Genomic DNA, 144,179 nt, shown 5'->3' with positions numbered 1-144,179 from the left:
GGTTAAGGGTGATTAGGAAGCGTAAAGATCTGCCATTGACATTGCTTGCTGTTTCCTGGAGGATACAGTATTTGAACTGATCCTTGAAATGGATATACAAGATTTTGGTAGCAGAGGAGAAGGAAGAAGGCTCTCTCAAAGTTCGTCCACCTCACCTCTAGTTGCTTTCACGTACACCAAGCCTTCTTTGCAACTAGGATTTTGCAATGCCTTGTATCCAATGTAGCAAATGGCCTTGTATCTAATGTAGAAAATAGAAGTGAGAGGCCATTTTCATACACCTTTTTGCTTTTACTGACAGTGACAGGGTATGGAAATATAAATTTTTGTGTTTTCTCCCCAATCACATTCTAGCATTTTGTTGTTGTTGTTGTTTGTTTGTTTTTTGTTTTTCTCCAGCTCCTTTGGTTGAGAGGCAATTATAGCAGCAGTAATGGCAGCAGCTTCTGATCCTGGGGTTGTTGCTATAGCAGTGGGTTCTGAATTCAGTCTTTCTGGTAGCACCCTTCCTGGTGCTCTAGGAGTTGTCCCTAGAGGCCTAGCTTAGACCCTTCCTCCAGCTCTTCTGACACTTTGTAAGCACCCAGTCACTGGCATTCAATTCCTTGCCTAAAACATTTAGAATGACTTCTGCTTTTGACACTGAACTCAGAGAGAGGTAAGAGAATGAATAGTCAATGAGGTAGACCTGGAAAAGTGTTCGATATGATCAGGCAACAGGGAGAAAATCAGCTTGGCTGAAAAAATGAGATTGATTTGGAAGCTAAAAAAGATGGAGATATACTAGATTGTTAGGAAGATTCTGGAAGCCTTTTGTGCCACGATGTGAAGTTCAGACTTGACCTCATAGGGAGTAGCTATCATTGTGATAGGTGACTGGAGGGGAGCTTGGAGAGCTTGAAGGTGGAAAGACCAGTTGGAGGCTATTGCAATAGGGGGGATGAGATGAGCTGAGTGGTAGTCAGGCTGGGAGTGAAAAGAGTGAATTCCAAGGTCTGAGGAAAGACTGAAAATTGTGCCTAAAATATAAATGATGCAATATTCCTGACCTCAAAAGCCCATTTCATAAACATACTAGTTGTCCACAAAATATATATGGCTGTCAATAGGCCAATCAAGATAGACATACGTGTAATTCCAGGTGTTATAATTTGATTCAATTACAGTGAAAATTTGTACTCCTCTCATTTGGTTTCTTCCTTTTGCAGATGGGTGGGGGAAAATTTGATAAAACAATATTAGTTAAAGTCAGATAAGCTGATTCTGATCCATCTCCCAGCTCCATCCACTGATACTGCTCTTTTACTGCTGAGTCATGGCAGAACACATCGAGGGAAAATAATAATCCCTGTGACTTCTCCAGGCAGTGTAAATGTAGCAGAAGAAGGGCCAAGAGTGAAGAAGAACTGTCCCCTAAGAACTACGACTTCCTTTTTTTTTTTTTTTTTAAGAGACGGAGTCTCGCTCTGTCGCCCAGCCTGGAATGCAGTGGCATGATCTCCACTCACTGCAAGCTCCGCCTCCCGGGTTCACGCCATTTTCCTGCCTCAGCCTCCCCAGTGGCTGGGACTACAGGCACCCGCCACTGCGCCCGGCTAATTTTTGTAGTTTTAGTAGAGATGGGGTTTCACCATGTTAGCCAGGATGGTCTCGACCTCCTGACCTCGTGATCCGCCCGTCTCGGCCTCCCAAAGTGCTGGGATTACAGGCGTGAACCACCACACCCAGCCAGAACTACCACTTTCAAGCCACCAAAGTTTCTGCTCTAGTTCCCAGACCAGTCAAAGTCTCTTGAATTATAGGAACTGCTCCGCTTTATTGAATGTCTACTGTGCCCAAGCATTAAGCTGAGTGTTTTATATCTGTTATCTCATTTTACCCTCATGATAATCTTTATGATACATATTCTCTTTATACAAATGAGAATGAGAAAACAAACCGAAGCTCAAAAAGTTTGCAAAATTTTAACTAATTCATACAATTAATTTATTTCATCACCTTAAAATTGGAACTCAGGGTGAATTATATGATTTAGAAAAAGGTAGTCAGTTCATCCTCTCCTCCAAGACAACACCGAGTCTCCCAAGTCTAGGATGTCATTGGTAAGGCATTATCTTTGTGAGATGTTTTAGAAAAATATATGAAGAAAGTACAGATGCTTTTCAATGATCAAGATTTCTATAGTTCTAAAGCTGTTTCTGTGTCATCCTTTGATCACAACATTTCCTGATTAATGATTCAAAGTTATGTGATTTTTCTCAGACCAAATCAATTCTATTTAAGATGGAGACTTTAAATAATTCCAGATTACTTGTCTCCCAAAACTTTCACAAAACCTAGAAGAACTGATTATCAATAATTGCCATGATAATCATGAAATGGAAACTAGAAAAAGTGGTATTCTTGTGGAATTTTCTCACATGACTGCCCTTTCAAGACAGTGATGAGTGACTATAAATCTTCACACCCAACTTTCTTAGGCTTAAAAATATCAAGGAAGTTAAGAAAAGTTCAGCCACTGCCTGGTTCTGCAATATTGTCTAAGTCACTCCCTTTCATTATCCTACTGGAAAAAAAAAAAAAAAAAAAAGTAAGTTTCACTGGATCCCAGGAGTGTTGGGCAGACTAATTAATAGCTATAAAATGCTTTCAATTGCAGAATGCTATATCTGTATGTGCTAACATTTTTTCAGTAATCATGTTAATACCCTATTCATTTCACAGGTAATTGTATAGCACCATCGTAAGGTAATGATGTGCACCATGCAAAAGTCAGGTGAGATGATCTAATGATGTCAAGATGAAATGCTGTCAGTGTAAATCTAAAAAGATAGTATAACACTGTCAAAAATGAAAGGAAATTATGGTATTGTAAGTTCTACTACCATTAAAAGATGTAAGAAGGAAAGGGTTCCACAATCTGGGGCAACGTCTGTTATGACAGATCTGCTCAAGCAACTTAAAAGACAAACTGGCATTCTTCATCTAATTTTCTTTATCCAAAGAGTCTTTATTAAAATTTTCTGTTAATTTCCTACATGAATGTCTTCAAGCCCAGAATAGGACTATGATTCTCAAAAGCAATTTGTGTTTGAAATATTCATTGTTCTTTGGGTCTATGGTCCAACGTTAATTGTATCAGATAGTCATTTCTCTTGCAAAGGCAGGAGTACATTTAAAAAGTTTTGTGAAAAGTAATAGTCCTCAAAGTTTCACTCTTTGAGGAAACCTAGGCAGTAAGGGAAATCTTTGTTATACATGGCATACCTCATGTAAGAAAAGAAATACAGTGCATTAATGCATGGTCAGTGTAGGCATAAGCATTTATCTTCTCTATATACCAGATTTCGAAAAAGCCTTAGGAAGTTCTGAGATGAAAAGGAAACAGGTCAGGCATGGTGGCTCACACCTATAATCCAACACTGTGGGAGGCTGAGGCGGGTGGACCCTTTGACCCCCAGGAATTCCAGACCAGCCTGGGCAACATGGCAGAACTCTGTCTCACAAAAAAAAAAAAAAGAAAGAAAGAAAAGAAAGAAAGAAAAGAAAAGGAAAGGAAAAATCTTTTAGTATACTTTTGTGTATTTGGAAACCTTAGGTTTCAATTCTCTAAAGTTTTCCATTATGTGGGGATTCAGATTAACTGTTTTAAAAAATATAGAGACACAATTTCTGCCAAAACTATTAAAAATAAAATAATCAAAATGAAGTAAAGGATATAGAGTGAACACTTAGGAAAATGTTAGATAAGGAAGTGAACTTTGTTGTACTCAGAGAGTCTACTATTCCATGGGGTACCTTTGTGTGAGGTGGAAATAGATGCTCCTTTCTCAGGGGAGATGCAGACCCTCACTTGGGCATTTGGCTGGGCAAGGATAGTGTGGGCCGGATTCCGGCTCCCCCTCCCCTTCACCATGGCACACTTATGCATTGCACAACCTGCATATGTACAGGTGGCGGTCTTGACCATCCCTAACCTACTGAGGATAGGCTATGTAGGTCAACCCCAAGGCAACTAAAAAAACCTAAGCTTTGCTAACCAGGCAAGTTTCCATGATGTGAGGCTACTGGTCAGGACTTTCCAAGATGGCCTCCTGAATGACTTTGGAGTATATGAGAAATATGCTACAAAATCAAGGTTTAGCCAGGACTAATCCAGTTTACTCCTATTGTCCTAGTAAAGTAATTATCAATCCCTTTTCACTGTCAAAAATGTCCCAGTTTGGGCCAGGCGCGGTGGCTCATGCCTGTAATCCCAGCACTTGGGAGGCCGAGGCAGTCGGATCACCTGAGGTCGAGAGTTTGAGATCAGCCTGACCAACATGGAGAAACTGCATCTCTACTAAAAGTACAAAATTAGCCAGGTGTGGTGGCGCATGCCTGTAATCCCAGCTACTCGGGAGGCTGAGACAGGAGAATCACTTGAACCCAGGAGGCAGAAGTTGCAGGAAGCCGAGATCCTGCCATTGCACTCCAGCCTGGGAAACAGAGTGAAACCCTGTCTCAAAAAAAAAAAAAAAAAAAAAAAAAAAGTCCCAGTTTGGATGATAAATTATGTGGTCATTCTATACATAACTTTGTTAAATAAACAGTGTGAACATTTTGCCAGAATAGTCTGTAGATACATGTGTGAGACACATGTGTGAAAAACAAGGGAAAATAAAGAATGGGGGCAAACGGTGGGACAAGATCTTCTGCTTAGTTTTATGTGTGTTTGTCATCAGTTAGTTCCAGGGACCAATTGCTCATCGACATTTAACATTAGTTATAAAATTAAGCTTTCTATCAAGAGAAACTTTTCCCTGAATTTTCTTTGTTCCAACACTAAAAAACGCCCTACCTCAGATTTACAGTATATTTCCATTCAATTTCCTAAGATGTGGATACTAATATCCAACAATTGGATTCTAAAGAAAAGTGAAACTGATTAAAGGGAAAGGAAACTGTTTATATAAACAAACTATTACGGCCAGACATGGTGGCTCACGCCTGTAATCCCAGCACTTTGGGAGGCCAAGGCAGGCGGATCACAAGGTCAGGAAATCGAGACCATCCTGGCTGACACGGTGAAACCCCGTCTCTACTAAAAATACAAAAACAAAATTAGCTGGGTGTGGTGGCGGGCGCCTATAGTCCCAGCGACTCGGGAGGCTGAGGCGGGAGAATGGCCTGAACCCGGGAGGCAGAGGTTGCAGTGAGCCGAGATCACACCACTGCACTCCAGCCTGGGTGACAGAGCGAGACTGCCTCAAAAAAAAAAAACAAAACAAAAAACAAAAAACCCAAAAAACAAAAACAAACACAAACAAAACCAAACTACTGCAACTAAAACAGCCACAGCTTATTGTATGTGTCTTTATGTGTAAGAACACACACAAAAAAGGAGACTAGCAACAGAAACGTTATTCTGGTATTTAAAGCCTCAATTCTATGCTTGTATCTTCCACAGGGTATAGGATTTCTGGTTTTAGAGAACTCCCATGCAATGAACTTATTAGCCACAGGATAATAATTATAATTAAGTTTCTTCCTTTCCTTTCCTTTATTTATTTTTTTTAGAGATGGAGTCTTGCTCTGTCACCCAGGCTGAGTAGCTGGGACTACAGGCACCCGCCACCACACCCAGCTAATTTTTTTTTTTTTTTTTGCATTTTTAGTAGAGACGTAGAGACGGGGTTTCACCATGTTAGCCAGGATGGTCTCGATCTCCTGACCTCGTGATCTGCCTGCCTCGGCCTCCCAAAGTGTTGGGATTACAGGCATGAGCCACCGTGCCTGGCCTTAAATTTCTTTCTAAATCTCTCTGCTTCACATTCATCTATATAAAATGGATAATAATGGCACCTCCTTACAGGCTATTGTAAAGATTAAATGAAATAATACGCATAAAGCATTTAGCATATAGTAAATGCCTATCGTTGGTTTTGCGATTTTTTGGGTTTTTTTTGTTTTTGTTTTTGTTTTTTTTGAGACAAGGTCTCACTTTGTCACCCAGGCTGGAGTGCAGTGGCATGATCATGGCTCACTGCAGCCTCAGCCTCCTGGGCTCAAGTGAACCTCCCACCTCAGCCTCCCAAGTAGCTGGGACCACAGGTACATGTCAATTTTTAAATTTTTTGTAGCGGTGTCACTACGTTGCCCAGGCTGGTCTCAAACTCTTGAGCTCAAGTGATCTTCCCACTTTGGCCTTCCGAAGTGCTAGGATTACAGGCATGCCCCACCTCGCCTGGCCTGAATTGCTGCTGTTGTTATTGTTGTTTAATATTAAAAGAGTAGCAAGTTTACTTCAGTCCATGACCAACTCTTTTTGCATGTGCATACACAGAGCATTTTGACCATGGGAAATTTTAATTACTCTTAGGTAACAACACAATTTACATAGTGTATGTCAAATAGAAAGTTGGGAAATCAGGTTTCTTCCTGCCTTACTTGCCTCTCAAGAATATCGTGAGAGTAAACAATCAATTATATGAGAACTTTCTAGAATTTTTTTTAAAAAGCTTAAAACTCTAAGCAAATGCAAGGAACTATTATTATAAAAGTGGATTATTTGGGCCTCAGTATATTAATCCGTCAATTAGGTATTCAAGGAGTACCTTTCATTCAAAACAAATGTATTTGAAAATGGATATCCATATCAAAGTGCTAACCAAATATAAAATTCCTAACTGCAATTTTTATCAGTGTTATCTCCTCTGGCCCAACCCCATGGAGAGCAGATGAGACGGCCATTTGTCTTTCATGGACATGGGAGAGCTGAGCCAGGCATCTCTCATTTTCAGGAACACACTGATCTGCAGGAACTGGAGCAGAAGGCTAGGCAAGCCCAGTGGTTAGCCTCCATGCCCATGGAGAAAGTGGCAATTGCAAGGATGGTGATGGGAGGGATTAGGCAAGATATGGGGAGATGGCAGCCCTCCATTGAGCCAGGAATTCCATGCCCAGATATTCCTAGGCATAGTGTCAGACAGAGGGAATACAAACTTGGCACTGTTCAAAGGCCAGGCAGGCACTTTACTCCTAACAGCAGTAGCTGGCAGGCAGTGCCACCACATCACCACTCAAACCCACCAATAAAGGGTGAGGTAGGAATGCCAATATGGAATATGAGCAAGTTCAAGTTAAATGAAAGGCAAATATATAAAAGTTGAGGACCACCCAAAACAGGCAGACATAGCTGCTTCTCAAGGCACTGTGAAAGTATAAGTGAATTATATGTGAAATCCCTTTGGGAAAAAACATTTAAAGGTCTATAAAATTTGCAAGACATGCCAAATACTCTCCATAAGACTCTGAAGAGGAATGGAGCCCAATAACGTACTCAAAACATTTACAGAACATTTTTCCTAAACTGTGATATTTAAGGCCACGTTGAATTTTAATGACCCTAGTAAAAGGGAGTCACAAAGAAGTGACTTTCATTCCAAGTTCTCTGAGAAGTGTTCCCTAAAAGACAGTCCTCGGGTGGACAAGTACTTTTTCCTGAGTGTCCCCCAGTGATTATTTTAATTCAGAGAGTAAAAAGTAGATCTATTTCTATCCTTTTGCTTTCTGTTCTTTGGTCTATTTCTCTTCTAATCTCTTCCATCACTCTTATAAGTTAGGAAAAATTACCAGGCAATTTTAATTATTAGATACTTTCCCCCCTATTTTTATGCCAAACTAACAGGCTTCGGGAATAATTCCATTAAAAGTATTATCACTTTAGCAAATATGATATTCTCTTTGGTTCATCTATTTATCCTGATGCTAAAACATTCTTCCTATCCTCTCCAAGTTTCCTATGCAGGTTAACTGCTAACAACCTAGCACAGTTACTCTATAACATAACCCTAAATGTGTCTGAATCTCTTGAATGGCATGTGTAAAAAAGCTGTAACAGTGTACCCATGAAGCAGCTAGAGACTCAAATAACAAGACAACAGAGAACTGTAGGGAATAATGGAACATTCTGAATTTTTTCATGTATGAATACAGTTTTTCTTGCCTATATCTTTTGTTTATCTGATTTGTTGATTTCCAACTTTGCTTTTTTTATTCTAATAAATTATTTAATGCAATGCTGGTATATACTCTGTGGCTTGCTAATGTCCCAAGTGTCATCAGAAGTATCTTTTCCCTCTCTAACTCCAAGGATTCCTGGAACTTTTTTTTTTTTTTTTTTTTTTTTTGAGACGGAGTCTCGCTCTGTCACCCAGGCTGGAGTGCAGTGGCCGGATCTCAGCTCACTGCAAGCTCCGCCTCCCGGGTTTACGCCATTCTCCTGCCTCAGTCTCCCGAGTAGCTGGGACTACAGGCGCCCGCCACCTCGCCCGGCTAGTTTTTTGTATTTTTTAGTAGAGATGGGGTTTCACCGTGTTAGCCAGGCTGGTCTCGATCTCCTGACCTCGTGATCCACCCGTCTTGGCCTCCCAAAGTGCTGGGATTACAGGCTTGAGCCACCGCGCCCGGCCTCCTGGAACTTTTAAGAAAAATTCCGGACATCCCTAAACCTGTATGCACTAATAGTGGTGCATGCAGACACATAGTAGGTTGCCTACAAAATGAGGTCTATGGAAAAGTTGTAGCAACAACTACAGTGTTCCTTGATTCACTAAGTAACCAACTGAAACGCATGCGTCAATTGGGGGACTGCACACAAACCATTGGACACGTGCAGTTATATGCCCAAAATTATAAATCAGGATGCAGCAATAAATTATACTAAGGTATATGTTTATTATACTTTGCTACATGTACCATCCAAGAGCCTGCTATGTTGAAACAGTAAAATAAAATAAAACTGAAGACTTAATGTTGAAAAAGTAAAATTTTCCTTAACTGCCCGTGGGCTATATACATTGAATATTACTAAGCTTCTCGCTGCCAAGTAATGTATCTTTTCTGCCCACAGTTTTTAAAAGTGACTCCATTGCTGTCAGCTACACTTCACTTGGAAAGCTATTGACTTTTCCTTTCTGTTGCCTTAATTTTCTTCTGCAGGAGCACAGAGGGATGCAAGTCCAGGTAGGCACTGCAGCTTCGACTGATTGTGCTGTGTAACACAGCAGGGAAACCTCTTATCTCAGGCTGGGGTTGCCTGTTTAAGATTTTTTTTTCTTTATAAAAGGTAAAGGTAGTAAACACAGCTGTAGAAAAAGGTTTTGTATTTTCTTACTGTTTGTTTTAATCTATAAAAATGATATAATTAGGGCAGATGGTAAAAATGCTTATAAAATCATACTATCTGCCCCTGTGCATATACGTTGTGGGCCAAGTTTTACGCAGCTCACAGTGTTTGAATAATCTGCATGGCTTTGCCTTCAGAATTGGTTTTCTGCATCTCTGCATGCAATGTTGTCAGATCATAAAATACAGTGGCTTATGATCAATGAACTTTAAAATTATAAATAGATCTTGGAATTAGGATGTTATTAAAGATGACTGAAGCTTCACTCTTGCTATTTCCTTGCCAGAGCTGGATCATTGCTCTGAATTCCTGTCTGTCAATTACTTTTCTTTTAACTCCACAGGGGGTATTTTTAGAATTTAGAATATTTATGTATCTTTAAGAAGACTAAAGGTTTTGTAAATAGTACCACAGCCAAACCTTCCTTTCAAGAAGATGAAATCCGAATTTGGGATGAAGAATATGCCTCAATTTCAGTTTGCAAAGCCATATAATAATATAATCCCATTTACTTCCTATTTAGATGAACTTGAAGTGTTTTCAGCTGTGGTATATTAAATTCGTCTCATAGAGAATAGATTTGAGTGGATACTTAAGGCCTTTTCCTAGCTAGTTATGTTTAAGTTAAATGAATAAACATATTTTAATGTCTTAATTATAAAAACAAAACGTGTAGAAGTCTATGATCTGCCCTATCATTTGGAAATAAACCAAAAATCTTATTAGGTTGGAATTAAGTGGAAAATAGTTTTTCCCTCTGGGGATTTTTAATTTATTCAGAATATTTATATAACTGCCTACTAGTGAATCCTTTGAGATTTACTTTGTTGGAGATGCTCTTTAACTCCAAACACATTTTTCTTGAGGGCAAGGGGATATTATAATTAATTTCAGCATGGGAGGAAACCTTTTTTCTATTTATCCTGTTACCCTTCACACCCACTTTCCCTCTTCTCCCTCCCTAGATAAGCTCACTGTTGATTTATATGGGCTCCCAAACATTTTAGCTTGGGCTTAGTTAGTTCAGCCTCATAAAAGCATGGGAAGAACTTTCAACCTACGTGGGGAATTAATTGGTTTTCCTAACTCAGATGAACCACCTCTGAATGCTAGATCCAAGTCAGTGTGCCTAGCCCTCTATTGGGAGACAAAGGCCTTTCAGTTGCATTGCCAAAACCAATGACCGACAACTTGTGATATTTTTGAAAGCCTTTGCTACTTTTGCAATCATAACTCCTATCTTTTCATCTCACCCTAGTTCAAAGAAATGTGCTTTTCCTATACAAATATCACACTGAATATTTCAGAGCTGTTACCTTAAGTTATTAAATGACCTTAGTGCCCCAGCTCAAAGATAACTGCAGCTCCATTGTAATAAAATGATTACTCAGGTCTACCTCTACAAAATGTATGACTTAACCAGTTTTGTTGTGTTTGAGAGTTCTGGGATGAAAAGTACTCTAAATGGATCATGATAAGAGTGAATTGCTCTGAGAGCATTTTTCACTGGACAGATAAATGGATAAAGCAGTGCAAATAAAAAGAAAAATAAACCTCACCCCCAAAACTGGACTTTTAAAGAGTAAGTATTCTACTGATAAAGTCAAAAAGTGCTTTTTATATCAAGTGTGCCTATACAATACTAGCATCATATTGAGGGGTCCTTTATATACTTGAATTATGCACATCCAATTGATGTGTACAATGTTTTATATAAATGAAAGTTTCCATATTAAAAATATCTTAACTTTGTAAATTAAATATTTTCAACTGCACTGAACTTTCTCAGTTTCAAGCCCAAAAGAAAAGATGTTCTACTGTTGGCACTTCTATGAGTAAATAGATTTCCAGATAGGCTACATGGAGAAAGTTGAGTAAATGCTGTTATTAAAATTTTCTGCTACCCCACCCCCTTCCATGGCTCTCTCCCTGCAAACTCAGTGGCACTCTTTTCAGCCCATAGTAGTGAACGACTGAAAGCTTCCCAAGCACCTCATCTAACTAAAGGAGGGCTTGCTTCTTCACAAATGTCTAGGAAAGGCAGCCGGGGGCGGTGGCTCAGTCTGTAATCCTAGCCCTCTGGGAGGCCAAGTTGTGTGGATCACTTGAGGTCAGGAGTTCGAGACCAGCCTGGCCAACATGGTGAAACCCTGCCTCTACTAAAAGTACAAAAATTAGGCGGGCGTGGTGGCGGCTGCCTGTAATCCTAGCTACTCAGGAAGCTGAGGCACGAGAATCGCTTGAACCCGGGAGGCAGAGGTTGCAGTGAGCCAAGATCACACCACTGCACTCCAGCCTGAGCGACAAAGCAAGACTCTGTCAAAAAAAAAAAAAAAAAAAAAAAGGCTAGGAAAGGAGAGTCATCCCAGGTTGGGACATTGAAGGAACGCCTTACACCCAAGAATTGAGGGATGGGGCAGGGGGCACCAAAAAAAAGGTGACCCAGAAAAAGGTGAGCCGGTGGGAGGAGGAAGGAAAAGTATGAATGTGCAAGAAGGAAAGGAAAGGGGATGGGAATTGAGAGAAAGATGTATTGGAAGTACAGAGAAAGCAAGCCACCTGGGAGTGAACTCTAACACGAAGAACCGGTTCGTGTCCGGCGGTAACCGAGCTTGGCGTTTGCCATTTACGCAATGTTGCTCGAGGACACTGGGTGGCGCTCGTGGTAAAGACTTGCACTTACCTTAGGGTTCCCCCCGCTACTTCCCCTTCCCTCCCTTTGCAGATTTCGGCTACTAAAAGATAAAATTACTTACATTCTTCCTGCGTGTCTCAGCGGGAAGCGCACCGCTGGAAGAGTTTGATGCCGTGGGGTTGTTTCACCACGGCTGGATTTGTCGGTGGATTTTGAGAGGCAATAGCGTCCAGCCCGCTGGCCTTAGGACAAAGCTGGAGGCCCTAGTGTGAGAACTACCTCACACCACCAGCAAAAGTTTGCTACTTCGAGAGCCGGGATACCGGCCGGTGTATGTCCTGAGCGTGGGTCCGAAGCCGCAGACAGGCCCGCAGAGGAGCCGGTAGTGCACAGAGCTACAATGTCTATATTGTGAAGTTAAATAAAACTGTATTGTGAACAGACCCTCCGCTGCTTTTAACTTAGTGCTTCCTCAGGCTGCCTTTAAGGAAGGGGTGGAGTGGGGAGTGGGGTCAACCTAGAAAAGAGGAACAAAATCAAGAAAGTTGAGGCTCTGGACCTGTAGAGACACATCCAGATTTGGTCTCACCCAGAAGAAGAATGGCTCAAGTCTGCGTGAGAGCCAACGCTTTAGGAACCGAAACAAAGAAAAATTCTTCCCTCCCGCCCCACTCCTTTTTGTCTTTTATGAAATATGGGAAAGAATGTCCATTTTGACCGCGGGGTTTTGGGAGGGGGGGGTGAAATTTAGCAAGGTCTAGAACTAATTTGATATTGTAACATTATTTTCAATCGGATCCCGAACTTCTAAATTTTGCCCCTATTCTGTAGCTTCCAATCCCATCCTGGTTAGAATCTGGCATCTCAGCAAGGTGTAAGGGCATTGCTAGGAACACCCTGTTCAGTATAACCATGTGGTAACTCAAATCTCTATTTAACCAAAAGTGTCAAAGATAGGGGACCGGAGGAAGGGAGGCCTGGCTCCCTGCCCACTTGTCTTTGCCGGGAGATGCTTTGAACTGTCCTTGGCATTGATCTGGGGAAGCGATTCCTGTAATTAAATGGCAGGGTGTGTGTCAGATGACTCGATTGGCACCGATAACTTCTGCAGAGCAGAGCCCAGGACCGCAGCCCCATGTTTCCCTGCTGTTCTTTAGCTCCTCACAGCCTACATCCAGACGGTTAACAGCCTGTCGGTAATCGACAGCGCCGAGTCACGGCTGACTGGCAGTTGCGGTTCTGTTTACTCTAAAGTCCACCTCAGAGAAGCCCAGGGCAGCCCAGGCCCAAAAGCTCGTGACTCGGGCCAGAGGAAGAAAGAGAATGCTGCTGGGCGCCAGTCTCCTGGCACTGAAGTTTCCCCCAAAAGGAACTGCGACAATAGCTGCGTTTTGTGTGTGTGTCCAGTCCAGACCGCAAAGGCAGGGAGCTGGTGCACGCGCGGCAGCTCTGCTTTGGAGTTCCTGAGCGGGGCTGTATCTTGCTCCGAGTTCCAGACACCCTACCTCTACCTGTCGGCCTGTTTTGGGCCGAGTGGCTCCACACCCCAAGTAAGGCTAAACTAATACTAGACACAACTAACACAGACGCTTTCTTCTTCGGTAGGAGGGAAAACGGAGGGGAGGCCAGATAACCCTAGATATCCAGTGGAACTCCCAGGTTGCCGGTCTTGGACCCCGTAAAGGAAGATACAGGAAGGCCCCAAATCAGGATCCACTCCCCAGAGTTGCCTATTTGAGGGGAGTAACAACGGGGATTGGGAGAGACTTTTATGTTGAATTTCTAAACTCCCAGCTGGATCACGACTAGAACAAGGATAGCACCTTCCTGAAGAGCAAAGTTTAGACCTCGTGTACCAACTGAATGATTCTTGAATCCTTTTCTCCCTTGCACAGGAGCTAAGTAGGATGTCTTTGCAGCAGGAAATAAAGGGGAGAGGGTACAGAAATCCGGGTCTGGGGAATGGAGAGACTGGGCCTTGAGTGCCACATCCATGGAGCCAGGAGAGGGAAATCAATGAGCATCATCTGACTTTGCAAAGGCTTTGATCCTTGTCTCCTTCCCCACTTCTGAGACTTTCCCATTCTTTCCTGGAGGCATGGCAGGTTATACATGGATCCATTCACCTTTGCAGGAGTTTTTGGCCACTGAACATAGTTAAAGACTCTTTATTCCAATGGCTTGAAAATATTAAACAGAAGTGGAGCTGTTTGGCTCTTCTTGCAAACCAGCAACGAGGATTTGGGCTTCCTTAAGTTATATTTCTTTAAGACAGATTTTTAAAAATCATGTTAAGGACTTTGGGCTGCAGGAACTCTCTCTGCCATTCACCGACTTAATGGACATTGTGCATTCTTGGGCACTCCTATCCAGCCCGCGTCCGGGACACACTCATCTCCTGCAAAGGAAGTTGCCTCTTTCCCCAAAGAGCAAATTTTCAAAACATGTAAGTTACAACTTGCTTGCGAACACGCCTCTTAAAAAAAAAAAGCTGTTTCCCTTCTTTCTTGCCTCCATTCTACATCCCCCCCCCCCCACACACACACACTCCCTGCACCTTGACTCCCTATTTCAGTATCAGTATTTAATTCTACACTGGCCTTTGGTGCAGCCCACGGGGGCGGGGTAGTGGGGAGCAAGGAAAGATGGTCGCCCACCTCATTCCCAAAACATGTGCACTTTTGAGGCTTCTGATTGGAACACATTGTCCCCAGACATCACAGAGCCTTGTGCTGGGGCTTCTGCGATGTCTTTGGAATTTACTAAAAACAGATTGACTGAGACCCCTCCCAACTCCACAACAAGCAAAAACACACACAAGGGCGCGGGCGCACACACACACAAACACACACACCCCCTCCGTACCCCCCACTCCCTTTTTAAGCAATGCTTTGTTGTGCTAAAACTAGTTGGACGAGTTAGGGTGTTACTGCTGCTCCCGAGGCCCTGGCCAATAGAACCAGATCCACCCCGCTGTGCGTAAGCGCGCAATTAAGGATTTAACCAAGGCAGTGCTGCGCCTCAGCCAGCAGTCAGCCGGCCGGAGACAGAGACTCCAAGACTCCCAGCCTCCTCCTCGCCGCGGCCGCCGCCTCCTCCTTCTCTCCTCCTCCTCTTCCTCCTCCTCCCTCGCTCCCACAGCCATGTCTGCTTAGACCAGAGCAGCCCCACAGCCAACTCGGGCAGCCGCCGCCGCCACAACAGCAAGCACAGCCGCTGCCGCCGCCCGTGAGCGATGACAGGAGTGTTTGACAGAAGGGTCCCCAGCATCCGATCCGGCGACTTCCAAGCTCCGTTCCAGACGTCCGCAGCTATGCACCATCCTTCTCAGGAATCGCCAACTTTGCCCGAGTCGTCAGCTACCGATTCTGACTACTACAGTCCTACGGGGGGAGCCCCGCACGGCTACTGCTCTCCTACCTCGGCTTCCTATGGCAAAGCGCTCAACCCCTACCAGTATCAGTATCACGGCGTGAACGGCTCCGCCGGGAGCTACCCAGCCAAAGCTTATGCCGACTATAGCTACGCCAGCTCCTACCACCAGTACGGCGGCGCCTACAACCGCATCCCAAGCGCCACCAACCAGCCAGGTACATGGACAGGGGGCAGGCTGGGCAGATACAGGGGGACTAGGACGCTGGGGGCGCGAGATGGGGTGGTAGATTGGGGGTCACAGCGGTTCACTGCAGTGGGGGCGCACCGGCAGAAGGGAGTAGGACTCAGACCCTCCGACAAAGAGAGTTTCTCCGGCCAGCATTTTAGGGATTCTTAGCAGGAGAGCCCTGTGGAGGTTCGAACTAGCGTCTCTCCCCTCCGGCCCTTCGTTCGCTGAATTCCCAGCTTGCCCGGCCAGGAAGCCGGCTAGGCTGGAAAGGGGATAGGGGTGGAGAGAAGAAAGAATCAAGCAGCCCCTGGCGTTTGCGTAATGAAGAGGAGGTTAGTTGTTGGGAATTTTGGTAAGCGTGCTGGGTTGGTGCGAGTGGGAGTAGAAGGCTGCCTCAAAGACTCAGTCAGGATTAGTTTGAGAGCCGCCACAAGCTAGCACGGTGCGGGTGCCCTGAGCACGCTGGGTGGGGGTGGGGGGTTAAGGAGTTGTAGCCAGCCAGAGAAGAGCGCGCCGAGAGCTTTGCGGTTTATCCAGGCATTTCCAAAAACAAAAAGCCATTTAAAGGTGGAGGAGGGTTGCTGAGGGGTCACGTTGTAGGACATTTTTTTTTTCTCTCTCCATAGGCCCCCAAAATGTGTCTTTCCCTCCTCCTTTTTCGTCCACTTTGAAACTTAGAAAGTTTAAGAGGGTTAGTGAGCTTGGGCGGTAAGAGAGAGGCATGAGGCTCGGCGGAGAGGTTTTACTGGTAAGGTTTGATCTCTTCCCACCAGCACATTAATAATCCTGCTAATATTAGCATCCCCTACTCTGGCAGAATTGAGACCACAGCCCTCATTCTCCACACTTCTCCCTGGAACTTGACACACACACACACACGCACGCACACACACACACCCTGGAGAGGTTCTCCGCCAGTTCCAGAGGGGTGGTACTTTTGAAGAAGGGGAGTTGTAGCCCCAGGGCACGTTTGTACAACACGAGTTTGGCAATCCCTCCCTCTCCCGCCCAAACCCATACTCATGACAGTGAGAATCTCGTCCTGACCTGCCGCCCCTTTCCTACGAAAACACCCCACCGGTTCCTTCTCAATGTGTGACTCTTGCTGAACTTTAAAAGAGAGCCCCGGGTTGAGGCGTCTTCGTTTCTTTCACTCTTTCTGTATTTCGTGCATAAGTGGAAGTTGTGTGTGTGTGTGTGTGTGTGTGTGTGTGTGTGTGTGTGTGTGTGTGTTTTACCAAGAACATATTAAGTCTATTTGTAAAAGAAACCAGACACATCTGTGCCCTCGCAGATCTGCAGTGAGATTATGGGGGCTGCATAATCGGCCCTCTGTCTGCTGCGGCCCCGACCGCTTGCTGCTGAAGTGAAGGAGCATAGTTTGCTTGTGGGTCTTTGAACTTTGGAGACCTCAGTTAGCGTCTTCCCTGCCCAAGCGTCTGGCTTCTGCGGGCGCCCGAACAGACGCCGACAGAAGCGGGGTCACGGCCCAGGGCTGCCTCCTTGAAGCCCCGGGAGGGGCTGGTGTTTTTGTCTCGGAAACGCGGGGGAGCATAGGGTGAGCGTAAAAACAAGTCCGGGAGAAGGAGGAACCACCGCAAGAGCTGAATCCCAGATGCCAAGGAGAAAGCTGTGTTGTAGGAAACGCTGTACACAAACTATCTGAATGAACAGAGTAGGAATTAATCAGAGGCTACCGCGCTTTTCCATATTTGGGGGAGGAGCATATTTATCGCGGTCTTGAAAAGCAAAGGTGATGGTGATACGAGTAAAGAGTGAAGACTGCGTGGTAAGAAACTCTAGGACTCTATTTGAGGCCCTTCCGCAAAAAGGGCATTGTTTGGTGACAAGCTTTAACTGAGTCTGTTTTGATTATTTAGAGAAAGAAGTGGCCGAGCCCGAGGTGAGAATGGTGAATGGCAAACCAAAGAAAGTTCGTAAACCCAGGACTATTTATTCCAGCTTTCAGCTGGCCGCGTTACAGAGAAGGTTTCAGAAGACTCAGTACCTCGCCTTGCCAGAACGCGCCGAGCTGGCCGCCTCGCTGGGATTGACACAAACACAGGTAAATACGCCGCTGCCATGCACTAGACCTGCCTGAGCTGCAGGTCTGGTTGGGTCGCACGGTTCAGTCTCGATGGGACTGGAGCGGTTTCAAAAGTACCCGTGAGAAACTAACAGACACAAAGACACCAGCCCCTATGCTTTTCCCTCCGCGAGCCAGGCCTTGAGACGGTGGGGATGGGATTCATCAGCGGTCTGGAGATACCTCCCACTTAACCGCGGCCGCCGCCCCCACCCCGCATCGGGCCTCCGGAGCTCGGGGGTCAATTTCTGGGGTTGAAAGCAAGCGGAGGGTTATTTTTAGAGCGGCTTTGCAACCTTGAGAAGCTATCTGGTTTTCTTAACAATGTAGTGCCTCCTCGGGGTGAGCAGGGCTTGGTGTCCTCGCAGTGGTCTCAGGCTAAGAAAAGGCTGAGAACGTCGCCTGGAGCGGAGAAACTGAAGGATCGTGCCCTGAGCCTATGGGAGCTTCAGGCCACGGCCGCCTGAGGGTCGCGAGGTGGGGGGCGCTATTGTACGGGGGGAAGTCTTCCTGGATTGTCCCATTCCCTTTACTCCTCCAACCCAGCTGGGGCCTACGGAAGCATAAAGAACGTTCGAGTCGCCACCAAGAGCTGCAGTCAGATTCTGGCCTCTCTGAGCTGCAGAGGGAGTGAAGGGAGTAGGACGGGAGGTTGGGAACTCGCTCCTTTTCCTCACCACAGGCGCGCGTACCCCGCCCCACGCCCCTTCCCCGCCGGGCTCCCGCGATTGTTTTGGAGACCTTCGCCGCGTTCCGCGCGTCTTGCGCAGGCTTACACGAGTCACGCCGCCGCCGCGGACACTCGGGCGCACAGCCGCCGCGCTCGCGCCACCCACCCCCAGCCCAAACAAAAGACAAGCCTTGGGGTCGTGGTCTCACTGGGCCGGGGCGCACCGAGCCGGCCAGGGCGCCCTCTGTGGCCAGAGCTCCATGGTTTGCCTCAGGCATAGCTTCTTGGCCATAGGCCGCAAGCGGCGGGGAGACGCCAGGCAGGACTGGGCCGCCCAGGGGCCCGAAGATGCCTCCAGTCGTCGCCCCGGGGAAGGCGCGGGCGACCTCTGAGTGTCCCGGTAACGTGTGCCTTTGTTCCCCAACTCAGGTGAAAATCTGGTTTCAGAACAAAAGATCCAAGATCAAGAAGATCATGAAAAACGGGGAGATGCCCCCGGAGCACAGTCCCAGCTCCAGCGACCCAATGGCGTGTAACTCGCCGCAGTCTCCAGCGGTGTGGGAGCCCCAGGGCTCGTCCCGCTCGCTCAGCCACCACCCTCATGCCCACCCTCCGACCTCCAACCAGTCCCCAGCGTCCAGCTACCTGGAGAACTCTGCATCCTGGTACACAAGTGCAGCCAGCTCAATCAGTTCCCACCTGCCGCCACCCGGCTCCTTACAGCACCCGCTGGCGCTGGCCTCCGGGACACTCTATTAGATGGGCTGCTCTCTCTTACTCTCTTTTTTGGGACTACTGTGTTTTGCTCTTCTAGAAAATCATAAAGAAAGGAATTCATATGGGGAAGTTCAGAAAACTGAAACAAAAAGATTCATGTGTAAAGCTTTTTTTTTTTTTTTTTTTTTTTTATGTAAGTTATTGCGTTTCAAAGGACCCCCCCCCCCTTTTTTTACAGAGGACTTTTTTTGCGCAACTGTGGACACTTTCAATGGTGCCTTGAAATCTATGACCTCAACTTTTCAAAAGACTTTTTTCAATGTCATTTTAGCCATGTAAATAAGTGTAGATAGAGGAATTAAACTGTATATTCTGGATAAATAAAATTATTTCGACCATGAAAAGCGGATTGTTTCTGAAAAATACTTGATTCTACCCCTCTGATAACTGGCTAGTGAAGTTTTATTGAAGGCAACTAAAGAAGGACAAGCTCTGCAGAGATCCAACAAGGCAAAAAAGAAAAGTCGGGGCTGCATGCATGCAGACTGTATATGTGTATATGTTCAATGCTATACTTTGTGTGTATGTGTGTGTGTTTTTTCTTAGCCACACACACACAAAAAACCTTTAGATAAAATTAACTCCAAATTGTTTCAGGTAGAAGGTTATGCTGAAATAAAAATACATCCCTCTCACCCTGTATGTAAGTTAGAAGGCAACAGAAATCCCTCAATAACCCCTCTGAATTCTAAGCTCAAAGCAATTACGTTGGAGAAGCGCCCCCACCCATCATCAGCCTCTGTGTAGTGCCAGAGCAATTAGACAAATTACCCTTCAAAGGGAGTTTCCAGAGATGAGAAAACGAAAAGAAAAATCCTCCCTCACACCTATTACATTTTTTAAAAATCTAAAATGTTTGGAGCATGGCAAATGATAAAACCTTGGACTCTTTGGAGTATGATTATAAATGTATCAGCTCTTTTTGAGAGATGAAAACATTGTAGATACGGTGAAGAGGGAACTTCAGGGTTGGGGAAAGGAAGGAATGGAAAGCATTGTGACACTGTGTTGATTTCATTTTGTGTGAGATAATATTCTTAATATTTCCCTTCCCTCCTTCCTTTTTTCAGGAAGGAGCTTCCTCTGCTTTGCTTTTACATAAAACAGTGGCAAAACAGGCTCTAAATGATGCAAAATGGAATCTGTTTACGAGGATTTCTCCTTTGGGAAGCCTTCTTTGGGACAGAGAGAAAGGAGTTGCTGCAGCTGTGCCCTGTGTCCCTTCCTTCTTCTTGCACTTCTGCATGTAAATATCAACAGTATGACCAGAACTACGCACTGCGCCTAAAGACCCAGGCCTGAATTGTAGGTCTCTTTCTGTCTGACTGTCCTTCAGTGGGCCTGACTCTCCTTAGGATACGAAGGAAAATGTTGCGTTGAAAATTACAAGATGCATGTGAAATATTTTACAGCTAGGAAGTCAGCAGCAATAAATGTGACAAAAGAACCTTCTTAAAGTGGGGGTAGATTAGAGCATAAAAATTATATCCTGTCGCTGAGGATTTCTGAGAAGGCTCTTCCAGGGTTGGGAGACTAGACCTGAAAAGGCACGCTATGTGCCCTGAGGGGAATTTACCTTACCTGCATGTTTCTCTCTCTCTGCCTGCCTCCTCCTCCTCCTCTCTCCCTACCTCCCTTCCATCTCCTTTATTTTTTTCTTTCTCTTCTCCTTTATTTTTTTTCTAGAAGAGTTACCAGGCCCGCCAGTGTGGAACAGCTTGCCTCTTGGAGGAATCAATATTTTGGCCACTCTTCAGACATACCCCGCAGCCTGGCTCCGAGGTAGCACTACGCCCGGCAGCCTGGCCTGTGGACCCCTCCTCCTCCCGCACCCCCAACTCCAGAGCGACCGCGACTCAATATTTCCGTCTCCCCAATCCGCTCCAGCCGTACTTTCTCGGAAGGAGCACTGGGTGCGGGGAAGAGGTGGCAATAGGAAGGTTTGCGGCGGGGTGCGGGGGCGGGGGGGGGGGGGTGAGGTGGGGAAAGCCAAAAGGTGTCCCATTTTGTTTTCTGCGCTCACAGAGAATAGGGGGATTGGGGAAGAGATGGAGATATCCACTTCCTACTTTTCTTTCTTTGCTTGCAAGGATTTCGGGAGTTTCCATTACACCGAGAGCTAGCGCTTTATTTCTGGCGACTCCAACTGGGAGAAACCCGCGCTCGCGGTGTGCCAGCGCCAGGCTTTCCCCTGCGCGGACGCCTCTCCCTGCCAAGGGGTGCGTGTTTGGGAAGGTTGGGGGTGGGGGCGCACCCACTGCACACCTCCAATATTTCTCACCTACTGGCTGCCTAAGAGTAGCAAGAATGTGCTTGGAACATACTGTTTTCCTTTATGCACACAGAGAGGGCAGATAGTTTTCCAGCTGTTCCTATCATCTCCCCAGCCCCATTACTGGTGGAAAAGAAGGGGGATCCCTTCCTCATCCCCATTCACCGGGCGCGGCCGAGCTGAGGGAAGGGAGGGTTTGATTCTTCTAGAGACAGAGGGAAGCTCTTTTTAAATGACCACTCCTCCACCCTAGCTTTGAGGCTGCTTGTAGTTAAGATCACTAAAGCCTCATTGCTAGGTGGCCCAGCCCAACGCCGCGCAGACACAGACTTGGTTTCAAGATTCCTTCCCTTGTGCTAACCTCACTTCTTCCACTCGCAAAGGCCTCTTCTCTCGTGCGGTTTTTATTTTTTAGCTTGGTCTGGGAGCTGTGGACAAAAATATTCTGGTAAACCAGTCTGCAGCGGGCTTTCCCTGGCACCATGGGGATTCTCTCAGGGGAATTTAACTCCCTGCAGTCCTGCGCCCAAGGATGTAAAAATAACAGATCTTCAGCAAAGTCTAAAAATATCTATGTGATGTTTCTCTCCCTTGTCCTCCCTTCCACCTTCTCTTCCTCTCCATTGTTTTTCCTACGTCGAATATAAACGTGCTCCACTCCCCAGCATATTCCCGGACCGGCCGGCCCCACTCTTGACATCGCACTGGGTGACCCCTCTGCCTGCCCCTTCCGGTTTCCACTTGCCTAGCTCTCAGTCTAGTGCTCCCAAAACGAAATCAAGTCCAAGATTAATGCTTTTTTCAGTGGGCGTCTTCACACTCCCCACCCCTTACTTCCAACACCTCACCCTCATCTTCAGAGCTCCTCACAAACCCCAGAAAGGCTGGGGCATGCGGTCAGGGCCAGCGCGATTCCTCGGTGCCCAGACCGCCTCCTGAGCCCTCCTGTAAGAGATCAGATAAGTTGGCCTTTGTTTGAGACTCGGGTTGGGCTAGGCGGACTTCTGCCCTTTTTCCCCCCTTTTTCCTGGCGGCCACCTCCTTGTGGGACAAGGGGCGGCCTGGGGATCCGAGAGAAGCCGCATTCCTGTGGGTGCCAGGCGGCTCCAGTGCTGAGCCACAGGGCCTGAGACACACACACACAGAAACCCGCAGACCTCGCTGCCCTTGATCTCACTTGCTCTCTCTCCCTCCCGTCGGAGCACCCACCCGGGAGCCTGTCCACTCACACTCGGATCCACCCAGGGTTCGGCCTCAGGCCGGTGCGCGTTGATCCGCACAAAGACACAAACGCACACAACCCCCTCCGGTGACACAGGCCAGGCCAGGATCTCCCCGCCCATGTCAATCTCGTCTCTCCCGCCCCTTATCCCACAATCCCAGACGCGTCGGCTGGCCTCCTCTGGTTCCTTTGATCCCACCGGACGCCCCACCGCTCGCGGCGTCCTGGCCGCGCAGTCCAGGGAGTCACCCACAGCGCGCCAAAGCCAGGCTGCGCTCACCTCCTCCCAGCGCGCCCTATAGCTCACTCCAGCCTTGACACCGCTCAGTCTCCTGAGCTCTCCAGCCCGAAGAGCCCGGGATGCCTGCAGGAACTCTGCCCCCACATCCTCCTTCTTAGCGCTTCCTTGTATTCTGGGAGAGGGACCTTTAGGCTACCCAACCACCCCTCCTTTCCGCCCCATCCCTGCAACCCCTTGGATCGCGCGCCTCCCACTGGTCACTGGGATCTTGCCAACCTAGAGCTCTCTAGCCCTCCCTGGAGGCACACCCAGAGGGCAGACGCCCTCGGGCACCTCTGGGAAGCTCGCCACGCCGGCGGATCCGCCTGCGGTCACTCAGCTCCTCCACCCTTAAGCACCCCCTCCCACAGTAGCCAGTAGAGGCTCCCGCCGCTCCGGAGCTTGGGGAGGGGGCGCTGCAGCTTGCTCTCGGCCTCCGCTTGCGTTCCCAGGTTGCCCGCGGTCTTTGCACACAGTGCTTGGTTTTTTTCAACCTCAGCCCAGTCGCAGCGAACTCTGGGCCTTAAAAATAGCCCAAATAGCGGTGGCACATGTGGGATTGGTTAAATATTTTCTACGCAGCCCTGTCTCTTTCCCCCCACCCTCGGCGTTTTCTGTTGCATCTGACAGGCTTTCGATTCCTCAGGGCCGAAAGTATACATTGTGTGTGTGTGTGTGTGTGTGTGTGTGTGTGTGTGTGTGTTGGGGGTGGGGAGCCTTTCCTTTCAATCATCCAAGGCTGCCGGCTGTAATGTAATAACCTGTTTTATATGTCGGGCTCTTACCGTGAAGATAGGAACTAAGGGAATTTACATGAACCTCTCTTTAAAGCAGATGAGAGTCCTGTTTTGCATCAATTAAATATTCCTGCTCTTTTGTTCACTTGGACTTCTTATTTACTTCTGATTTATGGGATCCGAAGGAGTCTCTTTGCCAAAAGCACATGTATTATTGAGTCTGTTCCACATCCTAAACCAAGATTTATATAAAACCGTGAAATACCACACATTACGACCTTTCACCACAGGAAGGAAAAAAAATGGCTTCATAACATCATTCTACACACATACCCTCCCTCTCTCCTAGTTTCGGTAAGGATTCTCTGTGGAATCTTCACCATGCAGTCTAGTGTTTTTTTTTTTTTTTTTTTTTTTTTTAAGAAGTGCGTGAGGGTAAAGGGCAGTAAACAGTTTCCAAGCTATGATATATTTTAAAAGCTTTTTTCTCTCTCTCTCTCGCTAACCGAGAAGACAGAAACCTGCCAATGGAAGCTTATTGTCATCCAGGACTATTTCTGCCACTTGCCATTTGCAAGGTCAGGGAAGAGGGGCGGAGGAAGAGCAGGATATGGACTCAACTTTCATCTATAAACAGGGGTCACTAAACAGGGGACATTTCATTATTGCCCTTAAATTCGCAAGAGCTAGGAAGCCTGCTTGCCACCCTGCAGGGTGGCCCTGGTTGGGCAGCTCCTGGGTCTGTGAAGTGGTGGGAGGAGGGAGAGTCGGCGCACATTGGCCTGGAGGCTAGAAAAGATGCCTAGGAAATTCTCTGTATTCATGGTGGGAAAATTGAGCTCCTGGGGATAAACAGGCTTTAGGTATCTTTGACTAGGAGGTCCCCACCAGGAACCAGAACTAGACTCCAGAACCCTCCACTAGGGCAGGGTTCATCCTCCGGGAAGCAACAGCTTGAACGCCTAGAGCTCTTTGACTCTGGGACCAGCATAGTCCCCCAGCCTCTCTCCAGCCTCTCTCTCCCTCTCTTGCTCTAACTCCCTCCTTCTTTGGTCCTCCTATAGTTTAATAAGATTGACCTTGCTCATTTTAGCACATTGGTGACAGGTAGCAAAGGAAGCAGCTGGACTGGTTTATATGGTGGAGGGGTGTTAATTAATAAAAGTTAATGATAGGATTAAAACCAATAGCCAGCCAAGCCTACTGGAGAAGACAGCTTCCCAGCTGGCTATATTTAATTAGCAGCATTCAATATGTTTTCTGCTAATATCATCTAGGATTCTATGACTTAGTACACGCTGAAAGAGAATGAAGACAGAGGGCAGAAACACAAGTGCCCAAGGGCATTTTACTTGGATAACAAGAGAGACAGCAATTTCATTTAAGAAAATGTTCATAAACAAGTGACAGGCACACTCTGAGGTGATTTTGTGGAAACAATGGTGAAACTGACAAATGTTCTTTGCTTTGGGGGAGGGACACCTTTTTAAAACAGGAAAATGCTTCTGGAGAGAGAAGGGGGAATAAAAGACAGAGGGTTGGGAAAAAAAAGAAAAAGAAAAATTATTTTAGACTCCAGAAAGCAGCAGATGCAGCTGCCCTTGCAAACACATCAGCCCTGCACTATTGAAGATTTGGACATGAAATGCTTCAGACCACTGATTTGCTATTTTCTTAATTCTTGCTCTTCTTTTTCCATATGAATCAAACAGTCTTTTGTCCTTCAGGGTTTGATTTGATCGCTACTGTTCACATTTCACTTTTGTATTTTCCTCTTCCTATACCATTACTCATTGAGTGCCCTGTGAAATTACAATCGTACATTTTCAACTCAGCAACCCATTTGCAGTGCAAAAATAGGGTCTAAATAATGGCTGAATTAGCCCTACTGGACAGTTTCAGATGTAACACTCTGTAATAATTATATTGCAGGCTGGATTAGGATGCTATTATCATAATCTGGACGTTTACAATTATCTGTAATTTGCAAAGATGCGCCAGGTCTTGATTACAGCAGTTTTTTTTTTTTTTTTTTTTTTTTTTTTTTTTTTTTGTACCACGCTAACCATCACTAAACAGTGACAGTAATAACAGCTAATTTTGCTGGCAATATAAGAGGTGCTGGGGTGTGCAAACAATTTCACACCTGGATGTGCTCACTCAACCAAGAATATAGAGAAAGAGCTTCTGCCCTGAGACTCAGAAAAATATTCTCCTGTGCTTCGGTTCAGTATAGATTTCTAGACCCTGATCATTGCTTAAGAGATATTCACTAATGGTAAGTTTTTATTTCTTGCATACTTCAAGGAACAGTTCTTATTTCTCTTCTCACCGTTTCCAAGATACATGTTGCCTGCCGTTGTAATTTATCATGGGCTACAACTTTGCTTTATAGATTTCTCTGTGCTGACCTTTTATCCCCTTTAACAGTAAAAAGGGCTGTTGTTCTGTTGAGTGAAAGGGTGCGAATGAGAATGGGATCCTTAAGTATTCGATTTGTCTTTCTTGTTTTCTATGTTGTTGATGTATTTGGTGCAGCTTGTGACTGGAGCCTGTGAAAAGTACCATGTTTCTATAAGGTGTGGAAAGACTCGGCTGGAGATTCCAAGCTAAAATCTATTTAAGAATTATTATTCACAGCTAATCCTAGGTGAATCCAGAGAGGGCTTTACATGTGGCCGCGATTTTAGATTTTGAGGCGACAAGATATCAAACGGAGCTCGCGATGGGGCTCCTTTAGAACCACAGGTATGCGGACATTTGCAAAGGCAGGTGTAGTCTGATGAATCTCTGGACGGTGTAGCCCCTTCGAAATGTTTCCTCCCCTTGGGGGAAGGTTTCCGAAATAACTGGCCTCTGAACCCCTTCGAGGCTGCTTTTCAGGGTCTTTGCCTCAAGCTGGTGTGTCGGGGCGGTGGGGGTGGGAGGAGGCTATGCGGGTCTTGGAGTTACTGCCCGCCGAGCACAAACGCTGCGACCTTGGGGTTGGAGGGGCATGATTGGCTGAGACGCAGAACCAAGCTGGGGAGATCGAAAACCCAAATTTAGGAACGCACCAAGGAAGACTCCAGCAAGAAGCCGTGCTGTTCTATCTATAGATGACGCTGTTTCCTGACCCTGTAGACGTTGTAAGCAACTAGAGATGTTAAGTGCCTGAGAAATCTTTGGCTTTCCATCCCAGTGCAAAAAGGCCTTTCTCCGGCGGCAGAAACCTTTTGACTAAGTTGTGTCAAAAGATAATGAGATGTTTATTGGTGCCAAAGAGAAATCGTTCCCTTCATTCCCTCCCTCCTCTACCCCACCCCCAGCTATTGTTCTCTCTCTCCCCAACTTTCTCTCTTTTTAAATAGGAAATACGGTCAGAACTAGGCTCCACAACTCGAACTCTGCAACCTCTGGAGAAGTTCGAACGTGGGGAGGCGTAGTAGGCACCACCACTGGGCGATGCCTTTCGCCCACGCCCCTCCTACCAATCCCTCCCTCGGGAATCCGCTTACCATAGGGTCAATACATTCTAAAGAGTGAACATATTAACCCTTGAGGTTCAGAGGATCCAGAGAAAGCCCAGTTCCAAGGGCAGTCTGGGGGAACTACTTGGCAGAATTTCTTGCTTAATTAAACTCCTGTTAAGAGATAAACAGATCGATACAAATGCATCATGACAACACCTCGAATATGTCAACATGCATTTGCCGAGTTTCAGAATGTTATGCACTCACAGTAGTTTGGCATGTATCTGGTGAAATTTTTTAAAGAAAAATTAGTGTTGGTTTTGATGTATGGTAGCTTTCTCCCTAACGTAATTTGAATAATTCAGCAAAGCCCCACTACCAGCTGTACTTCTGCAGCCTCTTCCATTCTTTTCAGCATTATAATTTTGGTTAATTTTCAATTTTAGGTCCTACGTCTCTGCAATTTGTGTATGAATAACAGAATAATTTCCCTCTTTTGTTTCGCCTTTCCTGTTCCTGAATCTAAATAAAGATGGCTTTTTAGTATTAAAAGTGGAAGAAAATTACAGGTAATTATCTTTGACGGTAAAAACGCTGTAATCAGCGGGCTACATGAAAAATTACTCTAATTATGGCTGCATTTAAGAGAATGGAAAAAAACCTTCTTGTGGATAAAAACCTTAAATTGTCCCCAATGTCTGCTTCAAATTGGATGGCACTGCAGCTGGAGGCTTTGTTCAGAATTGATCCTGGGGAGCTACGAACCCAAAGTTTCACAGTAGGAAGGGGGAAAAAAGAAAAGAAAACATTTTTCCTAATGTAACAATGCGAATGCTAGAAAATGACAAGACTGATCGGTTTTAAACCATTCTGAAGACTGACTGAGCGTGGAAGTTGCTCAACAAAAAAAGGAACGGGTATATTGGTAAGTAGTCTTTGCTTTGTGTCTAATTATAGTGACTGTCCTTTTGCACGACTGTATGTCGCTGTCATTATATGGAGCACTCTGAGTATCTCTATTGACTTCTGATAAATGGCTCAGTGGTTTCAAGGTTCATAATTTGAAGGATGCCCAGGTCTGTAGCCATTAATTCTCGCAGTATGGGGCTTCCTGCTTGTATGACGGAAGGACTTTTCATTTTCATTATTTCTGTGCTTTCCCCAAGATCGGAAGGATGTATTTCATCCAGGATAGTGCATTTTCCTACCTAGCTAGCTGGCAATGGGTTTTAAACATTAAGTAGGCATAATTGTGCACTCTACTCTCACTTTTTTCTTTTCTATGTTTTTAAAAATTGCATCCAAAGACAAATCTGGCTGTATTATTTTGGCTGGGAAAAGAGAAAGGAGAATACTCAGTTTCAGCACTAGAAACTACTGTGATGTCTAGAAGTTAACTTGAGGATAGGTAATTCTAATGTTTAAAAGTAGATAAATGTGTAGAAATTACAATAAAAACATAATATGTAAAGAAAGCTGAGAGAACATCCATGGTTAATGTTAAAGTACCTAAGACAAAGGCTAGTAGTACAAACTGACATCTTTGCAGGCACTTGATGTTCATATATATATATATACACACACACACACACACACACACACACACATATATATATATATATATAACTTCCCATATTAGGAAATAGGAATTTTTTTAAGGGTGATAGAAAATATAATGGGGGGAAGGGAAGTGAGGGAGGAGGGAGGAAAGAGAGGGACAGAGACACACACAGAGAGAAATATACAAGACACTCTTAGCGTTTTGTGGCTTTTACTCCATATATGAAAGAAGACAAAAACATACAAAGTATATGTACAACTAAAATTCAACAATATATACAGAAATGTTTCTTGATATAAATGTCCCTATTAGCTTTGTGAATGCCACCAATTCACCTAGTAAAGGTGTCAAAGCAATAGAATGGCAATTTTGATTATTTCCTCCGTCTTTCCTGATTCCAGTTCAGGGTTCTGGGGGGTGGAGTGGGGAAAGAGTGGTTTTTGTTTTGCTTTTTTAATCAACCATCATTCCTGGTCATTGCATTTTGATAAAACATGCAGCATTCCCTTTGTAGCAATGTTCTAATCTTACAGCCACTTTTTCCTTTTTCTTTAGAGAAGGGCTGTTATGTGAGGATTTTTCTTTTTCTTGTCAGTCTGGGAATGGTAAATAAAAATGCAGGAGTCCAAAATGCTTCTCTTTCATCATGTAATGTCTTAAACTCATTAAACAAGTAAAAACGCTGCCATGTTTGTGCAGATTCTTCTGGTTGGGGGAAAATCTGTTTTTTAAAAAAAAGTCATTTTGCTGGATACTCCCAAAGAGAAGAAGAGGCTCAGAGCCTGGATCCCAAGGGGTAAGAGAAAATATCCTTACAGTAAAGGGTTTCAGGAGTGCTGGCATAGAAACCAGTTTCTCTCTCACACACACTCTTTCTCTCTCTCTGAGATGCAAGATTAATTACTGACATTGCTCAAGAGAGAAGGTAAATGAGAAAAAAAAGTGGAAAGGAAAAAAGAAAAGAAAGGTAGAAAGGAAAAGGAAAGAAAGAAGGAATGGAGGAAAGGAAGAAGCAGTGAAAAGAAAGGAGAGGGAGAGAAAGAGAGAGGGAGAGAAGCCTAGTCGGCTTCTCGCCACATTTATGAGCTCTCCTAAGCCTGCTCCTTCGGCTCCTTTTCGCAGATACAAGCAGGTCCCGGATCCTCTTTTCCTTGTTCAGACGTTTCCCTAGGGTGTTCCCTTGGACAACTCACATCATCTGTGGTCTCTGCATCGTGTCCTGGTGTGGAGAGGAGTACCAGTGAGAATAGCCAGGCATGTAGCTGTTGGGGGGCATACTGACACCCTTGGCCGAGGCAGAAACGTCCCAGACTGGAGGCAGCGCTGGCGAGCGCGGTGACAGGGCCGCAGAGCCCTGGAGGGGGTCGCTCTCATGAGGATTACTGCCCTGCTTCAGCAGTTTCTTAAACTTAGAGCGTTTGTTCTGAAACCATATCTTCACCTGCAAGAAATGCAGCAATCATTAGGCCCATAAACATCAAACCAGTGCCTCTAGCATCACTCGGGGGTTTGGAAGCAATATTAGAAAAGTTTAAAACAAAAAACAACCACCGCCAATGCCTACAAGCCAAGTCCCCGCCTCCTTCCACCTCTTTCTAGCCTCTTACACTCCCACTTCCTCCAACCTACTAGGTATCTTGCCTGGACACCGAAAGTTATTGTAATCCTAGAATTGCATGCTAGCCTAGGTGTTTAAAACAACAGTATAAATAAGACAAAACTGAATGAGATGACCAGGTCCGAAGCCTAAAGAAAGATTTTTAAAAGGAGCCCTTTCAAATCAAAGTCATTCAATTGAATGCACCTCCTCTGAAAGTCTTGTGTTTTTACATTTGGTCTATGTAAAATGACTATTTTCACATAGTCGTTTGCTTCCTGTACATGCGTAGAGATACCCAAAAGCTGGTATCTCTATATAGGCACAGGGAGCAAATGACTGAAAAGATTAAAGCCTATACATTTATAACTAAATGCCTTCAATATATCTATGCATATGTTGCATATGCCATAGATTATACATGAAGCATTTTTCTCCAGACATAAATATATCCCCATAATCTTGCAGGGATTAAGGATTGCAGCTCCTTCATTCCCTATTTTGTATGTTGCCTAGTCAAACTGTGGTCAACGATCATCACATGATTGTTAGTATAGTAACTAAAAGTCAAAGGACTTCTGAAAATTAAACGTGAATTGAGAAATCTGGGATGGGAGCATATCTAGGCCAACATTTCAGATCTACTTTATTTGAAGAAGGAAATTTTATGGTGCAGCTTCCTTTACCTTTAAAATTCCCTAGTCATAGGAATCTACTTTTTCAAGAGGCATACAAGCCACTGAATAGCCGGAATCCTTTCATATCAAACCCCAAATATATGAATAGCAATATGGAAAGAGGAAACAGGCTAAATTGAAAAAGAACAGCTTAAGGAACAACTGTCTTAAGTCAACACACAATCAGTCTCCAGCAATAGTCTCATAAAACCTGAGGTCCCCTTGCTGAAGATTACCTACATCAGATAAGGCCTACTCCATCTAGGTAAATTAATCAACAAAACTGCAGGTGATTGCAGCCTGGCTTTTTGACCAGGGTCCTAATATACTCACCTAAGCTCCTTCTTGTGAAATCTGAAATGCCTTTTATGGCTTTCATATTAGTAGGATGGGAGAACTTCAGTAACTGTACTTAACTGTGGCTTCACCTGTTACAATTTTGGTAACGTTTCTTTTTGATCTCCAACTCTGCCACTACACCCAAGTCCTGGGCTCCAGGGAGACAGCTCAGACCACATCAGCCTGTCACCCAGATGACTTAACCACTGTGCTTAGGGAAATCTTCAGAAAAACCCACCTTGCCACTCCTAGGATAAATAGATTGCACTTTGGTGCCTTTACTAAACCTCATTGGAACCTATGCCTACTTTGTTTTTTCTTAGTTCATTTCACAAGTTTTCTTTCTGTGTCAATGAGTTGAAAACCTTATTAGTTCCCAGGGCCTACAAAAGGATCCTTAAAAAAGTTGAACCTTATTCTGCCTCCTGGTCTGTAAACCTTTTTCTCCTAAATGTTTGTTCTCTTTCATGTTGTTCTGCTCTGGAATAAGACTCAATTGAATTATGAGTTTGGTCACAAAAGGATTCTAGGCTGGGGTGGGGTCGCCGAGGGTTGGGAGGATGTGCAAATCCAATCCAGTATTCAATACCAGGTCATTCATTCCAAACTGTGTTGTCCCAGGAAAGTGCATAACTGGAGCAAAAGGCATTTGTCATTAAGCTCCTTCCATCCTTGGTTGACTAGGCCAACAATTCCTCCTGATGCGCTCCCTGCTCGATCTGCAAGCGGGACCAGTATTTCAGGGATACTTGGGCTTCTCGGGAATTACCTGTGTTTGTGTCAGTCCTAAGGAAGCTGCCAGTTCGGCTCTCTCTGGAAGGGCCAGATACTGTGTCTGCTGAAAGCGATGGTTTAAAGCCTGGAGCTGCAGGCTGGAATAAATGGTCCGAGGCTTCCGAATCTTTTTCCCTTTTCCATTGAACCTGATTTCCCCGTTTTCAATCACTGTAGTTTTTTGTTGATCTGCAAGCAAATAACACAGAGGAGCGGTCACCCGGGAGGCCACTGCTGCCATTTCCCTGCTCCTGGCCTGGCCTGCAACGAGTCTCCCCAAAGCCCAATAAGGGTTACCTCGAAAAATCCCTATGATGCCCCTACCTCTCTTGGTCCACTCTACTCGTGTGCTCCCAGCGTCTGCGTAATCTCCTTGACCCAGTCCCTGGCCCTAACATTGTGCAGTGTCTGGGCCAAGGGAGTGCCAGAGGCTCTCAGACAAACAGCCCGCTTTGCCGCAGTGGAGGCGGTGCCGGAGGCTCTCTGGTGTGCGCAGAGCAGCAAGACAGCAGCTCTCCGGGCGAAGCGGGGCCCCTGTGCCTGGCTTAACAGTACCTGAAGCTGTGCTTGAGCCACCCAGGTGTTTACGCGGCCAGTTGACTTGATGTCACCAGCTTCAAGCTCAGTGCATCAAGCATCCTCTGCATGTTTGAAATGACTCTCATCAGGAGGACTAAATCCCCAAACAAAACACAACCAACAGCTCAGAGCAGCCCACGAGCAGGCTGCGCCTCTCACGGCAACTTTGTCCCCCTCGGATGCTGAGAACCATTAGCCCGGGGTTCTTTGCTTCGCCTCCACGAACAAAGGAGCAGCCAACACTGTAGCGAAAACCTAGACAGGGGGCCCGGTTAGGGATGAAGGTGAGGGACACTTTAAAGCCCACTGGAAAGAGCCTGATTGTTACTAGTTTAACCAGAGCGAAGGCCACGCCAGTTTCCCTCCGAGTCACTGAGGCGCACGGGACTCTCCACGCAAAGTAGGCCACTGCCTGCCCAGCGTGGGCTGGGAAGCAAAACACGCTCCCCAGTTCCGGCACAGAAATGTCCCCAGCCGGGTCAAATGTGGGTTACAGCCTGGAGGGAAGGAGCAAGGAAAAGGGCGCACAGACCCAGTAGGCTGGAGAGCGCAGTGTGGACCAACTCGTCTAGCGAAGCCTGCGCCGGGCCGGGGACTCAGCCCAAACTGCGCGTCGGAGGCAGGAGAGCGAGGCGGGCCGCGCAGCGCCGCAAGGAAGCTGAGGGTCCGCGGCAGCGGGAAGGGGCCAGGCTGGGAGAGGCCGGCAGGCAGGCGCCAGGCGAGCGGGCGCGCACGGGGCCCGGCCAAGGGCGCGCGGGGCCGCCTGGGGGAGGGGGCGGCGGAGGCCCGGGCGTCGAGGAAGTGAACGGGGCGGGCGGGGTAGGGGGCAGTCGGGAGGCGGGAGAAGCGAGCTGCCCCAGCGGCCTCTCACCTGTGTCGTCCCCTCGCGTCTGGGCGGCTGCGCTGCTGTTGTGGTAGGACTGGAGGTAAGGGCTGTGCTGCGAGTGGCTCATGTAGGGGTAGGCGGCGAGCGAGCGGTGGTTGTAGGAGTTCCCTCCGCCCGACGCGTAGGGCGAGCCGTGGTGGTGGTGCTGGTGGTGGTGGTGGTGGTGCGAGCCGGCCGCCGCCGCCGCCGCCGCCGAGTGCAGGCAGTGCAGAGGGTAGTGCGCGCCTGCCATGGCCGGGGAGCTCTGCTGCGAGTGCGGCTGCGGCGGCGGCGGCGGCGGCGGCGGCGGCTGTTGCTGTTGCTGCTGCTGCTGCTGCTGCTGTTGCTGCTGCTGCTGCTGCTGCCCGAACTCCATGAAGGCGGATTTGGACGAGTCCTGGCCTTCCAAGCCGTCAGCCATCGTAGTCATGGTCATCATCAAAACTTTGGGGGCTGGAGAAAGCCTTCTCCCGGGTTTCCTCCACCCTCCCCCACTTGGCTTGCGCCGCTCTCCCCTCTGCAGCCACCTTAGCTCTTTGGATCCTTGCAAAAAAATTAAAAAAAAAAAAATTTAAAGAGGGGGTGGAGGTGGTTCTCCCTCTCCCTCGCTCTTCTCTAATATATATATATATTTAATATAAAGAGATATAGTGAGCGGGGCCTTGTTAACTCAAAGGGAGGAGGAAGGAGGAGGGATGGGAGAGGAGGGGGGAGGGGGGAATCTGCTCTCCCCCCCGCCTGCTTTCCCCCCTTGGATTTTTTGGGGGCTGGTGCAGTTTAAGGCAGAGATTTTAAGGTGGATTCTGCGAAAGTTGCGCGTCTGCTTTCAGACTTGATGCAGACGCCACGAGTCGAATGGTTTGTCTCCAAAGGGCAGTGCCTCCCCATTGGTCAGTCGCCCCCTGACGTCACAGGCGCACGGCTTCTACTGGCGTGTGCGCGGCTTGCCTAGTTCTTCGCCTACCTTCCTCAATTCCAATCCCAGCCCGAGCTGCAGCCGGGGGCCGCGCTGTGCTGCGCCCGTGGCCGCCGGGAAGGGAGGCGCCTCTGCCCGGCTGGCCGCCGATGCTTTCCGCCGCAGTTCGTGCCCCAAATCCCGGAGACCCAGCTGCCAATATCTCAGCCTTGAAACAGCCAACTGGGGGCTGCTCTCTTTCAATCCCCTTGCACCCTTGTGGGCTGCCTGTGCTTAGAAGCAGTGCCCCCCGCCCCGCATTTAAATCCAGGCCCCCCCTTTCTTGACCTCCCTTCCACTCTGGTCCTACTACACTCCTGTGGGAGCTCCCTGTCACCGTGGATTTTTCTAGACGTATTTTACTGAAACCACAGAAGGAAGACGAACCCTCACACCTGGGCTCCACCCCACTGGGGGGTGGTAAAGAAAAAGAAAAATCAGACTCTGTTCTGGCTCGGTCCCTGCCATTTCAGGCCGTGTTTCTTATATATTGTACAAAAGGTGGGGGGGGGAGGGGTGTTTTTTTTTCTTCTCAGAACGCAGCAGCCTGTTCTGAAAACGAATCGTTGGAGGACTGACAGTAATGCATTTTTTCCTATTGAAAACAGAAGCTACTGTAATGCTTTCAAATATATGCAAATGATACATGCGGTTAGTGGTTTGGCAAATCTTGATTACAATATAAACTACCCAAGTAAAAGTGCCTTCGTCCTAAATTTGTCTCTCGATTACAATTCCAATTGATTTTATTTTATTGTCAACATTGTTAATGATAAAAATAGAGTCGTTTTACAGTTATTTTTACTTTCTGGAAGGAGGCAATTAGAGTTCTAATCAGGAATACACAAAAATCTCCCATGATTAACTGCAGTACTTTGTTCAAATTGCTGCTATAAAATTCAGAACAATTTGCCTGTAATGATTATGGACTGGGTTTATTTTGGGAGGTGGAATAAAAGTGGATATAGCATAAATTATCCTCTAATTATACACCAGTGTCGCCTCAATTATCCTCTTATCAAAATGGTTGTCTAACTGCCGCATTTAGTTTCAATTCTCTCCTTTTTTTCTATAAAAAGAACTTCATACCTTGTTATTATTAATCCATTTATTATTTGCAAGGGGATTTATATCCGCACATCCAGGTGGTAGAACCACTTCTCTTTCAAAGATGGACTGGGGAAAGACATTAAGTTCGGAGCAGCCCAAGGCTGCGGATCTAGCCTTTCTCCCTCCGGCCTCCAGACCCACGCAGGTCCAGGCAGCCAAGCAGAGACAGCGGAGCCCCGGTGCGCGGTTCAGGCCTGGTCAACAGGTAGGAGGGCCGGACTGGGGGCCAAGCACAGAGGAGGGCAGGCCCGCCCGCGCCAGCGTCCAGGGTCCCGGGTCCCGGGACTGGAGGAGGTCGCCGGGAGCCCGCGCTTCCAGAGGATTGAGATTGGGTGAACGAGACCTGAAGACCCTCTCGGTCTGGACCCCGACTTTCGGTCTGCTTAGAGACCTAAGCCGCGAGCCTTTGGCCACACGGAGAAACGTACTAACAACCCTGTACTGCCGTGTCTGGAGGTTGCGGGAACGAGACTGTGTCTCCCTTTGGGAAAAGTACTGGGGACTTCTTTATATCCTACTTCTCCTGGACTCCATAAGTTACAGGACCGAAGAAAACTGAGAAATAGAGAAAAGGTGCCGCTTGCCCCTTAACTCCAGAAAAGGGTGGCTGCAGACGGAGCGGCTTGGACTTTATCTTTACATTGTGGGAAACCTGCCGGCAGCGGCTTATGCTAATTGATTTTCCCAGTTCCCAGCCCTGGGTGTCTAGCTATCTCCAGGCCAGTTTGCATTTTTCTTTTTCTTTCTTTCTTTCTTTTCTTCAAGACCTGAAGCTCGAGGCCCGCTGCCCGCTGCCCGCTGCCCGTGAGTTTCCTCCGAGTTTCCAGGTCAGCGGCATTTGCGCTCCTCTCCCCCTCCTTCACCCAGCCCGCTGCGCTTAAGTTCTTGAGTCTGGGGAGCCGGTTCAGTAACTCTGAATTCATTTTTAAGTGGCGTGCCTTGTTCCCCACCTTTTAACAAGAGGTGCACTTTAACACGCGAACCAGTAACCCGATCTACACGTTTACAAATCGGCAATGAATTAAAACAACAACAAAAAAGCTTCATGGAAAAAGAAAGGTGGGCTAAGTAAGGGGCAAATGTGGGGGGTGGGGGACAGAAGGGAAGGTCAGGAAAAGAGAAGATTTCCCACCCCTCCTTCCCACTCCCAATCCTAGTGCGCTCTCGGTACACCCGGGCTGCGCGCAGAGACTGTTTGTAATGTCCTCAATACCAGCAGGTAGACGTGGCAGTTTTATTGCTTTACACCCTGCAGCTTGTTGTTAACACTGTGAAGGCGTTTCACCCCCTACACCCCCACCCTGTGCTTGTCTATGTTTTTCGCTTTATGCTCGCAGGTGCACCGCTTTCCTCGCCAGCTTCCTGCAACACTGGCTGCACCCCAAGCAGAGTATGTCGTGGCAGGGCCTCGGAAGGTCCCTGCACTTGAGCACCGTATCCAGAGCGCAGCAGCCTCTATTTGCAACGGGATTTTTTTTTTTTTTTTTTTCTCGTTTCTTTGATAGCTGAGGAAGCCGGGCAGGCTGGGATTGTCCGGGTTGTAGCTTCAGGGCTCTCAACCTTCCCCTATTAGTTACTGGCTAAAATCCCTGCACTCTGTTCCAGTGAAGCAGCTGCACTGAGGTGGTAGTTGTGGCACATGGTAAACGTCCTGCTGAAACCTGCTGGGCGACCCAGGCTGGGCTCAGAGACAGTCAGGGGCCGGGAAGTGGAACGAGCGAGCGAGGGGCCCCACTTGGTGTGATATCTCTGCGCTTGCGGGATGGAATCTAAACTTCAGGCCTGACTATCAGACTTTCCTGCCAGTATCGAGAATGGAAAATTGGAGAAAGGAAAACAGATAGTGTGACCTACACACAACATGCCAAGGTGGCGCACCACGAGTGGCTGCCAGGTGTGCCTCTGCCACCAGCCACGGCGCATGGAGTTCGCGGCTCAGAGGCTATTTACCGCAGGGCTTCTTCCGACAGTCATTTCTCTCCAATTGAACGCGGCAGATTGGCTTCCCAGTCCTTCATTCTGGTTTCATGGGTGACGGTAATGAGCTCAAGTAAGGCGGTTGGAGTCACTCTCGTTTGCACTAGTCCAGCCCGCACCTCCAGCCCTTCAGGAAGGGGCAAAAACTCGGGATCTTTGGGGCCTTGCAGGAAGGCGCACACCTCAGGGGCTCCAGGCCCCGGCGCCGGGTTAGGCGCCAGCCGGGTCCTGGCTCCTGCTTCTTTGTCTCGCCCGCAGGGGAACGCGGGCCAACCCTTGCGGGTGGGAGGAGGAGGGCGGGCAAGGCCCTCGAAGTCTTTATCATTCAAAATAAAAGTAAACCCTGCTATCTAGGGTAGGAGGCCCAAGGCTCTTTCAGGGCATGTAATAGGTGAGGGTTATATTCACTAGGCAGGATTTGAGGCCTAAGCTGCTTTTTGCTTTTCAAGGTGTTGAGATGTTGGAATTTGTATTGCGAGTGTCAATGTTATTTAGAGAGAAATACTTGTGTATTGCCAACGCAAGACCTCCCGGGTCCGCCCGAGGCCACTGTCGGAGGAATGGGCTCTTGGGTCAAAGAATCTCCTGCTGTTCCTGGTCTGGACCGGTGTTTGCTCACGCATGTAGACCTGGAAATGCTTTGGGGTGCCCGAAGTGGTTTTGCAGCCTCACGGACTGTAGAAGTACATTCAAACCAGGCAGGACCTGCATGGGTTTGGTTGCTAAGTTGGGCTCAGTTATCACTTTAATTCTAAAGAAATTAGACCTGGATAAATGGCCTTTGAATTCAAAGAAATAACTCGGTATTGATTTACATAGCCCCTTCTCAAAGGGAGACATTGGTGGAAAAAAAAACTTGCTAGTCTTTTCCTCATTCAATATACTGTAAAACTCTGTGTATGTATGTAAAAAAAAAAGGGTGCCTGATATCCTGGAAACCCGCACAACTTTCTCCCCTCCCCCAACACACACACAGCAGTGAAAGCTCTAGGGCACATGGGAGCTGCCTCTTGCCAGCGATGGCATCTTCAGGAGTTGCCAAAAGTATCAGTCTACACAAGGAAACACTGAGTTTGGTGTTCTTGTCTGTGGTGATAAGCTGTATTGTCCATGTTAACACCCTTCTCTCTTAGACTCCCCCAAATCCAGTTAAAAAGTGGCCTCAATTTACCCCATGTTTAGAAAGAGTCTTACTTAAGTTTGGGGATAACATTTTCCTCATCTCTCTGGTCCTGGGTCCCAAGAATAGGCAGCTAGGAAACTCTGACATGACACTGGCTCCCACAGGGGGTTTCACAGAGTTTTTCAAGACTATCCAATTTGGAGAATGTTAACTATGCATGTCCCAACCTACAGGCTCCTGCTGCAGGCATTTTCAGACCTGGAGTCCAGTGGAGTTATGAAAACAAAGCTAACCAGCTCCTCAAACTAAATATCATTTACCTTCTCCATGACTCCATTCCCAAGTGTGTGAGCACTCAAGGCTTTCTTAATAGAGGGAGCTGATGCACTGGGCCCAGAATTGATTCAGGAGAAAAACAGCACATGTTTCTACCTTCCCTAATTTTAGGATTGTATACAGAAGTCGGCCTGCTTGTCTGCTCTCTCCCCTCAAATCCTCTCTTTTTTTCTCTTTTAACAAGCATAGGACCCCACTCCTAATACAAAAACGCTCCTCTTTCTCTAAGCCCAGGAAAAAAAGGGCTCAACAGTGTTTAAACACTTAGAATAAAACAAGGTAAATGCTGATGTCTGTCTTTTCAATCTGTAGGCTATGCTAAGGTTGAGCTCTCCATATTCGCCCTGATGGGAAATATATCAGGGCAAAGAGAGAAGGGAAGGGGTGTTAGAAGTCAGCTTTAAGCAAGCCAGTCTTTGGAAAGCAGGGACCCCTGACCATTGGAGGATAAATACAACCCTATAGTAGTAGGGAACAAGTATCAACAGGAAACAGTAGACTATTTTTAGGCATAATAAGGAGTTAATATAGCTGTCTTCCTAAATGCCTCCAAGCATCTTCTGTTTAATTCCTTCATCCCTTCATCAGCAGTAACAATAACAAGGTCACAGAAAATGCCTAATATTAAAGGAGAGCCCCGCTTGGGACAACTCTTCAGGAAAACCTGGGATGAAAACATCCCCTTGCTATGATGTCAGTTCTCTTGTTATAACAGAAAAATAAATGAAAACCATTTTTCATGAGAAAGAGAGAGGGTGAGTTTGTTTTGTATCTGACTACTCTTGTGATATATATGAACTGGTGACTTTTATACTCATACCTGTTCATAAATACTTCTTATCTCCTTTATTTGGGAACATCCCAATAAATGGAAAGGTAATTTATTAGTCTTTTAGCAAAACTTTTTAGAGGGCAACAGATTTGAATGCCCTTAGAAGAAGCTAAGGTTGTTTGTTTTTGTTTTTTCACATTCCATTCTCCCAACTGTGCCCATTCATTCTCTCTCTCTTTCTCTCTCTTCTCTTTTTTTTTTTTTTTTGTTCAGAAAAGAGACCCCTTGAAAACACACACACACACACACACACACACACACACACAAAACTAGGAGAAAGAAAGTCCCTTTCCCACTACCCTGGGAATGGAATAATAATAATAATTTTTTTTTTCTGGTAGGTTTTACAAATTTTGTACAGAGAACAAAAACGCTCCTCATCCCTTTCACTCTGTTGAGTGGGGCCCTTCCCCCACAGAGCTCAAAGCCTTCAGTTCTTTATACATTGAGAAGTTGTGTCCAGTTTGCTGGTTCATATTTGGATTCGCTCTTTACTCGCACATACTTTGTGAGGAGGGAAGGAGAGAACGGGACAAAAGCAGGGGACATAGAGAGTTAGAAAAAGAATATAACAGAGTGGACAAAAGAGTATGAGTATGAGTCGGCTTCCTTTTGTGTTTAAGTTTTCTTCCTGGTCCTATTTGCTAGGTACCATTGCCCCACAATGCTAATTGCACAACAAATGAACAAAATGAGAGCTGATAAAAGCAGTCCTGTTACCTGCAGATCTACACCATGTATATTTCCTCTAGGGTCAGGAGGTGGAGATGGGGGTGGAGGTAGGACTGGAGGTGGGGGTCCTAGACCCCCCAAACCAAGCTCTTCATCTATTAGTCTTCTACACCTTTCTCCTTTTTCCTCCCCATTTCCTAACCTACTTTCCCCTTAAACAGCGTGGGCATCACGCTGCCCACTCTAACAGCTGCTAAGTCGAAGCAGGAGAACCCTTAAAAAAACACTACACAAGAGGTCACCCTCCCCAGACAAAACGAGCCACTTTAAGAACGATGCTCAGGGGGCTCAAAAGTCTGGGGCCCAAGAGTTTAAAAAGCAAGGGTAGCGTTTCAGGATATCAGTTCAGCAGTCTCAAAGAGACAGGCAGGAGTCCTGGGCTCTCCATGGAGCTGGGATGAAGGAAGGGACGAGGGACAGGAGCCGGGAGGCCCTGCAGAAGCAGAGGGCGACTGAACGCTGGCACCACAGCTGGCTCCCACACGCTGCCGTCTGCAGGGAACCAGGGCCCCGATAATGGAATTCAGGAGGCAGAGATTCTCCGAGAGCCAGCCACTGTCTTGTACAGATTTGTAGAGAAACCCTCACTGTAATTAAAACCGTACAGTCAGATTAATTCAATGTGTTACTCGTCAGCGTTTTTAATAGTAAAAATCCGCTTTAAAATTGAATTAGGGTTGAAGAAAATTTCTGCGAGACTCGCCGGATTTGCCAGCTTTCATTGAAGGCAGCCTGGGCAGGACTTAGGTGGTGAATGCATGGTAGTGTCACTCCCCTCCCCCAAACCTCACCATCCCCGATGGGGAGATGGATATGGGGATGCGGGGACTGAGCAGCCCAGGGTGCCAGTTTGGCCGCTAGGCTGGGTCTGGGGCCTGGGGTTAACTCTTGTGAGCTCAGGCTATGCACAGATTTTTGACACCCAGGATTACCCTCCCTTACTACCCTCTGTGTGAAGTTCACTGCTCGGGAAAGGCGGGGGGGGGGGGGGGGGGGGGGCGGTGGTAGAGAAAGAATAGAGCCCTACTGTATCTTGAAGCAATTTCCCGCTGTGTGTTGCCGCGGGAGCTGGAGGTTGGAGCCCTCTCTGGCCGCTTGAGTGACAGACAGGAGAAAGTTGTGGTTCTCCCACGTACCCCCCACCCCCTTGCAAACCTTCCAAAAATTATGAGCATTATTTCAAGCGCACTGTCAAAATGTCTCCCAAGCTTTGATTTGGCTGGCCGCCCCTTTTTTCCCTCCCCTCCCCACTCCACATCCTTTGCGTTTCGCGTGGTCGTGAAATAAAAGTATTATTATGCTTTTCCTTTTAAAGGTTAGACACCTTGGAGCTGAAAACTTGCTCCAAAGTTCCTGCGAGACGTGGCAACTGAGTGCTGAGAGGCTCTCACTTGAGAGGGGCTTAGCAGTTAGGATAGAGAGCTGACCGGGGTCTTTCTTGAGGCTAAAGGGCTTTTTAGGGTTCTAGGCTCCGTCTTCCCCCACGGATCCGGCCATTTCTGTGGGCTCCTGGGTTGCTGAATGCACAGGGGCACGCGCACACACACACAACCTGGGACGCAAATTCTCTAACGAGTTAGTCACTTCATCAAGCCTAGGAAAACAAAAACCGCTGTGGGTTCCTGTTCCTCCGGCAACAGCGCGCAGACGCTTTAATTGCCGCAAATTGTCACTCTGTCCCCTTTTCATTTTCTCGCTCCTTCGTTTATTTTTAGTACACTTCAAATGCCTACACATTTCCCTAGTAAGGAGAGCGCGGAACAATTATTGCCTTTGCCTTCAGGGCCTGCTTTGCCAATCACTGAATGGGGATGGAGTAAACAGGGCAAAAAGCGAGGTGCGTTATTGGTTTTGCCTATTTCAGTCGAGGACGGTAAATAACTCTCCCTACCGCTCCACCCCTCCTTCTTTGCTGGATCCCAATTATCTCGAAGAAAGGAGATGCGCCCCCCTCCCTCCTGCCCCCCATCACACCCCACCCCATGTGCGTCAAGTTTTACTCGAATCCAGCAAATCCCGTCAGAATTGGCTGGTTCCTCAGAGATTAGTTAGGAAGAAAATTCCACAGGGACCCAACTCTTAATTCTGTATTGAATAGAAAGACCCATCCTGGCAGGCACTTTTCCTACCCCTACGCGGGAGCATAGGGTCTTTTTTCTTTGAGGGCTACTTGGGAAATAGAGGCCCCCAGGCAGGTGATAGAGAGGCCCCAGAGGCCCCTTCTCCATCAAGGCAAGCTTTTAGATTGGTTTAGAGCAGTTCGGACTGTCTGTTAGAACGGCTATCAATTGACATTGCTGTTGTTCTCAATATTAGGCAGGAATTCTTAAAGGAGAACTTTACGTTTCACGGTGAATACTACTGAGGTCTGTTCTGCACCCTACGGTTTCTTTTCTCTGCTTTCATGGGACAAGCAGAGCAGTCTGGGATGGGGAGGGAGGCAGGTGTCTGCTGCAGCAGCCAAGGGGGAGGCATCAAGCGTCCTGCAGATGGATCCGAAACAAATCAGTGCGGGATTAATTTGTGTGTCCACTCAATTGTCCCCAACTGCAAAAGCAGCGTGGGCCGCGCTTGCCTGGGCAGGTTTGAGTTACTTGCTTGACCTGGACGCGCGGTGTTGGCCCTGCCCCGGCCGCGGCTGGCTGAGACCTGGGACCTGGGACCTGTCAGGCTCCAGGGCCGGCTAGTAGGACGTTTTAAAGGAAGGCAGTGAATATAAACTACTTCATTCCCCCCTTTCTCTCTCTCTCTCTCTCTCTCTCTCTCTCTCTCTCTCACACACACACACACACACACACACACACACACACCTCCTATTTCTTTTTTATGAAAACATTTACAAAAAACCTAATTTCAGATCGTGGAAGTAAATTTCATGCTAGAATATATTTTACAAAACATGTAATCTTTCGAGGCCGGAAGATGTTTAATTAAAACCATACTTGACAAGTTGAGTTTCAAAGCGAAGTCACACCAGTGCGGAAGGCTAATTCATATTCAAGATGTAGCCTGTAATTCAAGTTGTTTGAAAACGCCAGCCGGGGCAACGTGCAGCTAGCTCTGCTTGCTACCTGCCCAAGCGCCGGTGGACTCCAGAATCCTGCGCTTGGAACAACCGCCACCTCCCCACCCCCAACCCCGCCCCTGCCACGCTCAGCTGTCAGCTGCCCTCCGGTGCACAGGTTTGAGTTAGCTCCCAGGTCGAGAGAGAGGGAGAGAGTGGGAGAGGAAGAGAGAAAAAGAGAAAGAGAGAGAGAGAGAGAGAAAGAGAGAAAAGCTTCCTGGAGCACCTTTAGTGTCCTTAAAATAACTCCCGCAGGGCGGGGGTGTGGGGGCTAGGCACGCAGGACTCACTGGGGGAGCAGGGGAGCAGGGGAGCAGGTAGGGGCAGATGGAAAAGATACCTCCTGGAGGCTCATGGGACTGATGAGGGTCCCCAGCCTCCTAGTCTCCTTCTTGCCTCCTGGCTGACCCATGCTAGAGGAAAGGGAATCCCCGCAAGCTACCTTCAATCCTAATAAGCCCAAACATGGCGGGTGGAGTAGGGGATTGTTCCGCTCATCCGATTTGTGGGCACAGCTCTGAATCCTCAGGAAAAGGCAGCCTGCACAGTAGACTGCATGTCTGCAGTCATTGTCCTCAATAATTTCCCTCTTTAACCTCCTTTGCTGTTTCCTATTAATTTGACCAATCTTAAATCAGAGGGGCTTGCTACGTAGAAAGGAAATGCTCCCAGCTCAGTGTGTGAATATATATATATATAGTTTTTTAGTCAACTAGCCTTACTGGCATAGGGTGCTAAGGGCCAGCCATGACAGTGGAGAATGAGAAGGAGCCAATGGGAGGTCAGCACAAATGTGAGACAAAGAGACTTTGCAGGGCAGTCTAGGTGGGAGCTGAAGCTGCCTTAGAACAGCAGCTCCAGAGCCTGAAGTTGTGGCCAGTGATGGGTTCCTGGTCACTGTCCAGAGCCCACACTGCAGTGTCCCTCTCTAGAACCCCCAGCCTGCTAATCTTTTCTTCTTCAGAGATGACAGTGAGTTGTCATCAAAGTTAGCCTTATGGATGATCTGAAAACCTTAGAAAAAGACCAGGACATGAATTTGAGACTTACGTTCATTCAATTTTACCTAAACTGCTCAAGAAGAAAAATTTCTTCCTTTATTCCAGCCACTTATAGAACAAGGAAAGATAATTTTGCTTTAATTGAGGACTGTGACAATTATTGATTGGCTAATGATTTCCTTTCAAACATACCATTATTATCCTATTCCTTAAAGCACAAAGAGAAGTCTAAGAAAAAGTGTTCTAAAATCCAAAGTGTTCAAGAACTATTTTAGACAACATGGCTATCTCATTTTGCAGCCTTATAAGATTGAAGCCAACACTCTTTTGATTTTATTGGGCCAGTTTAGAGAAAGCTTACCTTTTTCAAAGACAATCCCAAAACACTATTGTGAGGAAGTTTGTCATTCTATACAGAAACTACCAGCTGGCTTTTCTGAAGGTTCAGTAGGTATCTCCTTCTTTGAAAATAGACATGGCTATTGGAAGCTATATGCTTACATGATATGTGATGTAATACTCATTGGTCAAATAATATTGATTTTAGATGAACAGGTAATGCCTTGAGGTCACTTTTTAGTGTCTTGCATTTTAGAGGACTGGGGTGGAGCTCTGGTTCACATTCTCAAAAAAGAAACAAAAAGCCATGTTATAATCATAGGCCTGGAGGGTGACAAAGACCTAGAGACAAACAGAGGCATTGCTGAGGTGCTTTTAAGCATGACATTGTTTAAGCTGAGTACTAAAATGTATGTACTTGACCAAATGTATTCGAAGCCTAATCTTACATCAGAGACTTGTGAATTACACAAAAGGGGATAGGAACTGCAAATGACAATCCCCACATGTTTTATTTCAGTGAGAACAAATGGTTTTCTTGTCACAGAGTATGAGCACTCTTAGGGACACTGGAGGCCCGTGTGTAGACAGCAATTCTGGCGGGAATATATACTGAGAAGAATATAAGGTGGTTGGTTGGTAATGGTCAGAATGGTGCTGCAGCAAGGACAGGGAGCAGCCTTGGTGTGCAGAAGGGGCAGAATGGGTAATAGTTCCCAGCTGGCCCACCCTTTCTTTAGCACCAGAGAATCAATCTCATCTTTCCAGCCTCAGAGCTTGGGTGGAGACAAGAGGCTTAGCCATGGTGGTGATTCATGCTACTTCTCTACCTTTCTCTTTTCTGTCTTTCTAAAATTAGCAACATTTCACAGAGGAGGGAGCTAACACATGGCCGTCACCCCAAAGACACTTTGGTGTCTGGGAAAGGGAGAGGGATGGAACACAGGTGTTCTAGTTTCCATCTCCCTGGCCACCATGTGTGACTGGGGATGAGGTGGAGAAAGAGCAGGTTTGGGTTGCTTTCTCAGTATGGGTTGTTTTCTCAAGCCAGGCCTGCACAGGTAATGTTTCTGCTTTTGAGGCTCATTTGGTTAATGAAGTAGGTGTGATTTTCATGTGACAGGTAAGGCTCAGAGAGCTTCAGCTTTGGCCCAAGCCACAGGGCTCCGAAGGCAGCAGTCCCAGGATTCCTTGACTTCCTGCCAGGGCTCTTTAAACAGCCCCCTCTCTCCCGCCTTCTAACTTTTTCTTAAATTCCGAATACTTTAACCCTTGCTTGTAGTAATGTATTTGTAGTTCTAAACCGTGTCAATTTCCTACAGAAATCTTCAGTGTCTAGGCAAGAATCAATACTAAAACACTCTTTTTTATTTTTAAAGTGGGTTTTAAAGGCCTATTGTGGGGAAACCGAGATGTCAATGTGACCTGGAGGCACAGTAGGAGAGAAATTCCATTGGCGGCAGCGGCACAGTCTGGGCTGCGCCGGAGTTAGCTCACGTGCGCGCCTTATCAAGCAAATCCGACGGCCCAGGCATGCGCACTGCATCCCTCAGGTACCCGCCTTCGTCTGGTAGTAGGGACTAAGACTTCCAGATGCGCAATAATTAGGTTTCCTCATTAAACAAAGGTTTCCCCATCATTCCCTCCTCCCACCGTTCTCAGCGCGGGAGCTCCTCACCAAAGCAAGCTGCTTACCCGTCTCCCCCAGCCCCACCTCCCAGTCCCCGACCCTACTTCATCTTAGGGTCCATTTAGGGCCCTCTGCCTTCCTCACCATCATTTTTTTTTCTTTTGACCTCCTATAAAGGATATTAAATTCGAATTTCCCCCTCGTTTTAGGTCCCCTTCCTCATCTCTCCCTCCCAAAGTTAAAAAATTCCCTACCGATTGATCGATCCTGGGTGGGAAGAGGGCTTCAGCACCGCCGCTGCCTGGACCTCGGCCCGCCCCGCCCCTCCCTGGCCGTTTCGGTTTCATGCCGAAGTGCTGAACTTCGGTGTCCCAGGAACTCCACGGGCACTAGAGCTAGTCGTCGGCCAAACCCAATCCCCCCCATCTCCAGGCATCAGCCTAGGCCGCTAAGAAACCCAACGCGGGCATCTCTAGCCCCTCGACCACCCCCAATCCCAGTGTGTGGGGCGCTGCTCTTCGATTCTCAGCCCCCACCTCGGGAAGAAGCGTACTACGCAGGGAAGGGCTCCAGGAGTGTCCTCTCAACTCCTCCAGGACCCCCTGTGCGGGCATGGGGACCTCAGGGATCCATCTCCTCAGAGCAGGAGAATGTCCTTTTCTGGAAAGAGATTTCAGTAGGCGAGAAATAGACACCGTTATGTTCGAAGTCCCCCGCGGGAAAGCTCGGTGGCAAGGTTTGCAGTTGAGCCTGACCCGCGCTCGGCATCGCGGCGAGGACCGCGCCCACACGCGCCCCTGGAATCGCAGTTAGCTCTTTCTTCCTGGTAGAAACAGGCATCGCTGCTCTGGCTTTCAATTACTCTCAGCTTACCTGCAGGGCGAACCGATTTGTATTTTTCCACCAGAAACCTCCTGTCCCGGATACCCCCAAACTCCCCCTTCCCCCTCATCCAACCTTAACCAGGAGAAGGGAGAGATAAGGGTTTGATTCTCTGATATGACACGAATAATTGTCGCATCATGTAACTTCCTACATCTTGGTTTTAATTTTCAGTGAACCAAACAAAGATATTTGCAATTTTAAAATAAGCACTCGATTTAATAAATGGGAACATTGTGCAGGGAAGACTGTGCTCCCCCCGCCCCCCAGCCCCTTCAGAAGACGTTATTAGCTCTGACAGCATGCCGCTCAGGTTTGCGGAGAGGATTTTGTAAAGGGATGACAGACAGGAAGGCCAGCAATCATGGGCTCCTTGGGCTGAAGCTTTTTTTCTTTCTTTCTTTCTTTTTCTTCCTTTTTTTTTTTTTTTTTTTTTTTTATCAGAATGTTCTGTTCGATGCCATTTATCCTTGATGATAGAAAATTGCGCTGTTGCCAGGACGCTGCTGCTGCCGCTGAAATAGAGGGCAGGAGCCACATTTCCATTTTCCGGCTTGAAAGCTATTCAAATGAATTTGCAGGGGGGTGGGGGGGAATCTAGCGATAAACAAATGAGAATAAATCGAGTTCCCCTTTCCATTCTTTTCTTTAAATGGGTAGCTCTTCATTTCCGATATAAAGATTTTTGTTCATCAGTGTTTGTGAATATCTGGGAGATAGTGTAAGCCAACGCACAATTTATTTTGATGCTCTTAAAGTGACTAACCACATAAACATTTAAAAAGAAGTGCATGTCTAAATATAAAGTATAAGAATTATATATACATAGATCATGTACATAACATACCTTCACACAATTCCAAACTACAATGAAAGATAAACTCTTTCAGTAGCGTTTCAATTCAATATAATTTGCAAGCACTGCTGGCTATTGATAGTTATGGACTTCTTACTAGTTGTGTATATACAAGTATTGCTAGACGGGATAATTTTTAAGGCCCTCCTCCCATGTTATGTATTTCAGGATACCATATAATTTAATTACCCTGTACATCTTAACTAATTTAAAAATCATCTCTATAAAGATATACAGATATACAGATAGATATAGATAAAAATTATCCTCTATTATGTGTCTCTTTTAAGTTAATTTTCCAAATTTACCTTATAAGTTTTGTTTCTAAGTTAGGAAATACAAAAGAGATGGTATGCTGTGACTCTAAAAATATGAAATAGAGGCTGAAGCCTGTGCTTCCCTTCCTTAAAACTTAGATTCTTTGTAAGTTGTAAAAGATCATGTATTGAACTCAAGCGATCACATCCAAAACAGAACATTTAAAAATGAGATCTGAAAAAATACAACCGATAACACACACACACACACACACTCTCTCTCTCTCTCTATATATATATATATATGTATATTCTGTCTGTGTCTCTGTCTCTCTTTTCTCTCCCTGTCTCACTCTCTCCCTCCCTCTCTTTCTTTTTAAAATAAGCTCAGGTATATATAATCTAATCCATTTCAAAGGCCTGAATTCTTAACTTTAGAAATCTCAAATTTGATCTCCATACAGAATCCGGTACAGAACTGGTGAGTTGATTTCTGGACTTGGAAGCCTCATAGATACTACATAATAAGAAAGATACCACCCTAAAATCTGGGGTTGCTTCTCCCTTGACACACACCCACACATCTATATATACATACACACACACACTCATATATACACACACATTAGCAATGTCTTGACAGAAGCTATAAAACTTATGGGGCCCTCACTGTGTTTTAATAATTAAATAACTGTTATTGAATTATAACACTAACGTTTTGTTTCAAAGTTATACAGGCTGTTAGGAAATTTTCAATGATATAAAGGCCTTTAAGACGCAAGGACTAATTGTATTCGAGATTTCAGATGGTAGTTTAAGCTTTTAAAAAAATCCGACATTTTAAAACTTTACATTTTTAAAATAAAGCATGGGTCCCTCCCTACTATGATTTTAGCTACGTGACTGTTTCCCCGTGATAGGACACCGCTGGGCACACCAGGGCTGCACAGACAATAATAGTATAAAATTAGAAAGAGAAAGGCAGAGGGTGAGCTGTTATTGATGTTCCGAACTTTTCCAATAGAATGTTCAGGCGACTTCTTCCAGGAAGCCACAATTCCTAGCTACAGATTCCGAACAATCCTCATTATGGATTCCGAACAATCGTAGTTCAGCTGAAAATTTCCTTGTTAAGAAATTCAGCAAAATAATGAGAAAACAGTTGACACCATCAGATGAAGCTAAATAATGCAAGGAAACGGTCCAAGAAAGTCCACTTTGCTTGTTTGTTGTGGTGAAAACAGTTAGGAGGCGAGCACAGAGTATGTAGGTACTGAGATTCTGTCTCCTTTATTCTTGGCCCTGGGAATTGTGTTCTGGACCAGAAGCTTCACCATCCAGCTCCTTCTCCAGTTGAGGCAACTCACAAGGTTCGTCGGGTGAATTTCCCCTTCAGGTAGGAACTTGGGGTGGGCGGTGGGAGTCCGGCGCCACCAGGACCGCTGAGGCGAAGGTGTAGGTGCTGGGTCGCAGCTGCAGGCGCTCCAGCACGTGGGACCCCCTTCCCAACTCCCTAGAAAGAGCCTGACTCTAAGCTCCCCGCATCCTCCGGCTCCACGCGGGACTGGTATAAAGGACGTTAGGAAAAAGTAGATGGAACCTCCTTGGGTGCCAAGGCAGGGGTTACGCAGCAAGGACCCCCGGTACCCCGGCGTGAGGTAGTGTAGAGACCTCTCTCCCTGGTCTACCCTGCACTACCTTCATCTCAGGTCACCTCTTGGGCTTTGGCCAGGAGTACCGAGGACAGGTTTAGAGTGTGGCCTCCAGGCAGGGCAGGAGAGGAAGGGGGAGGAAATGGTGAGAGAAAAGACAGGGCGAGTGCTAACCTAAAAGAACTTGGAACAGGGAACACGAGGAAGTTGTCCAAGAAATTCCGTACCCTGTGAAAAAGCAGGGCTCAGCTGGTTGAATGGGCTGCAGGTGTTGGGACTTCTTGTTGTATGGGTGTCTTTGTGTGGCTAGGCTTGCAGAGTTGTGGAAAAGTTGAGCTTTGGGTGGAACTGTATAAGCCGAGAGTGGAAACCGTGGGGTCACATTCGGGGCTGAGAAAACCTTCACCCCCCGCCCCGCGATCCTGTTCTCCTATAGAGTACTGAGTACAAATAAAATTGCAAATTGGGCTACACTGTGGCGCGCCCTCTTCTAGGTAATGCAGGTAAAATCACAGTCACGTTTTTGGAGGAGGGGAGCTTCTCCCTTCCCAAGTAGTGTGTATACTAAGCATTAAAAATAAAAACGATTTTCTTTTCACCTTCTGAGATCCCAGGAATATGGGACTTGCCTTTTCTTCAACAAAAGAGCAAGCAATTCTGAAAGGCTGCAGAAACACTCACCCTTTAGGGGTTCCAGTATCCAGGAATGTAACATACAGTGGAAACACAAAAGCTCAACATTTTGATATTTTAAAAGATTTCCCCCTCTTTTAAATCCTGCTTATAAATGCCTGGTTGTAGCAATGTGAAAGTGCTTTCTTGTGAAAACATGCAGCAGGGTTCCCTTCCCTTTTCATACATACTAGCAGCTGCAAAACATTCCAAATGAGCTAAAAGGTCATTATGGAGACTATTAATAAGATGGCATTCAGTGCTGGCCTCATCAACCAACCGAAAGTCTGCCCCAGAAAATGAGAAAAGAGAAAGCAACAGTGCTTACAAAGTACTCTAAATTCTGTATTGCCTTCCAAATCCCAAATAACTTTTCATTGTTAGCTGTCCCTCGTGCTATTAACCCACCCCACTCAAGTTCAGTTTCCTCTGTGTTCAAGGGCTGCATTTGTACTTATTTCTTAAGTCTCCAGAACTTTGAGATGTGCAATGCAAACAGTAAAGAATCACATTAATCCTGCTTTGATCTCAGAAAGGAGATCATAGCAGAGATCGGGTCACCACAGAGATAGGCGCTGCTGTGAAAGTGAGCTTTCGTTTTTGCTTTTTATTTATTTTTTTCCTTCAAGATATCTCCCTTGGCTTCAGGACATTCATTGCTTGCAAACTGGAGAATTGTCAATATGAACTAAGAATAACTCATAATTTAAAAGTGGGACATTAAGCTTCTTAGAGCTGTTTTTTGTCTTATAAACCTAGATACTGGAGTTAAGGTACTCACCATGTCAATTTGGTTATTTACATAAACACATTGGACCATATTCCAAATACATGCCCCAAACACAGCTTCCTCAGGGACTTAATTGCCTAAAAAAAAAAAAAGTTGTATTTTCTCTGCTGCCTTTTACCCTGGAGTCCTGTAAGCATAGAATAATGGTAGTTAATCTGCTTAGATAATTTAAGACTTAAAGATTAGAAGGCCTATATTGACAATTTCAAAAATTCAAGTCTGAGTGCTTTGGCTAAGCAAAGCTTAGGAGATGACAGGTGTGATAAAAGAACTGCCAAAAACTAGACTTTATTAAAACTAAAAAGTGTGATGTTTTTGTGGCTCTGAAAGAAATGATTGTTATAATGCTCACTCAATCCAAATGTGTCCCTAAACAAACAACTACAGGGGTATTTTATTTTATGCTACCTGATATTTATACACAGAATACAGCATTTCTCTCTGCTTGCATATACACACACAGATAAATTTTATAGTGCTTTTCAGCCCACATCCCATATATATAAATATAGTTAATCAGTTAGTATAGTTAGTATAGCCGAGCTACATTCTCAACACAAGCGATGTGTGCATAATCATAAGCATTTGTGCTAAACACACATCCTTCCCCTCATTTCCCAATTTGCTGTGGTAGCATCAACATATCACAGGAGGCTACTTATGAAGCTGTAGCTGCCACCCAGCTTTCTTCAAAATTTGTAGATTGGGAGGAGCACATGAAGATATCTGAATTTGTTAAAAATGCTATTCTCTTTCAAATTATTCCAATTGAAGTTGATTTTCATTTAACCTCAATGGGCCAGTCTTGATGACAGCTGAAATCACGCTGACACCAAGGCTACCCAAATGCTTTTACTTGCAGGACAAAATACATTAAACTGCTTTGCTTCAAATATGTCCTTTTGAAGTGATTTTAGACCTGGTTTTGTAGGAGAACTCAAGTGGGAAAAGAAAGTTTAGGGAGAAAGAGGGCAAGGAGAGGAAGCAGGTGAAAGAAAACCACATGAATAGAAAGTAGGGAAAAGAGAAACCTTTTGGGGCCATAGATTTTGTACTGTGAATTGTGGAGGATATTTTCGCATTCAATATCTGCTCTCACCTTAGTGGCCTTCATTTTTTTTTTTTTTTTTTAATCTGTTCTTCTAAATCTGCTACCATTAAAGTCAGGTTCTAGAGAATATGTAGTGGAAGCTACCAAAATATCCCTTTAGGAGATGTTGAGAATATGTTATTGGATACAGATGCACAAAGCATTGCATTAAGTGTCCCAGAATGCTTATTTTGGTGATATTTAGCTGAAAAATGTATTTGCTCATATGAGCTGATTTTCGTTTTGTCTTACTTGTGACTTAATCTCTTTCTACAGATTACTTTATAAGCTGACTTTACCCATATTTTGAAGTGATAGATATTTTCTTTCCAGAGGAGCAACAAATGTTGGTTACTTTTTGCTCCTTAAAGATGGCAGTAAACATTCCATCTTAATTATATTTAGAGTTTTGTTAAAAATTTTAATCTTTTCAGTCCACTGTCTTCCTTTTATCAGTATCCCAAAAGCCTGGCATTTCATATGTGTGTAAGGAGAGAGAATAGACCTCCTTGTCTTCTTAATTAAAGTTTATACAGCTTAGAGAAAGTAGTAATTTTCTAGAAAATTAGATCATTTTAGATCACTATAGTTCCACTCTTCTCTCTTAAATATGGTTCTAAGCAAATCTTGCCCTTTAAAGACCATCAATTAAAAAGCAAAGATTGCTGGAGAAGTATTCTGAATTTAAAGTACTTAGATTTAGAAATCTGACCCTGCCTCCATGAGAGTAGGTATAAATGATAAATCCTACCCTGTATGTATGGTGTGACAACCCATGTTGGTTTCTGTATCGCATATCAGAGTGACACATGGCACTTCCCATCCCTGCTTATTGGAAACAGCATCATTTTAACTTCTCTCCTCATTATGGGGGTTGTGATTCACATGCACAATAGGTCCTTCTTAAGTCATGATTCCTTTTCTAAACAAGATAGAAACCAAATTTAACAAGGACATAATCAAGGTATTGAACCAAAGGTTTTTTTAAATGACCAAAAAAAGGAGTCATTTTCACATTTAAAAAATGTTATGCTTACTTTTAGGAGATTCACCCAAAAGTTTTTTGTGGCTTTTCATTGCCTACAGAGGACAGACAAGCACCATTGTGGAGGCCAAGCACCATTGGGGAGGCAGTTAGAGTCTAGTGGCGGCGGGGGACTTTACAGTCAGACTGCTGAAAAATCTTCAGTAAGTTATTTTACTTCTCCAAACCTCAGTTTCTTTCAGTACAATTGGAATAATAATAGAACTGGTTTAAATGGTAATGGTGGAATTAAATGAGACAAATGCCTGTAAAATGCTTACCAAGATGCTTTGTGAAAAGTAAATGTTCAAAGAATACTAGTTAATGCTTAACATTAGCTTTAATGTAATGTTTAACGAGGCCTTTTAGTTTCTACTTATGCATATACTATCCCCTTATTCTGGAAAGCCCTCCCTGGTTCATTGCCCACCTGGCTGACTTCTCACCTCTCCAGCTCAGCTCAAGTGACATCAGCCCTGGGGAAATCTCCAATGCTTGGAATTAGGTACCTGTTTTTATGCCTCCATAGTATCCACTGCTTATTTCTTTTACAGCATTTTGCAAGTTTTTTTTGTGTGTGTGTGTATTATACTTTAAGTTCTAGGGCACATGTACACAATATGCAGGTTTGTTACAAATGTATACATGTACCATGTTGGTGTGCTGCACCCATTAACTCGTCATTTACATTAGGTGTATCTCCTAATGCTATCCCTCCCCCTCCCCCCACCCCACGACAGGCCCGGGTGTGTGATGTTCTGCTTCCTGTGTCCAAGTGTTCTCATTGTTCAATTCCCACCTATGAGTGAGAACATGCGGTGTTTGGTTTTTTGTCCTTGCAATAGTTTGCTGAGAATGATGGTTTCCAGCTTCATCCATGTCCCTACAAAGGACATGAAGTCATCCTTTTTTATGACTACATAGTATTCCATGGTGTATATGTGCCACATTTTCTTAATGCAGTCTATCATTGATGGACATTTGGGTTGGTTCCAAGTCTTTGCTATTGTGAATAGTGCCACAATAAACATATGTGTTAATGTGTCTTTATAGCAGCATGATTTATAATCCTTTGGGTATATACCCAGTAATGGGATTGCTGGGTCAAATGGTATTTCTAGTTCTACATCCTTATTGTAATTGTTGCTTTATTAATCTGTCTCCTTTTTTAAACTACAAGTTGTAGCAAGCACAACATAATATTTATATTTCTCAGAGCCCACAACTGAGCCTAATGGATAGTAAATAATATATGTACACTGAAAGAATATATATTCAATTTTTCTTTCTGTTGTGTTTACATTTATAAATAAATTGCAACTGGATGGATTCTTCTGTCTTTAGCTTTTTCTAGCTAGTATTTCTCAAGATGAGTGCTCAACTTTGGGAGGTTAAGGCAGGAGGGTTCCTTGAAGCCAGGAGTTTGAGTCCAGCCTGGACAACAAAGTAGAACTCCTATCTCTACAAAAAAATATATAAATAAATAAAATAAAATAAGAATTAGCCAAGCATAGAGGTGTGCATCTGTAGTCCTAGCTACTTGAGAGGCTCTCTTGAGCTCAGAAGTTTGAGACTGCAGTGCACTCTGGCCTAGGTGACAGAGCAAGATCCCCACCTCAAAAAAAAAAAAAAAAAAAAGAAGAAAAAAAGGAGGGCTGAAAGGATCCTGTTATTCTCCCTGAGTAACTTTATGAAGAGGTTTGATTGTGGGCTCCATAATGAATTCTTGACATTTGCAGGACAAACTATTTTTGGTGAGTTTCTATCTTAATTGAAGAACTTATAAACATGTTGGGTTACCTGTCCAATCCTCAGACATTCGATTGTACTATTCAATATATGGTTTATACATCTTTGTTGGATGGTGATTTGGATTATCTACTTGAGTGCTAATAGGTTTCAACTACCACAATGTCCTAGCCAAGTGGGCTTCCAATGAATCCAATTATGTCATCACATATTATAGTTAACAGGGATTGGAGGGATCATAAACATTTCAAAAAGCTATTTAGATGTATTTCACTGGCATCTTGGAAGCCTACAACTGTTGAACAGAAATACAAGGAAGCCCTCACTGTCTTAGACTAATGTGAGGGAAGACCAGTATAAACTATTATATGTCAGAATTATAAAATATTGTAATCTATTATATATAACATATTTACATAAGCCAGGGATTAATATTCTGTGGCCAACACTCATAACTGGATCTGCTTTAATTAGTAGGCCAGAATTCTTTGTATTTATTTCATTAGTCATTAGAAACAGTTGTTACTGAAGTGTTTGAAAGCAGTCTATTTCCTTAAGGAGATTAATCACCCCCTGCAAAGCCAATTTAATTAGATCTGTAAACTCTCTTCCACCAAAGGGAAAGTTAAGCCAATTCCCCAACTTGGAGTTATCAAATGTTTCAAAGGCACAAGGTGTAAATTAACTAGGTTTTCCTGGAATAACTTAATAAATATATGTGTTAAGTGATAATAATGATGATTCCTGCTGTTCTGCTCGTGTAAACCATAATTAATGTTTATAACCTTTTCCCTAGCCCCGTTGAAAATTAAGTTAAGCACTACAAAATTACAAAAGAAAAAATAAATTTTACACCATTGTGAGAACATTAGAATTTCTATTAATGGTAAAGGGATATTCAGGTTTTCAAACTAAAGAACAAAGTAAATATTTTGATCTGGTTGCAGATTCAGATAATGAACCTCACAGAAAGTTATAAAAAGAACGTGGGGAGGGTCATGCAAGTCTGTTTTCTTGCACCCAACCAAGGCACTCTGAAGCCATTATAGAACCTATACTGCTTGACATCCAAGACAGTGCTAACCCCATATGTTTCCATGAAGGATTTGAAGTGGCTTTAATAACTGACATACAAGACAAAACAAATATTTTCCTCAGCCCACTCTCACTTTAGATTGAAGCTATGGAGTTGCTCACAGCAGGCTAACCAAGAAATTTCTGCCAATGGAACTGATCATTAACTGGTTTTATTATTAACACAGAGAGCATGCATAAAAAACTCTTGATTTCTTTTTTCTATGTAGGTAATGTTGGTCCAGGAAAAGACAACATCTTTCCTCTTTCCAAATATCAAAATTAGTTTTTGTCACATAAACATGGCCTAAGTAGTCCATTTATCAACCATAGTTAAAAGATATTCAAACAAGAGTCTACAACTTCTTTTGGAAGCCTATTCCTTGTGGTTGCTGAAAGGATAGTGTGAAAACTTTATTGTTTCAGATTGGACCTCCCAAGCTTGACTGTGAATTTTTATGCCTGAGTATGTAAAAAACTCCAAGAAAAACACAGCCCAAACCACCACATTTTGCTTGCTTTCAGGTTCAAACCCTATAAAACCACCACATTTTGTATGGTTTCCACCCCAAACCATAAGTTGGCATGAGATCTCACTAGACGTTCTGCTCAGGTCTAACTGAAATGTTTACCAACCTTGACAATGATTTTTGTGAACTTGTCACTTATTTGGAATGCAGGTGAAACAAGCTGAGTTCTCAGCAATAGTTGCCTCATTTTGATTTCTTTACCCTATCCCCACCACCCAACTATGGACATGGGGCCATTTTGTTGTCCTCGGTTAATCATTGTTAATCCTTCTGTGACATTCTGCTGATGCTTGCCTTGGACCTTTCTAACACTTTTCTTCCCCTCAAAACTTACGTCTTCTGTGTATCATTCTCCCAGGTTATGGACTTTTTTTCTTTTTTCTTTTTTCTTCTTTTTTTTTTTTTTTTTGTGAGACAGAGTCTCACTCTGTTGCCCAGGCTGGAGTGCAGTGGCGCGATCTCGGCTCACTGCAACCTCCGCCTCCTGGGTTCAAGCAATTCTGCTGCCTCAGCTTCCCGAGTAGCTGGGACTGCAGGTGCATGCCACCATGCCTGGCTAGTTTTTGTATTTCTAGTAGAGATGGGGTTTCACCATGTTAGCCAGGCTGGTCTCCATCTCCTGACCTTGTGATCCACCCTCCTCTGCCTCCCAAAGTGCTGGGATTATGGGCATGAGCCACCGAGCCCAGCCTCAGGTTATGGACTTTGAAGCTAATCAGATAAATCAGTTTTGCTAAGGTGTTAATGAGATTTCAAAATTCTTAGGGAATGCACAGGGCATTAGATTGTGAGTTCCTTGTGGCAGGCATGGTCTCTTGCTGACAATTTAGAATTGCCAGATAAAACATGAAATTTTTATTTGTGAATTCTGCCAACCCCATGACCATTTTATCTTCATCTTCTAGTAACTCCCACACAGTAACTGCTCAATAAATACTGATTGAAAATGAATACATAAAAGTAATGGAATATATATATATATTTATATACAAATAGTATATATATTCAAATGGAATATATATATTCAAATTATACACACACACACACACACATATATATATATATCTCCTTTGATTCTCCCTAAATCATATTACTTAGGGAGCTGAGTCACCTTGTAGGTCTACTTATATGATTGCAGGCTCCTGAGTCTTGTTTTTGATGGAGATTCGGGTAGTTGTGATCTTTGACTTTTCTTGCTTCTGCTGTTTTCTTGTGGTCATTGTTCTAGAGGAGCATCCATCTTCCTTAGAGGAGTCTGTAAACTAGAAAGGGGTGAGAGGGGGAACACCTGCTATTGTTTCATAGTACATGAAAGGAAGAACAATCCTGAAAATTTGGTTGGGGGACTTTGAGAGAATGGGGAAGCTAAGTAATCACATCCTACTGTCATTCTCTCTCCACTGGAAGTGGGAGTTCCCTTGATAACTACAAATAGGGGACTCTTCAGAGTCCACAGGGGCTGGGAGGGGAAGTCATAATCACAGATTGGGTTGACTTGAATCTCTTATAAATAGTCCTAATGCCCCCAAAGTCATAATCATGAGGATTCTTAAGGCCTCTGTGGAAGGGGAAAAACTGTGTGGCATGTTTATTTTATAATTATGTTAAATTATCAATTACATTTATCATTGCGACTGCTGTAAAATCATAAGGGTATTCTTATGTTAAGAGCTAGGGGCCATTGGACATAAAGACAGTATTGACTTTGTCTTCATTTGTTGCATCTATTGTTTTTTTCAATAAGTTCCCGGAACGTTTCCAATATTTTATTATACCTCTCCTTTGGGGCAGTCAGTATCTTTTGGAAAAATGAGACTTGGAAAATAGAGACCTTAGTGGAGAAAGTACTTATGCTGTAGGGACCTCTTGAACATATAATGTGTTTGTATGTTGTCTGTTTATTTACAGCTGTGACTAAAGTTCATGGTTGATATATTTTCATGTATTGGTTGCCCCTGAAAGGCAAGGGAAATACTTTAACCTTGAGACAAACTAGTTCTGAGCTAGACTGAGCCCAGAACGTACACTTCCACACACTAACTCACTCAAATTCCGTTTTGTAAATGGATTGTCTCTGCCACTTGTTTTTTTTGTTTTTTTTTTTTTTTTTGAGATGGAGTTTTGCTCTTGTTGTTCAGGAGTGCAATGGTGAAATCTCGGCTCACTGCAACCTCTGCCTCCTGGGTTCAAGCGATTCTCCTGCCTCAGCCTCCCAAGTAGCTGGGTTTACAGGCACGTGCCACCACACCCGGCTAATTTTTTGTATTTCGTAGAGATGGGGTTTTACCATGTTGGTCAGGCTGGTCTCGAACTCAAGACCTCAGGTGATCCACCCGCCTCAGCCTCCCAAAGTGCTGGGATTACAGGCGTGAGCCACTGCACCTGGCTGTCTCTGCCACTTGTTTATCTGATTTCTAGAATCTACTTCTGGCCTCAGGCACATTGACAAAGAGAGGAAAACTATTTGCCATCTTGCTACTGAATTCTGTTCCTGTAACAAAACAAGGTCAAAGTGCTTTGAAGGCCCATCCAGGAGGAGTACTTTCAAAAGTATAGAAGGTTGGTTTTCTGCATATGATGATTGAAAATGTGGGTTTTGTAGTCAATTTTATCTGGAATGGAATTCTGGATCTGTCCTTTATTTGGTTGGAATCGACTTTCTTTTGTCCTTCTAGGCTCCAGTTTTCTAGTATGTAAAGGGGAGGTAATACATACTAGTATATATCTACTGTATAGGGTTGTTGTTAGAATTAAATGACCTATTTCGTGGTGAGTCTAGGCCATATATAGTAAGCGGTCAATAAAAGGTAGTCATGATTGTTTAATATCTGGAATAGAAGACTTTTTAAGTAGAATCTCAGAATGTTTCTGTCCAACAAGTACACCTGTGTGGCCTGGATCTCACTTGTGGGCCATGATGGGAAGTGTGGCAGTAATGTCCCTGTACCTGGCTGGCCACATTCCTGGCCCCTCCCTTGAATGTCCAGTTTCTGGTTTAACTGGAAGTTGGAAGACAGAGTTAGAAGACTCTTGCACCCTCTAAGATAGCCAGGGTTGGAGCCTGGTGGAAGGTGGGTGAGGCCTCGTTGGTGCCAGCCCAAATTGCCTTTGACCTTCCCCACTGCTCCTCCTACCCAACTTTCTAAGGGTTGTTCAGGGGCAAATGTAGTCCCAGCCCTGCAGAGGTGATGGTTGGGCCCACTGCCTGGGGCTCTGCTGGGCTCCTGGCCCTGCCTTCAAACTTCTAGTGCTCTTCTGGCTCAACCAGAAGTTCAGGTGTGAGGTGGCCTAGTGTTGTGTGTTGGCCTGGGAGAGGGGTGGAGAACAACACTTGAGCAATTTATCTAGAGGCACCCTGGGGAATTTTTCTTTTTTTTTTTTTGTGAGTGGAATTTTACTTCATGCCATTTGTCCCTTTTACCTACTCTGAACTCTTCTTTTCTTTTCTTTTCTTTTCCTTCCGACAGAGTCTTGCTCTATTGCCCAGGCTATAAGTGGCGTGATCTCAGTTCACTACAACCTCTGCCTCCTGGGTTCAAGTGATTCTCCTGCCTCAACCTCCCAAGTAGCTGGGATTACAGGCATGCACCACCATGCCAGGCTAATTTTTGTATTTTTAGTGGAGATGGGGTTTCGCCATGTTGGCCAGGGTGGTCTCAAACTCCTGACCTCAAGTGATCCACCCGCCTTGGCCTCCCAAATTGCTGGGATTACAAGCATGAGCCACTGCACGCAGCCTTACACTGAACTTTTAATGGATTCAATTCCACTAGGAGCATAAAGGCCATTGCATATGAGTTGTGGAAAGAAGAGATTGGAGGAAGAAGGAAGAACTTGAGATGGGTTCCTCCCTTCAACCTTCTGTCTCCTCCTACCTAGCATCTTCTTCCTTTAGTCTTTCTAGAATGTCCATCTGTTTTTGGCCATTGCAGAAAGAAGCTGAGCTTTAAAGGCGTAGGAGCTTCAAAATTCTTGTTTCTTCATGTTTGCTCACCTTCTAACCCTGTCTTATGTTCCTTCTGCTATTCTTTTTCTTAGAGTATAGGAAAGGGGAGCTTTTACATTAATACTTAAAGCATGCAAAAAAATAACTTCAGAAGAAAATGAAACAAGGGAGATGAGGCTAGTAAAGTAAGGGAAATGGAGAAGAGAAAGAGGAGGAAGGGTTAGCTTCTAAATTCCAAGTCACATTGATATGAACAGGCAAGGCCTCTCGTCTTAAACTTCAGAAAAGGATCTGCTGAAACTTGATAGAAATGGAAAGGGAAATCCTTCGGGTGGGGAACCTCCAAACAGTAGTGATATTGAACAACTCAAAGTATTGAGCAACTCTGCAGGCTACATGCCTGAAGATCACCCATGCAGATAGACCAAAAGGATTAGAATTATCTGTTGATATTAATATTTATTGACATCTAGCTAGTATTGGTAATTTTAAGTTTTAGATTAATTTCTTTGGTGACAGCTATGATATATTTTATAGAAAAGAATTATATGTATAGGCTTGCCCTCATAGGCTCTATTTTAATTAGCATTAATTTAATCTACTTATTTTATTTTTAGCACATTTGAAACATTCACTTATTCTAGGAAACTCATTGCTGAAAAGATGATTCCTGTATGTATGGCAGCTATACATTAAGGAGGAGTCTCCCAGAATATGAAAAAGTCAACTGACCTAAATAGTAACTGTTACAGGAGCAAGTGTCTTCCTATATAGGATTATATCATTTATATGAATCTATATAATAATTTTTCTAACTGCTGTTGTGATGGCAAAAGACTCAGCTTTGAAAGAATTTCAAGTGTTTCATGTCTCCAGCAGAGGGGCAGCCACCTATAGCTGGAGGGTGGCCACAGTCATCTCCATGCATCCAGTGCTAGCCCAGTGCTGGGCACATAAAGGCACCAGTGTTTCTCAAGCCAAACCAAACTGTGGTGGAAAATAGTGAGGGGGAAATTGTGAGGAAGGGTTATTTATTTGTTTGTTTGTTTGTTTTAGCATCCTTATTACCTTGGTGGTAGTCTGGTTTAGAAACCTACTGTGATTTTTTTTCTTGAGACTAAGCACCTAGAATATTTTAATTAAAAATGGTTTTTGCCACCATTTGTTGAGCAGTTATTACGTATCAGGCCCTTAAATATACTGGGTGCTTCGGACTCCTCACAGGTGAGATTATTTAATGCTCACACAGCCCAGTGATGTGGGAATCTTGACTCTGTTGTACGCAGTGCCTCACTCCACTGCCAGGGCTCAATACATCATAAACAACAGCAGCAACAGCTGCGAGAGGAATCCAAGGACAAATTGGTTGGAATAAAGCAAAACAGGGCTTTACCATATGGGAGATATATCTAAGATGGGTTTATTAGATGTAGGATGATTTTTCTTGTAGCCTAAGGGCTTTCTGGAGGGAACCTGAAATCTTTTCACTATGCCCACATCATTGCCAGATGTGGATACAGTGAAATTGACCTTATCCTGTATGTGTATCTCTGTGTGTATGCATGCATATGTGTGTGTGTGAAAGTGGCAAATTCTGGTTCATATATTGAGTTTCAATTAATCTTACACTCACTTTCTTATGCAAAAATTTCTTCATGAACCTTATAAATATGCAGTAGAACTCTGCCCCCCCACCTTCCCTATGTGAATAAATTCATGTTCACCAACATGTAAAACCAATGGCAGTAAAATAATGATAAAACATGGTTATTTTATAAGGGACCTGGTTGGTCTTGTATTCTGATAGTAGGATGTAATGGAGTCCTCTACAAAACTTTAAACGTTTATAATGATTATTGACGTCATTAATCAGAATTTGCCATGTGAACAACTCAGGGATCTGTTGTATTAAGCTGTCATGTGGTTGCAATCATACCTTTTAACTGCCATCAGAGGTAACTGTCAGCAACACCATATCTTCCCTCCAGTCTATTACAGCTTCAGTTCCCCAGGGCTCCATCCTGAGTCCAGGGCGATTTGTATGGTACACTAATGACCTGCTGATTCTCTGCACAAAAGCGAAATCATACGCTGTTCAGGCAACACAGTGATTCCACACAAAAGCAAAGGGCTGTCTGGTGTCAAAATAATACCATACTCTTACTTTGATAAAGGTTTTTAAAACTGACTACAAGGTACTATTTGGTGGTAAAGTGTGTAGCAGAAATAATGTTTATTTAAATAACTAACAAATTGGCAGCAGGTTAATTTCAGGAGTGTGTGTGTATGTGTGAAAAGGATGCTATTTAGATAGCTATTTCTGTTCTGATATTTGGTTTTAATTTTGAAAGATACAGAAACTATTCAGATATTTCAGTTGGGTATTTATTTGTGTTGGTGATTATTAACATACATTTTAAATAACATGTCAAATTAAGGTTTTCTTAATAAGTTTTGAAAACATGTAATGAGCACGATACTGATCTATCTACCTGTTTTTCCAATGATTTATCTCTATGGTATGTCTTAATAAGCAGGTTTGAGGCTGTAGGGGTCAGGATAAGCCATGTCACTGCTCTATGTGTGTGTGCCTGCCTCATAGTGTCTCCCTTCTGAACCTAAAGTCACAGGAGGGACCTGAGCTGGCACTGGAAAACCATCCCAAATCCTACCCTGACCCTCTTTTGTCCTGCTCCCATACTCCTCTGGCTCTGCAGTGTGTGTATGTCTCTGTGTGTGTCTATCTGTGTATGTATCTGTGTGTTTGTGTGTGTCTCTGTGTGTGTGTGTGTATCTCTGTGTGTGTTTATATTGAATGGGTTGATTTTTCCCTAGAGTATTTGTTGCTGAGTCATTTATCTGTTTAATGATAGAGAATAATTCCTGCTGAGACTCTGACCCAGATCCCAAAGCTTTATTCCAAGACTTGGCTTGTTTGCTTGTTCATTTGTCTATTTTTTCATTCATTCAGTTGATTATTTAAACTTGTTTTTATATACCAGCCACTATGCTGGGCACTGGGATGATAATGATGAAGAAGATTCAGTCTCAAATCTCAAGCCCCTTGTAGTCTTGTTGGAGCCAGTGATCAGTCAACTGGCAGTTACCCAATGCTTAACGGACTGTCAAGGATCCCTTGTCAACTCAATTCTAAAAAGGTTTAAAGAGAATGCGAATTGTAACACATTAGAAAATGAAGGTTACCCCACTAGACTGCAAGCTTGTTTAGGGCAAGAACTGAGTCACATCCCTAGAAATTATTCATAGCTCTGAGCACAGGAAGTGCATAGAGTATATGTTCTGTTAAATGTTGATTTTCTTTTTTTTTCGGAGACAGAGTCTTGCTGTGTCACCCAGGCCGGAGTGCAGTGGCATGATCTCGGCTCACTGCAACCTCTGCCTCCCGGGTTAAAGTGATTCTCATGCCTCAGCCTTCCAAGTAGCTGGGATTACAGGTGTGCATCACCATGCCCAGCTAATTTTTGTATTTTTAGTAGATACAAGGTTTTGCTATGTTGGCAAGGCTGGTCTCGAACTCCTGGCTTCAAGTTATCTGCCCACCTTGGCCTCCCAAAGTGCTGGGATTACAGGTGTGAGCCAGGGGAGGCCCAACCTAAATGTTGTTAAATTTTTCAAGATGCCTAAGAAAAGAATCTTCAGCTATAAACAGTAAATTGCAGATGTTAAAAGTAGAGGCTTTGGTGTTAGTTGTGGCCTTGGCCTCTACCCATAGTTTAACTTAGTAACCAGTGACAGCCCCATCCCATCCAATTTATTAATCCATTTCAAAAGATATGTGTTTAACACCTATGATATGTCAGGGCACTACTAGGTGCGTGTAAATGTGAACAAGATAGAAACAGGATCTTTCCTCATGTAGTTCCCAGTTAGAGGGTGTGGGGACCTCAGAACTGGCAGAGAGGATTTCAATAAAGTGTATTAAATTTTATGAGAGAAGAGAAGCTGTTGCATTGACTGCCTGAGGGGAGAGTTTAGGAGGTCAGGAAGAAGAGTGCTTCAGGCAAAAGAGACAAAGTGTGCAAAGACCTGGAAGTGAGAATGTGCAGGGTGCATTCCGGGGACTTTAATATATTAAGAGTCATTGCGTTGTCACCTGAAATGAGAGGAGCTTGCAATAAGGCTGGGAAGGTGAGTAGGGACAGTTCCTGAAGGGCCTTGTAGGGAATGCTAAGTGGTTTGGACTCCCTCTTAAGATCAAAAGGAATTTATTGACTGGATTTGAGCAGGGCAGCACCATGATAAAATTTGCATTTTAGAAAGATTACTTGAGTTACATAGTGAAAGGAGAATTGTAAAGGGTGAAATATCAGTTAGGAAGGCTTTTGCTGTAATCCGATTGGAAGGTCCATAGTCCAACAGTGTGGTATAGTGGAAAAATGCGTAAGTTTGAGAATCCAACAAACCTTGACTCTAAAACTTACTATCTAAGTGACTTTTAGCAAATAATCAATTTCAAATAGCCTCTACATTTTTTTTTTTCCTGCAAAACGGGGTAACTTTGCCTATCTAATGTGAGGCTTAAATGGAATACTGTATGTAAGATACCAAACATAACATGACATACTTCTAAACGACAGCCCTTTCCCATTGTTGTCAATGGATGTTACCTCCTCCTACCTCCTTGTATTTTTTCCCTTTTAATGTACACCTTGATGCTTTTCAATAGGATATTTTGTTACTGTTATTGTTGGTCCTCTATCTCTGCACCGGGTGTGTGGTAGAGGCTTTTCCTTTTTGCTTCTGCCTTCTTGACTACTGCAGCTCTCCCAGAATGCTCCGAGCTGTCACAAGGTTACTTCTGGAAAAGTCCATTCTGTTGAATGCTTTATTCCGATTTGGATGATGTTACAAGCAATGAAAACCAAGCCTGGTGAGGGCTAAAATCCTTGCTCCCTTCCCTTCAGGGTCTTGCTGGTAACTGCTTTCTCCTCCTCATGCCCTCGGAATGCAGCTTTGGTGTTATCTTTGGCACTCCTCAGGGCTGCTTCTCAAGCACTTGTGGAGAGAGAACTTTGTATATTTTACAGATTAGACCTTATTTTCACTCTGAGAATATTCCAGAATCCTGTCATATTTTTCTTTCTGACATCTCTAAGACTCATCTTTTCCTGTGAGTTTCCAATCACTAAAATCCTTTCCCATATTTTGGTCTTCTTTTTCTTCTACCCCTCATAAATGCCTCCATTGTGGTCTCTATTCTTGAGTTCAGTCTCTGTTAAAGCAATCTTCTTGGTGCCTTCATTACAACATCTTTTTAAAATGCCTTCACTGGTTTCTTTCCTCTGCATTAAATATGGACATTAGGGACCTTCACTGTTCTTCACTGGTTGATTGTTTTTTTCCCTGCTGGCTTTCCATATTTCTTCTTAATTTCTTAATACCTGAACTCTTTTATGTTTTCTTTATTTCCCTCATTCACTTTTGTTTTCCTAGGCAGTTTTAGATCTGTCTCTTCGCCAGCCAAGAACATTTTCTTTCCCTTTCATATGCCAAACCCAGCCTCTAACAAGTTGTATCCTGTAACCCTTCTGTATTTCTCTCATAGTGTTCTTCCTCACATTTGCTAATGTCTCCCTCTTCCTTATGATAGTCTTTAAAAAAAAAAAAATTAAGGGACTACCAGTATATCTATCTGATAGAGTATATGCGTGCCCCCTTTTGATATAGTCATATCTATCATCTCTCAGGGAAGATCTTTGCTATTAGTTGTTGACTTGAGTACATGCTCTTGCCTCCATTGGTACTACCTTAGTTTGGGGCTGACAATTAGTTACCTCCCAGTTGGTCTCACTGCCTTTGTTATCTTTCCTGGTTATTCTACCTTCACATGGTCGTCAGAGATGTCTGTGATCTGGTCCCTTTCCCTTCTTAAAACAGAACAGCAAAGCTCTGGCTTTCCCTGGCCTAGAAAATAAAGTTCCACTTCCTTAGGTGTGCATCAAGTCTTCAGACCCTGGCTCCTCCTTACTGTTCCTGACTCACCCTGTTACTTTTCACCCCAAATTCTAAATCCCAGTCACATAGAACTGCCTTTGAGGAGGCAATTTACTATGTGTTGAAGTCAACTGTTCTGCTATAGACCAATATAGTCTGCAGAATTCTTTACTATCTTTTAAAAGCGAAAAAGATTTTCTGTAAAGATATGTTTTTCTGGCTTTATCTCAGAAAATATAGCAACACTGTACTGCACACCCACCCAGCGGTGGAGGTTTAGAGTGGAATGGGGAAGTCCTGTTGGGTGAAGCGGCTCTCTCTCCAATTTGCCATAATTTCTGCACTCCTGTTTGCATCCTCAACATTGAGGCAAAGCATCATTTGCCATTTATCACTGATCTCGTGCTTTGTTTTATCCCCTAGTATTAGGAGAAAATTTACCACATGTCTATAGATGAATCAAAGATGAGTCAATACTGCTTTGTATTTCAAGGTGTGCTATATGGGGCCCACTTGACACTATCATTGTCCTGCTCCTGCAGACATCTGAGTTGGATCTCTGACCGAGCAGCTTAGCACTAAGGGTCTGTGTTTAAGTTCTGGCTCCACCACTTACTAGCTGTGTGGTTTGGGGCAATTTACTTAAACATTCTCTGCCTAAGTTTTCACATCTATAAATCGAGAACGATTTATGGAAAGTGCTCAATACATCTCAGCTACATTATTGCCACCATTATGATTATTCTACTTTCTGCAAATCTAATGATAAGAATGACAGATCTTTGAGGGACATGGTTTGGGGCAAGGTTTGGGGCAGGGGTCTTTTGGTGCCTATTAAGCCACATATCCCTAGCTATCAGTTTTGCCACTTAATAGCTGTGGACTGGTCAAGTTATTTAATTTCACTATGGCTTGGTGTTGTCATATTTAAAATGTTAGTGATAACAGTATAATCATAACAATATCTACATCTTTGGCAGTGATGTCTCATCTGAGATAACCATGTACTGAGCCAGCCATGTACTGTGTGTAATGGATGTCTATCTGCCACATAATAAGTACAAGTGAATGGTAGTTATTATTGTCATTGACTGCCCTGCCTCTTGCCCAGGGGTCATCACCCAGTAGTTGTGAGGACCCAGGGAGCCAGGTCAGCCACCTGTATGTTTTATGTGTTACTTATGCATGGGCTTTTCAAAAATTGAGACATAATTCATATACCATAAAATTCACCGTCTTATAGTGTACAATCCAGTGGTTTTCAGTACAGTCAGAAAGTTGTGCAGTCATTACCGCTAATTCCAGAATGTCTTCATCACCTCCAAAAGGAAGCTCCACACCTATTAGCAGTCATTCCCCATTCCACTTTCCCCCAATCCTCCACAACCATTAATCTATTTTCTATCTCTATGGATTTGCCTGTTCTAGACATTCCATATAAATGGTTTAAATGGAATCATATGATACATGGCTGGACATGGGCTTTTTTTCCCCTGTGTGTTTTCCTGAGGAGTAAAGCTGCACCCTTTCCCAGAAAACAGATTTCTATTGGGATCATGAAGGAGGCCCTAAGTAGGAAGTTTCAAGTAGGAAGACAGCATAGGCCATGACTGAGCTGAGAGGAACAAAACCAAACAGACTTAGATTCTAGGGGCCAATGTGAGTAGGTTAAGCATTTAGAGGAGCAGGCCGGGCGCGGTGGCTCAAGCCTGTAATCCCAGCACTTTGGGAGGCAGTGGTGGATCCTGGGTCAGAGATCGAGACTATCCTGGCTAACATGGGTGAAACCCGTCTCTACTAAAAACTCCTAAAAAACTAACCCGGGTCTTGATGCTTGGTAGCCTGTAGTCCCAGCTACTTGGGAGGCTGAGGCGGGAGAATGCGTGAACCGAGGCGGAGCTTGCAGTGAGCGAGATGGCGCCACTGCACTCCAGCCTGGGAGACACAGTGAGACTCCGTCTCAAAAAAAAAAAAAAAAAAAAAAAAAAAAGAATTTAGAGGAGCAGCAAACCATTAATATAAAGAAGCAACCAAGCTAGATTCCCTCAAATTCTTTGCAGCCTGACCCTTAACATATTCTGAGAATCTCAAATATCCACCTGTGGACTGCCTGCCTTAGATTTACCTCACAGCTGGCAAAAAAGACACATTCTGGACTCTTCCTCAGGCTTACTGAATGAGAATCCCAGGGTGGAGGTTGAGGAACCAGGAAAGATGGTTCTGCCAGGAAGTGGATTTAGAGATTGTTGAGTTACATTGGGCAAGCTTATATGACATGGATATGGATCTGTGTTGTGTTTCATCCTCAACAACACTGCTCTGTAATGTGGGTGTTCTTTTTAAGTGTATGTGTCTGATCTTTTTGGTAGAGTTTTTACAACTAGGGCTTACTTTTCTTTGCCCATCTTAGCCCCCCTGCACAGTCTTATACAAAGTAGGGGCTCAGCACATATTGGGAGATTGGTTACATAGGAGGCTTGAAGGCATCACTTGGATATTGCCAGACCCAAAGCCACTAAGGTCAACAGGTCTAAGAGGAGACCTTTCTGGCCCATTCTAAGCATTCTTTGTTTGAGATTTCAAGGCTGGTGTTTGTTTTCAGGGCTCTGACTTGTGACCCAGTGGTCAGGAGCCCTTTGATGTTTGGGTTCCAGAGGATGTCCCCAGAGCAGTCCCTCTCAGCCCTCTGTGCGGTGCTGGTAGGTAGGGGGGTGGTTTCTATATCTGGAAGATCCCATGGAGCTTGTTAACATGTAGATACCTGTGCCTCACCCCAGACCCACTGAATCAAATTGTTGTCTAGGGAGAGGAAATTGCTACCCAGATACTACCCAAATACTACTCTAGAGTTTGAGGGGTATGATCTTCTGCCTGTGTCTGGAGCACAGTGTGTTATGCTCATGGGGATTTACCTGGATAGAGCTAGGGACTGGGTCTTGGGAGACCTGGGCTCAGTACTGGCCCTACCCTTTGGTTAGTCTCTATGGGACACTGTGCAAGCCACTCATCTTTCACTTTGCTTCTTTGTAGAGTGAAGGATTTGGACTAGGGGAGACACCAGCAATGCAGACATGATCACTGATATCTGTAGGAGGATTCTCTATGAATCCGGGTGTCGGTTCTAAAGGACCCAGCCCTTCTGTGTGCTTTGAGGACAGAATTGTCTTCTAAGACTGGGGTTAGCAGCTGTTCAGTATCATCGGAGGCCAAGTTGCCTAAGCCCACTGTTCGGAGGTTTGATGGTTGGCGTGGGATGGTGGTGACATTAAACAAGAAGCATGGAAAGGCCCTGCTCTTTCCTTTTTCACTTGTCCCTTCCTTCTCTCTCTATCTTTTTCACATTCCAGTAATTAACAGTTTTATGTACACAAGCTCCATTTATAAACTGCAGATACCTCATGGGAGTGTGAAAGTCACCAATTGTTATTTTTTTCTTTCTTTCTTTCTTTCTTTCTTTTGTACTGTCTTATGGTGCTGATAAAGTCAAATTAACCAGTTGTTCATACCCTAGTATCAAATACTCAATTCTAGCCATTGGAAGACTTTCTATTTAACTGCTTTCTGTTGCATTAAAGAAATTAGAGTGGGTGGATAAAGGCACATGGATGCTGGGCTCCTGGTTCCTGAGGAAGGGGACAGAGGGACCCACCTATGTGGGGATGGCAGTCAAAGACAGCCATTGATTTGGTGGTTTTGCTAGTACTCTGATAATGGTGCTATCGCCATCATTTTTGATGTTTTTGGTAGAAATTCGCTAAAGTAGTGATGCTTCATTTAGACCATCTTTGGGTGAGATTATTATCATCCTATCTTATTTTGTTAAAGACTCTGGGTATCAATCATATTGATTGCCCAGGAACTGGCTAAGGCTTTGGTTACTATACTTCTAATTTTTCATGGGAGCTTAAATCTCAGTTTGTCCCCAGATATTGTTATTTATTGAACTCTCACTTAGGTTGCATAATTGCTGTTCCATTCAGGTCAGTGCTGTGCAATATCGTAGGGGAAGAAGCATCTTCTTTGCTCTTGATTCTCTGTGCTCTCTCTCCTTTTCCCCTAGTCCATGTATTCTACATGCTTTATGCATGCAGATTTACTCGCATTTACTTGTATTTAGTTGCAATTATAGTTTTTCCTTTTTCTTTGGTACAACAAAATTAATGAAGGAACAGAGAATCCTTAGGCATAATTTGTGTGTTCCTGTAGTCTCTGCCCCATTGTCTGGAAAACCACAGACTTCATATAGGTGCCAATGAATCCGTCATCAGGCTTTGGGTAAAGCATGCATTTACCGAGATTCTTACTTGAGCAGTGGTTTAGCTTTTTAATCTTTTGTTTATAATTTTACAGTTGCTGAGACAAAGGAAAACCCACTCCCTTGGAGGAGCATGACCTTTTCCTGTATTGCTTCCCACTGCTGTTGTTGAGCTCCTTGGACCCTGACTCCTGGACACCATCATCAAGAAGACTTTATGGATGGGCTATCCACCCACTGAGAGAAGAGGAGCATCAGCTACAGTTTCTCTCTAGATTGCCTTCTTCATTTTGAGTAATGACTGTCAGCAGGGTCAGATTAAAGACAAAACAACTGGACAATTGCTTGGAGGACTAAACTATAAGGGCACTAACATATCAATAGTATGCTAACACATCCATGGAAAATATATTTACCAGCCCTTCTCTCAGGGAGGAGTCTGTGTGGGGTTGGAAGGAATAGTCTGTTAAATTCCTTAGGGGTAGAAAGTAGGGCATAATCAGAATGTAGAGGAGCATGCTGTTTGACTTCAGGGTTTCTGTTTTTCTTACTAGGATATATAAAACAAGGACTCTAGCTAGATTGTTTATGACCACAGAGGGTAGGCTGAGTGCTCCCATGATCTTCCTGCTTGATTTTTGCCCCTACAGACCTCAGTCTTTCCTCTAATAAAGATTGAACAAGTAGTGGTCTGAGGGAGACACCAATTCATTACCCTACATGTCTCTTCTTTGCACTCTAGGGCTTTGATAATAAAGACACTGGCAGACTATCTATCTTCCATTTCTATAATGTGAGCCCTTAGGGAGTCTTCGTTCACTTGCGGGTGACAGTCATTGCTCACAGAGTAGTTTAAGTCAAATGGAACTTGAACTCTTTGCCTATGGGCCTGGTGGTCAGACTCTGTGTTGAGTTCATTAGATTATTGGGAACACAAGGTAGAGCTGGGCCCTTCAAAAATATTTGGCTAAAGGATGACATTGCTGGTTATTTGTAGATAAAGCCATCATGGAACATGCTTGGAATTATGAAATATGGAACTGGTGGTCATGTTTAATAATACAACTAATAGTTAAGTAACTACTGGATACTCTACTAAGTAGAGACTTAGAAGCAAGACAGACATGGTTCCTGCCCCCATGGAGCTTACACTGTAGCTTTCCCTTAGGTATGAAGAACAGTGGCTACAACTAATAAATGGTCATAAAGATATCATTGAGCCAGTGTTCCAGTTATTAGAATAATTCCTATTTCCTTAATCATGCCTATTGATCATGTTCTATAAGCCTGCATTCTATAAATGGCCTGTAAGCATGAGCTGTTTCCACCCAGCAAGTTGTACAAAGTTCTGTGGTACCAGGCAAAGGGCTTAAGGTTAGCAGGGTCTCTGGGGAAGGACATATGAAGTGACTTGGGTCAGGAAACAGGAAGGGATAGGTTTCAAGAACAGCTATCGCTTCTGTTCTATATAGAAAACTGCAGGATGAAAAATGCTGGGCCCCAGCATTTTTGAGACCTGGGTGTTAGTTTGTGTTCTAATACTAACAAGCTATGTGACTGTGGGTAAGTCATTTCACATTCCACTTGGATGCCTCTTGAGTGACTCCAGGCCTCTCCAGCTCTAAAACATTAAGATCAGGCCCTATGCTACAGCTGGCCTTATGTAATTCTCCTGTTTCTACACTGTTAGGTCAAATCAATCTTCAATAGTTACTTGATTGTTGTTACTTTTTTCTGAAGCGGGTGTTTTACCAATGTTTCAGGATACAGTGAGTCTGCTTCTTCCCTTTGGAGTTAGGAAGGTTGTAGCAATATACACTGTAGAGCTTATGGAAGCTTTATTCCTTCCTTTTTTCCCCCTTACCTTTCTCCCGCTCCTTCCCTTCCTCAGACATTTCTATTGAGCATATACCATTGCCATGTACCAGGTGTGTGCTAGGTTTGGAGATACAAGGTAAACCTGAGAGTTTCCCAGACTCCAGGAGACAAAACCCTTATTTCTTTCATCTGCTGGCTTTCTCTTTGGAAAGAATCAACGATGTCCCAGGGGAGTGTGCCCATGTCCCAGGGTAACCAACTACAGACAGATGCCCCATTCTACTCAAGCAACTTTTAGAGTGTCTTGAGATACACATCAGTTAATTATTCGGGGCCGGGCATGATGCTGTACACCTGTAGTCACAGCACTTTGGGTGGCTGAGGCAGCAGATTGCTTGAGCTCAGGAATTCAAGACTAGACTAGAGAACATGGCAAAACCCCAGCTCTACAAAAACATACAAAAATTAGCTGCGTGTGGTGGCCCCTGACTGTAGTACAAGCTACTCAGGAGATTGAGGTGGGAGAATTGCTTGAGCCTGTGAGGTCGAGACTGCAGTGAGCTGAGATCATGCCATTGCACTCCAGCCTGGGTGACATAGGGAGACCCTGTCTTAAAAAAAAAAAAAGAAAGAAAAAAAGATAATCATTCAGTCCTAGTGTCATTGTGAAAAGATCTGTCTTCAGATATAAGGAAGAAACAATCTTTTATTTCTTAGGATAAATTGTAGAAGGACCTCCAGACAGTGAAGGCCACTGACTACTTTATACTCTGTAACCCATCCCTTCCCTGGTAGGAAGGACTACTTTCTAAACTTACAAAGTACCTCTCAGCAAATAGACATTTTTATGTATACTGTGATTCTTACATCCCTATGGGTGGTGACTTCTTTAAAAAGGAAAGGAAAAAGCCTAATCAGACAAAAAGATGTTGCTATTAATTCTTACCCTATTGTGAATCCTATATAAGCAAATTTGTATCTATGTTTTTTCCAACATTAGCAGATCTATTTGATGTATATCTCTGAGTGTAGAAAATATTTTATGGAAAAATCAATCTATGGAATTTCAAATTCGGAATTGCTGATACACACTATTTGGTTTCAGAATTTTATCCTAGGACATAGTATTAGGGATTTCAATTTCTGGCTTAAATGGTAGAATTAATTACTCTTAACTCTTAATTTTACTTCTGAGTTGAGGTCAAGGAACAGGCAGACACCTCCAGTTAACGTCTATACCTCTCCATGGCCAAGAACTTTAATTTTCTCGTTTTCAGTTTTGTAGATGTACATCGTTACTAAATGGATTGATTAGTATTTTATCTCCTCTCCTTGTCCTTACTTTCCCTCTGGTAAATATGTTATAAACAGTGTAAGGCTCATAAGATAGAATAGCTGGTGGGACTTAGAAGAGAAACATAATTCACATAAATGGAAATAACTCAAATAACTGGAACTTAGAAGAGAAACTGGACTAAGAAGAGAAACATAACTCACATGAATGGAAAATTGGCCCTGGAATAATTGACAACATATTCAAGTATTTTTGTTCAGTGTCACTCTCATTAAGAAGAAGAGAATCAGTAAATCTATGTGACTCTAAACATTTTAATGAAAAGGACTATTCTGTCAATCATCTCACATTTTAAAATATCTGAATATTGGCCATTGTAAAGACAAAACATACAGATGATGGACTTGTCTTTCTACCTCTCATTTGCATGGTTTGGAGCATTGTACCTCCAGCCATTGACTCTAAGGCAATTTATATTTGCTTCCTCTTCCCTCTTGAGAGAAAACAAAAATCTTATTTTTCCAAGCAATTAAAACTCTTCTGCTTCAGCTAGGATGAAAGAATTAGGAGTTATGTCTCCTTGTATCTAATTGCATGTTTCATCTTTCTTGTTTTAATGATTGACAGAAAACTAATAAACTGAGACATCTTTGAATCAAGGTTGAATGTACTCTCTTGGTGGCCCCATTGCTAATTTGTTTGACTATTTTGCAGGATTTCTTACACTGTAATGGAAAGGTTTATTAAATATGAGGGGTGCAAAGCTTTCTGAATACTAATGAACTTATTTGCCAAAATTTAAATGTTCTTCTTGTCAGTGAATGTCTGTCTCTCTTAACAGGATCCAAATTGAATAATGAAGAAAATTAGACTCTATTGTACCCTCAGGAGAAATCATGGTGAATCGTAATAGAATACAGAGGGGGAAAGGGGTCACATTATAGAAAAAAAGAGTAGATAATTTGGATTATTAAAAAAGGGATTAACTCAGGAAAACTATTCTTTTCAAAGAAATGTACTAATCATCATTCAGTGAGCAGGATTTCCCACTGCACAAGCATCTATACCTTTGGCCAGTGTAGAATGAGAGTAAGGTCATAATCATATGGAGATGCATGCTAGGTTTCAGCGGTTACAATTTACTAACCTCATTCCCATATGAGACTTTTATATGCCGTGATGGAATGGGAAAATCAATAAGCTTGGAAAAGGAACACTCTTCTTCAGGGAAGTTCAATGGGAGATAGGTTGAGTTGGGGAAATTGTCCCAGTTCTTCCCTTAAGCATGAAATGAGGCTGTCCCTTTGTATATTTGCTTCCATTGCCTTGGTGTTATCACTGATAAAGTCAGTGATCATGATGCCTTTGCCTTGGCAGCACCTGGGGGCACTGAAGGAGCCAGGTAGCTGTACTCGTGGCCAGGAAGGCAGGCTGCCAGAACTTCAGCAGCCACACAAGTGGCCAAACATGGTCAGGAACGAAAGTAGTGTGTGTATGGAGTGAAATGAAGTGATGAGGGGAAAGTGAAGGATGATACAAAGGTGGGGTTGTCCAAAGATGGGAGTTCATCCCTGTCCTGCACTTGAAATAGGAAGGCATGGGCTGGAAGAGGATTAGGTGAGGAAGGATCCCGAAGTAGAGAAAATAAAGGGAAGACTGCATGCCTTCAGTGTTTGCTAAAATTAATTTACCTGAGATTTCAGGAGGAGGAAAGAAAGATCAAGAGAAAGGGAAAACAGCCTCAAAGCCTGTGAAGGTTGAAAAACACAATATAAACAAAAAAATTTTAAAGCTAAAATTATGCTCTTCTAAGAAAAGAGGCTGGACACTAACAGAAAGCTTGGTGACAGCAGGATTTGTATTTAGTGGTTTATTTAGATCCCTAAGAGAAAAGGCTTATGTGACATAGATTCGTAAGATACAAATGTGTCTTTGGCTGACTATGATACCAGGCTTCACTCCCAAAGGAGAAAATGAGTGGTCAGCGCATCTCAGATTAACACCAACCAACTGTGCAGTATTTCATTTGAGAATGCATTTCGTTGTATTATCCATGATTAAATAAAAAGAGACCTAGTGTATTTGATTGCTTCTGTGACAAGGCTTGAGAATTACAGACCTAGGTTTCCCTCTGGGAATGATCATTGGATTTTTAAAATTAAGTAAATGGAAGGAGATTAAGATATATCTCCATCATTTCAAATCATGATCTGCACCTTTGGAAACAAAGAGGAAGCTGGAAAGTGGGAAGGTGAGGTAGGTGTGCAAGAATGGGGAAAAGGATGCTGCAAGCCAAATAAGACTGTACAATTTCTGAGAAAATTAAATGAACAATAGAGTTTGAAAGATAAGTGGATAACAAGGAATATGAGATAATAAGATATTTAAAAATAGCAAATTACTTGGGAAACTGAGGATGAATGATAGTAGATGGTTAAGGGATTTGGGACGGCAAGGAAGGGAGGAGATGACTGGGGTGGGAAAGAAAACATGATTAATGGCTGTAAAAGGGCAAGTTTGGACTCGCGATGGCGTATCTTCCCAAACTTTGGAGAATGTGCACAACTTAGTAATAAAGAAGGAAAAGATTAAAAGAGGTCATGGTTAACATGAAATTGTGAGGACAACAGAGGAAGCAATAAGCAAATGCCTCAGGAATGAAAGCATTTCTAGAGAAATGTACTAGTCTATGTTCTTCATTTATGAGCAGAATAGTTTTCATCTACTTTTTAATAAAAGGTTAATGTATAAAATGAATGCTGTTAAAGGAAAGAAAAGCTAAACATTATCAGGAAAGTTGAAGAAAAGATTGCACCTAGAACAACTGAAGTAAACCAGCAAACCTGTTTTTCAGCCTTTTCTATAAAATTTTGAAATTCATCATCTTAATGAAAGAACTGGAAATAGATTTTCCAAATAGAAATGTGGGTAATGATAAGGGAGGAAGTTTTAACAGTTAGAAATATTTTAGAATGCATTCTTTTACATTTTTCCCCATAAAAATAAGAAGAAGCTAAAAAACTTATGGGTATTGCTTTAAACACTTTGGATAAGAGGATTTATAGCAATGTAAGGTTATTGTTAGTAGTAGAAATAACAATAATTTTTTTTTTAATATTAGTATTTGGAGCAGGACTAAATACCAGTGATCATCCTTTTTGGTTTCTTGTGTTTGTGTAGAGATTCCATTCAGCCAGACAGTACCAGACCTCCTTCAGAGGGAAGCTGATAAAGTAATTTAGATGGAAAGGTTTAATGAGATAATGATGCTAAGGCCAGTTAACATCTAATAAGAACATAACCACGAGGGATGATATTGTTGCTTATTAATTATAATGATTCAGAGGAAAGAGACAAGGTGGCACTCATTTAGCAGAGAGTACTCATGAGTAAGGCTGTTTTCCCAAAGGAGAAGTGTTGCAGTTAGAGTTAGAAGTAGGCCAAGATTTAGCAGAGTTTGAAATTTATGGCCATTGGGTTATACTAGCAACCACAGAACTGAAGGCCAAGCAGGAGGTAACAGATGCCTTTCTGATGGTGGCCAGGGATGGAGTGGAGACTGCTGTGGTTGCTGGGCCATGCACGGAGGCAGACTCCAGGCTGAGTTTTGGGAGCTGTCTGCTTGCCTTAGATTCCACAGTGGTCATTCGTGGGCAGACAGGCAGGTGTCCAGAACTGGACTGGATGTGCTTCCAGTTCTGTGACCTTCCCCTCCACTCCACAGGGTCGGGTGAGTCAGACCCAAGGATAGCTATTCAGTCAGTATTGGCGCCCAGCTTTGTTGAGGGAGCCCAGAAGATCCTTTGGTCCTGTTTTTAGAGGCACAGACCTAGCTGTTATCTGTTGAATTGCATTTATGATTCCTTGGTGTTAGTCACTAACCACATTCCGCTTCCTGAATTCACTGTGGGTCTGGTCACCTCCATGTTTGCCCAGGACGGCAGAACTGTAGTAAAAATTTACTGCAGACACACTAATATCCCTATTAGTCAGGTGAGCAGGAATAGAGAATTCGAGGAAGAAACAACCATGTGAAAAAAAACATGGCGCTTTTGGAAATCTTGTGACTCCTCAAGGTAGGCATAGAAGCTTGAAATAGGACTAGCCTGGAGAAGTTAATTTGGGGCTCGGTAAGGAATATAAAAACTCTACTCCTTATTCAGCACCTTTTCCCAATATGGGTCTCTCTCTGAGTCCTGGATCCTAGGCTATTGCTGACTCATTTCTTGGGTCTTTGGATGCCACCTCTGCAATGATAGGGAGGGGTTTTCTATCCTTCTTGTGTAGTTAATTTTATTGGCTGAATGAGGATCACCTCACAGGATTTTTCTTGTCCTATATAATAATGTCACTGACCCCTGAAATAGAAAGGAAATAATATTCTCATCATTAGCTTTTTAAAGCAAGTATATTTTAGTTTATTAAATGCGTGGTTTTAGAGAGGAAAGAAGTGACAAGCGCTAGACTAGAAGATGGAAGATATAAGTCTAGTCCTGACTCATGCCTATCAGCTCTGTCACGTTGGACAAGTCTCATGCCTTTCAGAGCCTCGGTTTCTGCATTCATAAACTGAGGGGTTATTGAGGGTAAAGTTTATGATTAAAAAGCCATGTCCAGCTTTAAAATTATGTATTTATGCATATATGTTTGTACAGATCCTACATCCATTAAACTTTTATGAGAGAATTAATTGATAAACCCATATGAGAACAGATATTTCCTTAAATCTGTAGTTCAAAGTGGACAGTTAAGGTCAGAGTTATCAAGGAACCAGTGCCATAACTATTGAGTACTAACTATGTGGCAGGTTCTTCACAGATAAGGAAATGAAGATTTTTCCAAAGGTTAAATAAATAGTTCAAGATCATATAGTCAATAAGGAGTAAAGCCAATGCTCAAACCCAGGCATCCCTGAAACTGAAGCTCATGACCTTCATCACCACTGTGTGCATCTCCCCCTTTTTTAGAACCCAAATGCTTATGTCCTGTCACTTATGGCACCAGCCCCCAGAAGTTTTCTTCAGTCATAATGGTTCTCAACTGGGATGTGGGGAGGGAGCAAGACAAGGAGTAGTTTGAAAACTCTTCCCAGTTGATTCTGATACACACATGTTTCTGCCTCTAAATTCAGCTACTCTCTTTGAGACATAACTTGGCCAGAGTCATTCTAACATTATTACCTGAGAGGATCTTACTTGAGAATTTTCTGCTATGTGCAGGTTCATGTTTCTGTTTCTTCTTGCATGTCTTCAGAGCAGGTAGAGACATTGAACACAATGATTCCTCTTCCAAAAGGGTAAGTGAAGCAAAGAGAATGGAATGATTCAACATTACTCACCTACCCAGTGGTCACAGAACTGACATCTTCCATACCTAAGACTAACCGCCACAAGATATTGTCTTTCTAGCCAATTCAGTTAATAATGTATTTATATAGAAGGAAAGTTTCACTGTTGTTTTTTTGTTCTGGATTTTTCCTGGTAAATGGATCATTTTAGCGACATTAGTTTTTTTTTTTTTTTTTCTTTGAGATAGAGTCTCAGTTTATTGCCCAGGCTGGAGTGCAGTGGTGTGATCTCCGTTCACCGCAAACTTCGCCTCCTGGATTCAAGTGTTTCTGTTGCCTCAGCTTCCCAAATAGCTGGGATTACAGGTTCTTGCCACCATTCCTGGCTAATTTTCATATTTTTAGTAGAGATGGAGTTTCACCATGTTGGCCGGACTCAAACTCCTGACCTCAAGTGATCCACCTACCTCAGCCTCCCAAAGTACTAGGATTCCAGGTGTGAGCCATGGTGCCTGGCCTGATTTGGTCTTAATTCACAATTCGTTACAGTCTCAAATGATTTCTTTTGGTCTTTTTAAAAATTTCTTTTCTTTCTTCTTGTTGAATAAATTATTCATTATTGCTCAGTATAGTTGCATTGAGCTCATTGTGAAAAATTAGAAACATTCTGATACAGGACTTAATTAAATAAAGACACAATAGAGTACAGTATCATATTGCCATTTAAAAGAATGTGGCAGCTTTATCTATGGAGTGGTATCCAAGATATATAGTTAAAATTTAAAAAGCAAAGCACAGAACAATGTGTATGGTGTGCTACCATTTGTATAAATACATACATATATGTTTCTATGGATTGCCTAATTGTGGAAGGACATTTAAGGAACTGGTAATAGTGGTTGTCTCTGGGGAGAAACTGACTGACTCAGAAATTGGAAGACTGTCTCTGTTGTCCCTTTTATATAGTATATCATGTTCATGTATTGCCTATTCATTTTTTAATAAAGAAGAAAGTAGAGCTATCTTTAGTGAGATGGAAAAATACAAAAGACATATTGTTAGATATAAAAAGCAAGGTGCAGAGTAGCATAAATAGTATATGATACTATTTTTGTAATGTAATTATACATACATGTATATACACACACATACACACATCTATAAAGAGATGCACCAAATTGTTAACAGTGGTTCCCCCTAGGGAAAAAGAAAGTGTGTGTGTGTGTGTGTGTGTGTATGTGCGTGTGTGTGCACATACTTTCCTTTTTTTATCCTTTGTACTTCTATATTGTCTGATTTTGTTTTACACAAGGCACATAGTAATTTATAATAAATAATTCATACATCTCAAACCCAAAAATTTGCACTTGATTTCTGCACAGCTATCAACAAAATTCTCCAGCATTTCTGGCTAGCTTTATTTTGCTCTTTGCTATATCTCATGGATTCAGTTCAGATCTCTTCTTTGACCTTTTCTCTGAAGCTTTGTGAAGTTTCTATTCCTTTATCTTTACTCTAATGCATTCACCTTTATCAGTAGGGCCCAGCTAATGTCATGACCATGAAAATCATGGTAATACTACTGGTAGTTCCTCTCTCAACCACTTTCCTTTTTAATTAATCAAGAATAATGCAACTAAAATCCTCCTGATTCCTACTTTACACACTTCAACTTGGTTAAATAAAACTCCCTACCTATTTCAGGAAAATTTATTTGCTTTCTGGATGATTCCTATCTACAAATATGTTGTATTTCCAGTCTCAAAGAACAAAATCCAAGAGAACTTCCTCAACTCCACATCCCCTTCACGTACCACACCATTTCTCTGTTTTCCTTTACAGCTATTTCCCTTGACAACGTTGTCGTTACTTTTGTAAAGATACTTTCTCCCCTCCCATTCATCCTTAAACCTACTTCTCTCAGGCTTTCAGCCCTAACCGCTGTCCCTGAACTATCTTGTTGAGGTCACTTATGGTACTTACTTGCTAAATTCAGTGGCTAGTTTTCAGTCCCCATCTTTACCTCCCAACTCATTGGCCAATCACTTTCTTCTTGCAATACTTTTTTTTGGTCTTCTGGACACCTCTCTTTGTTGGATCTTCTTTTGCCTCACAGACTACTCCTGAGTTTCTTCTTTATCCTCTTCACCTTGAAAAGTGGGGACTACTCATGGCTCAGTTCTTGAGCCACCTGCCTTCTTTATTCAAACCCATTCTCTCGGTGAGCTCATCTAGCCTTTGGCTTTGAATACCCTCTCCATGCTGATGTCTTCCAAGTTTTTTTATGTCCACACTCCAACTTGTACCTAAACAATGGATTTGGTGTCTTCTTCTTCTGTTTTTTTTTTTTTTCTTTTGTTTTGTTTTGTTTGTTTGTTTGTTTGTTTTTTACCCTGAGATGGAGAGTTTCGCTCTTTGTTGCCCAGGCTAGAGTGCAGTGGTGTGATCTTGGCTCACTGCAACCTCTGCCTCCCGGGTACAAGCAATTCTCCTGTCTCAGCCTCCCAAGTAGCTGGGATTACAGGTGCCTGCCTCCAAGCCTGGCTAATTTTTGTATTTTTTAGTAGAGATGGGGTTTCACCATGTTGCCAGGCTGGTCTTGAACTCCTGACTTCAGGTGATCTGCCCCCCTCGGTCTCCAAAAGTGGACTTGATGTCTTGTTGACACCACTGTTTAGCTTTCTAACAGGCATCTAAACTTAACATGTCCAAAACAAGTGGATCCACCTGCTTGCACCACCCTTTTCATATCGCTAAATGGCAACTTAATTGAAGCTCTACTTTGTTCTAACAGCTTTCGCTACCTCCACCACTAAAGCCCTAGTCCAAGCCTGATTATCACTCACCTAGATTAGTGCAATAGCCTCTTATCAGCTCCCTTGCTTCCATCTTTTCGCCTAAAATCTGTTCACTGATGGCAGCCAAAGTGGTTCTTTAAAAAATACAAATCAGGGCTGGGCGCAGTTGCTCACGCCCATAATCCCAGCATTTGGGGAGGCTGAGGCAGGCAGATCATGAGGTCATGAGATTGAGACTATCTGGCTAACATGGTGAAACCCCATCTCTACTAAAAATACAAAAAAAAAAAAAAAAAAAATTAGCCAGGCGTGGTGGCGGTTTCCTGTAGTCCCAGCTACTTGGGAGGCTGAGGCAGGAGAATGGCGTGAACCCAGGAGGCGGAGCTTGCAGTGAGCCAAGATCACACCACAGCACTCCAGCCTGGGCGACAGAGCGAGACTACATCTCAAAAAAAAAAAAAAAAAAGTAGTACAAATCAGGTTATGCCATTGTTTTACTCAAAACCCTCCAGTGGCTCTCATCTTATTCAGAGTAAAATCCAAAGTCTTTACCAGAGCCTTCAAGGCCTATATGCTTCCTGTATTCACTCTATGTCTTTGGTCACCCCCCATTCTCTCCTCCTCACTGTCACTGTTTTCATGCCACCTTGACTTCCTTGCTGCTTTTTGAACGTGTCAGGCATGCTCCTACCTCAGGGCCTTTATACTTGCTATAGGTCTGGAATGTTCTTTTCTCAAGTATTCACATGGCTCAGTTCTCTCCCTTCATTCAGCTCAAATGTCACCTTATCAGAAACCTTCCATGAATATCCTGTCTAGAATAGCATTCACCCATTTCACTGTACCCCTTTACCCTGCCTTATTTTTACCATCATATGACACACTATATATCTATTAGTTATCTATTGTAAATATGCACTTATTGTAAATAAGAGCCATAAGAACAGAAATTTTTTGTTTACTACATCTTTAATATTTAGAAGAATGATGGTTACAAAGAAAGTGCTCAAAAAATATTCCCTGAATGTCGAATAAAGAATGGTGAGAAGTTCACTAAAGCTTCCTTTAGCCTATTCAAACTACATGGAATTGCTCTTAAGACAGTTTATTTCTCCATTCTCAATTTTCTCATGTCTTTTTAAAAAATTGTTGTAACTTTTTATTTTGAAATGATTGTAGACTCATAAGTATTTGCAAAAAAAGTATGTAGAAGTTTCATCTATTCTTCACCCAGCTTCCCCTAAATGTAACATCTTCCCTATCCTTTCTTTTTATTATTTCCTGTTTCCTTTACTTCAGTTTCTTATTTCTTCTGTAAGTCTTTCTACACATGCTTTCAGGAACTTATTTTATGGCCAAATCATTGGTGAACTTTCTTCAACACCAACATCAAATGCCTTCTCCAAGATGATGGTCCTATCGAGGAAGGGATAGAATACTTCAATTAAATATGCTTAATCCTATTTTTCATAATAACAAATAAATCAAAAGAAAAGAAAGGCTGTTTCATCTTTTAAGCTTGTAGTTCTACCAAGAGATACTATCTCTTCTGTAAGTTCTGTATAGCAGTTTGTTTACTGTGATTTCTACAGACAGGCAATTTGTTGACTCTAATGTATATTTTCTCTCTTATATTCAACTGTTTAGGAAAAGTTGAATAAAAACAAATATATGATTTCTTTTAAAAATTATTTATTCTGCTAAGTCTCTGTCATTTAAAAAAATTCAACACACATTTATTGTGTACCTACTATGTGCCAAGCTCCATCCTAACAATGGTCTCTTATTCCCCTAAGATAATCCGTGATGAACATCACTTTTTAGACGTTGTAAGTTCTGAAAGATCGATTGAAAACTCCTTTCTTCCAGGTAAGTAGGTTATTCTCTAAAGAATGGGCATTCATGTTCAGGTCATAAGGGCATGATTATGTGCTAATAACTGGTCTCCAGGGCTACAAAAAGAACCCATGTCCCTTCCAATATGCCTGAGATATAAGATAATTTATGATTTGACAAGATAAGGCTCATCAATTTCATCATCAGTAAAAAGAGGACATAACTGAGACATCACTAACTGCTATTGTTAAAATAAGTGTGTATTAAAATCCTTATGGATGTCCCCTTCATATTCAACATTAATTAGAAACCTGCCCTATCTCAGTGTTCTTCCATAATCAATCCCCCTTTCCAGTATTACTAAGGTAACTGTAAGCCTTGCATACCTGAACTGTCCTGGTTTACATCTGTTGTTCCAGCATAATTATTAATTGCAACCCCATTCACTGTCTAATGAATCTTGGTTTGGAAGATAAATTATATGGTCAACCTAAGTATTAGGGTCCCTGGGATAAACAATCAAGGTGCCATTCTTATTTATTGGTATTGGTTTGTCACAAGCTGTGAAAACAGTTTTTCTTTTGATTGTTTCTTCCTGAGTTGTCACAAAGACCTTCACATAAAATCGCTCTCTCCCATTAAAGTAATTATTGAAACCCCCTTCAGTAATGACCACTTGTTTTAGTTTTCCTCCTCAGATTCCCAAGACCAAATGTAGAGATTGTTTTTGCTGGGTCAGAATCAAAATTGTTCAGAGGCACTAGCCTTGTATAGGGAGAATTTCATCTATCTAATCCACAAGAAACTTGAAGAGACATTTTTTTCCTTGGTAACATTATCTTGTAGAAAGAGTCTGTGATTGACTACTAATTTTAGCCCAGAGAACAGAAAACTCAAATGTACTCAATTTCAATGTAACATATGTGTTTGTGGCCTACGATACTTAATGTCCCTAAAGTTACTACTAGGGAATGAGTAATTGAAAGGTGAGTTTGGATGACCTTCTTAGACATAATCTCTGTTAAAACTATTTAATTTCTATGGTTCACAAGGAAAGGTTTTCTTGAGTTGATGAGTAGAATGACATTTCTGATATGATATTTCTACAACTATATTCTTGGCTGATGGTAGTAGCAGTACCACCATTTTTTTCATTATTTAATTTTGGAAAATTGACCACTATTTTTTTCATCTAAGGCTGTGTCCTTATTGTACTGAAGCACCCAATCAACTCAATGTAAAAAGAAAAGTATTTTAAATAATGTGGAATTATGAAGACAAAACAACTAGTGAGGAAACTAAATTGTTTTTATCTAATTATTTTATAACTCATCTGTGAACTGTCGATAATTCTGCTGGTTTTTGCCTTCCTGAAACAGTTGCGGTGAGAATAAATAACATACTTAGTAAAACATTATGAATGTTTGAGATAATAAATGCACAATGACTTTATCCTTGTTTGTAGCTTGCCTGAAAAATTAAATTGAGTGAAACAGAGTGTCTTCAGTGTGTTTTTCTTCTTCTCCCTCTTTCTCCTCCTCCTCTAGTTAAAATGAAAGTACATTAAAAATTATTATTGGTATATATAGCTTCATTATAAGACACTGACAGATGCTGAAATATCAATGATACTCCTCTAGTGTTCATTTAAACAAATTCCATGCTTTTGTTAATACTAAGAAGATATCAGGAAAACTGGACTCCTAAATCCCTTCTTAACCTAGGGAACTGGGTTGAATAGCTAAAGGAAATTTCTCATAATACTTATGTCTTTTCCTATCTTAGGCATCAACTCCACTCCCTTCACCCTACCTTCCCTGTCTCTCCTGGGAGATGTATAACAAACTCTGGCGAGGCCTCTTTCATATGAATTAAGACAGCTTCTTTTCTAGGAGTTTCTGGGCCTGTTTATAAAACACAGCCTGAGAAATTGCCCAAAGAACCCTGCAGTTCTTGAGTGCATAGGGAACTTCCATGACTTGGAAGTAATGGCATCAGGTGGTTGGAGAGGGTGGAGTGATAGACCAGGTTTCTAGTCTTCCAGGAAACCAATTGTACCGGGATCATCTTAATAGGTAATATATATTATATATTAAAAATATATGCAGCTTTCTTAAAAACTAAAGGTCTACCAAAAGAAAGTGAAGATTTCATAAGATAGAAAAATGTATTCCCTGATTAAGAATAATGACCTATTCTTAATGACAGGACAAGAACTACCCATAATGCACTGCATCTTCTTTTGGCAGGGGTATTCTGAGTACCCTGTGCACATCTCTGTAATTCTCAAGAGACTTACTCACTGTCTTCCAGCTAACAACATGACAGGGATTTATTGGGGTGCCAAGTCCAGGGCTTAGGTGTCAGAATTGGGAAATCTGTCATATGATTATTTGGGTGAAGAACTCTAGGTTCCATAAATACTTTTGTTCCATGAGTGGTTCATGGAAAAACTTAGAGGCTGCCACAGCAACTATAAGCCTTCTGAATGGGAATTAGGCACAGGACAGAGTGGGGGTGGGATATGTGTTCACTGGGGAAAGGTGACATTTTTTAGGATGTATTTTGCTGGAAGGTTTACCCCCTAGCAGGGCCAGCCTTAAGAAATGCTGGGAAGTGGCTCTTTGGCAACATTTACCTATTTTGGAAGTGTTCTTCTTCTTTCCTACTCCTTCTCCCACTCCTCCCCTTTCCCCACTTACTTAACCAACCCAGAGGTATGATTTTGTAATCTGGTTACCCAAAGTCCCTTTGTTGTGGCCCTTACCTGAGCTAATATGCTATGGACCTTGTCCACTTCTCATGTTCGCCAGATTTCTTATCAGATTCTACCTGTATCATGTCCTCTTCCCATTGGATATTTATTTCTGCCTTTCAAGGGAAGAGGAAGTGATCCTATAATCTAATTAGAACAAGAGCAGAAAAGGTAAAAACAATTTAATACATTGTTCCTCCTAATGCAGGGGTGGAGGGTAGGGGCTTTACACTTCATGAGTGGCTTCTAGAACAGCGTATTTTAACTCAAAGTTGTGAATTTTTCAGTGGTGAAATTCCAGGACCTATGTTTCAAATCAGTGGGAGTAATATTTTGGGGGCAAGAACATTTTTAAAGCACCCTCAAAATCATGCACATAGACAACTACCTGTTCTGAGTAAGGAAGGCCCAGCTGTGGAGTTCAGGAGAGTTGGAGTATGTGTTTCGCATAGCCAGGTGTCATCGCAGCTGACAGAGGAGGTGCTGTCAAAGAGCAAGACAGCCTGAGAATGTGCCTGACTGCTTGGTCAACAGGAAGACTAGGGACTGTACATACCTTTCTCCTCCCTGGGGGTTGGCGCCATGGGCTGAGGCCAGGAGTGCCTGGGTGAGGGTGCATAGTGTATATAGTGTATATATACCTGGCCTCAGACCATGGTTTGACTACAGCTTATTCCTAAAAGATCAGAAAGGCAAATGATTCAGAAGTACGTGCAGCTGATTCATACTGATAATATGTAATCTCACAATCCGTGCCTGTTTTCTTTTAAGTGTTGATGTGTTGCTGATGCAGTCTGCACTCTGCTCTCCGACTCTCCCTTAGAAAACAGCGACAATGCTTTATTCCTGATTACATAACGACTCAAGCCAAAGAACTTTAAAAAAATGCCCACAGCAGTTTTGATTTCACACTGTTTATGTTTCATTTTTGCTCTACTAATGCAATATTTTCTGAATATCTTCATAGCCTAGCCAGAACATATTCATTGAGTTATTGACTAGACAGGACTCTGATTTAACCTTAAACTCTTAGGAAAACTTCCCATGTGACTTACAGGATTTCCAGTGCGAATCAAGAGGACCATTGTTGATTCTTAATAATTATGTGGTTTCTGTATGTAAATGTATGCCTTTCACATGCATAAATGCACCAGGGCATAAAATTTCCAGTGCCATCTAAGCATACACATGTGGACACATGCACATACACACACCCACTGCACAAATCTCTGGTCTTCAATTACTAATTGTTCTCTCATTTGAGCTGACTACTCTACTGCTCCTATAACTACTAAATAATAATATGGAAAGATGCTTAAACGAAACAACCTAGAGTCATAATTGTTAAATTTTAAGGAAGAATGGTATTGCTACTAGACACATACAACTAAGCAAGGATTTTTGTAGGAAAGTGATGAGGTTACAGAACTGTTATAATCAGCATCTGCTTTATTAGCAAAAAGCATAAATAGGTAGTTTAATCATCTTTTTAAATGGTGATATTGACTAAAACATGAAGAAATGCCATTCAGAAGGGCTTTTTTTTTTCCATTCAGATTTGCAATGCAGATCTGTGTGTGTGAGCCCAGACCATCTTTGCTGTTTCTTTTCATGAAAACCATAGTGCTAATACTGTTAGGAGATTATTACAGTTGGTGAGCAATGCTGCAATGAGGCTAAATTCATAGTGTTCTCAATGAACCTGAGCAGGGGAAAATATATATGAGAAATAAACAAAATAATTATAAATTAGGGTCAAGGCTATTATTTTCTGGGGAGAAAGCTATTAGTTATCATTATTGCACCACATTAAAGAAATTCTCACATTATGTAAGATTTCTAGATAATAATTATGATAATTTTTGAGTTGCAAGTTTGTTCCAAGTCCCATGCTTAGCACGTGATTTGCTTTGTTCTTGTTTGGGCCTCATATTTACTCTATAGGTAGAAAGTATTATCATGTCCATTTTCTATTTATACATATATAGAACATGTATGCATAAAACCTGTATATATTATACATATATAGAACATATATGCATAAAATACCTAGAACATGTGAATTCAAAGTTGTCCCCAAACACATCTAAGTGATTTATTTGGGAGCTGTGTTAGGATATGTAGACAGGGCGATATTTTTTTCTCTTAAACTCACTATTGATATGGGCCATCGTGTCATGATGTTTCAATGCATGGTCACATAAGCAACACACATTTTAGTTTCTGTCACATTTCAGTTTTCCCTCATTTTCTATTACCTTTATATCTCTGACGGACAAATCTAGCTCACTTTGAAGTTGGTTGTTATGGAATGTCTTCTCCAGTAAAATTTCAGGGAAGTTTATATTTCCCAGGAAGTCATCTTTAGAACTTTCAAAGGGATATTAACTTTTAAAAACATAAACACACATAAAGTCCTAAATTAACCATGAGAGAATGTTACATCTCCCAGTGCCATCTTCCCAGTTACTCCATATGCCAATTTTAGGCTCATGTGATTTTAGACACAACCCCGCCCTGTTCCTTTTCTGTCTTTCTTGGGTCTTGGGGTCTTTACAGCTTTTGCATCTCTTTGCCTGCCTCTGAGATCAGGCTTCCTGACACCGTACCTCTGTGTTGCTTGGAGAGGCAAATTAAAATATACAATCTCCAGACGGGAATGATTTAGCAAAATTAAACACAGACAGAGGGCAGAGAAGGCGGGAGGTGTCAAATGTTTCTTCTACCCCACTATCAGTTTGATGTGGTGGCCTTGTTCCTACCTAGTCCCCCTTTATGCTGTCCACTACCCAAAGTTAAAATGTCTTAAATGTTAACAGAATACACATGGATAGAGGTATGTATAGGCTTCCTTCTCCCTCTTAACCCAGTGCATGGAGTTTTAATTGTGGCTTATTTCAACTTAATTTTGCTTTGCCCTTAGGATGAAGAAGATTTATTTCAATAAGTCTCAGGAGGTATTATGCAATATGTAAGTACTTGCAAGAATCTGCTTAGCCACCTCCAAAGAAAATTATTCCTTTCAATAGATCATTTGCTTTCAGAGTGAACTTCCTTTCGTTTTCCAAACACAAATATGATCATATTGGTGAGTTGATATCAAAGTTGCTGACTTTATAATGCACACAGTTATTTATTATTAAAGCCAATGTGTAAATAAAATCTCTGCTTGGTTAGAAACAAATTTAATAGGAAACATGTGAAAGAGCTATGTACAGGGAAGCAATATCATGTAATATCTCCTTTTCTTAGTCCCTGCCTGAGGCAAGATATGGAATACACAGCTCAATAGTGGTGGGAGGTTTTATTACAAATGGAGAATTTCTCAATTATCCTAGATCTCAAACTCAGCGTGGTTCAACATGACCCATTAAGCCATCATTTAGGTCTAAGGTGATGACTGACATTGGGAGGGGACAGCTATCACTGAATACAGAAATGGTTATAAAGACACCCACGAGGACCACCATTTATTTTCTTCTTATCATTGCTGCACTGTTTTCAGATCATTTAAAAATCCATACTGAGCAAAAAGCTACTATTGGTTAGGCTGTACCTAATCTCTAGCATGCCTCCTGAACGTGGCCATAGTACGCACTTATAACTGTTTTAGGCTGTGCCCAACTTTCAAAGTAGTTTCGAGCACAATTTCTGAGCTCTAGTGGGGATGAAAGCCCTCGTACCCTCCTCTTGTTTCTTGCTAGTGCCTTGCACGGCTTTCTGCAAAATACAACTCATGGATTTCTGCAGCACAAAAAAGATAAGATGTTCGGTATCTTTCATTTTCTGCAAATAGTCTGTATTTACAATACTACTCCAGTGGTTTCTGACTACCGCTTAGGGCAATTTTGCTTAGCCTAGCGGAATGTCCTGGAAACTACTGGCAATGATTTAGCCTCCAAAATTGGAACGCATTTAGTAGAGACAGAAAGCCTATGAACAAATAGTGGGCATGTGCCAGAGTAAATAAGTGTGGTTCATGAGCTGCGGTCAGAAATGTCTCTCTTTCAGTATGCAGGGCAGAGCTGTTGCCAGCATTTGCCATAAAGTCATCACACAAAGCAGTTTTTCCTCTCAGTAAGACAGACTCAATGAAAAGGCCTTCTAGTCTCACAATCTACTATTGGGCCCATAGTCACAAGCCAAAGGAGACCTGAGTCGAGGGGTCATTTTCTCCCGTTATCCTTTCTTAACCAGCCTGCCAAGCTTCTATGAAAAAACAAGGAAACCCATGAGGGAGTAGGAGGAGGTTGGATAGGTTAGAAGAGGAAAGATTCTTTGTAACACTCAAAGCTCCTCCCAGGATCTCATAACAAACCACAGAGTCAGTTTCCTTCCTCTCTTTTCCAAACCCAAACTTTGGCCCTTACTGTCTAGTTCCTTCGAAGCACTTGGTGAGACTATCATTACTTGGTGAAGTATTAAGAAAACATTAAGATGCTTTGCTGCCACCTTTCTCCACAGAGTTCTGTCACAGGCTTAGAGACTGAAGAAGGCAGACGTATATGGTTTCCACTTTAGGTTATTTGCATTTTCCTTTAGAACTTAACTCCTTGACCACACATTACAGAAGGATTTAGTTCATTTGGATTGGAATAGCATGATTTCTGGTGCAGTGTGCATGCTTGCCCTCTGAGCTTAGAGTCTGGTTTCATGTAGTTTTCTATTCCCGTGTAGATGTGCAGTCTTAGCAACCACTGAAATTCAAGAAGGAATCATTAAAAACAAAACAAAACAAAACTGAAGAAACCATCAATCCGTACCTAGTACGGCATTCATTGTGGGGATATTGTCATAGGGGCATGTATAGTTCGCCTTTAAAGAAACGCATAGTAAGAGATGTCATTTTTCAAAACCTTCTTGTGATTACCATTGTCATCTTACCATAAAATAGTAAAATATGGATAAATGTTTCAGAAGCATCTTACATATGACAACTTTAGGAATGAAAGAAATAAATATCAAATATTATTTCTGTATTACATAACCAATTTTCTAATTTATTCCCATAATTATGGAACCCACAGTTAAATGTAACCAACATTCATTAGACATCCACTCTATGCCAGGCATTATGTTAGGTACTAAGAACACAGAGATGAAAGACAGAAAAAAAATATCAAAATGTTGGCAACTGTCAGTTTTGAATGGTAGGATTTAAGAATTTGCACTCTGGTCAATTTAGAAACTTAAATAAAATGGTTTTTGTTTTTGTTTTTGTTTTTCAATAAGAAAGAAAAAAAGTCCCTCATTTCAAGGAGCTTGAAGTTGATTGATATGAAGGTGAGTGACCCAATAACTTTAAAACAGTATGATAAGCAGCAGAATAGAAGGATGATAGAGATGGCAAAGTTTCCTTAGGACACCCATGCTAAGTTGGATATGAAGCTCACATTCTACCATAGAGGAATGAGAACTGGCTTAAGAGATAGAAAAGTGGAGCTGGGTTTAGACTGTTTTTCACTTATCCATGTGATCACAGACAAATTGCTTAACCTCTCTAACTGATAGTTTCTTCTCCTATCAAATGGGATAATAATCTCTGTCTTGATTAGTTACAGGGTTGTTGAAGGATTAAATGTGAAGATATATATGAAATAGCACAAAGACCTGTGTACATAATATAAATATAAGATGATATTTTTATTATTATTGGTCTCAAAACCTTACTTGCTGGACCAACCTTCATAGCCAATAGCAGTTTATCATTATTTAACTGACTACTGAATGTAATGTTTGACTTTCCTTTCATCTAAAGATCTCCAAACTCTTCTCTCAAAGTCACATAATCAAGGGCTCTGAGATCTTAAAAGGCGAAATAACAAGGCTCATATCATTAAATAAGCCCATCCCTCAGCGAGTAGAATCAATAGGCTTTTGCTACTTCAAGTGCAGTTGGGAGGCAGAACAGCCTAATGGGATAAGCAGGGGCTTTGAATCAGATGAATCTGTGGGCTATTAAAATTTCTGCACCTCAATTTCCTCCCAACACAAAGTGTGATAATAATATCTGTCTCAAGTTTTTGTGAGGATTACATGAGATAAGTATATGCAATGTTTGGAACAAGGTAGCCACTCAATAAATGTTGCCTTTTCTCCAGGCACCAGTGACATCAATCCATATGATCCCAAATTCTATTTTACAGTGCCCGTCTTCTTTTGTGAATTGATGCTAAGAAGTATAATAATCAGGGTCAATATTCCAATATGATAACTGAAGTGACAATGAACAGAAAAGGAAGAATCTAAAAACGAAAGTGAAAGAAAATGTATACTCACTACACAGAATTGGGTGATCTATGAGTTCTGGGTTGGTCTGAGTGCTCAATGAATGGTGGAGTAAGTCTGAACACCCAGGAGCTCACTAGGAATGGCTTAAACTGAAAACTGGATGTTCTAATCTCGTTTTGCTTATTTTTCTGATTCCCAACTGATTTCTCTCAAATTTCACCTTAAAGAAGGCAAACATTTCTCCTTTCCAGTTTCCTGGTTCCTTTAATTTTACTTGGACTTCTGTCCTTTTGTGCTGGGTCCAGCAGATGCAATACTAATTTTGTCGGCCAAGCTTCTGCAAGGAGCCCTGCAATCAGAGTTTCTTCACCTGCTTTCTTCCCGTCAGTCACAAAAGAACAGGATGGCATGTATTCAAAATGCACAGGCAAAAAAAACAAACAAAAAACAACAAAAAACAAACAAACAAACAAAGAAACAAAAACAGTTACTGGAAGGACAAAAAGGTTTCATGGTGTATGTGTCATTTTTATCCCAGGTTCTGAAAAATGCTGCTACACTGTCATTGCTGTATTTCCTCCCTCAGCCCCCAAGCCTCATCATCCACAGCTAGGGATGAAGGCCTAATTTAAGGATGCAGAAATTAAAAATATCCAATTCTCTTCAAAACAGTTTAAATTTTTGATCTTTCTCAATTTGGTGATTTTTACCAGTAGAAACACTTTCTGCCACGGATTCTTTTCTAAAAATTTCACTCTGGATTACAGATTAACAAAGAGTTTCAAGATCTGATGTAATATGGCAGAATAAAAACCTAACCATCATCATTTTGATAATCTCAACCATATTCTATGATCACTGTAAAAATTGTTTTGATGGGTCTTTACTTCTATTAAAATCTCTCAAAGGTATGGGATCAGGGAGGAAGAAGGTGGTACAGAACCTAGTGAACCCAGGTTGTATAAACTGGAACCGACTAAAAAACAGGCTACTGGTCTGGTCAAACCTGAGAAAGCAAATTAGGTCATTTTGGTGGAGGACAAGTCAAACACATACACATACACACACATGCAGGCACAGGCCTGCAGAGGAGGTTTCTTTACCTAGATTATCTCCTCTATCTCTCCTGTCCTTGTCTGACCATGCATACGTCCAATATTGAACATATATTACTATTTATTTTGGTGAAAAACTATTAGGCTATTTCAAAGACATGAGAAAAACACAACCAAGAAATGGTGTAAATCAAACTGATCCACCTTTCTGACTTGTGATGTGGTAAGAGGTGGTAAGGGTGTCTGGACATTGTCAGTGCATTGCAACCCATATACCAAAGTGACTTTGTTATATGAAAGCAGTTTAATTTTTTTTTCCTTTTTGTAACCTTGTGAAATTTCCACATTAAAAAGCAATCACATCTTTCAAACTGGAAATGATTGTGTTTGGCACCACAGTCTCTGGTGTAATGGGTTGAGCTTGTTTTCGCTAGAGCGAAATCAGCTTTCAAAATAAATCATATGTAACAACATTCTACTCCCCAAATCGTATAATCCTATTAACCAAGTTTCATTTTTTTTTTCATTGTCACTGAGCTGACAAGATTGGCCAAGTTTCCACGTGGAAACAGAAAGCTTTGGAGGTCCTGGCCAAGGCAAGGAGAGCTACCCAGCTCCAGCCTTGCCAGAGCTTGATGAGCCCTTAAATGAACTCATCTGTGCTTCATCTCCACCTAACAGGCTTTGTGGGGAACAGGGTCATCCAATCACTTAGCAATTCAAGCCACTCAACAAATAGTCCAGTTGGGACAATCGAAGGACAGTGGGTTACCATGGCCAACCCAGTGAATAAGACCTTTATCAAAAGTACATAAGAGTGCCAGTGTACTGAATGAGAATGCATCCCAAGTGGCTGCGGGGAGAATCTTTGCCAGAAGTGTAAATTATGTGGCAATATCTAAAAGAGCACCTTATAATTTCAGATTTCTCAGGAAAGCATATTTTTCTTTGGGGGTAAAAAGAAGAAAATGAAACATCTTATAATAACCAAGTAGATTTGTTTTCTTCTGCCAACAGAAAGAAAGCTCTCCTAGAAAATGTTTAGGGAGTTTCCAGTGAAAACTTACTGTTCAGCTTGGTCTTTGTCCTTTCCGAATGGTATGAGCCACTCTTTGCACTTGAGGTGATCGGTGAGGCAACTGGCCACCTGTGAGCATCATAATGGTCTTATTAAAGCAACGCAGCTAAAGTGGTTGGAAGCTAATGTCAATTTATAATTTTTCATAAGTGACAGGTCACAACTTTTGTTAGCCATGACCAGATTCTGTCTTAGGCTGAAATTCGCAAACCCACGTCTTCTCCCTGGAGAGTACTCCTTCCAGTAAGTCCTTGGGGCAGCTTTTCCCACGAGCCAGTATCTTCTGGCATAATATTTACATGTAGGCCTCAGGGTAACTCAATTCTTCAGAGTCAACACAAACTCTAGTTGGTCTGATTCTGTCCTTTGGAAAGCTTCCCCCAGACCAGAGTTTTGTGTCAGATTCTTTGGTTTGCAGCTTTTCTTACTCGATTGGCAAGCAGTTAACTCTGACTTTAGAATCAGTCTTGGGTTTGAATTCTGTCCCTGCTACTCACTAGCCTAATAAACTTGGCCAAGATATTTAACCTCATTAAGATTCAGTTTCTCAAACTATTGAAAGGATATAATAATATGCCCTGCTTAAGGCCGGGTGTGGTGGCTCACACCTGTAATCCCAGCACTTTGGTAGCCCAAGGAAGGAGGATTGCTTGAGGCCAAGGAGTTCAGGACCAGGCCTGGGCAACATAGTGAGACCTTGTCTTTAGGAAAAAAATTTAGCTGGGCGTAGTGGCACATGTCTGCAGTCCTAGCTAGTTGGAAGGCTGAAGCAGGAGGATAGTTTGTACTCAGGAGGTACAATGCAGCTATGATCACACCACTGCACTCCAGCCTGGGTGATAGAGCCTCTGTCTCTAATAATTAATAAAAATAATAATAATATACCTGGATACCTTGCTTAAAGAATTACTGTGAGGATCAAGTAATAATTGGAAATTATGGAAATTAGCAGTTATCCTCCCCCCCTCAGAATAATTATGCGACCATTGTGCATAAAATTAAGTATATAAGAATAATAGCAAACAGTAGGAATAAATGATTTTGTCATCTCAAGCCTTTGAAAGCATTTCTCTCGAACTTTTATAATAATAAAAAGAATAATTAGATACAAATGAAGGGTTCTAGATGTTCACCATTTGTCTCCCTTTAATTCCCTAGAAATAGAGTGGCTTCCTTACATTACAGATTAAATAGTATTTAAAGTAGATTCATTCCCTAAACCTCAAGGAAAGCAGCAATTTTCTATGGGAAGTTACTTTTGAGTCTGAACCAGTTTTAGATACACTGGCAAGGATCATAGAGCTTGAAAGAATGATAACTGGCTTTTGTAAGGTATCCCACTATTTAAAGTTTCATGGTCATTATTCAAACCAGTGAAAATAGAAGTTACATTAAAGAAAGAAGGGTAGTTATCTTTCAGTGGAAAATTTAGTAGTTATGCTAAAATGAATCAAGGCTTTTTACCCCACTCTATGTAAGGCACCAACAATAGGAAAATAGCCATATAACATATGAATAATTTAATTCTTGAAGTATTAAGTACTATCTTCCTATGAGAGAAACTTGTGTATATAATTTTCTCAGAATATCAGACAATTATTCTTAAGGGTATGGTTATGACATTCTTTCTGTGATCATTTATAAAGTTATTCTTATTTTCATTATTTCCCAGTGATTGATCAGGAAATACTCGTCCTTATTGATATACTGTCTAGATCTAAAATATATTTTTGGTTTTAAAATGTATTCTGTGTTTAGTTGAAGATAAGAGCAAACAAATGTTTATCTTGGTTTAAAAATAGTTAATTATACGTAAACCAAATAGGATATACATGTATATGTATATGTGTGTGTGTGTGTGTGTGTGTGTATATATATATATATATATTTTTTTTTTTTTTTGAGATGGAGTCTAACTCTGTCGCCCAGGCTGAAGTGCAGTGAAGCGATCTTGGCTCACTGCAACCTCTGCCTCCCGGGTTCAAGTGATTCTCCTGTCTCAGCCTCCAGGGTAGCTGGAATTGCAGGCATCCACCACCATGCCTGGCTAATTTTTGTATTTTTAGTAGAGACGGGGTTTCACCATGTTGGCCAGGCTGGTCTCGAACTCCTGACCTCAAGTGAACCACCTGGCTCAGACTTCCAAAGTGCTGGGATTACAGGTGTGAGCTACCATGCCTGGCCCAAATCGGATATTGACAAATCATTTCTTATGACAAATTAGGAGGCCACATTAATGGCATATATATTCATAATATAAATATATTATGTGCTGGGCATGAAGTTAACTTAAACCAGTTGTCAAAATATCTGAATATATTACATTGGCTATTTGTTTATATTTTGTTTATTTAACAATATTTATTGCTTATTACAAACATTGTTAGTGTTTATGGGGCTTATTTTACATACAGTAAGTTTCTTCCATTGTAAGTGTATGATTCAGTATTTTAAAAGTAAGTTTATAGAGTTATGCAGCCATCATCACAATTGAATTTCATCCTGGATTGACTAATTATTGCTCCTGAGTTTAAGGTTGTTTAGACAGATCCTCAAGGATGTGCAGCCAAAATGAAAGCATCCTCAAACAAGTTCACCATGCCCAGGTGGCATTACTAACTTTTAGCAGACACTGGCAAAATCATGTGTGTGCTACGTATCTGCCTTCATGACTAGCCCCTGAGCTCTCTAGCAGGGAGAATGGCACACACCCATGATATAGCGGATTTTCTTATAATATCAAAATCTGATATTTACCATCTGTGGATGGCAAATCTGGTACCAATACCAGCTCAAGTGCTTGCTTCCTCAGGCTATCTTTTGATTTACATTTCATGTTACAGTACTAACATATCTCATAGTAGAAGTGTTTATTTAATTTATTTTATTTTATTCTATTCTATTTTTTAGACAGGGTCTTGCTCTGTCACCCAGGCTGGAGTGCAGCGCGTAATCATGGCTCACTGCTGCCTCAAACTCCTGGGCTCAAGCCATCCTTCCACCTCAGTCTCCTGAGTAGCTAGGACTACAGGCACAAGCTACCATGCCCAGATATTTTATTTTTTATTTTTTGTAGAGGTGGGGTTCTCCTGGGCTCAAGCAAACTTCCCACTTAGGCCTTCCAAAGTGTTAGGATTGCAGGTGTGAGAGCCTGGCCTAGAAGTGTGTTTGGTAAGTGTGTGAAATAGGCCCACAACTTTGGGCTGCTGACTTAGCATTTTTCAACAGCAGGTGCTTTCACCAGTAAACATGAAGGTGGTGATCTGAGAAGATGAGCATGGAACATTTCTGAATCCCAGGGCAGTGGCAATCTGTCAGTGTACCTGCTTCTCTGGAGCTGCTTCTGTCTAAGACTTACCTTGGAGCACCGCTGTTGTCTCAGTCAGTATCTCCACAGAGCAAGGGATATTATGTAAATATCATACAAAAGTAGTAGTTGAAAATTGCTACTCCCAGGAAATAATCATTGTGCTTCCAAGCAACCAGATGTTAAATATGGCATAGCAGTCATTGACAGTGACACGCTTCACTCTGACAACAACAGCATTCAACTGGGGACAGATCTGCTGACCTTCTCTTCCAGGCTGCCAAGACGATTAATTGAAAAGTAAAAATGCAATCAATCAATTCACTCCTTTGATACGTGATTGATTCTTTTTCCTCCCTACCCTATAAAACCAAACTCATTTAAACGGCTTTCCTCTTACAGTATTCGAAGCCATTTTGGCAGCTTGTAGAGAGCTTCAGCAAAAAACTGTGGAACCCTGGCCGCCTCACGGAGTCTGCTGTTTTAAACCGGATGATGCACAGTAGTCCTCAGTGAAGCAGACCTGTAACCAGTCCGGGTATTCTCTTCACACAATGTCTGACAGATTTCCCAAAACAAAGTAAAAAAGGCCGTCGGCAAAGAGTCTCACCTGTCTGGGTTTTTTTTCAGAAGGGCGTCTTAGGGGGATGTGTTAGCAGTCTGTTGTAAAGAGGGACAAACGCTCCATGAAACACTGAATCATCTGGTCCCCTTCAGAATATTAAATCTTAACTTCTATAGACAAAAGACAGAACCTATACTCAGAGTTTATAAAGTTAATTTGACTCTGAGCTGCAGTAAGCAAGGATATTACCCCATTAACCTTGGGCAGACAAGTGGGCTTGTATCATGGTCTGGAATCTTGCCCTTACAATCCACAATTGCTGTGTATTACATGATCATTTGCCTGCTAACAATTACTCCCAAGTGGTAGGATGGCATTTTTTTTTCTGCTCATAATAATACCCCATTTTCCCTGGGGGCACAGGTGTTATCCAAAGAAGGCTCTACTACAAGATTTTTGTTCCAAAGTTTTCCTGGCCAAATGGCTACCACTTACTACATCACCTCTATATCCTTACTAATGTTTTCTGGCCCAAGCAGGAATATGTGAAGGAAAACTAGAAGGAGACATTGGGCTTCTAACACTGTAGTAGAGTGGGCAAATTAAAGGCTAAAAGTCATGTAAATAAGGCTTTTTCATTTATGAGAGTGACAAGAATTTTGGTCAATTCGAGATGGAATCTTCTTAATTTGGGCATCTAAAATTTCTGCATCACAAAAAAAGCCTATGGTGTTATGCTGGCTGGCTAGGTTGAAACAACAATAAATAGTTGAGGTGAACTCATAAACTTTAGAAACTTAGATTATGTTTGCAGCATAGATGGTAAAACATGGAATATTTCTTTTTAGTTCCTATATCATAATAGTCTATGACACAAAGATGGAGCTTGGAATGCATTTAGATATCTAATACAGCTGTATTATATATATATTGTGGTTTTGTTTTTTTTTAAATTAGGTTGTGGCTGTGTGAAAACAAGGACTGTATCTTAGGCATTTTTGAATCTCCAGCTTCTAGCCCAGGTGCTCAGTAGGTATTTTGTAAATGGATGAATCATAGTATTGTGAAGAGATTGTAGACATGGAAGAGATGCATCTTGAATGACATGGTGTTAAACTTAACCAAAGTTCCAGTGGTGGGCATTTCCTTCAGTCCAGATCATCAGGTGAAAAATAATTCACCCACCAATTCTGGTTAACTTAAGCCTTCAGACAGCCATCGCGTGTTTGTCTTCCTTTATGGGACCTGGATCATATATAATGTAAGGTCACCCTTAACAGATATTAATGTAAAATCAAATTAGTCAAAATAATTTTCATCTGGGTGTGGTGGCACATGGCTGCAGCCCCAGCCACTCTGGAGGCTGAGGTGGGAGTATTGTTTGAGCCCAGGAGTTCTGGGCTGTACTGCACTATGCCAATAGGGTATCCACACTAAGTATGGTGTCAGTATGATGATTTCCCTGGAACAGGGGGCTATAAGTTTCCTAAAGAGGGGTGAAGCAGCCCAGGGTGGAAACAGAGCAGGTCAAAACTCCCATGCTAATCAAATGTGGAATTGTGCCTGTGAATAGCCACTGCACTCAGTCTGGGTGACATAGTGAGACCCTATATCTTAAATTAAAAGTATAGAAATATATTTTTCATTTTCACAATCAGCACAAAAAGCTGGAGACCCTATCAGTGGTACCTCCTTTTAGGCGAGTCTTTTAAATATATCGGCGACTGAATTTCCTGTCCGTCTGAGACTAACGCTCATAACAGTACTTGTTAGGTGCCACCACCTTTAACAGAAAGATCACATCAATTTACATATGTCCAGCTAACAACAAAACCAGAGGTTCACATTTCTATAAAAGAAATTATTTGTGAGTAATTAGTTAATGACTCTTCTTAGTAATTAAGGCATCTCTTAAGGAAGAGTGAAGTTACTTTACCTGATTAATATACTAGATAATACTACTCACTCTCACTTGTATATATTATTGTAGTGATTTGAGATTATTGGGTTCTAGATAACTTTATATTTTATATAACCTGACTTCTACTGGATTTGTGTTTAATGGGTACACATTGTACTTATCCTGTACTTAATTTATACTTAATTTACTATACTGATTGTACTTATTCTATATCTAATTTATTGTATTTCTTACCCAAAGGAACTCAGAATGGCATGTCAGATATTTTATTAATCCTCATTGCATTTCAATAAAGTGGCAAACATTGTGATGTTAATTATGGCTTTAGGTACTGAAGGCAAAAAGAAGTTAGATTATTTGTCATAGATCAGTCAGGTCAGGTATTCATTCATTCAGTACTCAAAAACCATATGCCCAGTACACATCAGAGTAGGAAAAAGTAGAAAAAGAAAACAGAACAGAAAACATGCTTCAAGTTCCTGTGCCCTCTTTCTCTAGCAATATTCATGTGATGAATATTTATAACTTTACTAGTTAGGATAATGCTAGTTGTATTAGTGAGGGCAACGCTAACTGTTCTAAGTAGGTGCTAAAATGCATAAGGCCTGACACATAATATAAGTTTCTTCCTTTTTTATTTATTTATTTTCATTTTTTTTGAGATGGAGTCTCGCTTTGTCACCAGGCTGGAGTGCAGTGGTGCAATCTCGGCTCACTGCAACCTCTGCCTCCCGGGTTCAAGCGATTCTCCTGCTTCGGCCTCCCAAGTAACTGGGACTACAGGCATGTGCCACCATACCTGGCTAATTTTTTGTGTTTTTAGTAGAGACAGGGTTTCGCCGTGTTAGCCAGGATGGTCTCGATCTCCTGACCTCGTGATCCACCCGCCTCTGCCTCCCAAAGTGTTGGGATTACTGGCGTGAGCCACCGCGCCCAGCCCAGGTTTATTTCTTAACTGTAAAATGTCTTGAGTCATTTAAGAGGGAGTGGGAAGGAGGGGATGTACCAGTCATTCGGGGATGCAGGCTGGTGGAGGCTCTGCAGTCTTCAGCATTTAGCTTCCAAGGTCACTATGATTATCTGTGTTTGGTGGCTGGAGGAGGATAGTGTAGTGGAGGAAGTTTGGGAGGTTCTATGAGCTGAGTCTGGATGTGGCATCCATCACTTCTCCTATCCCATTGGCTAGAACTCAGGCTTACGGCGTTGCTAAGGTGCAGCGGGGCTTAGAAATTATAGTCCTGGCTGAACAGCTTATTTTACCCAACTTTGTGCCATAAACAGGAAACAGTTTTAGTAACTGTTAACTGTCACTGCCTGATAGCCTAAGTCGTAGTTAGGCTTTTCTGATCTTATCCTTTAGAGATTTTAACTTGTCTTGTCCTCTCGCACTGAGGTCATCAAGGCAATGATTTGATGTCAGAGCAACTTGGCTCTGATGAACAACAGTAGCCACTCTGAGTGTTACGGCATGCATGTGTTTCTCCTTGATCAATTTCTGTTGTTTACGTCTGACTTTTCTTAGGCCTTTAGCTGATGCTAATTTAATGCCTAGGTCTATGTGACTGCGATTCAAACTCACTCTAGTAATTCTGCGGAATTCCCAGGGCATTGCCACCAATTCCACGCTGGCTTGTATCCCTGTCTGTGTTGTGCTGGTGGGCCCAGTGGTGTTTGTGGTACATCGTTTAAAATATTTTATAAATAGCTATCTCTTCCGTAAAGCGTAATCATCTTCTACTTTTTGCTGTTTATTGTTGGAAAGTCTCTTGGGAGCTGGAAAATAACAGTTCTTCATTTTGAAAAATGATTTTTTTCTACTTTTAGCTCTGTTTCTTCTTCTTTCATATTATACCTTCTGAGGGTCTGCTTTGATGATACCAATGAGCCAAAAAGGAGTTTTGCCAGGATATTGAGTGGCTAGATAAATATGTTATGGAAGAAAAACTCACCTCTGTGGAAGATGTCAATAACAATGGCTCATAAATTGAAAATGTGTCAATTTGAATGAGACACAAAGTGCCCAGATTAAACATTATTTCTGAATGTGTCCGTGAGGGCATTCCTGGATAAGGTCAGTATTTGAATCAGTGGACTCAGTATAGTAGATTGCCCTCACCCATGTAGGTGGACATCATCCAACGAACTGAGGATTGGAATAGAACAAAAAATGGAAAAAAAGAGGAATGTGCTCATTTCCCCCCTGCCTTACTGTTTGAACTGCTTCTCCACTTGGACTGAGACTTATACCATAGGCTCCGCCAGCTCCCAGGCCTTCAAACTCAGACTGAATTACACCACAACCACTACCACCTGCTTTCTTGAGTCTCCAGCTTGCAGACGGCAGATAGGACTTCCCAGCCCCCATAGTCATGTGAGCCGATTTTGCATAATAAATATTTCTGTCTCCCTCTCTATATACATCTTATTGGTTCTGTTTCTCTGAAGATCCATGACTAATACACCAGACAAGATGCTGAGCTTTCTATAGACATAATTTCATTTAATTTTCATAACCTTTGGAGGTTGATATGTTATTCCTATTTTATACATGATGAACCTGAGATAGAGCAGGGTTGAGTAACTTGTCTAGACTGCACCAAAAGTAAGTAGCAGTGCTGTGAATGAAACCAGTATTTGTTTAACTCCAAGTCTGTATTTGCCATCATTTCAGCGTCCTGGCAATGGATTTACATCCTTAAAGTTTCTATTTTCCATAGGCTCTCCATATATACAATCTATATATCCCATTAGTGCTCTTGGCAAATAAATGGTGCACTAAATAAAAATAGATATTTCAAGACATTTTTCTTGATTGTCTTGTTCCTCCCATTAAATTATATACACTGAGGAAGGAGCAGGCTTCTTAGAATCCAGAGTACGTTTCCCACCAGATGAACCACGATTTGCAGCTTCAACTGCAGTACTTGACAGCATTGCTTAATAAAAAGATTCAAATCCACCTACAACTTTATACTCAAAAACAGATTATGCCAACCTTTAAAGGCAAATAGTATGAGAAAAATGATAATGTAACCATTCCCTGGTATATACTGATCAAATGTGAGCATTATGGTTTCATTACGTCAGTTAATTGAGATTGAGATTAACTCAAGTTAGGTATAATTTGGTACCAGTGACCAAAAAAAAAAAAAATCCAGGAATATGAATGGGAAGAATAAATGACACACACCACCCACAATTTTAAGCCTTGACTTACCTTAAAGATATTTTAACTTATTTTAATTTACTTAATATAATATCCATCTGGAATCAGAGGGCTCTGACACTGTGTGTGACTCTCGGAAAGTTGTTCATCCTTTCTAAGCCTCAGTTTACTAATATTTAAAATGGGAATAATAATAGTGTCTACCTTGTAGAATTTTTGTAAAGATTAAATGAGAAGTGTATACGAAGCACTTGGGGATCAGCAAGCACTGGCAAGCAGTTATCAGTCTGCTTGGGCTACCGTAATAACAGAATATCACAGACTGGGTGGCTTAAACTATAGAATGTAATGTTCTCACCATTCTGGAGACCAGAAGTCCAAGATCAAGGTGCTGTTGGGGTGGGTTTCTGGTGAGGCTCCTCCTCCTGGCTTAAAGATGGCTGCCCTCTTGTTGTGTTCGGGCATGGACTTTCCTCTCTGTGTGCCTGGAGAGACAGCTACCTCTCCAGTATCTCTTCTTCTTCTTATAAGGACACCAGTTCCATTGGATAAAGACTCTACCCTTACAACCTCTCTCAACTTTTATTACCTTCTTACAGACCCTCTCTCCAAATACAGTCACATTCAGGTTTAGGGCTTCAACATATGAATTTGAGGGAGGAGGGGGACAGAATTCAGAAGATAACGATGCTCAAAAACAGTCAATTTAAAAATTATTTCATTGTATTACATGTCCACTCAGTACACTGCTTTCTCTTATGTGGATATAAGACCTTGTAAGTGATTCCAAAGTTAAGCTCAATTGAGATTTCTTGAGGGAATCTCCAGAGCAAAAGTAGCTTAGGTATTGATCGGAGTTCCTTGTAGAGGCTGATACTAATTTAATCCCTGGAGACATGTGGTAGTGGTGTGTATGTGGAGAGCGGGAATGTTATCCAGAGAGAACACTGCAAATAGAAGTAGCTTAAGTCTGGAAAATGCTCATTAGAATCAAAACATTAAGACATCTTGCATAATAAAGCCTCTTGTAAAAAAAACTAATGATTCTTTCATTTTCTTTCACAATTTTTCCGCTAATTAAAATTGAGTCAAGACTATGAGTGTCCATTTTGGCTGAAACGGAAATCTGGAGTCCGCGTTCAGCAAAATGTTTTTTTTTTTTTTTTTTTTTTTGCATTTTGTACACTGCCGTCTACTTTCTGCCTCATCCCATTCCAAGCATCTGACAGGTGTTAAGAGTTCCTATCTTGAAGAATTAAGCATCTATTTTAATGTTCAACCACTGAATTATTCATTTGAATTCTGACATTTGGGGGTCATTTTGCTGACCACCAAAGATTGACAACACAGAGCAAATGTTTGCAAGACAACAGGCTTTGTCTTCTTAGTCTAAGCAATTTTGAAAGTAACTCCCAATCTTAAAAGAGCTGTTTCCAAGGCTTAGAAGTAACAAGCTGTCTAAGAGGAGTAAGCGTGGGGTGGGTTGGGGGGTGCAGATCTCTGTGGGACAGAGCCACCTGCGTTTCCAGAATAACTTTGAAGGGGTGTTTTCCCCCCTTATTTTGGCAGGACATTAGTCATCATACTAAAGATCTGGTATTTACCAGATCCTTTTAAACAAACAATCTGGAAGCAACATGAGGAAATCTGTAATAACTTATAATACACTCCTAATTTAAGACTGTTTAGATTTTTTGACAGTATGCCTGAAATGAATGATGTTTATATGAAGTTCAAGACTTCTACAAGCAAATCTGCTCCCCTGAAGGTGATGGCTTGCTCCCAACACTCAGAAACTAAGACCCGGGATTTATGTCATGTTCTAAGAACAGAATCTTGACAGTAGGTCTATAGCTTTATAGAGGGCTTACGGGGAAAAGACCACTCTGGAGAAAATGACTTCTCCCCAAAGCTAATATTTCTGTTACACTGGCTTTAAGACAAGTGAATCCAGATCTATGCTGAGTTGAGAGTTTGGATAAAACAATGAGTAGAAAACAATATTAATATGCACAGCGTATTAATGAATTAAGATGGCATGACCTGACTGAAGGCATCAAGACCACACAATAGAGTGCTGTGTCATGTGAATGCAGAACTTACTTCAAGTACTTTATCAAGCCAGAAAGTCAAAGGTCACTGTGGACTGAAATGGAAAAGGTGAACTTCAGCTAAGTTTTTCATTCATTCAACAAATATTTATCAACTACCTTCTATATACTGGTCATTGATCTGAGTGGAGTATAGTAATGAAGAAGATATGGTTTCTAATCTAAAAAAGCTTGTGTTCAAATGAGGGAGAGAGATATTAAACAACTAAAAAGAGTTACAGTTTAGGAAAAGGGCAATGAGGGAAATAAAAAATGTGCAGGCCAGAAAAGAGAGGCAAGCAATACTTTAGACAGTGTGGCCAGGAAGAGCCTCTATTAGGAGGTGACATTTTAGCTCCTATTGGATGATAGGAAAGATCCAGCCATAAAGGCATTCAGGGAAAGAGCACTGTTAAATAGAAAACCATCCATGTGAAGGGCAAATGTAATGAAGCCACAGGTGACTGAGCAGACAGAGAGTTCCAGGAGACCACCCAGGATGACCGATGCTGAGGGGATGGTGGGGGTGTGTGGGGATGGGAGTAGGGTAGAGAAGGGGTGATTTTTAAGGTACTGATATACCTTTTCCTGTAGAGGCAGGCTAAGTAACATGCTCAGAGCTTCCTGAAGCACAACAAATACAGTGAAACCAAAAACTGGGAAAGCTGGCTGTGGCCATCACCTGATCATCCACAGAGCACCCTCAGACCTGGGAATTCAGGTCTCTATTCTTCTTTGTTCCTTCCAGAGTTTTCATCTTTCCCATCTCTAGAAGAAGAGGAGGCAATTTACTGTTACAAGTTTTGCTTATCATTAAAATGTGAAATATGCCTTCCTAAGACAGTGAATATCTGTGTGTGCGCACGTATGTGTGTGATGATCTTGCATCTCAGAAGTCTGACTTGGGGTGGGCCCCAGCTTCCTTCCCTTGCCTCCTGCCATTCGCCTATGTGTCAGTTGAGATCTGCCAGAGCCTCTCTTTAATGGTTCCCAGGGCTGTGCTTGGGGCCATGAAGCCAGGGCAGATTTTTCCATAGGCACTCATCGCTGGAAGTCCTTCCTCTTGCTGCTCTGTGAAAGTATGACTTTGTTTTAGTGTTTCTGGCTCCCATTCTTTGGAAACCATTGTGAAGGGCTTTCATCATAGTACTCAGTGCTGGCCCACCCAACTCGGCATAGAATCAGCGGAAATTCTGCCCCTGAATCAAGGGTGGTGTATTATTTCAGACAGGTCATTAATGGAAAGATTCCGTAGTTCCCCTCATTGTTCCTATCTTGGGCAGAATGTCACTTTGGTCTGGGTTTATTTGTAAACAGACTCCGGCTCTGACGTAAAAGAAAGCCTTGTGCCCATTAGACTGTGTAGGATCAGGCCCACATATCCTCCATAGCTTACCCTGGAAAGATATCTTGGTACATTTTTCTGCACAGACCACCATCTCTGTTCATAGACAAATTGCTTCTCAGACTGCCTTCCTACAAGTCAATGTGCATCTCAGAAAAGAATCCATTGTTGTTTTGCTTTTTCCTAAACAAAGAAGAGCAAAAATAAAATAAAATAAAAGGCATGCCAAATCTTTATAAAGGATAGCTCCTTCCTGGTAAAATATTTAGAAAATAAGCCCTAAAGATGAGAAGAGGTAAATCATCTGATCTCTCTCACTCACAAAAAAGGGGGCATGCTAATGTTGTCATGACACTAGGCACAAATAGAAACTTTCTCACTGATATTTAAAAGGATAAACATAAACACCAAAGTCCAACTGTGAAAAATCTAAAATATAACTATATATAGTCGATATTTCAGGAAGGCCATCTTTCTTTTTGCTTCTTTTTTTCTTTTTTCAAGATGGAGTCTCACTCTGTCGCCCAGTCTGGAATGCAGTGGCATGATCTCGGCTCACTGAAACCTCCGCCTCCCTGATTCAAGCAATTCTCTGCCTCAGCCTCCTGAGTAGCTGGGATTACAGGTGTGTGCCACCATGCCCAGCTAATTTTTTTTGTACTTTTAGTAGAGATGGGCTTTCACCATGTTGGCTAGGCTGGTCTTGAACTCCTGACCTTGTGATCCACCGTTCTCGGCCTCCCAAAGTGCTGGGATTACAGGCGTGAGCCACCATGCCTGGCCCATCTTTCTTGTCTCTATGCTTGGAAACATAAAATAGTTTCAATGAAAATTAAATTTATTATATTTTGATTATATTGTTAGGGATATAGCTTCTCTGCAAATATTTGCTTCTCCCAGTGCCTTTTTAAATTTTGAGTTTGGAACTTACAATATCACTTTGAACGATACACATGTCCTTCCTTTGAGGAACATCACATATTTATAGAGAATTAGCACATCCTGGGAGTCAAGAATGAAGAGGGCATTCCATTTAACTTCTCAGGTGAGATTCGGTGACTCACCGCAGCAATCATCTGTGTTAGGAACAGAATTGGACTTGGCAAGGTCCAGTCCAGGGCCTTAGCCAGTGGTCAAAGAGGAGCTGAGCAGTAAATGAGTGTAGTAAGCTCCATGAGGAGGGATGGATGGGGAAGGTGACCTGGGCTGCCACCATGCTGCCCTGCTCAGCTCTGTATTGTCAATTACGACTTCCTGCTGGGCACCTGAGGCAGAGGCAGCGTTGCCTAAACTGCAGCCAGTATTTAATAGAGTACACATGCTTTGCTCATCAATGGGAGATTACCGGATTACTAGGGATAAAAAGGGGAAGGTCATTGGATCAGCTGACACCAGGCCCAATTTAGGCTTTAAAACTATAACAACTTCTTGGCTTTTAAACAAGCCTATCAGCAACTTTTTCTTTCTCAAGGCTAAAACTACCTTTTCAAGGGCTTCTCGGCGTTAGAAGGCAATGAACTTTCAAATGTTCCTAAGAGTTTGCAGTGGGTAGGTATTCAAGTTTCAGTTTCCTCGCTTGTAAAATCAGGATAATAATATCTACTTCTTAGGGTTGCTGTTGGATTCAGATAAGAAAAACTCATAATACTGTCTAGGATATAGTGAACCTTCAATAAAAATAAGTGGTTATTATGTACCAGGAATATTTGGTGCTTTTGTTTTTTATTTTTTCCTTCAACTTTTATTTTAAGTTCCGGGGTGCATGTGCAGGATATGCAGGTTTGTTACATAGGTAAATGTGTGCCATGGTGGTTTGCTGAGCAGATCAACCCATCACCTAGGTATTAAGACTAGTATCCATTAGCTATTCTTCCTGATGCTCTCCTTCCCCCTGCCCCTGCTATAGACCCCTGTGTGTGTTGTTCCCCATCACGTGTCCATGTGTTCTCATCGTTCAGCTCCCAGTTGAAAAGATAACATGCAGTGTTTGGTTTTCTATTCCTGTGTTAGTTTGCTGAGGATAATGGCTTCTAGCTCCATCCATGTCCCTGCAAAGGACACGATCTCTTTCCTTTTTATGGCTGCATAGTATTCCATGGTGTATATGTACCACATTTTCTGTATTCAGTCTATCATTCATGGGCATTTGGGTTGGCTCAGTGTCTTTGCTGTTGTGAATAGTGCTTCAGTGAACATACATGTGCATATATCTTTATAATAGAATGATTTATATTCCTTTGGGTATATACCCAGTAATAGGATTGCTGAGTCAAATGATATTTCTGCCTCTAGATCTTTTAGGAATCACCACACTGTCTTCCACAATGGTTGAACTAATTTACACTCCCACCAACAGTGTAAAAGCATTCCTTTTTCTCCGCAACCTTGTCAGCATCTGTTGTTTCTAGACTTGTTAATAGTTGCAATTCTGACTGGCATGAGGTGGTATCTCATTGTGGGTTTGATTTCATTTCTCTAATGATCAATGATGTTGAGCTTTTTTCATACATTTGTTGGCTGCATAAATGTCTTATTTTAAGAAGTGTCTGTTCATGTCCTTTTCTCACTTTTTAATGGGGTTGTTTTTTTCTTGTAAATTTATTTGTGTTCCTTGTGGACTCTGGATATTAGACCTTTGTCAGATGTATTTGGTGCTTCTAATACATTGTCTCCTTTTTCTGGAAATGTAAGTGTTTTTTAAGAAACTGAACTTGGTACCATTTAAATCGTCTTAGACCATGCTATAAACAGATAAATATATTAATCCATGCAACAAATATTTATTGAGTCCCTGTTATGTTTATTGTATGCCAGATAGTTCCTGGTGCTAGAGCTATAACTAAAAAGACACCAGAAAAGGTTTTTGCTCCCATACAATGTAAACTCTTGTGAAAGAGACAGACTAAACAACAAAAAAGAGATATATAATGTAAGGAAATAATAAATGATCAGAGAAAAAAATGAGGATAGAGACTGGTAAAGATGGAGATCTGTCTCACTCTGATAGAGTAGCTGGGGAAAGCCTCCATGCAAGTGGTATTTAGATCAAAACTAGGATAAATAGAGGGAGACAGGCATTTGATGATCAGTGTTCAAGACCAAGGCTAGAGTAACGTCAAATTTCTTCAGGTAGAAAAGGACCTTTGAGTTTTTGAGGAAAAGGAAGAGATTCTCAAGGTTTTTGTTCACCTCTATTGCCATAGCAGCTTCCTAACTGATCTCCTTGCTTTGCCTCTTACTATGGTTAACTCCCCAAGCAGCAACCAGAGGGCTTTAAAAAAACACTCAAAAAACTTAGATCATGTTATTTCCCAGATCACAGCTTTACAGCAGTTTCCTATCCCACTTAGAAAAAAGTCCAGACTCCTCATGTGGCATTCGAGGATACCCAAGATCATCTGGCCCTTGCCTATCTTTCCACTGCCATGCTCAGCTCATCCGTAGGAGGGAATGAGTGGAGCTGGTAAGATGCCCATTTGGAGGCTGTGGTAGTCGTCAAGGTGAGAATTGAAGGCTTAATTAGTAGTGTTGAGGTGGGGCAAAGTGGTTAGACTGGGGATATATTTGAGGGAAATGCTGGTAGGACTTAAGGAAGGATTGGCTGTAGGCTCTGGCTTTATATCTCCTTGGCTTCTCCAAGTTGTCAAGTGTTGTTAATGGCTACTCCTAGCTAGGACCTTCTGTTTCTCTGGAGGCATTATTCTTCTATGGCAAACTAAAAGGCTACACATGTAAAACTTTAGTTTTTAAACTATCAAAATTGTCCCATGAAATTTCATCTCAGCATGGCCTCAGAATTGAAGCCAATTCTCCAGAACTAGAGTGAAACATTACTCTATGGGGTGGACATTCTGCCAGTCGGCCATTTAGGGTTCTGATAGGAGGGGTAGAATAGAAAAAGAGATAAATGTCAAGTTACCTTTATCAGCATTATTTATACATCACTGTTTGGACATAGCTTTCATTGACACTATTGGTTAAAAAAGAGTTCTGGATCATCTATGAGTCCATTATTTCTACTATGGAATTCATTTTACAGGGTCGAGGCAATTAGAGGATGGGAATATATTTTGCAAACAACAAATGCCCTGGACCTGGTAATGGCCTCCAAGGCACCATCTAATCTGGCTCCCATTCCCTCTTTGCCTTCCCCATTCTTACTCCATACATATTGGTCTCATTGCCATTTATAGAACATGGCCCCTTAAGTATTTTGTACTGGCTTAAGTATTTTGCTCTTCTCCCGTAGGCTAACTCACTCACTTCATTCTAGTGCTACTGGAATGCCACCTTCTTAGTAAGTCTACTTTGCCCATTCTATTTAAATAGCACCCAGCTCCCCACATCTGCTGTCACGCCTGTTCCGCCTCTATCCTATGCATTCTAAACTGCTATATCATTTACTTTTGCATTTTTTTCTTGTTTTTCTCACTAGGATGAAGCTCTATGAGGGCAAAGATTTTTAATGTTTGGTTCTCTGACACAGCCTCAGCACCTAGAACAGTGGCTGACATATACTAAGGACTCACAAAAAATTTGTTGAATGAATGAATGAATGAATGAAGTTATTATTTTTGTTGTAAATGGTGAAGTGGGGAGTAGAATGAAAGAAACCACAGGATGAAGACCTGAGCTGTACATCTACCACAAATTCAGATACAGCGATATGTTGTTTATTGACCAGGATACATTCTGAGAAAGGCACCCTTTGGTGAGTTCATTGCTATGCAAACATCACAGATTGTACTTACACAAACATAGATGGGGTAGCCAACTACAAACCTGTGCTAGATGGTATATAGTCTATTGCTCCTAGGCTACAAACCTATGTAGCATGCCACTATACTGAATCCTGTAAGCAATTGTAACACAATGGTAAGTATTTGTGTATCCAAACAGAAAAGGCACAGTACAAATATGGTACAAAAGATAAAAAATGGTACACTCATAAGGGTACTTACTATGAATGGAGCTTACAGGCCTAGAAGTTGCTCTGGGTGAGTCGGTGAGTGAGTGGTGAGTGAATGTGAAGGCTTAGGACATTATTATGTACTACTATAGACTTTGTAAATACTGTACACTTAGGCAACACTAAATTTATTTATAAAATTTTCTTTCTTCAATAATAAATTAACCTTAGCTTACTGTAACATTTATAAACTTTAACAATTCTTAAGCATTTGACTCTTTTGAACAACACAGATTAAAACACACACTGTACAACTGTGCAAATTTTTTTATATCTTTATTCCATAAACTTTTTTATTTTTAAAATGTCTAATTCTTTTTTTTTTAACTTTTCAAACTTTTTGGTTGAAAATGAAGACACACATACACACATATTAGCCTAGGCCTACATAGAGTCAGGATTATAAATATCACGGTCTTCTACCTCCACATCTTGTCCCACTGGAAGGAATTCAGGGGCAATAACACGCATGTAGCTGTCACTCCCTAAGATAACAATGCCTTCTTCTGGAATACCTCCTGAAGGGCCTGCCTGAGGCTATTTTACTGTTGATTTCTTTCTTAATTAGTAGAAAGAGTACACTCCAAAATAACAATAAAAAGGGCAGTGTGGTAAATACATTAACCAATAGCATAGTCATTTATTATCATTATCAAGTATTATGTACTGTACATAATTGCATGTGCGATGACTGGCAGCACAGTAGGTTTATTTACACCAGCATCACCACAAACATGCATGTAACGCATTGCGCTGAGACATTACGACAGCTACCACGTCCCTAGGCGACAAGAATTTTTCAGCTCCATTATAGTCCTATGGGACTACCGTCATATATCAGCCTGTTGTTGACCAAAACATTGTTATGCGGCATGTGACTGTATATATTCTCATGAGTAGTCTTCCTAAAACCCAAAACACTCTCATGGGAAGGAGAAATGGCTAGGTAGAGCTGCCTAGCTGATCCTCAGCCTCCCAGCCTTAAATTGCTAGGGGCTAAGGATCACCCTCAAACCTTGCTACAGTGTTCTAAATGACGAAGTAACTCATCTTGGGAAGAAACGTCTAAAACAAGTGCAGCAAAGGAAGCTGGGACCCTTATTGCTTCTGACCCCTCCCGCTTTGGACCTAGGCAAGTGTCCTAGGAGAGAGGGTTGGAAAAATAGTAGGGCTAATAAAAAACCAAGTTACACGGCAGCACTGTTTTGTGGTCTAATAATACGGTGTGATGCTGTCAGGGGAGGATATTTCCCTACACACTCACGTCAGTTTGGGAACTATTGGCATATCAAAGAAAAATGGCCTCATAGGAAAATAGCAGAGTAGTGGCTCCAAGAATTTCTTCCGGTAGCTGTGTCTTAAGGAGGGCTGCAGGGGATTGATTTGTGCAGTTGTACAAGGATTCTCCCCTAGGGCTACAGAGTTATTGTTAGGAGTGGAAAGATTTAGGTTGAACAGTCCACCAGCCGTGTAACTGGTGTGGGGAAGATTCAAGAACTGGTATATTATTTTTCTTGGTAGGGCTTTGTTGTACCAAGAATGGTGTGCTCTGAGAAAGTACCATCAGGTCATGCATATTGCTGTTGGTCACTGTCAGAATGGGGAGAAAATAAGAGTCCTGAACCCACTTACAATAAAGGATTTCCAAGCCAAGGAAGGCCTTTCTAGGGTCTACATCATGTAGCTCCTGCTTCTGTATTAACACGCAGCACTGGAGGAAATGAGCTCCTTTCCCGAGCGGTGTGATTAGGATTCCTGGTCACTCTGTAAGAAGAACAATCCAAAATCCCATGGACTTGGGAATTCCAAGAAAGAGTCAAGGGTATGGTGGTGTAGGTGGAGGTCTTCCAGCTGAACTGTGAAAATCACAGTGGCAAACTCAGGCTGGTAGCACCAAAAGAAAGAAAAAAGAACTGAGCAGCTCAATTTCTTGGAGATTTCTTACCTTTTCCTTTTCTAGACTGCCTGAAAATAATACAGAAAGCAACCCCCTTGCTAGAACTTTGCCACCTTTGTTCCCTCTGGAGAAAATAAAGAAATAATGAGGCAGGAGCCAACACTATTTGGGATTTCTGAATGTAATACAACTGAAGTAAAACTACATTCTCCCTTTACTCCCTTGAAGAAAGACCCTGGAAGTGAAATAAATGGAGAAATGAAAAATACTGGGAACTTAACCCTTTCTTGAGTGTTCAGGCAGAAAATTAGAGGTGATTTCCAGACTGCAAGTGGGAGAAACCCAAAAACTGGTTTAGTTATTTTAAAAAATAAATACTAATTTATTTTGAGCTGCTATAAGCTGAAAAGAACAGGGGCCAAATCTCACTGACATTAAGAATCCCCCCCCAAAAAAAAAAAACCCAAACAAAACAAAACAAAAACAAAAAAGCTGCCAGTCCCTATTAGTTCTAGTACCTTTCCCTCTTCTTGCCACAGTACTTTTGCCTGACTGACATTGTATCAGTGTAAGGGATGTCATTGGAAATGCAAACTGACAGCATGAGAAACACCCGCGTTTCCTTGGAGGATCATGAGCCCCAAAGTTGTGCAGCTCCCTGAGGGATGTCAGGAAAGGGAGACTCAACATTGCAGAAGGACTCCCTTCAAAATCACAGGAAACAAATTCTTTAAATTAGGAAGGACTGGTTATCTGATGAATATAGATTTTGTGAGGTTTCATAGTTTTCCATTTGTTGACAGAGAGAATACTATTGCCCTAGGGCACCCTAAACTGTTATGGAGCAACATAGGTATAAATAAGTATATCAATAAAAATACAAATCTTTCTTTTTTGTTTCTCCCCCCCCGGCAACAACAGCATGCTTGGCTTATTGTTGAGTTGGCTCTTGGGAAGGGGTCAGAGATTGAATAGTGTTTCTTTTTGTCCTTTGGAACTAAAAGTTTGGCCTGTGAGTAGTAGTTCCCAACCCTGGAAGATCTGCTGAATTACTTTGGGGATTGCTTTTGAAAACTATAACCATTGTGTCCCACCTTACACTTGCTGGGGGATGGGGGTGAGGCACAGACATCTGTGTCTTCAAAAGCTCCCCAAGTGACTCTATGGAAATCCAAGGGTTCAAATGTCTAGAGGTGCCATGGAAGGGTAGATTAGTTCAAGGGACCCCTCTGAGATGCTAGTGATACTCTGTGAAATGTGATGTGTGTGTGTGTAGAGAGAGAGAGGTGAGAAGAAAAAGAATGGAAAGTAGTCAGTTATGTCCCGGGATGTATAGAAGAAAGATAAAACTTCACCTCACACCTCACAGAAGTCCTTGCCAAACAATTACCAGCTCAGAAATCTCTCTCTCTTTCTCTCTTTCTCTCTCTCTTTTTTTTTTGAGAGTCTCATTCCGTCGCCCAGGCTGGAGTGCAATGGTGTGATCTAAGCTCACTGCAGCCTCTACCTCCTGGGTTCAAGTGATTCTCCTGCCTCAGCTTCCCGAGTAGCTGAGAGTACAGGCGCCCACCACCATGCCTGGCTAATATTTGTATTTTTAGTAGACATGGGGGTTTCAACATATTGGCCAGGCTGGTCTCGAACTCCTGGCCTCAAGTGATCCACCCGCATCAGCCTCCCAAAGTGCTGGGATTACAGGTGTGAGTCACCATGCCCACCCCCATTTCAGAAATCTCTTGATTCTGGACTTGATCTGAGAAAGAAGGAAAGGAAACCCACCTAGCTATTATGGAATGCCTACAATGCATCTAATACTATGCTAGGTGTATGAGTTCATTCATTTATTCGTTCAGTCATGAAGCACATCCTTCATGCAAAGTACTGTGCTAGCTCTTGAGGTTACAAAGACCATAAAGACAGTCCTTATCCTTAAGGAGCCCGCAGATAATTACTACCCAGAGAAACATGCTATGATGAAAGGCGCTTGGGAGACTTTGGAAGAAGCTCTCAACTCAGACTAGGTGGGATGAGAGGGTGAGTCTAGGAAAATCTCCAAGAAGAGGCGGCACTTACACTAAATCTTAAATAATTCTGATTCTCATATTTGCTGCTGCAAAATAGTGTAGTATGGTTGGGCAGAGAGAGCTAGAGAAAGGATAGAAAGGGGTTGGGGTAGGGGGAGGAGCCAGAGATGAGACTGGAGAGGCAGGTGTGCTGGAACCAGGTAATAAGTTGCCTTGACTTTTTCCCCAGATGCAGCAGGAGATACTGGAGTCAAAGCAGGCAGTGACAGCATCACATTTGTGGCTGAGAAAGCATGATATGGTGGCAGCAAAGGGAACACATTAGGACAGGGTGAGGCTGGACATGGAAGCCTGATAATCTGAGATGAAGCAGTGGAAATGAGAATAGAGAGGAAGGGTTTGATGAGACTTGATGGCCAGTTGTTTGTGAATAGGAGAAAGGAGGAGAAGTCAAGGATGGTGTCCAAGTTTCTTTTTTGGCAGCTGGATGAATCATGGTGCAATTCACCATTTATTATTTGCTTTAACATAGTTCTTTGTTTAGACTTTATAATAACCTTATGCCTTATTTCTTTATTTCTTTATCTGTCTATCTATCTATCTATCTATCTATCTATCTATCTATCTATCTATCTACCTACCTACTTAGGAGCAGGGTTTTGCTCTGTCACCAAGCTGGAGTGCAGTGGCATGATCATAGCTCACGGTAGCCTTGAACTCCTGGGCTCAAGCAATCCTCCTGCCTCACCCTACTGAGTAGCTGGGACTACAGGCATGCCACCATGCCCAGGTAATTTTTTAATTTTTATTTTTTGTAGAGATAGGGTCTTGCTTTGCTGCCCAGGTTAATCTCGAACTACTGGCCTCAAGTGATTCTCTCACCTCAGCCTCCCAAAGCACTGGGATTACAGGCATGAGCCAGCATGCCTGGCCCCTTATGCCATTTTTAATAAAGATAGGAAAGTTCTGAGAGATCAAAGAGAGAAAAGGAGGAAAGTTCCAGCTCTCCAGCTTGTAAGTTGGGAGCTAGGATCCAAATTCAGGTCAGCCCGAGTTCTCAGACCATGCCTCCAATGCCCCAGGCAAAAGCAAAACTTAATAAGGCTAAACAGAAAGAAAACGGCTTTGAGTAGGCTACATTCACAATAGAACAACATGAGCTAAGATCCAAAAAGTAGAATCCAAGCACCTGAAATGTGTTCTTGACCGCAGTTAGCATGGTGAGATATGACCTCCTTTCACAAGGTAGTCAATGTTTTTTTTTTTTTTTTTCCCCAATGCTGTGCAACCTTTTTATATCTCACTGATGGCAAGTAAGATTGAACTAAGATTTTTAAAAAGAAAAAAAGTTTCTGTTAAAAATGTCCTTATAAAAAAAGTAAAATGAAGCCTCTCAACCTTTGCTTCAGAGGTTTGCTTATTCTGCCTCTGAAAATAATTTGTTTAAAAACAGTCATCTCACTGGGGGAGTTTAATAAATATTTAAAAGTTTTCATGGAAAACTAGATTTTTACCTAGAATCTTCTATGATAGCAATGAGACATGATACTTTAAAGAGAGCAAATTGTGTATCTATGCTTTCTGAGCCAAAGGGTTATGCAGAAGATTCCATGACATCAGGCCATTGACAAATATTCCTCCATTTATACCTACCGGGACAATGTATAGCTCATCCCTGTAGCCCCCAGGTACACATTTGGCTGTTTCATGGTATATGATCTAACCTTGAACTTCTGCTGTTTCTTTGGCTGACATTGAATTTAGTCTATGTGTCTAGTATCTTTGAAATTTTGCTTTTTAGTTTTGGAAGAAACAGCTTCCTTTTTAGTGGAATAGGATATTGCTCCTTTGTAATATTCCTAGGATCCACTTATTCATGCTTTGAGTTGGCTGCATACTAAAGATAGGTTTAATTTAGATTTGCCTCCTGTATTTATTCCCCTGAAACTTATCTTTATCCAATTTGTCTCCCTAACTATACGTTCCCTCTCCCACTCAAAAAGAGACGATCCCCATTCAAGAATTAAATGTGTTGGTTTGAACAGTTTGTTGGTTTGCCACTCCATCTCTTGAGGCTTCAACTTGCCAGGGCCTGCACCGGGGCTCCCAACACTTCAGTTTCCCCATATGCTGGATTGCCTTCACTCACTTTGAGAGATGACTGTGAGGCATAGCTCATAAATGTCATCATAAACTGCCCTGCAAAAGTACGTCTCAACGTCTGTGAGGCCAGATTCAGAAGGGCTCAATTGTGTGTATCTGGTCAAAATAATAATAATAAAAAAAGCACCCAACAACAAAACAAACAAAACAAAACAAAACAAAGGTGGAGGGTGGCCTTTTGATGCTGAACAGTATGGTGAGGAACTACCAATCTTCAAGTTTCCTATGACGATCTGAACTGCTGTTTTTGCAGTTGTCCTTGCTAGCAGCAAATGTTCTAGCATTCTTTTCTATTAACAGAAGTCAGCAGGCTTGAAGGTCAGTACTTTTTCTTTTACTTTAGTTAGTTGGAAGTGGCCCTTTCCCCCACTTTCAGGAGCAGGAATTTTGAGACAGTAACCCCACCCTTCCATAGCAGGTCACATAAAATGCCTAGACGCTACCATCCCCCTATGGGCAGCTGGCCTATTTATGCAAGAGAACAATAAGGAGATGGTTTCTTTGCTTCTATTTCTTTGGCAATGCGAGAGAAGGAGGTGGCTGAAGCCAGACACATTGGCTCCACGCACATGCCCAAGCGTTTTTCAAAGTCTCACCCTATTGAGTAACAAGAAGGCAACTGTCTCCATATTCACACCACCAATGACGATGTTGTAACTGGATTGGCTAGTTTTCTTTCATTGAAACCCTGGCTTAACGGGTGTGTCTCTGTGTCTGAAAAACATAAATGGAAAGAACTGAAAGGGAAAAGAGACAAAAGTGAAATCATTGCTTTCTTTCTTGGCAAGGAAAACAAAAATATTGCACTTTAATGAACAAAGGCAATTGCCGCTATAACTGAACAAGGAGCTATTAATAGTTTGAGACACTATCATTTAAATGTAGGGGTCTTTGAATCTGTAAAACTCAGCCACATGCAAACTGAACTCTCTAGGTAACTGTTAATTGTCATTCAGTCAAATGCACTTTCCACCTTTACTTCCAAATTCTTCTGCGGAGCAGGAACTTTTGCCACACCTACGATTGCAGGAACTTTTCTGCCTCCTTATCTTTTTGCTGGCTAGTCTGCTTACTTGAAATGCCTTTCCAGTCTTTTTATACCTGAGGGATGTATACTCACTTTCTAAATTCCACCTTTAGGTTCTTCCCTACCTTTTCTGTGTCCTCAGGCAGAACTGGTTACTCCTGAGGAGCTTTGTTTCAATTAAGACTAACATTGGCACATTCGATGCCCTCCTTGGGATTGTGACTTTCTAGAGTTTAGAAACTGTTTTTTGTTCATTTCTGTATTTCCAGTGCTTTTTGTGGTTCTACACAGTGATAGGTATAGAATAAACTTTGCTCTAGCCATATGGTGGCAACCTTTAGTTGTCCGGATTTCAGTTACGATGATATTTGTTAATGATGAAATCTGATTTTTAACACATGCTCTGGATTTTTGGCTTCATTTGGTTTTCCTGTTATGGTACAACCTAAGGGTGAATGCAAGGCATCTATATTGCTTCAAAAAAGTTGTACTTAAGTCAGCAATATCTTCCTTTTGAGTAGAATATAAGACTTTTTACATTTTACCATGTAGGTGAAGGGAGAGAGAAGTTCAGACATGGCTGAGAAAGCCAGTGTAGGTTGAAAACAAGGAAGAATGGGATCAAAAAAGAGAGAAAAGAGAGAGAAAGAAAGAGGAGAAAGAAACAGAGGAAGGAAGGAAGGAAGGAAGGAAGGAAGGAAGGAAGGAAGACGTAAATCAGCAAAACATAGACAATCATCCATAATAGTGATACCTGGAGATAATCACTGTTACTATATTCATTGACTCATTCACTCAGGAAATATTTGTTGATATATTCATTTTATTTCCTGAGTCTTTTATTGCATCTAGATACCCATATCCACACTTATGTGTTTATAGGAATTAAATCATATCTTTATTATACTGTGACTTGCACACAATTTTTTATATGGATTACCTTTATTTATTTTTTAAAAATTCATTATTATTAGATACTTTGGCTGTTTCTAATATTTTGCTATTATAAACAAGGCTGCAAGAAACGTTCTGTAACTATTTCTTTGTCTGCTTGTCTAATTGTTTCCTGAGAAAAAATTTTTTAAAAAATCCTGGCAAAAAATTGCAACTTTAAAAGGTTTTGGTATATTTGGGTAATTTTTGCCCAGAAACATTGTATCACTCTTTGGAGTGCCTTCCTCCCAACCCTTTACTTTTTTATTTGTAAAGTATTACCATTCTTTATAAGTTTTGCTAATCTGATATGTAAAAAATGACACATTATTTTAGTTTTTTTTATTGACTTGTTAGTTGTGTTGAACATGACTTTGTGTTTGTTGTACATTTGTTTCTTCCTTCATGAATAGCCTATACAGTTTTTGCCTTATTTTAAAAACTTGTGTTTTTTTCTTATTGATTTGTAAAAATTCATTATATATTAAAAATATTCAGCATACTATATAGTAAAGATATTCATGAGATGTTAACTTTTCCTTTTGATTGTTTTCCACTTCTTCCATTTCTTGTTTAGCACAGGGAAACTTTCATGACATATAATGTGGCTTTCATTTTTTTCTGGAGGCTTCTGAGTCCTCTGAAAATGTGTACATTGAAAGCCATAAAAGGGATTTATCAAACTGAAGATCTCAATATAGAATACCAGAAAGCAACGTGACTCTGCTCCTTTTCTTTTTATTTATTTATTTATTTATTTTTTTATTATTATTATACTTTAAGTTCTAGGGTACATGTGCATAACGTGCAGGTTTGTTACATATGTATACTTGTGCCATGTTAGTGTGCTGCACCCATCAACTTGTCAGCACCCATCAACTCGTCATTTACATCAGGTATAACTCCCAATGCAATCCCTCCCGACTCTGCTCCTTTTCTAACTAAAGGACTTTATTTTTACCCCTATACCTGCTTTTGGTACCATGTGGCATCATGTAAAAATATTTTTTAAAAAAATAAATGTCTATATGACAAGGGTATATTCTCACAGTTCCAGAGTTTGTTGGATTTTTAAGAAACAAATTGTCATGAGAAATAATTGATAGGTTTGGAAAGAACCATTTATTGGCAGCACTGGATTAAGAATGCGTACCCAAGTAGCACTATAACCCAGGGAGAATAATGGACCCTTTCTGTAGATAAGAAGAGATGATTTTAGGGCACAATCTTCTCCATCAGGCATTGAGATAGCAGTAGATTTTTCTCTATTACTTTTCATCCAAATGAAATATCTCATCTCAATCTTTTTGTTATTGATATGAATTTGTTTAAAGTAATAAATATTCTTCTCCATCCTAGTTCTTTGTTTTCTAGATGTGAACGATTCTTCAGTTAAATAAAATTATTACCAGATTGGAAGTGGTTTCAATAAGAATAGAGTTATTAGTAAGGATATATTGCATGTTTTGACCTTTAAAACGTTAAACTTTCCCATCATCCACATTTGGATTAAAATTATTGGGGAAGGCCCACTGTGTCTGAGCAACATCTGAAGTCCCAAAGGAAACCACCAAGGATAGGCGGTTTTGTTTCTTCAACCTGGAAGAAAGGCTGATATTCTATGACAACATTTTGGAAATAGAACCTCAATAAAACTTGTGTCAAAAGTGGTAGTTATCACAATGAACAGAGAGAGAAAATGCATGGAATGATTTGGGGGAAAGTAATACTTAACCAGCTATCTTTCTGCAGAATATTTGGTTTAATTCTTAGTGAATTCTACTTTTTGTCCTTCGAAATATTTTATGCAAAATTTCAAACCGGTATTAAGTAGTTCACTTAATACAAGAAAAACTTTTACTTTTTTCTCTTTACAAAAGTTTCTAAATTAGAACAATAATCCATGCTGGTTTGGGACTATGTCCCACTCATGACCTAAGCCCAGTATTTCTAAATTTCTATCAGATCATAATCTATAGGATATGAAAGTAAGAGAGCCATATTTCCAGGAAATCTCAATAATTTCTTAAATCATAAGCTGTTTTTGTCTTTAAAATACTTCTAACCCTCTTCATATTCTTTAAATATTATTTTGTATGGCTTAGCTTGTTTTGTGCTACAGAATACCACAGACTGGGTAATTTATAATGGACAGAAATTTGTTGGCTTATGATTAGGAAGTTTGGAAATCCAGGTTCAAGGGGCTAGCATCTGGTGAGTGCTTTCTTGCTGCATCATCCTATGGGCAAAGAGAGGGTGAGAGAAAGCAAAAGGGGTCAAATTTATCCTTTTATAGGAATTCTCTCTCAATATAAGAAACCCAATCCTGTGTAATGGCGGCATTAATTCATTCATGAAGGTAGAGCTTAATCACCTCTTCAAGGTTTCACCTCTTAATACTACTACAATGGTAATTAAATTTTAACATAAGTTTGAGAGAAAACAAACATTGAAATCATAGCCATAGATTGGGCTGGGCACGGTGGCTCATGCCTGTAATCCCAGCACTTTGGGAGGCCAAGGCAGGCAGATCACAAGGTCAGGAGATCGAGACCATCCTGGCTAACATGGTGAAACCCCGTCTGTACTAAAAATACAAAAAATTAGCCAGGCGTGGTGTCGGGCGCCTGTACTCCCAGCTACTCAGGAGGCTGAGGCAGGAGAATGGTGTGAACCTGAGAGGTGGAGCTTGCAGTGAGCCGAAATCGGGTGCCACTGCACTTCAGCCTGGGCGATAGAGTGAGACTTTGTCTCAAAAAACAAAACAAAAAAAAAAGAAAAAGAAATCACAGCCGTAGATATCTAAAAAGGGGTTTTTTTTTTAAGCAAATAAATATTATTTTTAGTAGTATTTATAAATTTTTTTCCCATAGCAAATATTCAAATGCTGTAAAATGTCAGCAGAGATTATTGGGTAGTATTTGATTAATATAACAGTTCAGATCTCTTGGCACTATGCAGAATCATGCCTCAAAATTGCCAATTAAAAAACTTGTATTGCTTCTAAAACTTGTTATTTCTTGGAATACCACTCATAGGATTTGTTTAAAATATTCTATTTGTATAGACATACTAATAATTATTTTATTTGCTAGCTTGACTTACTGTTAGTACCAGCTATGGCTATGAACACTCAGTTATAACATTGCAACAGCTATAGACAAGACTGATCCATAATATAGTGACCACTTCTCTTTTCTGTGCTCCTGTCTCAATTCCTAGACATGCTGGTCAACCTTAACCTCTACTTTGTGTGTTCATATTTCCTTCTGTTGCTTTCCACCTGATGTCAGTGGAGCCCTTCAAATCAGCAACATCTCTACATTGATTGCTGTGTTTTAGCAATCAATGTTTTAATTCTTGCAGGCAAATGTTAAAGATTTTTCCCGTCTTTAAAATGTCTTGAGAGTTTTCCTCTTGAAAAACACAACGATTTCCCAAGAAATACTAGGAAGGCATTCCCACATGGAACCACTATCCAAGCCTGACCCCTTTGGGGCTGACCAGCGCTGCTGCTTGTAGATTCAAGCTGGGTGGAAGGCAGTGTGACATGACAGAGTCACCCAGGACCAGAGTTCAGGAGCCATGGGTTTTAATCCTGACTGCCTCACTAACTAACTATAGTTGTATAACCTGAAGTCAGTTTCCTAACTTCTCAGGGCTTCCTCTCGTACATAATGAGTTTAAGAGAAGATAAAAGTTCTTTTCATCAATGTTTTATAGTGTTCAGTGTACAGGTCTTTCACCTCCTAGTTAAGTTTGTTCCTAAGTATTTTATTATTTTGATGCTATTGTAAATGTGACTGTTCTCTTACTTTATTTTTGGGCAGTTTGTTATTAGTGTACAAAAATACAACTGATTTTTTATATGTTGATTTTGTATCCTGCAACTTGACCGAATTCATTTATTAGTTCTAACAGTTTTTTTGGTGGTGTCTTTAGGATTTTCTACATTTAAGATCAAGTCATCTACAAACAGAGATCATTTTACTTCCCCTTTTCTGATTTAGATGCCTTTTGTTTCTTTTTCTCACCTCATTGTTAAGACTTAGAGTCCTATGTTGAATAGAAGGGGTGAGATGGGCATCCTTGCAGTGTTTCAGATCTTAAAGGAAAAGTTTTCAGTTTTTCACCATTGAGTGTGATGTTAGCTGTGAGCTGTACGTATGTGTGTATATATTGAGATGGACTTTCCCTCTCGTTGCCCAGGCTGGAGTGCAATGGCGCGATCTCGGCTCACTGCAACCTCTGCCCCCTGAATTCAAGTGATTCTCCTGCTTCAGCCTCCCGAGTAGCTGGGATTACAGGTATGCGCCTCCACACTCTGCTAATTTTGTATTTTTAGTAGAGACCGGGTTTCTCCATGTTTGTCAGGCTGGTCTCGAACTCTTGACCTCAGGTGATCTGCCCGCCTTGGCCTCCCAAAGTGCTGGGCTTACAGACGTGAGCCACTGTGCCTAGCCGAGCTTTATTTTTATTTACTTGGCTTTTATTGTGTTGAGGTAAGCTCCTTTTCAACCTAATTTGTTGAGAGTTTTTATCATAAAAGGGTGTTGAAGTCTGTCAAATGCTTTTTCTCCAATCTATTGAGATAATCATGTGATTTGTATCCTTCATTCTGCTAATGTACCATGTATGTGAGGAATCTAAAAAATTCAAACTCGTAGAGACAGAGAGTAGAATAGTGGTTTCCAGGTGCTGGGGTGAGAAGGAAATGGAAGTATTAGTCAAATGGTACAAAATTTCAGTTATACAAATAAATAAGTCCTGGAGATCTACTGTATGGCATAATGCCTATAATTAACAATATTGCATTGTATACTTAAAATTTTGGTAAGAGGGTAGATCTTATGTTCTGTTCCTATCACAAACAAATTACTAATTATAAAAGAAGAGGGTGGAGGAAACTTTTTGAAGTGATGGACATGGTTATGGCATAGATTGTGGTAAGAGTTTCATGGATATATACTTGTCACCAAACTCAGCAAGTTGTATATATTAAATATATACAGCCTTTTATATGTCAATTGTACCTCAATAAAATGTTTTTTTCTTTTTTTATAAGCTGAAAGCCTATGAGAAGAAATAACATTTTATTTCTGAGAGGTGTCAAGGTCACTGTGAGGAGCAGAAAAACAAAGGTCTGCCAGGAAGTTCCCCTTGGGTGGGAGAGTGGATTCTGACAGTCCCCAAAGGAGAGGCCAGTGGCTGGTGTTTGCTTTTTTGTACCTCAATGGTGGACTCCAGCCACCTGTGCTGATGGGAATCGGGGGCTGCAGCTAGTTGGGGAACCCCAGCACACCCAACTGGTGAATTTCCAACCTGCCTTTGCATTCAGACATTTTAAGATACTTTGTGCTAAATCCAAATGAAAAGGAACTTTATTTATTAATATGAAATATTAATACAATAATAAAAATCTCTCTCATTAGGGCTAAGTTTCTAACTTAAAACCAGCAGCAATTATTATCACTTCAGATATTTATATAAGTTGGACAGGCCTGGGGCGGGTTGCAGAGCAATGTTTTTTCTTCTAGAGGTAAAGGGGTTGGCTGTTAGCATATTTCATTGTAAATTAATGATAAATACATTCATTTACTTCTGGGATCAATGTGTTCTTTACTGAAATAAGGTACGATTTTCTAATTCTAGGTTAGTCAAATTAACTTGTTTTGAGTCAGAGGAGCCCTGGACAATGTGGGAGGAGCTAAACTAGAACAACACTTTGGGAAAGGGTATTTAGTTACACCACATTTGAATGTTTAAGTTGCTATAAAACATTTACCATCCACAGAGGAATTAAAACTTTCTAGTGAACAGCACTGAATTTTACATGTATAACTAGAGCAGATTACACACAACACAGCCATAGGCTCACACACACTCATATCATATCCGTCATCTAACCTAGTTTTTCTCATCCTTCCAGTCTCTGAAACCCGCCCAGAGTCCATAGGTCCACATTAGGAAACCTCCTGACCTGCAACACTTTGTCCCTTGTCCTTCAGAGCCTGAATCCCACTAGACCTTGTGCTCCCTGAGAGAAGGGGCCACATGGCCATCTATTTCATAGCTATACCCTCAGCACCAAGCACAGAGATTGACATAGAGAATGAACTCAGTACATATTTATCGTGGACCAGATGCTGAGCCAGGTATTTCACATACAAAACTTTATTCAATCCTCTCAACAACTTTATAGGATAGTGATTATCATTCTAATTTAACTGACAAAGAAACCAAGTTCTAGAGGGACCAAGTAACTAATTGAAGATAACAGGGCTAGCAAGTGCTGGAGTCAGCTTTTGAATAAGGTCCATTAATTATGTGAGTTTATTAACTGCATTTATTTAAATACACGAAGGATATATTCAGTGACCCCAAATAATTTATTCTTGAGTGAGATTATATATAAGTATTCTGTCATAGTTAATAATTCTTAGGAATAAAATACAGCACCTGCTTTGTTCCTGAGAGGTTTTTAAAGAGGCACTCATTAGAAACATTTAGCATAATAAAATTTTTCCATAGGTTTCCTGTAGTTTGGGTAAAAGTTGCCTTTGTAATTTTGTTATACATTTTTCAAGAGGATTCTTACGTATTTGGGCTTGGTTGGTTGGCTCATTCTTTAAAGCTCATTGACATTTACTGTTTTTTCTTAAAATCAATATCTTTAGATTTTGCTTTTATCAAAACTTGCTCAAACCAACTAAATTAACAGGACTAGAATGGTCTAGGCACACCTGAGAACACGTGCTAGCAACTACATTATGAGTTGAGTGATTATTTAGTAATTACTTTTTGCAGTAGCTGTTGAAGTTAGCTTTTAAAAGTGATATAATAAGTTGCAGAAATCAACAGCATTTTGGAAAGGAGGTATTTTTCAAGATCTAGTTTAGCAGGTGGGGAGATTTATTGGCTCAGGAACCAAGAGTGAATAGAAGAGGGTTTAGAGATAACCCTGTTTCCTGGGGAGGTAAAAGTAATATCTGTCAGGGAATCACAATGACAAAGAAATAACAAAATATTTCTTTGGTTGTCCAGAGAAGATAGTTAAGGGAGACTGATGGAGAGAGAAGCAGGTCGGGAAAAATGATTAAGAGGACATTCTGGGATAATGATTGGAGATTTAAAATAAGGCAGATATGTATTTCTAAAGACCTGTCTTTTGAATGTGAAACAGAACTTCTGCCCTTCATAAGTCTTCCTTCATGACAAGAGCTATGTGCATCAATTCAGCTGGCCACTTTTTGGCCCTAGCTACTGTGCCTTACTTCTTGTAAATCCGTGTGGTTTTGGATTGGATTTTCCACTTATGAGTTTGCTTTGGGCTCTGCTATTCTAGGCTTTTCAGAGGTGAAGTAACCTAATGATTTAACCTGGTATAGTCCTATCAAGGGTACCATGATTGGATGGAACACATTTTCTCACACATGTTTGATTTCGAGCCATTGATCCAGGCCTTTTTCTGTGTTAAACAGAAAATCTCTACTGTCTTGCAGCAGACATGCTCTTAGATATTTCATTCTATGATGTTGACCATGATGGAGCAGTGCAGGTCTGAAGAGGGGTGTCGGCATCTAAAATGGAAAGAAAAGGTTGAAAATAAGGGGCATTTTAAATGAAAACTTAGGATATTGTAACTAATTAGATGGTGATAGAAGACTGTAAAAAGGTTTTGAGCTTAAGAGATTGTAGAAATGGTGCTACCTATAATAAGATGAGAGAAGTAAGAAGAGGACTTATTTTGGGATGAAATATATTGACCTTGGGATATCAATGGGACTTTTCAGGTAAGTATAGCAGGAATCTATTGCTTTACAGAAGAAGCATGAAAGAGGCAGGTGTGGGGATAGAGTGGTGATTGCTGAAGTTCTGTGAGTGAAAGAGCTTTCAACTAAAAGAGAGAAGACAGGATGGAGCCTTGTGGCATGCTCATACAAAGGAATGGAAAGAGGACAGGAGGCCTGAAAGGAGATAGTTAAGCTTATGAGAAATAAAACAGGAGAACCAGATGGAGGCTTTGTAAGGGAATCCAAAGGAGAAAACAGATGGTCAGCCAACTTAAAAAAACTTGAGCAGGAGCAGGACCATCGTATCTAACGATGGGGAAAGTACTGATCAGCCAGGGAGAGTACTTGAAAGAAAGGGTCTACCTTGTTTATGTTGGTGTCCTGGAAAAATTGGCTCTAACAGGGGTAGTGGGAGGAAAAGAGCTTGGAATGCTACCCTAGTATAAAGCTGAGACTAGCATGGGTGGCCATGAAGAGTGGGGTATCATGTGGTAAAGGGGCTGGCAAACATGGCAATCTCATTATAGACTTGAGATAGAAAGCCCCCAATTCTATAAGGTTAGTATTCTTTAACCACTAAGCAAAATAAAGAGCACAAAAGTTGGAACCAAAAGAGAAATCGCATGGCCTTATAATATAAAGTTAATCACACATAGTTAGTGTTATGATTTTTATCTGTGTATTTTAACCCAACAAATCAACACATTTCCAAGATTCAGCAAAGGCAGTTATGCATGAATGTAAGATTTAGGGCCAGAGCGTATAGGCTCGAAGACTTCAGTTTGAAAGAATAGTGAATACAAATGTTAATGATGAATGAAAATTATGTGCTGTTAGCCCAAGAAGCATTATTTGACCTTTCCTGCACTAATAGTATGACAGTGATGATGCAACTACCATGAACTGAAGCAGACACACGCAGTAACATTTGACTAGAAGTCTATATCACTGCCTGTAACATGTATGGCTGATTACACGCATTGACATCAGCAGCACTCATGTTATGATTTGGATGAGTATAAGCAGATTTGATGGCTACAGGAAAAGCACCATGCTTTCCTCCTCTATAGGTAAAAGGTCACATCGTCAACTTTCCCTGGTTTCATTTTCCTCATCAGAAAAAAATGAGAAAGTTGGATAATATTATCTCTAGTACTCTTTCAGAAATAAGGTTCTGATTCTCTGACTTCAAGGACCATCTTCCAATATCCATTAAAATATTAAAAATTCAAGAAAAGATGCTTGCTGAGCTCTTGATTGAATGAAGTCTGAGAAAAGGATGGATTACTTCAGGTTTTGCAGGCCAACATTTGTGTAGAATGGTAATCTTCAAAATTATTGATTTTGCACCTCTATTATTAAAAAACTGAGCACAAACTACGAATATATGCATATTTATTTATAAGTTATATACATATATGGTCAGATTTATACATACATTATAAAAGAGACACAGAACATAAATTGGGAAAGTATGATACAAGAAAAAGAAATCCAAAGTACTCCATGGGATTAGCACATCCCACTTTGCAGATTATTTAGAGAGACAGGTGTTTGCTACCTTACACTGAAGACCTAATAGTGTGACTAATAACTTTTACATCTTAGCAATCATTTTATTTGATGAGAACGTATTCCTAAAGCCTAAACATGCTAAATTAGGAAATAAATAAAATTAATAAAACATAGTTGTTCCTGGCTTTTCAAAATGACAAACTCTTCCGCGAAGCATTTTTGACAGTAACAATTTGAAGCCTAATCTGACTTGTATCAACATGGTAAATCTGACTTATGCCAACATGAAGCTTGCCCTTGTGTTGTCAGCCATCTCTCTGATGTGGATGTTTACATTTGTGGTTTCAGATTATGCAGAATAGATTTGCATTCTATTTTATTATAGACAGGAACAATTACGGAGTCTAAGCTGTCTAAACTATTAAAGCATCTTCAAATCCTTTTTCAAATTCTACTGTCAGAATCAAAGAGGCAAAAATGGCTCTCTGACTAATCAAATACCAACTGTATATGGTGGAAAAGAAGGCTTGGTCTACAGGTCATTTCTTTAAACAAATCTAAATAAACTTACTCAATTCAGAAGTAATTTCTCTCTACTATAACAAACATAGGATGCAGATCTATGCCATCTCAGGAATGGCTTTAACTTGTTGGCCCTTTATTCTAGAAAATAGTAGTTTAACATCAGCTCTATTAAAATAAATTACTTTTTAGCCAATATTATTCACCAAGCAATTAAATGAATTCATTCAAGTAATTGTTTCTGTATATTAAGATTCATCCCTAAAGCATGACACAACTCACTTGCAGCACAACAGAATTGACAAGAGAGGCTGGAACTGGGTCTGCTGGTTCCAGGGATCTTGTCTTCTGGGCCAAGGAGACAGCAAGGTCAGCTCAGGAACCACAGAGACTCCTAAGGGTTCTATCCTTTATTTGGAACTACCCTGACCCATCCTTACTCACTGCGGTCATCTTCCTCCTTCTCTCTTAAGAAGAAAGATGGTGAGGGCTGGAGTAGCTCAAGTACTTTTCACTTCAGGCAGGATCGATTCAGGAACTGAAGAGGCGACAACACATAACACTTAACATTTTCTAGACAAACTAACATATTTCATATTCTGTGACACAGACCTTAAAGGTCTCAGTTGAAGACCTGTCCAAAAACATGAGCATAATTTAATCTCTTTGGAGGGGTATGCTGTCCTTGGGCATTTGGCATCCATTTATATCTTGCTCTCTCTCTATCCCTCCCCAATACTGAAAGCCTGGAAGGATAAAATTTGCATTTCTCAGATTCCTTTGCAACTAAGATTCTGAATATATTGTGATAGGCACTTGGAAGAGATTTGAGAAGTGGAAGAAAGTTGAAGGCTGTCTTCCTGCAACAGTGGCAGCTGACAACCAAGGTCTGGACTCCACATTTCTCAGTCTAGTCAGCAGCATCATGAGTGGAAGGCAGCCACGTTCACAGCAGCAGTAGTATTAGCAGTAGCAGTAACTTTCTGAAATCTGATGCACAGCAGACCTTGAAGCCAAGAGACCTGTTGCAATCCCCTGACTTAGGCTTTTCCAGCTCTTCTGCTGAGTGTGTAATCACTTAGTTTCCTGCATTAAATCTCTTTCTACTGGAAATACCCAGAGTGTTTGCTGCACTATATCCAGACAGAGACAGAAGGACTTTTGACCTACACATTGATACCGCTGAAGGTCACCTCTGCTCCCTCTCAGGGCACACATACAAGCTTCCCAGACAAAATGTCAATTTCACCACTTCAGGTCTTCATTGGGAAGTTAAAACTTTGAATGCATGTTGTCCAGCACCTCTTAAAAGCCAATTTTTAGAACGGATATCGAAAAAAGGTATGTTAACTCTTCCTTCCTCTGCATACTTTAAGCTCTGTTTCTGCAATATAATTTCAGTTGGAGTTATTGAAAGTTGCATATGGGTCTTCCAAACGACCCTTACATAAGAATCTAAGGGACTGATTTCTACTAGCATTTATAGCCAGAAAAAACATTTTTTTTTTTTTTGCTCAGTAATCTTGATAATAAGAATAATGTAATCCATTTTCTTTCCTTGGTTTTGTTCTGATTTTCAGAGGCTCAAAGTCACATTAGGAATAAAGTGTGGCATCTTTCTGGACAAATTATTTTTATCTTCTTTCCTCTTGGTTTCTGATCATTTATTTCTGTGTTAATTATACACGTTAGAAAATGTGTACATAGAATTTACTTTGAAATAAGGGATATCTGTACAATACATAAATAAAAAATGGAGACATTTCTTCCCTACTTTATATCAATAACTGTTATTAGCCTTAGTGCTGTTTTCTATTATCTATCTATCTATCTATCTATCTTTTATCTCAAAAATATCTCTCATTTTATATTTCTTAGTCATTGATGCAAAAGCCTCTTGGATGGTGTGTCTTATACACAAAATAATAGCGTCAAAGAAACTCCTTAAAAATAATTGATTTCTCAATGCTCTATAATAGTCCTAAGGCTGATTCACAAAAACCAATAAGCCAAAGCGAAGCAAGCAAGAATACTGTAAACAGCAAAGAGTTAACTTTAAAAGTGTGAGTAAAAACAAAACACAAAAATCTCTCTCTGCTTTTTTCCTTCTAATATTCTCCTCACGCAATTTCCTGTTAGTCTCTCTGACTTTTCTAAGAGATATTATTTTCCTTTCCAGTACCAATTTCAGCAGTGATGGCCTAAAAGGTTCTGGTGCCCCAAGTGAGACTAGATTATAGGACTCCATATGGGGTCAAAGATAGAAGGGTTCTTAGGGATTTTTACCAACAAAATAAAAGCGGCGGGGTTTCACTTCACTTCAAAGTAAGGATACCAATAGAAGCAAATTCTCTTCTTGTCATATTGATAGAGATGCAGAAAGATCCCTCCTGTCACTGACAGCCTAAGTGGGGAATTGAACTATAAACTGGAGATTTTTGTGAAATTTGGCATCACACACACACACACACACACACACACACACAGAGTGGAGAATACATACATACACATACACACACACATATCTGTATGTATAGACACACCCACAGATACCACAGATACTTGAGGTTGAGAAAGAGATTTTGATGTATTAGCAATACATGTCTTGCCCTCTAGTAAGTTTTCTTTACATCCAATAGATCTCCAGGAGATTTAACATAAGCCCAGAGACTTCCAGGATGAGTTTGACATCAACCTTGGGTTTCCCACATGCTGAGAGAAAGGACTCAAACCATCTTACTGGGGAGGTCAGGAGCAGTGAGAAACACACTCTCTCCTGTTTTTTATTTTATTTTATTTATTGTTTTTTAGAAGTAGTTATCTGGGAGTCCCAGTATCCTGTTGTCTGGGGACCAGTAAACAAAGGGATTTAGATTTCTTGTGACTTTGTCTTTGTACCTATTGTCTCAATATGTACAAGCCACTTCTAATGATTCTTAGTGATGCCGATTGTTGGATAATAGTAGTCTTGAAAGAGGCAGTAAGTAATTAGTGCTTTTTAGGATGTTGGAGAAGTACCACAGAATATTTGTATTCAGTTTTCCACACTGATGTTCTGAAAGCCATGTAAGAATTCCATTAACTAAGAACTTTCACCTTCATCTAATAGTATACTTCTCAATTCCATGATCAGTAGCATTAACACTGATTCCGAGAAGGCTTAGTTTCTTTAGAAAATGCTACTTTATGTCTTTGAAACCAGGGGAAATGATGCTTACTGTAGTAGACCATAGCCTTTCTGGCTGTGCTCTTAGCCAGCGCAGCCAGGCTTTGCACTACAATTACAGATCTATTTGGTTGGAGTTCTGGCCACTTCCAATTCTAAACCTTGATATCCTTATGTGAAAAATAGGCACAGTAAGAGAATCTATCTCATATGACTGTGAGGATTAAATAAAATGATGCATGTGAAGTGTTCAACCCAAGGCCTGACATATAAAGAGCTCATTAATTACGAGGTTCTGAGGCAGCCTTAGAAACAAACTTTCCTGCTCCCTCCCAGTGGCTCCCTCCTGCTGTCTCTGGCTCTCCCAGTGCATCTGAGTCATGCTCTTGCCACTACTGACGGTCTAGTTCTCCTGTCTTAGTCTATTTGTGCTGCTGTAACAGAATACCCAAGCCTGGGTAATTTATAAAAAGCAGAAATTTAGTTCTCATAGTTCTGGAGACTGGGAAGTTCAAAACCAAAGCACTAGCAAGTTTTGTGTCTGGTGAGGGCCCTATGTCTGCTTCCAAGACAGTGACTTGTTGCTGCATCCTCCAGATAGGATGAAGTCTGTATGGCCTAACTAGTTCCCTCCAGCCCTTTGAAAAGGTATTAATCCATGAGAGATAAGCCCTGATGACTTAATCACTTCACCCAGAACTCCACCTATTAATACCATCACAATGGGGATTTACGTTTCGACACATAAATTTTGGTGGACATTTGGACCATAGCATTTCCCTATATGTTTTATTGGACATTCAGGAAGGAGCTAATATGATTAAATGACTAAGCTAAATACTATCTTCTTACTGAGCAGAGTTCTTTCACACCATGTGTCAGCCATGGCTACTCACAAAGGGGAAAATAATATGAAAATCCATTTATTACAAGATGCTTTTTTCCAGGACATTGAAGAATGACAATCAGTCATTATTGATTCTTCTATATCTTCCTGTTTAATTAGAACAGTTATGCATATTCAGGACTTAGATTAGGATGGTAATTCGCACACTGAGATCATTTAAAAGACGTTCTAAGAAAACCCTGTTTCCACTTGGTCATATCTGATTTCAGTGACAATTAGAATGCTCTTCATTGAGGCTAAGATAGCCAGACTCAAACCGTGGATATCAATGCTTTTGTAAACTTCAACATATTCTCTTTTTAGAGCTAGCTCTAGCCCAACACTTGAAGGGGAACACTGCCAGACTCTGCTTCCTAATCGTGTGTAATTTCTAATTAGCTGCAGAAAATTTTCCACTCCAAATGGCCCCAAGCACCCAACAACAACAGCAATCCAAACTAGCTTTTAATTTTTTGGAAGTTATGTTAGTAAAGTTCTTGTTATGTCATGTGAAATTCTACCCAGCTATTTGCCAGAGATGTTTAAAGGCAGCCTGCTACTTTTTGGGTGGTTAATACCTGAGGCAAAATTTAGAAAAGAAACATGAAAGTTCTTGTACTACTTGAGGTTAATTACCTGTGTGGTGAGGCTTAAGTATTCAGCTTATGTGCAATACTGATCTATTCATTTCTCCATCTAGAAGGGTGTAACTTGAACTGAAGATATGTTATTTTCAGTGGAGTTTTGGGTACAGATTTCTATGAGTGCATATGCATGAATGAAATTTTATTTTATTTAAAAAATGTATTTTTGTATAATGCAACAGTCAATAAATCAAATAGGAATCAGTGAAATTTCACATAGGTGAGAAAATTCAAAGCATCTTTATGCTAGGGTCAGGATAATTTCCATTTCTCTGAAAGTGAAAAACCCAAATCACAATTTTCTTAATGTACTTAATGTCTACATGTAATGTATTTAAAGGAATTATGGAAACATGTAACAGTCACTTTAATTGCCATTAATTGCTCTTGGTTTTTACTTGAGATAGACATTGATTTTTGGGGGGCATTTGTTAGTTTTAAAGTTGAAATGGCTACATTTTAGCTTTAGTTTGGCGTCGGGAGTTAAAACACAGCTGGGCAACTTGTAATCAATTTAAGATAATTTATCAGGTTGCAGGATAATTATGAAACCAATGGATATTTTCATAAAACAGATACAGATTATAAGCTCCTGTAGAAAATTATAAGTAAATATTATCAGGAAGGTTCTGAGTTCGAATCAGCACAGAAAGGTCTAGTTTGTTCTCCTTTTCTTATCATGGAGAACTGAACCAGGAATGGCAGCTATGTGGGCACAAACTGGTCCCCCTACTTCCTCCCACGCTGTGGCTAACAATTTATGGGCAATATGATATTCAAAGGAAAACTAATACAAGTGATAGTGATTATGTCTCATACCTTTCCTGAAACTCAGTCAACTTTGAGTAAAATGGCCCAAATATTGACTTTGTGAAGAAACAGCAGTGGTCACAGGCCTGATGACAATTAGGATTATGCTGAGTGCTCAGAGCTTTCTAGGATTCTGCCTGAAGTATGTTGCTTTTGCAGCAGGGTGTGCCATGCCATCTGAGTTGGATTTAAATGTACAGTTTGAAATATTCAGAATCAGCCAGGTATGATGTTTCATGCTTTAATACCAGCACTGGGAGGCCAAGGCAGGAGGATCTCTTAAGGCCAAGAGTTCAAGACAGTCTGGACAATATAGCAAGACCCCATCCCTAAAAAGAAAAAAATAATCAGGCATGGGGTGGATGCCTGTAGCCTCAGCTAATCAGAAGGCTGATGTGAGAGGATTGCTTGAGCCCAGAAGGTTGAAGCTGCAGTGAGTGGTGATTGCACCATTGCACTCCAGCCTGGGCAGCAGAGTGAGACCCTGTCTGTAAAATAAAAAATTAAAAAAAAAAAAAAGAAAAAGAAATATTCAGAATCCTCTTTAGTCTGGATATGGTCTGTGAGAATGTCTCTGATTTGAATAACAGATGGGTGAATACCTGCTCTATTGTTTCATGTTTATGACAGGTGAAAACAGTAACTTCCCATCTTAGTGAAATTCCACTGCTGTTCTCTATGGACATTGGTATCACCAAAACATTAGTGCTCAGCTGAAGGGATTGGGGAAAATAGCCAGTGCTATCTAGGGAGTAGGCGTTGGTCAGGAGGGACAGTAGAGCAAATTGAATTTGTTCCTGTGACCTCCAGAAATCCCAGTCACCTGAGGTCTTCAGTGTTAACTTTTCCATTTTCTCTATCAAGATCTCAAACCTGAGAAGAACCAATTTACAGATGCTCCAGTTAGTACTGACTCCTTTGGCAAAATGTATGTTTTCAGACATAAAGGAGGCTGCCCAGCATGGAATTGTGTGGAAGGGGAGGGGAGGGCAGGGAAATATTAGGTATATCCTTCTGATTCTTCCTGAGTGTTATGAAATAGTCATTTGGGTAGAAGTAGTGACAGGCAAGCCTAACAGGGAAACCCAACTGAACCCAAAATGATACACGTAAACACACAGTACCCAAGAATCCATTGTTTTTTTTATTGTGTGTGAAAGAGATATGAAACCAGAAGTCACACAGTCTGATTGTATTTTAAAAAATGAAGCAGAATAAGAAACCACAAATGTATTCTAATTAACAAACTAAAAATAAAATACATGGGAAACCCACAGGAATTAGTACAGATTTTCCTGCTAATCTTTTCTAAGTTTCTTCTAGCTTCTAGGAATGAGGACTATCTAGTCTGAGAGCCTGACTAGATAGATAGCTTGGCTGAAGACACGCTTGAGTGATGGTCCATAGCACAGAAAGGAAAGTCCCTCTAGTCTGGCTGTGCATCTATTTTAATTCCCTTAGAGAGGAGGAGCATAGGAGAGCCAACTGCTCGACACTGTTAACCATTATCACTTGATAGTGCCTTTTGAACACCCTCTGTGTGTATGAGGCTCTACTAGGACTTGGTAGAGGTCAGCTTTCTCAGGATCTTTGTGTGTGTGTGGGCCAGGGGGCTTACAGAATTTACATTCTAGAAAATTCACATTAACTAGAATGTAGTATCAACCCAATTCCCCTTCTCCTCCCTTCTCCCTTTGCTTTCTCCAGAAAATCCTCCCATCAGCATATGGTTGTCCTCACACTACTCCAGTTCCCCAATCTATCCTCACTGAGGTAGGGATTATAGCAGAAGCTCTGTAGTGGAAGAGCGAGGCTTTGTAATGGTAACTTGCACCAGGATCTTGTGGCACAGACTTCAGCCATAGTTGTTATCAACCAAGCTCCCTGGTACCCCATGCCCTCCAAAATACACCCAGATTGTGGTCTTTGAGCCTCCTCCTTGACAATTAGAAACAGCTGATACTCTTCTAGGCCTGGGGCCTCACCTGGACTCCATCACATCTTGAAACTCTACTACGACAGAATACATTGCCTATTGAAACCTGCTTGTCCTCCTGACTCCTGACCACAGGACTCAGGTCAAGAGAAACTTCCCTTTCTCTGAATAACCAGGGAACTTGATCTTTTCCTTTCTCATTGAATTTATCACATTATACCTTATAACTATTCAAATTTTAAGATGTCACTTACTTAGTAGCAGTAGTTTTTTCATCTTTGGTTTACATGCAGTACTACAAAGGAAGGAGTTAAAATTCTGAGTCTTCTCTGGATCTGATCTGAACCTTGCATGAGTAGAGATGCAAAAATAATTGCTAAATAAATTATTTTTTGTGTCTCAGCATTCCTTTAGCCTCTGACCTTCAAGCCTTGCTAGTAGCTATAGGATAGTCCTATATGTAGGGTTGTGAGGAAATAATTAGGTGTTTGAATGCATGCTATGGAAATGAAATGTATTTTCAAACTCTGCCACCAGGTACTATATTGGAGGATTCAAGAGTGAATAGTTGACTGACTGCAGTCAAATCTTGATGCTTTTTTGTTTTTTTTGCAAGAAAAAGTGAAAACACTATAAAATTCACTGTGGTATATATGCACACATTCATTCACTTAACTACTCATGAAAAATAACATTCACAAGCTACTCATGAAAAATAATATCAGATGGTATTATACAACATATTCATCACAAGTTTAGTTTAGCACTTCAAGAAATCCAAGAGTTATTAAATGATTCAACCTGTGCTTCATGTAACAGTTATTTTTCCTAGAAAGGTGCTTTCAAACTTTAACATGCATACACATTATCTGGGGCATCTGGTTTCTGATTCCATTGGTTGGGATGAGGCCTGCGATGCTGTATTTTTGACAAACTCCGGGTGATCCTGATGGCGCATGGATCACACTGTAAGAGTGAAGGCCTTAGGAGACCTTGTTCTTGCTCTGAATGACTGTGCTTAAGAAGTCATGTCTAACAGAAAGACCTATGCATAATCTAGATTCTTCGTTCTCCATGTAGTGCCTTGGGCAAAGGAGCTTCAACATTTTGAGCATTTTAAAAATGGGATTATAATGTCAACTCCACCTCTTTTAAATGAGTTGTTAAATCATATGAGATGCATGTGAGAGAACTCTGCAAATAAAAAGCAGCGTGATTAATATTGATAATGATAATTACTAATTTCACACTTTAGTTGAAATGTGGAGTCTCGAGTAATAGTAATTTCAAACGGGAAAAGGACAAAAACTTTAAAACACAAATACCTCACTGGTCTGATTACTTAACCTACAGAAGAGTTGGGTGGAATCTAACAGAAGGTGGCACCTGGGTGAGAGAGATGTTAAACATGGTTTCCAAGGTGGGAACAATAGATACTAGAAAGGAGAGACAGGGAGTGGGGCAGGGGCTGAAAAACTACCTGTTATGCTCACTTCCTGGGTGACATGATCATTTGAAGGCCAAACCTCAGAGTTATCCAATACACCCATATAACAAACCTGCACATGTAACCACCGAATCTAAAATAAAAATTGAAATTAAAGTAAGAAAGAAAAGGAAATATAGTCTACAGAAAACTTTGCTGTGTGTTGAGTGGGAGCGATGCTCCTTTGCTGCCATTTAAATGGGACTTGGTAAAGAAACAAATCCATGCAAAGGCCTTGGTATCTAATTTGCATTTACGTTTTTTATCTCCTTTGACTTGTACATCAACCCTAGGCATTGGCATTATTTATTCCCATCTTAAAGATAAGGACCCAGGAGCTCCATGAAGGCAAAACCTGCATTGTTGTCTTCAGCATAGCATTCTCAGCAGTAGTACAATGCTGAAACAGAGTAGGCATCCTAGACCATTTGTTTAATGAATGAATCAAACATGAGGTGTCTTGTTTAAGGTCACACCCTATTAAGTGGTGGAGCAAGGCGTTGTCCCAGATCTTTTTGGCTTCTAAGCCAAATACTGTAAATGGCTTGATCCCAAGATTCACCTGAAGTCTTTGTTAGAAATACAGATCCTTGGCTTCTCCAGACCCCTGGAGTTTCTCGCTCAGCTGTCTAGGCTGAGCCCAGTGACTCATATTTTTAATAAGTGACCCACTGGATCCCTTTGACTCATTCATGTATTGAACATATATTTATGAGACATGTAATATATATCAGTCAGTGTTCTAGGTGCCGGGGTGCTTTCAGAAAACAAAACAGATCAGAATCCCTGCTGTGGGACATCAAGCCAGTTTAAGCAATCCTGCATTAAACTGTGATGACACTGGTTTCTGTAATTCAGTTAGAATTAGGATCCAAGGGTGATTTCCTTCATCCTTTCACTCAGGTTTGTTGTGAGCAGTAAGAGAATCTTGAGCAGATGAAAGCAATTTCAAAAGGTCGTCTTTTGAGAAGGAGCCAGGGCTTTTTGGGTGGGGCAATTTTTCATTGTATGAGCTTGTTTAGCATCCCTGACCCTCGGCACTACATACCATGAGCACTACCTCACTGGGACAAATGAAAATGTCCCAGGTCCCCCATCCCCTCCTTTTCCTGTTGAGAACCCCTGAAGAGACTGAGGTAGACACATGCCGGCGAGAGGTGCTCCCTGAGCCTCAGCTCCAACATTTGAGGGCTTTTTAGCTGGTAGAGAGGATTTCTTGGTTTCTTCTGAGGATTAGGCCCTATTTAATTTCATAGAGATATTTTATCAAGACAATGTTGTATTTTAATTATCTATAATGCTTTCAGAAATCATTCATTTTACATTATTAAACTATTGCATGAAAAACCTTGATTGCTATCATTTAACATGTGTTGCTCCTCTTTAAAAAAAAAATGAATAGAAATTTCAGGTACTTCAAGGAAGGAGGCAAATGACTCCCTGTGTTTAAAATGTCTGCTACTTTAAAAACTTGTAGTTACTTACTCACTTAAATGAGTAACCTGCATAATTGCCATATTTTTAGTCCTTAAAAATCTGTTTCTGTAATGGAAATCTTCATGCAATCAGTATAATCAATTGCAAAATTAATAAACGAGGGCGATCTACAACACAGCTTTTTCTGCTTTGAGAAATGAGGGGAAAAATACCTCCATGTGTGGTTTAGTCCTGAAAGACTTTTAGTAACAAATTCTGAATTGTATGGCCTTACTTTGAAGTTGCTGATGACGCTCATTTTTCTGTCATTTTCTTAAACGTTTTCTGTGCCAAACTCAGCATTTAAAATGGGCAGAAGGCAGCAACTTAGGGAACCTCTTAGGGGGACAAAGTTTTCTCAAAGAATTTTGCATAAAATGTCTGTAAGCAATTCCCTATTTTAGAAAAATAGTGAAGCTACTTACATGTTCATGGAAACATGTAGAGACGTGGAAAATAAACCATTTATCTCAAGATTTTCATCTTGCTAGATAAGAGATGTACTCCATTTGCTACCATAATATCAGGAACAAAGTTAATACAGTTACCATACAACAATACAGTGAGCTCAGATTGTTAAGAATCGTGGCTTTCTATTTGCAATTTGAGAAAGCATTTAGTGGGGCTTGTGCTGAATAGGCAACCTATATTGCTCTAAGAAATGCAGTTAGTTGCTGAGGTATGCCTGTTCTAATATTCAGAATAACAACTGCCTCAATATGCCTCAATATCTTTTCTTTTCTAGGAGGTCAATTTTTATTTATGTTATTAGTAACGTCATAATAGGTGCAAGAGATATAAATGTTTAGCCCCTCTTAGGAATTGTCTGTTTTGAGATTACTTAATTTCTTTTTCATTGCATGATATAAAACGAGCCAAGTGACCCTTACTGTGGGCTTCCTAGTCTTGTCCCACTGAATTTGCTAGCTATCATCCAGGAGAGGCTGCCTCTAAGTAGGTCTACCCCACTTGAAACCATCCTACGGAAGCCAAGTTCAGTAATTTCTAATAGTCCACATGTGGTCTGAAATCAAAGCCCGCAGAAAATTTTAGATATCTAAATATTATAAACCTAATCAAAATCTATAACATTTTGATTAACGCAATATTTTTAAAGGTCTTTCTTATCCAAGTAACCAACAAAGCGCGGTGCACAAATGAAGAACATTTTTTTTTTTTTAAAGTTTTTGTTGACTTTTAGTCACTCTCTAAATGCAAGTATAAAACTAAATAGGGAGAGCTACATATTCTGTTCATAATAAGCCTCATTTTGTTTTGCAAAGCACAGAACTTCCCCCAGTTTAGGTTTTGTTAATGAAAAATAGAGAAATAGAAAAAGGCAAACTCAGGAATAATTTGCTGTGGAAAACCTAAGTTAAAATGGGTTATATCTAAAAAAGAGTTGGTTTGTATTTTCTCGGTTATTGAAAGAAAGAGAAAAAAATTAATAATACAAACCTCAAGCTCTGTTGCTGTTAATATTGGTATCATAAAAGTTAAATATCTAAATAGAAGTTCATAATACCTATATATGTAGTTATGATATATTTTATGTAGTTGAGATTTAATTTTGAATTACTTTTCTATTTTGTGCCAAATAAAAAACACAGCGCATTAATGAACAATAACTTTAAATAGTCCTGTGGATTAAAAAAGAAAAGAAACCTGTTCATACCATTGACAACATGAGAGTAAAAATAAGGTTTTTTACCTTATAGTTTGTTTCTTTATTCTTTCATATCCTTGAAAGCAGAATTTTTTTTTCATGAACAGCAAAGACATAGGCCACAATGAAATACAAGCACTATACAAAGACAGACACACTCATTTAACAACTAGCTGCTATAAAAACAAATTACACATATGACTCAAGGAAGTTGTTAATAATCCTACTTTGTTTACATTATGCTTAGAAAGCAACATAACTTAATGAGATCAGATATTAAGCTAATGGTGTATCTTGGAATCATAACGTTTTCAAGCTCTGCCAAAACCGTAGGCAGATTGAATGTGGGTAGTTTATACTGATAGTGTTTTCAAAAGGGGAAATGAATAACGCCCTGCTCAGGATAGAAGCTATGCATTCATTACCTAAGAAAGAATATTAAGTACACATAAATTACTGAGCTGCTTTGAAAGGACACAGCTCAAGTAACAAAAATGGGGAACAGTTCAAGAATCTTGGAGGGATATTTAAGAACTGTGGATAATAATAATAATAATAAACCTATAGAAAGTCCATAATAACAAGTGACCAAGTTTCCAAAAAATCATGTGGCCACATTCTAAAGCAGGTGGATGGTGTTTAGAATTCCAAGTTTCTACAAAATCAAGTTCTTTCTACTCCCGGAACTCTTTGAATGGGTTAGTTACAATGAAGTTGGCTATACTCAATGTTACATTTTTATTACTCAGAAAACATTAAACTTTTTAACCTTGGAGTTGCCCACTTGATTTTTAAAACAATATGATATTCAAGTGGGTAATACTCACTCTTATCCACCCTTTTTAAAGGGCACAACTGATTAATATTGTAGAGCAATTTCTCCTCATCTTAGTGAAAAATATAAAAGTACGAGTTATAGACTATGGTTTTACTTGCCACAAACTTGGATGGCAACAATGTATAACATGTAATGAGCACCATCACCCCAGCACAGCAGAACATCTAAGAGCAGATTCTTTGCACAGTTGTCTGCAGGCTTGGTTTTGTCCTTTCAAAATCGACTTAGTATTGTTTCCTCTGTTGTCCTACACCCAAGCTTTGCAAAGTGCCAGAAGAAAAAAAAAAAAGAAGAAGCAATCCCAACCCCCTACTTTGCCAAATTAGTCAGAAGGCAGGATCTGGAAAATGTAGAAATTATCTGTTTTGCACCAGTAAAACACACCACTGCCAGGTCAAGCATATGCGCTTTTCCTAAGGGAAAGGTACAGCATGTGTTGGTGCATTCAACTTTATATAAAAATAAATACATTTCAAAAGACATAAGACAAGGGCAACAAGAGAAACATATTTTTCAAAGTTTATTGTGAACTAGTGAGAAGATGACATGATGCTATTTTGCTCTTGCATCCGGAAAGTGACACTATTTCTAAGGGTAGTGGGAACCGATGTAGTATAATTAGCTCTAGATCCAATATTGAAAGCATTGCATACCTTGAAGATGATGCTATCAGGTGAACATAAGCTGGCAAAATATTATGCCAAAATAATATGGTTCAATTGGTAGATTATTGAGCCATATTATTTCTCAATTTT

At 41.5% G+C, this 144,179-nt stretch overlaps 2 protein-coding genes and 3 long non-coding RNA genes across 5 annotated transcripts; 3 read left to right on the top strand and 2 right to left on the bottom strand.

Moving 5' to 3' along the window:
- Positions 1-11,511: 11,511 nt before the first annotated feature.
- DLX5 (distal-less homeobox 5) lies at positions 11,512-19,285 on the top strand. Its single transcript, XM_003896292.4, has 3 exons — positions 11,512-15,394; positions 17,289-17,473; positions 18,594-19,285. The coding sequence occupies exons 1-3, from the start codon at positions 15,040-15,042 to the stop codon at positions 18,921-18,923; spliced, it is 870 nt and encodes a 289-aa protein (XP_003896341.1). The 5' UTR covers positions 11,512-15,039; the 3' UTR covers positions 18,924-19,285.
- A 7,082-nt stretch (positions 19,286-26,367) lies between these two features.
- On the top strand, positions 26,368-75,002 carry LOC108585080. The gene is made up of 4 exons (XR_002521072.2): positions 26,368-27,829; positions 49,716-49,786; positions 53,681-53,782; positions 71,223-75,002. It is a non-coding gene; the product is annotated as an uncharacterized LOC108585080 (long non-coding RNA).
- DLX6 (distal-less homeobox 6) lies at positions 28,659-34,267 on the bottom strand. Its single transcript, XM_031665294.1, has 4 exons — positions 34,261-34,267; positions 33,303-33,839; positions 31,848-32,041; positions 28,659-29,906 (listed from the first exon to the last, which is right to left on the bottom strand). Exons 2-4 carry the CDS (start codon positions 33,733-33,735, stop codon positions 29,655-29,657), a joined length of 879 nt encoding a protein of 292 aa, XP_031521154.1. The 5' UTR covers positions 33,736-33,839; positions 34,261-34,267; the 3' UTR covers positions 28,659-29,654.
- A 10,623-nt stretch (positions 75,003-85,625) lies between the features above and the next one.
- Positions 85,626-95,344, bottom strand: LOC103883067. Its single transcript, XR_001900992.3, has 3 exons — positions 95,269-95,344; positions 86,928-87,062; positions 85,626-85,701 (listed from the first exon to the last, which is right to left on the bottom strand). It is a non-coding gene; the product is annotated as an uncharacterized LOC103883067 (long non-coding RNA).
- A 23-nt stretch (positions 95,345-95,367) lies between these two features.
- Positions 95,368-99,187, top strand: LOC103883068. Its single transcript, XR_002521073.2, has 2 exons — positions 95,368-95,522; positions 98,508-99,187. It is a non-coding gene; the product is annotated as an uncharacterized LOC103883068 (long non-coding RNA).
- The last annotated feature ends 44,992 nt before the right edge of the window (positions 99,188-144,179 follow it).

This window comes from Papio anubis, chromosome 4, assembly GCF_008728515.1.
Source record: "Papio anubis isolate 15944 chromosome 4, Panubis1.0, whole genome shotgun sequence".
Lineage (NCBI taxonomy): Eukaryota > Metazoa > Chordata > Mammalia > Primates > Cercopithecidae > Papio > Papio anubis.
This window is presented reverse-complemented; position numbering and strand designations above follow the sequence as displayed.

Coding starts and splice junctions, on each gene's coding strand:
- DLX6 (XM_031665294.1), bottom strand. CDS start 33,735: ATGATGACCATGACTACGATGGCTGACGGCTTGGAAGGCCAGGACTCG. Junction 32,042..33,302: donor GACGCGAGGGGACGACACAG/GTGAGAGGCCGC, acceptor ATTTGCTTGCAG/ATCAACAAAAAACTACAGTG. Junction 29,907..31,847: donor TAGGACTGACACAAACACAG/GTAATTCCCGAG, acceptor CATTTCTTGCAG/GTGAAGATATGGTTTCAGAA.
- DLX5 (XM_003896292.4), top strand. CDS start 15,040: ATGACAGGAGTGTTTGACAGAAGGGTCCCCAGCATCCGATCCGGCGAC. Junction 15,395..17,288: donor AAGCGCCACCAACCAGCCAG/GTACATGGACAG, acceptor TTGATTATTTAG/AGAAAGAAGTGGCCGAGCCC. Junction 17,474..18,593: donor TGGGATTGACACAAACACAG/GTAAATACGCCG, acceptor TCCCCAACTCAG/GTGAAAATCTGGTTTCAGAA.